The sequence below is a fragment of the Coturnix japonica genome, unplaced genomic scaffold (assembly GCF_054131305.1).
Source record: "Coturnix japonica strain WE unplaced genomic scaffold, WE-NBRP24 Scf044, whole genome shotgun sequence".
Classification (NCBI taxonomy): Eukaryota; Metazoa; Chordata; class Aves; order Galliformes; family Phasianidae; genus Coturnix; species Coturnix japonica.
This window is the reverse complement of record NW_028188947.1, coordinates 2,342,205-2,484,775: the sequence shown is the minus strand read 5'-3', so window position 1 is coordinate 2,484,775 and position 142,571 is coordinate 2,342,205. Positions and strand designations below refer to the sequence as shown.

Here is a 142,571-nt window from a genome sequence, read left to right as displayed (position 1 = left end):
GTAGCAAACGTGAATGTCTGTCAATAAATAAATGAGTAATTGAATTGATGTCCCTTTCCCACCATCTCCCCGCCCCCCCCGCCTCCCCTCCCCCCAACATCTGAGATGAAAAAAAAACACCTGGTATCAATTGGACAGATGCACACAGTGAAGCCAGGGATGGTCTGAAACGCAAAGCAGCTGAGCAGCTTTTAGAAGAAAACAGAGTAGTAACAACTTCTGTACCTACATTCACCACTCTGAGATCCTGTCTGGGTCACCCAAGGCTTGTAAATAACCACTGGGTCGGTTCTGATGTCGAGTGATTTGTTGTCAGTTCTCTCATGGTTCTCCGGTCAGTTCTCCGGTGCCAGGATCTGCCACAGGGCATTCTGACCACGGGCATCATGTTTCTACGCTGCCGCCTGCATTTAACAGGCAATGGGACTGCCCAGCATGTGCAAGGCAGCACCTCTTTCACACCACCAGAATGTTTAAGGCTGTTGGGATTGTTGTTAGCGTCCCATTAACACTGAGGCTAGAGATACCCTTAGGATTGACATTACTATTAGCATTACTTTGATGGTGCCCTATCTGGGTCATTTCCAGGGGATGTCAGGAGTAAGGCACAGTGTCAGGAGAAAAAGAACAGACTCTGTTACTTTATAGACGTGATAATAGAGAGAGTTCATTGGAAAAAATACAACTCTTAAATAATACAAAGCATGCTTCTGATTGGATGCAGGCATCATCTGGGCTCTGATTAATATTACTTTTAAGGTAAAGATTATTGTTACCTTAATGATTGTTTTTTGGATTATGATCAGGGTTAAGGTTCCTTTTGCTACAAACTTCTAGCATCATTTTTGTTGTTACATTTGGAGTAGGGACGATTTTAGAATCAGGGTAAGGGTTAGGATTAGAGTTACATTGCGGGTTAATGCTGTTATCTCTACAGCTCCTGTGAGGGTTGGGGTCTGGGTCAGGTGTTTAAAAAATGAAATGAGAAAAGAATAAAAAAAATATATTGAAAGCTTCAGATTTCCTTAATCTTTGTGGGAATCATATAATGTGCAACTCAGATCTACCTCTTTGTGCAGTGACTGCCTGTAAATTTGCTAGAGCCTAATATAATATGGCCTTGTGCTTTCCGCTAACTCACCTTCATTTCATTTTCATTAAATTTGCTTGGTAGTCAGATTTTGGTGTGTGGATTTTTTAAAACAATCTAACCGACATTGGGTAAAAATTAAAAATAATTTAAAAAAATCACGACAGCATCAATTGTATCAATTTTTATAGATAAGATAAAGAAGAGCAGTTTCCCTTAGTTTTCTGTGCCTCTTTACTTTCTTACCCTCTCCCCTTGTGTGAGAAACTCTCAAAGTCAAAGATTTCTAGTTAGGCAAAGATGGCAGCGATAGCAGCAGTGCTTATTCATTACTGCAATACTGCGCGCACATCCCCTGTTGGCAAGGGAGAAATTGCACACCAGTCAGTGAAATCAATTCTGTTCTATGCCCTAAACCCAATGCAGGTGATGCTCTCATGGCTCTCATTGGTTGAGCATCTCAGGCTCACAGACTCCTCGAGACTGTTGCTAGGATTCATTTCCATATAAGGTCAATTACCAACCTCTTGTTTTTAGGTCTGCCTTGTACTTTTCTGCGGAGAGAGAAGGGCAATGTTTCCAAAAGTCAGTACATTCATTCTGTCCTGTGCTGGGCTCTACCCACCCTGCGTATTTATCTTGTGCTTGTCTCAATTCTCCCCATGTCAGAATGCCCCCAGTCTGAACTTAACTCTGTTCAGCAACTTTCTTGGTGGAAAAACTACTTATACAGCTGTTTTACAAGAGGGTTATACATTCAGTTAGGGCCTACACTATGTACTGAAAATACTGGAAACTTCCACTGCAAAAACACAATCTACCTCTCCCATCTGTGCAGCCTTGCAGACCCAGAGCATGCCAGGTTATTTCTGCTTTCATAGCATTTGCACGCTGTAGGGTGAGCAAAAGGTTCTGCTGCTTGATCCTTCTGCAAGAGCTGCCTACCAGCAAATGGTTGCAGGGATGGAGGATGTGACAGAAAGCATTTGTCTCCACAAGAGCATAGTTACATTCAGTGCAGAGTGTGAGAGTCAGGTTGGTGTGGAAAAGCACTGACACGCTGGGGATGATGCAGTGCTCACATGTCTAACACTCACAGACATTACTGTCAGAAGGATGGTGCTGTGTTGTGCTTCTACCTTTGGCTGCCCCTGGAGAAATGCTGTGGCACACAGAACACCTTTGTATTGCACTGACTGCTGCCATGCAGCATGGATTTAACACACCAAATCCAGAGGAGCGTGACTGCATCTAACTTCCCTGAGAAAAACTACTGTTGCTGAAGAGATGAGGAGGCAGCTGCTCATCTGCAGAACAATCAGTACTGCCAGACATTGGGCCAGGTGAGCACCTCCTGCTGCAGCGTGATGATGACAGGGCTGGAGATGATCTGCAAAGCCAGCTTAAAAGTGGGAGACATGAGTCAACATGGCAGGAGGACAGAGGTGTTAGGGAGCAGCCAAGGCATCAAAGAGTATCAAAAGGCTTTGAAAGGTATCACAAAGCAACAGCCAGGAAGACTGGGATTATCATGAGCAGCAACCTGGATGCTAGAGATTATTTGCTCCCATACAAAATGGTAGAGATCTTGCTGCAGACATCCCAAAGCCAGGCAAAATGGGAACCCAGAGCTCTGCCTGCACGAACCCCACAGCCAGAGTGTTGCAAGCTGAGCTGCCTTGCTGTTTGTTGCATTCATCCCAATCCCTGTGAATGAAGACTCGGAATGCAGTCAAGGCGATGACTGAGCATGAGTGACTTTATTCAATAAAAGACAGGAGGGCTTGAGAGGTCAAGGGTGAAGATGGGACTCCTCTTGTCAAGATGAGAGTGGCTCAGAGCTGGTGCTGCTGCCTGGTGCCTGGGACTGGCAGCCTGACTCTAAGTCCCCATCTAAGATGCTCAGCTTCACCTCACTGATGCTGCCCTGCTCCTGCATGGTGGTGCTGCTGCTGGGACACTCGGGCTGTGCTTGGGATGGGCAGCACTGCAAAGGCGCTGGGTCACAATCCAGGCAGGTGACTGCTGTGTCTGGCAGGCTCAGGTCAGGAGCTTCAGCAGAGCCAGGAGATATGAGAGCATGAACGTGGATGAGCCCCTTGTGTCCATCACTGTTACCATGTGGAAGGCTGTCATCCGAATTGCAGCGATTCGTGCTTAATAAGAACTCTCCATTGATGGAAACACACTGCACATCACTACTTGGTTTGGATCTTTGGGGTTGACAAGGGCTCGAATCACCTAGGAAGGCATAGAAACACAAGGGTTAGTGTCAAACGTTTGCAAGTTGAATCATGAAAGTGGTTGTTGATACTTGGTAATAGAGTGGCGGCAGGAAGAAGCAAATAGGCTTCAAGCAACAGAGCCACTGTCTTGAAAGTGATCCTCGTGCAGGTCCAGCTCTTGTGTTGACAAGAGACTCATTTGGGAAAGACAGGGGTCAACTGAAGATGTCAGGCACAGGCTTGAACGCCAGAAGGAGGTACAAGCCCACTGAAAGCATGAATTCTACCTGTGTTGCTGACAAGCAGTGTTTTGAAAGCTGGATTTGCACCCTTACCTGCCAGGACCAAGACTTCTGCTTCAGAGGGCTCCCTGGCACTGCTCTGCAGTTGGCGTTTGGCCACAGGGGATGGTTTGCCCAGGCAGAAGCAGGAACGCCAACTGCAAGCTGCTGACTCTGCCCTCTTACTGGGAGAACTCAGTCTGCAGAGAAAACAGAGCATGCTGTCAGACGTGGTGCAGGGTGAGGGAAGAGCTGCACCGAGCCCTGGCCAAAAGTTGCCTGTTCCGGGCACTGCCTGCTTTCTGCTGAAACACAGCTTAGAAACGCCCTCTGTTTCAAACAGCAGAGGATGCTTCCATTCCTACAGCTCAGCCCTCAAGTCCTGAAGGCTAAATACCTCTCAACGATGTCAAGCAAGGACATGGATCCAGAGAATGTTGGAGGCTCAGGCTGCTTCGCTCTCCCGGGGCTGGCCTTCACCAGAGAACGAAGGCGGTTGATGAGCTTGCCCCATTTCTTTGGCTCTGCGCAACAAAACAAAGAAACCAGTTCATTTCAGGCCCGGCTCGGTTGGACGAAGCTGAGCGCAATGCATTCGACAGAGCATGTAACAACGGGAAGAACATTCCCAACAAGGACACGCAAGAATGGATTTTCCCCATCCCTGGAGGTGCCCAAGGAGATTACTGTAGTTCTCTTTCTAAGCTTGCTGAACTTGGGCATAAACAAACCCCCTGAAAGTAACGTTCTGACCCTATTTGACTAACTCGCGTTGTCAAATGTAAATTACGCACCTGGCTTTGGCAATGAATTGAGGAGGGAATCGGGAACTTTTCCGCTGATGAGTTCCATGCACTCACCAGGGAAAAGCCCAACCTGTAATTAGAACAAAAAGACAGGTGAGCATTAGCCTGAGCCCAGAGCCAAAGGGAAGGTCCACTGACAGTGACACAGGGCAACTGTTTGCATCCAGCAGCCATCCTGTGCAGGCAGAGCAGCTCCAAGCTGAGATTCCCAACTCTACTGAAGTTGTGCTCTCTAGTCAAAAACGTGTGCCTACCTCAAAGCCACGCTTGCCGCTCCACCAGGGGCTCAGCCTGTTGATATGTCCTCATATCAACAATGCTCACCAGATCTCCGACCTGCAAGAGATTGAAACATCAATCCCAGATTCAGCAAATCTGGTAGGAAAACAAAGCAGAAAGGACTGCCCTCTTCTATGCATGACAACAAGGAATGCCTGAAACTGCTTACCTCCAGAGAGAGCTCATCTGGCCCCTGGGCGACGTGGCTCTTAATAACATGGGCTGCCGCAATCGCTGGTACGTTTAAAGATGACATAGCACGCACCAGCTGCGGCTTCTGCATGTTATCAGCCTGCAAAACAGAGAACAGGCCGTGGTCAGGAGCTGAGGACAAACAGGAGGATTTCAAGGTGAGGAGCACATCTGCAGAGAAAGCTGCAGCAAATGCGCTCCGTCCTTCTCAGGAGCACTTCAGAAGGAGCTGCACGTCTCATAGCTCTGGAGCAGCACTTCTTCCCCACCCTTCACTACTCCAAGCAGCTCCAACAAACTTCTCAGAAGAAATCCAGGCCAGCACAGACCTGGCAGACCAGAACCAAGTGCAGCTTGTGGGACGGCAGTGCCCACTCCTTGCTTCCACCCTGCTCCAGCAGGTTAAGGAGTCTGAGCCTCACTGGCCTTTGACAGCTCAAGACTTTCAGCACCTCATGCCAACATTTCTCACTAAGATACACGTCAGGCATTGAATTCTCTTCTCATACCTCCTCCCAGTCCTCCCCTAGGAACAGAAACCATTCAGATTCTACAGCAAACTACAGCATCTACCCTGCCAAGAGCACACTGAACCACCTGCAACAATGCAACATGGTTTTGGAGAGTGGGTCTGAAAACACACCTCTAGACAGCTGTCTCCCTGTAGCCAAAAGGAAACCAAGAAGGAAAAGAAAAGTCCAGCCTGAAACATGCCCATGCTACTAGCCCAGGTTTTTCACAGTCAATGCAGAATCCATCCTGTCTTGAGGTAACAAATGACCAGTGGGTCTCCTCTTGCTCCACCCCTTCTCCTTCAAAGCCAGAAAAAGAAAAAACAAGCAGAAGAAACCCAGACGTACCTTTCCACACACAGAGCAGAAAGTGGAACAGCAGTTGTCTCCTTCCTGAGACATGGTGGGGAGCATCCCAGAGGAAGCCCAAGTTCTTTGCTTCTCTCCACAGGGACTTCAAGCACTCTTGGCAAGAGCTGCTTTGGTTCTTTCTTCAATTGCTTCCATCACCAGAATCTCCTTTGGAAAAGGAACCCGAATGAAAGAATCAGCAAATGAAAAAGAATGAGCAATAGCCACTTTACCAGCTTTCTTCTGACACTCAATTTAGACTCTTGACTCAGGCAAGGTCTTAAAATCAGCTGGTTACAAGAACTGTCCCAAAATATATCCAGCTTCTGTACAGCTGCTGTTATTTCTGACAGCGAATGTAATCACAGAATCATAGAATGGCCCGGGTTGGAAGGGACCTCAAGGATCATTAAGATCAATCACCTCCCTGTCCCTGCTGGCCATCCCCTCTTCTGATGGAGCCCAGGGGACCATTTGCTCTCTGAGCTGCAAGAGCACGCTGATGGCTCACGTTCTGTTTTTCATCCACCAGGACCCCCAGGTCCTTCTCTGCGGGGCTTCTCTTAAGGACTGCTCCTCCCAGTCTGTAGAAATGCCTGGGATTCCTCCAGCCCAAGTGCAAAACCTTGCACTTTGCTGTGTTGAACCTCATTAGATTCACGTAGGCCAACCTCTCGGTTGAGCTCCCTCTGAATGGCATCCCTTCCTTCCACTGCGTCAGCCGCACCACTCAGCAAACAGCAGAGGGTGCACTCCATTGCATCATTGGTGTCTCTGATAACCATGTAAAAAAGCACTGGTCCCAAGACAGACTCCTGGATGACACCACTTGTTATCGGCCTCCACCTGGACATCAAACCATGAATCACCACCCTCTGTCCTCTACAAAACCTCTTTGTCTTCTACTCCTGCTGCAGCTGCAATGGCTGCACCAGCATGACTCACGTGTTTGACAATCCTCCAGCTCTGGCCTAGCCATGCACAGCAGCAGTCCGTCTCCCTCCCAGTTCACTCACCAGTGTGCTGCTGTGCCCCAAATTCAGTGCAGCAGCACTGAGAGCAGGCAGCACCCATCACCCTCCTCTAACTCTCTCTGCCAGCTGCGATGAGGACTGACATAGCACGCCCACCCCAGCCCAGCTTTTCTGCTGAGACACCTCCCAGCAACCACCCAGCACCAATCCCAGTTGCTGCAAGCTGTCTGAGAGCCTGCTGGAGTGCACTGACAATAACTTTGTGGGCCAAGCATTAAGCACACCAAGCAGAAGGGAAGCATTACTGGACATGCTGCACAGCAGGGGTTAAGACTGGAGGTGGTCAGGGCTGTAGTGACCATGCCCTCCTAGAGTTCCTCATCTCAAGGAATGCGGGCCTGGCAAAAAGCAAAGTCAGGACCCTGAGCTTCAGGAGAGTCAGCTGCAGGCTGTTCAAAGAATTCTTGCATGAGAGACACTGGAAAACTGTTTTTAGGGGTAAAGGAATGGAAAAGAGATGGTAACTTTCTCAGAAAACCTTTCTCAGAGCTGGAGCTCTGAGCTCCATCCTGACCACACGAAACACAGCAGAGGAGGCAGGAAAGCAGCATGGCTGAACCTGCTGGTTACAGGGAGCAACAAGAAGGAAATGGAGAAACAGCAGAAACGGAGACATGCAGCCTGGTCGCTTTGGTGGCCTTCTACAGTGGAGTGACAGCATCAGTAGGGAAAGGAAAAGCAACTGACATCACTCAGCCAGACTTTTGCAAGGCCTTCAATGTTGAGCAAGTTTCCTGTTAGAGCTCAGTGTGAACAAATCTACCACTGAGCAACACCCTGAGCCCCCACTCACCTCAGCAGAGGTCAGCCTGCACCCCAGCCTTCCGCCTATTCTGCTCCATTGATGGAAGCACACCGGGCATCATTGCTACTCACCCGACCAATGATGATAGGGGCAGAAAAGGGAATTCCTCTTTACCTTTCAGATGAAAAATTGATGACTGTGTGGAATCTTCCCAGTACAGCTGTGGGGCCTTACTTTACTTGTATCCTGCTGCTCCGTGTCACAGTGGGAGAGCTGCTCTGGCCTCTCCTCTCAGCCTGTGCCTCCTGCAGTGTGAGCAGCTTTGTGGATAGAGGAGACACCCACACAGACTTGGGCCTGGATAGAGAACTGTGCCCTACAACATAGGTACATTTACATCACACTCTTTTCCTTGTGTGTGAGCAATCCTTGCTCTTTTCAGATGGTACTATGAGCGTGTGACACCCCAAACACATATTTAGCATCTGTCCATATCATTAAGGCTCTCGTCAAGGCAGTTATTTCAGCCTTCTGAAGGGGTAGTCCCCATGGCTGATGGTTGTGCTTCCATTCCCTGCTCAGTAGCAGTTACTGCATGTCCTGCATTAAAGCCTCCTTGTCTCACAAAACTGCAGCTGCTGGTAAACCAGGCGTCTTCTGCATCTTCTAAGGGTTCGTCCTTCAGCTCCAACCGACTGGATGTAATGTGCAGCATCAGTTGTTTCAAAGCAGTGATGTCATCCTGGTTCTCCACCAGGGGAGTTCCGCTAAGGAAAGATACTGGGTTGGCAATAGTAGTTACAATTATTTCTATATCACCCTGCTCTACCAGGATGGCCTGGTATTTCGGGAATCTTTGGGGTGAACAGATGCCATTCAGAGGGACCTTGACAGGCTGGAAAGCTGGGCTCGGGTGAACCTAATGAGGTTCAACACAGCAAAGTGCAAGGTTTTGCACTTGGGCCGGAAGAACCCCAGGCACCTGTACAGGCTGGGAGGAGTTGTCCTTGAGAGCAGCTCGGCTGAAAAAGACCTAGGGGTCCTGATAGATGAGAAACTTAACATGAGCCAGCAGTGCGCTCTGGCAGCCTGGAAAGCAAATGGGATCCTGGGCTCCATCAGGAGAGGGGTGGTCAGCAGGGATAGGGAGGTGATTGTCCCTCTCTACTCTGCTCTTGTGAGGCCCCATCTGGAGTACTGTGTCCAGGTGCGGAGCCCTCAGTACAAAAAAGATATGGAGATTTTGGAAAGGGTCCAGAGGAGGGACAGGAAGATGATCAGGGGGCTGGAGCACCTCCCCTATGAGGACAGGCTGAGGGAGTTGGGTTTGTTCAGCCTGGAGAAGAGAAGGTTGCGGGGTGACCTCATTGCAGCCTTTCAGTACCTGAAGGGAACTTACTCCCAGGAGGGGAGTAAACTCTTGGAAAGGGCTGATAATAGCAGGACTAGGGGAAATGGTTTTAAGTTGAAGGAGGGAAGATTTAGGTTGGATGTTAGGGGAAAGTTCTTTACTAGAAGGGTGGTTAGGTCCTGGAACAGGCTGCCCAGTGAGGTTGTGGATGCCCCGTCCTTGGAGGTGTTCAAGACCAGGTTGGACGGGGCCCTGGGCAACCTGATCTAGTAAAGGCGTATGTTTGGTGGCCCTGCTAGGCAGGGGAGTTGGAACTACATGATCCTTGAGGTCCCTTCCAACCCGGGTAATTCTGTGATTCTGTGATTCTGTGGGGTGAAAGCCAATGTCCCCTTTTGCCTCCAATACAGTAAACACTGCATGAGATATTAAAACTGGTATCCTTTGGCCCAGTGTAGATTGATGGGCTTCTTGAATATTGAGCACCAGTGCACCCTGGATATCCCTTACTCACTTCAAGCTGTTTCAAGTTTACCATCAGTCCATAGCTGTGTATCCATGGTTGGCACCCTCCTGTCATTCCTGGCAACGTATGGAGTTCCTTGGCAGTTTGCAGCTCAGGGGTTGAGCAGATGGCTTCTTTCTTGGCAGTCCTTAAGGTTCAAAGTCCAGCTGTCATCTCCTATCCCAAATACGTCACTTGCTGCTGAGTTATTTGTGCTTTCTGTAAACCAAGAAACTCAGCAAACTCTCAGTCTATTGTACACAGTCCTTTTGTTGCTGTGGCACCCACGTGCTCCAGTAAAGTTCCACCCTAGGATGGAGGATCCCAGGTCTCAGGCTCACGAGTTGACCAGTTCTCAACAATCATTTAGCTGTTCTCACAACCCTGGGTAACACTTTCCAGGTTCACTGAGTCTCTTCTCCCTCTATTAGGGAGAACAGATACACGCAAGTACTCGTATGCTATCATGAGGAATTCAGTAGGTTACATTTAATTTAGAAGCATGATGCAATCAAAAGCTCGCTTAAATAAAAGCATACCCTTTTCTTTCACTCAAAATAATAGCCCAGAAAAAAATAAAAACAAAACAAAACTCTCATCATAATTGTTAAAGAAATTATCTACTAAATCTCGATGGAGAGTGGAGACACATGCTAGTTTTAGGAACACAGCACTTATCTCATTATCTGAATGCATCTCAAGGCATGCTCCTTGTGAAACTGTGAGAACTTCTATCATTAACAGACGTGTACCATGCCCTGATATATGGTTAAACCGCTTGCAGTGCACTGTCAGATGTACAGGATGGCAGCTGTATGTGCTGTGACCAAATAAGCCCCACACTGAAACCTTTCAGAATTTTAGGACCTACAAGTATTGCATTCATATTAAAAGTAAAAAATTCCTAAGCTACACATGTTCTAGGTTTCCATTTGTTAGATACAACATACCTTTGGAAGTAGGAGCCTGAAAAGATATGCCTTCTACTTGCTTCTCTGTCTGGCTCTTCGAAAAGAAGGCCTTTGGAGCAGGAAATGCAAAGGGCAGCTCATTTCTTAACGCTGACTCTGCATCAACATTCTCTGTGTTTGCACGCTTCTTAGATGCCACTTTTCTTGTCACTGGAGTTGACAGTGTGAATTCCATATCACCCAGTTGAGTATCATGCCTTGAATGCTGCCAGAGACGGAACAAAAGGTTTTCTGATCACAGCCGGATAAGTTACTGTCAAAGAAATTCTAACAGCTGAGAAGGTCAGACACAATGCTTATAAAAATATCATACATTATTTGGCTATAGAACAAAACAGTTGAAAACTCTGATTCTCTCCTAGAATAAGTTCGTTTCTTATAGACTGTCAAACACCATTTTTTTATTTGTTCATCTCAATTCTCCATTGAGGATTAACCCTCACCAGCTTATCTAAACATAAATATGAATTATCACTTGGTTTAGTTAAAAATTTGAATAATATCACAGTGGATTTTGTTGTCCAACACAGTAAGATTGAATTTCTTTCGGTACCTTTCAACCTCTGCCTACCTCCAGCCTAACTCCAGAATCTTATTAACTGTGCCTTATCGCTTCCCATTGTGTTTTAAAATCCTCACTGACTCCTTTACTTGTTCCCTTGCTTGCTGTTTCTGTGCAAACCAAACACTGGAGTTAGGGATCACGTCAAACGAACCATGGCCTACAGGTAGAAGGCAACAAAATTTATGCTTAACATACTTCTTTGCTCTATCTTTATCTTCCTTTGGTCAAGGTCCACTAGATACTTAAATATGGAGTAAGCACTAGATACAATGAGAAGCAGATTTCTAGATTAAGAGCTGTATTTTTTCTGTAAGAAACTAGCTGTACATCTTCACACACCTGCTTTGTTTTCTGAGTATTTAGATCTAGTGGAGATTCTTCAAACACTGAAGCTACATCAGAAAATTCCATGGATCCAAACGCATCTGGCACATGGCTGCAGTCTGGCACATCTTCATATGCCAGAGCCTTTTCAGACAGAAATGTTCCATCGAGATTCTTTTGCAGAATTAGAAGGAGGATTTCATCAGAAGATTTCACCACTAAAGTCTAAATAAGATTGGTTTGCAAGTTCCAAACTATGGCTAACAGCTAATGGAAGTCCACAGGCCAGCAGCAACAACTTTTATATTATGTTCTTAATATTCTAATTGTTGATATGACGTTCATATAAAGAGCAGAAGGGAAATTACTCTTAGAGCTCAAGTCATCTTTCACAGCCTGCGTCAACAAGAGCAGCACCTCATAGCCTTTGGTTTCAAGACCTGGACCACAAGCTAGCTAATGATTTTACACAGAATTCCAGAGTTCAAGTCACTGTTTACATTAGGGCTGAAATTGTACTGAAAGCCTTCAAGTTCATCACACTTAATTATCACTGGCACCACACATAACTCCACGTTACATATGTGATCACACGCAACCTGGCAACTTCAGACAATTCCCAAAGCACTCCACTTGCACTTGGCTACTAAAGTACAGAAAAAGGAATTAACATCAGAAATAGCTGCAGTCAAAACCATCTAAGAATCCAAGTCTCCAGGAAACAAGGAAAGCAAATCCTCTCCAGGACTGTGTTCTAAAAGGAAACAGATTAGAAAGGTGAGTTCTTCCCCCCTTTGACCACCCACTCATGTAACGTCCATGTCATTTCTAAGTATGCTGCCCAGACCAAGACTGAGGATGCTTCAGAAGAAGACCTTCCCTGCTAAGCCAAACAGAACAAGTAAGGTACCAAAATATGTAGAGCCAAATGAGGAAAGGTGCTCTAAGAAGGTAAGCATCACAAGAGACCAACAGGAATACTTACACAATCCAAACAATGCACAATTTCTGTTCCACAAGCTGCCAAGAGGAATGTGTGCAGTACTCACAGCGCACCATGTACACTGCTTACTGCAGTCATACTGCTTCGTAGGACCATCCCAACTTACTAAAACACTTTAATGAGCAATCCGAACTGTCTGGATCAGCACGGTTCACTTGGAAGGGACCTTCACAGATAAACCTGAAGAGGTGAGGCGACTGCACTATCTAAACCTTAAAGCATATAGGACCTTAAAGCATAAGCTTAAAGCACAGAAGCATGACCATCAGGTCGAGGGAGGTGGTGCTGCCCCTCCACACTCCTCTCACTGAAACCCCATCTGGAGCACTGCACGCAGTTCTGGAGCCCTCAACACAAGAAGGACTTGGAGATGTTCAGGCAGGTCCAGAGGAGGGCCATGAAGGTGATCAGAGAGGGCTGAAAGCACCTCTACTATGTGCACAGGCTGAGAGAGATGGGGCTCTTCAGCCTGGAGAAGACTCCAAGGAGACCTTAGAGTGGCCTTCCAGTATCTGAAGAGGGCCTACAGGGAAGGCTGGGGAGGGACTTTTCATAAGGGCAGGTAGCAACAGAATGAGGGGAAATGGCTTTACATGGGAAGAAGGTAGATTAGGATTGGATATTAGGAAGAAATGCTTTACTGTGGGTGTGGTGAGACACTGGAGCAGGTTGCCCAGCAAGGCTCCAATATGATTGCTTTGCAAGTTCCAAACTATGGCTAACAGCTAATGGAAGTCCTCAGTCCAGCAGCACAAAATTTTATATTATCTTCTTAATATTCTAATTGTGGATTTGACGTTCATATAAAGAGCAGAAGGGAAATTACTCTTAGAGCTCAAGTCATCTTTCACAGCCTGCGTCAACAAGAGCAGCACCTCACAGCCTTTGGTTTGAAGACCCGGACCACAAGCTAGCTAATGATTTTACACAGAATTCCAGAGTTCAAGTCATTGTTTATGTTAGGGCTGCAATTCTACTGAAAGCCTTCCAGTTCATCACACTTCATTATCAATGGCACCACAGATACCTCACAAAGAAGCATTATGACATCACAAAGGGGCATTATGACGTCAGAAAGGGCATTATGACATCACAAAGGGCATTATGAATCACAAAGGAGCATTATGACATCACAAAGGAGCATTATGACGTCTCAAAGGGCATTATGACGTCACAAAGGGCGTTATAACGTCACAAAGTAGCATTATGACATCACAAAGAAGCATTATGACACCACAAAGAAGCATTATGACATCACAAAGGGGAATTATGACGTCAAAAAGGGTCATTATGACGTCTGAAAGGGGCATTATGATGTCACAAAGGGGTGTTATGACATCACAAAGGGGTATTGTGACATCACAAAAGAGCATTAAGACATCACAAAGGGGAATTAAGACGTCACAAAGAGGCATTATCACGTCACAAAGAGGCATTATGAAAACAAAGGAGCCTTATGACGTCTCAAATGGCATTATGACATCACAAAGGGCATTATGACGTCACAAAGGGGCATTAAGACATCACAATGGGTCATTATGACGTCAGAAAGGGACATTATGACATCAGAAAGGTGCATTATGATGTCACAAAGGGTGTTATGATGTCACAAAGGGGCATTATGATGTCACAAAGGGGCGCTGGGAAAAGATCTCTGTGTGGAGATTGCTTCTACTAGAGGTAGTTCTATAAGACTGTTATATAGAGCTGTGCAGGGGCTGTAAATCTGTCTGCAGAGGGTGATGATCAGTTCCAAGTGTCTGCAGTCAATGCTCATGGACAGAGCCCATCCAACCTGGCCTTGAATGCCTGCAGGCCTTGAATGGGGCATCCACAGCCTCCTTGGGCAACCTGTTCCAGTGTGTCACCACCCTCTGAGCAAAAAACATCTACCTAAGATCCAACCTATACCTCCCCAGTCTCAGTTTTAAACCATTCCCCCTTGTCCTATCATTATCCACCCTCATAAACAGCCATTCCCCCTCCTGTTTATACGCTCCCTTCAAGTACTCAAAGGCCACAATGAGGTCTCCCCACAGCCTTCCATTCTCCAGGCTAAACAAGCCCAGATCCCTCCACCTTTCCTCATAGGAGAGCTGCTCCAGCCCTCTGATCATCACAGTGGCCCTCCTCTGGACCCCCCCCAACAACTCCACATCATTCCCAGGCCTGGACACAGTGCTGCAAATAGGGCCTCAGAAGAGCTGAGCAGGAGGGGACAATCACCTCCCTCTCCTGCTGGCCACCCCTTTTTCAGTGCAGCCCAGAACACACATGGATCTATCTTTTCCATACGGATATTCCCATCTGTGTACATATATATACCACACCTACACCCCCACAATCTGCTACAACTCCATAGAATTTTCAAGGTTGGAAAAGACCTGGATGATCTTATGATCTTATGATCTCAGATCATATGATCTGGATGATCTTATGATCATCCAGTCCAACCATCACCAATACTTCCCAGTTAAATCACATCTCTCAACACAACACCCAAACTTTTTGTGAACTTCCCAGGGTTGGTGACTCTACATGAGAGAAAAGGGCACTCAGATAAGGGATTCTGCATTTGCTATTAGCAGAGGTGGGATGAGACCGAGCACTGCCCCAGCTCCTGGGATAATGCAGAAGGGCTGAGACCTTCCAGCTGCTTCCACCCAGGGTCACACAGCAAAGCCGACCCTGCAGGAGTCTGCATCATTCTTTGCATGGCATTGCTAAGAGGAAGATCCCCCCCCTACCCTTGGCTCTACACTCCAGCTGCTGTCTGCCATCTGTAAAGCCACCACAGCTCTCCTACTGGAGTTCCCATCTGCACAGTGACAGCTTGGTTTCTTCTTACTGTCAAAGCAGCCACAGCCTCAGTGCTTCTAAAATCTCCCCTTTTCAGCTGATTTCCTCTTTCTTGTGGCTGGGCAATTCCTCCCTCTCACAGTCATCCCTCTGCCCCACTCTGTGCCCACAGACCCAGAGAGGGCACACAGAGCCAGCCCTGTCCCAGCTGCTGCTGCTTCACATCTGACAGTCTCAGGAGCTGAGATCCAGGCCGAGACAGCAATGCCCAGACATGGTTTGTAGGACGTTTGTGATAGGAAATAGGGAGGCTTGTGATTAAACCTGCCCCCTAAGGAGGAAGGCAATGCTGCCTGCAGCCCCAGCAGGCATTACAAAACATCCCCATTTACAGGAGGGTTTTAAATAGCACAATTCAGGAACTACAACTGCACAAATTCCCGCATGCCCTGGAATAAGTTTGGGAATGGACAAGGTTCTACCACCTGTGCAATGCCATAGAAAGAACAACCATCCACCTGTAAACCTCCATCCTCTCCCCTGCTGCACAAAGGGAAGCTCAACAGCAGTGCACAAATGTCCCAGCAATGTCTGAGCACTGCTCTGTGCATCCCAACCTGCTCATCCCATCCACTCCTGGCTGGGCAGCAGGATTGGGGTGGCACACTGCAATGGGCACAGAGGAACATGGAAGCCCCACACATGTGAGGAAGGGGCTGGCTGTGCTCCACACTCACGTTATCAGACGTGACTTGCCCTTCTGTGGGGAGCCTCTGCTCTTTCCCAGCTCATCCTCCAGCATCTGGGACTCCAGGATCTCATTCAGGCTGTTGTTGGCTGCGGGGCAGCTCCATGAAGAGCCGCCCCTCCACCGACCGGCACACAACAGCCGCTCCCGCGCACTGTGGCTCAGCCAATCGGAGCCGGCGGAGCTGCCGCTGCCCGATGGGAACCCCCCCCCCACATATTGACCCCCCAGACGAGGAAGAGGAGGAGGAGAGCGACGAGGAGCTGCCGCAGGAGCTGACGTTGGGGCGGGGGGGCAACGCGGGGGGGGGGGGTCGGCAGTGGGGGGTGGGGGAGGGGGTGGGGCAGCATTACCCCCGGACCCCGTGGACCCCCCCCAGCCAAAGTGCTGCTCTCCGACCCCCGCGGGCTCTTTGTGCAGCCGCTGCCCTCCAGTTATAGGACCCCCCCCCCCCATATTGCGCTTTGCTCACCCCCACCTCCAGAACCCCCCCCCCACTCACCACATCGCCCCCTCCCCCCCCGGGTGGGGTTATGGGGGGTGGGGTGGGGTCGACGATGTGCTGTAAGCCGCGCCGGGGTCGTGTGACTAACCCCCCCCCCCATCAAGATGAATGGGGCGCTGTCGGGGGGGGGCTCAGCCGTAAGGATAAAGCGGGGGGGTTAATGACGGGGGGGGGCAGTGCTATAGGGAACGCAACTAATCTAAGCCCCCCCCCCCCACATTAACACCCCATTGTGTGTGGGGGTGGTGGGGGTGGGGCACACAATAACCCCCCCAAAGGCCAAACAGCCCCAACACCCCCCCTCAAAGCCGCTGACTAACGCTGTGCCCCCCCTGCCTGAAGGGGCCCCCCCCATCGATTGAGCCCCCCCAATCCCATCTATAGTTGAGAGCTATGCTTTTTGTAGCCCCCCCCTTTTAAAGCCCCCCCCCCCCACAATGTTGTGCACGATGTGCTGCCCCCCATGAGCCCCTGACCCCCCCCCTTAAAAGATGGGGTGGGGGGGGTGGTCTCGGACCCCCCCTCCTTTAAACGATGGGGTGGGGGGGCGGATTGTCACTGCCCCCCAACACCAAAATGGACACCCCCCTTTTAAAGGATGGGGTGGGGATGGGGGGGTGGGGGGTGAAGGTGATCTCGGCCCCCCCCCCATTAAAACGGACCCCCCACCCCTTTAAAGGATGGGTGGGGGTCGGTTACGGGCCCCCCCGGCGCTGTGTGTGTATGTGGTCCCCTCCCTGTTTTGCCCCCCCCGTGTCGGAGTGTGCTGGGAATGGATCTCTGTGTGGAGATTGCTTCTACTAGAGGTAGTTCTATAAGACTGTTATATAGAGCTGTGCAGGGCCTGTAAAGAGAGTTGAGGGGGACTCTAGTGGGCATATGGGGCTGTGGTGGGCAATAGGAGGACTAGGGGCTCTAGGGGGCTCTGAGGGTGTGTAGGGGTTGTGGATCAGGTTGGATCTTAGGAAGATGTTTTTCGCTCAGAGGGTGGTGACGCACTGGAACAGGTTGCCCAAGGAGGCTGTGGATGCCCCATCCCTGCAGGCATTCAAGGCCAGGCTGGATGTGGCTCTGGGCAGCCTGGTCTGGTGGATGGCGTCCCTGCACATAGCAGGGGGTTGGAACTGGATGATCTTTGGGATCCTTTTAAACCCAGGCCATTCTATGACTGTACAGTTCCATAGTGGAACAAATATAATATGCTAACTATGTAAAACATGGAGTCAGACCTGTGTGATTTGTCCACACCAGGAGGTGACTAGAAAACAATTTGTAAGCTACAAAGCTGCTTGCTGGAAAGGAAAAGAAAATAAAACTACAAGAAAAAGGGAAATCATTTCTTCCTGAAAATAGGAAGAATTATAGATCTGACATGAAATTTGAGTGAAGCTCCTGATTTTATGAAGCTATTCCCATTCTTTTCTTGGTGCTGTGTTTCCCAAATGAGTGGTTTCTGGCTCTGCTGCAGCACCAGTCTGCATGTGAACATCAACTCTGTTCACCATCTGGGAAGATTAGGACTTCCCTTCTCCTACCAGCACCACTGAATTACAGTTACTCAGTGGTTAAACAAAGGAATCCTTAAAGAAGGGTTTACAGCTGTCCTGTTGTCTGAAGTGCTTGGGGCATTCTGATGCTATTAAGCTCTATGTATTAACAAGTTAAAAAAGAAAAGGTAGGCATCTGATTGTTGTGACAGTTTCTAAGCGATTTGGAAAGCTGTACCACCCAACCACTCCTTCTATTTGATGGAGGTGACAAAGCTCCAAAGTTTAATTTCTGACTGCTGTTTAAATTCTGAAGCTGGAGCTGGTTCCTGGAGCAGAAAAAGCTCGGAAGCTGTCCCTCCTACAAGCAGGCACCTCTGAGCAAAATATGACATCTCAGTTTCTGATGGTAAGGTCAGGAGATCTGATTCCAGCATCTAGCTTTTGGCTTAATACTGTGTTAGTGGGACCTTTGGCATCTAGCACTTAATGATCTTGAAGGTTTCTTCCAACCCAAGCCCTCCCATGATCCTATGATTCTGTGATTTCATTCAGGTTTATTGAGATGAGTTCTCCTGAATGTGCTGTTCTCCATATGATTATAATTGGAGTCCAGATGGGTGACTGAAACCAGACACCAAACTTTCTGATGGCCAAAATGAAATGAAATCAATCCTTTACTGTGTCAGTAGTCTGTAACTAGAGCCCATCAGGTAATTCCCAGCCTCCTGCCTGTATCAGTGGCTGCACACAGTGAAAAAGTCTGATGGGATTTAAACCTCTAAAATGTTCCAAAGCAACCAGAGGGTGAATATATTCACTATGCAAATACCTGCAGGGATAAGCTTGTCATGTATGTCCTCAGGAAGCACAGTAGTTAATGGTGGGACTCAGTAGGTCATGCTGAAAGTTGAGTCTGCTGATCTTGAAGGTCTTTTCCAGCCTAAATGACCTTATGCTAATATTTCTGTATTTATTTCTGTTCATCTCCCAGAAAACCTCCCACCCAGCCCCCAGTTGACCCCGTGGTGAAAAATAAAACAGAAACCTCAGTGACGCTGGCATGGTCCACTCTGAAGATGCACCGCCCCATTCCAATCAATGGCTACATTGTGGAACCCAATAAACTAATTGGCTTCACCTGGGTGAGGTGCCACGAGTCTCATGTCCCCGTCCCAGAGTTCACGGTGAGCAATCTGTCTGAAGAGGCTGATGATCAGTTCCGAGTGTCTGCAGTCAATGCGCATGGACAGAGCCCGTCTCTGGAATTCCCAGGGAGCGTGCACCTTGGTAAGCACAAAACCCCAATGCAAATGGGTCAGTGTGAGCTGAGGAGCTGTGTTGGTTCCCTAAAGATGTTTCCTTTGACTTTAAGGATAGCAGTGCATTAACACACCAAAGGCTTTCCTTTATTCCTAATTCTCCTATCTCATATCAACCTCCAGCTACCACTAAAGTGATACAAGATATATTTCTGTGACAGAGACATGAATATCCTTATCTTTTGATATCTCACATGTGCAAGAGGCAGAACTTTCTGTAACAGATCTTAAGCACAGAAGTGCTTCTTCTAGCACTCATGCAAAGGGAGAAGTAGAAATGTCCCTATGATTTAATCTTCCATCTCTAAATGAGATACCAGACTTGCATCTAAAGAGCATTAAGACATACATGTTGTTCTTCCTCAGGACCAGTCCTGGTTGTGAAATCCCCCCTAACAACTGGTGAAGCTGTACCTGGAGGGGATGCCATGTTTACTATTGACCTTACAACAACGTGTTGCGGCACTTGATGCCTCAATGGTAAAGTCTTACAGGAAAGCGAGACCTGCATCATCAAGAGAACCCAAACTACTCACAGCCTAATGATAAAGAACGTCACCAAGAACGATGATGGAGCAGAAGTGAAATTTGTTGCCAAAAATGTTGATGTCAGCAGCAAGATGAGAGTGAGAGGTATTTGCTTTGATCCTTCTCCTTTCCTCTTACAGTCAAGGCAGAGTTGCTGTGATCTGATGATTAGAACTGGGGCTGCAGGCATTCGCTGACTGTACCAAATACCTGAAACTGCATCACATGGACTGACGTGAGTCCTGGTAATGACCTAAACATGATAGCACTGAGTGTAGGGTAAGCCAGTCTACCCAGCTGCTTGGTATCTGAACCAGATTGCTTCATGCCAGCTGATGAATGTCTGCAGTTCACAGCTCTTGGCCAGTGCATTCAGTCACCAGGTTTACCACTGCATCACCATAGAGCAGTACTTTCAGCTCCAGGTTCAGACAGCCTTTCTGATTGCACTGGAATAGTTTAGAAGTAGGGGAGCAATCATTCCAATAATATCTCTATCAATCAGCTTTGCATGACAAAATAGAACAAATAAACATTCATGATGGGAGGAGCTGTTTGTCATTGGGTGGAAACCTCTGCAGAAGCATGTTTAGAGCATTCTTAATCAGTAGAAGGAGATGTTTGGTTGATTTTTACTTAGTAAATCCGGCAAGAAGACCAAATGAAATATCTTGAATTGCTCAGCACTGACACAATGATGAGTGCAGGAACAGAAGGTGATACTTTTTCAGAGATGTTGCAGCAAACATTGACCACCTTACCCTGATATCAATTGAAATAACGAGGCCTTTGCTCCTGACAGGTGCTGCAGTGAGATTTACCAATAAGAGCAAAGATGTAGAAAAGATCTGTGCTCAGCTGTGTGAGGAAGCCAAACTGCAGGCTGAGCTTTCAGACACAGGTGCTACTGTGGAGTGGATGAAGGATGGGAAGGAGCTCAAGGCCAGTGAAAAATATGAACTGCACATTGTGGGGAAGAAACACACCCTGAAAATTCACAGCGTCTCAATGGATGATGCTGGAAGTTGTCAGTGCATCTGTGAGGGGGATAAAATGCTCTATCAGCTTTCAGTGAAAGGTATGTGACAGTCTGGGCTGTCCTCTTCCTGCCCAGGGCCAGCAGACTGCATTCACCTGACTCCCCAACAGTCCAGCTGTTGTCAGACAGCATCTGGGGTGTTTTCAGTGGCTGTTTTGACTTGAACTGGCCAATCTGCTTTGTAGAGCCATTTGATTTCTGTGTTCTGTCCTGTGATTCGTCCCTAAGATATAGAGGAAATCAAGGGAAAGATAGGAAAAAGAGCATCCCAGCCTTCCTGCTCTTCTCTCAGGGTGGCCACGAGAGATGATGTCAACAGCTCTTTTTGTAGCAGTGATCCCAAACGTAGAAGAGACCTGTGAAGAGTCACAGGGATGTTTACTTAGCTGTCATTCCATGGTGGGCTTTTTCTGACACAGATGGAGAGAGAAACTGAACTTTCCCACGCAGGTCTCTGTTTTGCTGCAGGGTGTAGGTCTGATCTCTGAGATCCACACGCTGGGCCTTGATTGCAATAAATGAGAGCCCTTTGTTTGCTCCAGTGGAAGACTTTCCATTTCTGCAGTACCCTCTGCAGATGACACAAATGCAAATGAACCTTCTTCCCAGCAACAATTGCCTTTTTTTTTTTTACACTGAGTTTGCATGAGGCTCTTCATCATATTCTGTTGGCTTGTTACCCTTGTTGGTCCGTGGAGAAACAACAAAGCCCTAGAGTAGTGTATGCACATGAATCTTTTAAGTCAATTATTCCACTGTGTGTTAATAGGGGCCAGTTTTATCATCTAACTTTTGCGCTCCAATTAATTTCCATAAAGGAATTCTGTTTATCTTTTCAGTCCTAAGTGATATCTCCATCTTTTAGGCTCGATTTGTTTGCCAGGGGGTTACAGTGCAGTAATAGATACCCCCTCCATTGATTTCCTTCTAGTTTGCTTGTTCCAATTCTTTCCTCAGTTTTCCTATTTTAGACATTTTCTTGAAGCCTTGGGCTTCTTCCTTTGGCTCTGTCCCCTGTCCAGTGTATGTCCTTCAACTTGTGGAAATAAGGTAATCTGGTACGTGGTTTATAAAAGCTGCCAATTTGCCAGCATCTGAATTAGAATCCAGCAATTAGAACTAGGACTAAACGTGCACGTTTGATCTTATGATAAATGAATGCCTCATGGTCACCAATGTCCCTGCAGTTCTTTACCATCATACATATTTTATGTGTCCATATTTTGTTTCAGCACTGGCAAACTTCGTAATCAAAGAGACAACTGGAGGAGTAATCAGGGCCGTTGCTGGAAAGCAAGCTGAATTTGTTTCTGAGACCTCTGAAGCCAATGTCATGGTGAAGTGGTACAAAAATGGCAAAGAAATCACGACCAGTAAGAAATTCACAATGGAAGATAAAGGGAAACTGCATAAGCTTGTGGCTTCAGTTGTAACTAAAGTAGACGAGGGAACATACATCTACACAATTGGAGATGACACTCTGATTTTTGATTGGAAAGTCTCAGGTAAGTTTGTGAGGCAAACATAGGATCACAATCCATGTAAAGCACTTCAGACTTAATTCATTTGATTTGTCCAACCCTGTGGGTTTCCAGTATTTAGGACAAAGATTGCATATCTCTATTGAAGCAATTCTGACCTTACTGTTGTCCCTGTGCAAATCCACAGTATGAGCAAATCATGTAACTGTGTTGTGATGAATTCAGGACAGCCTTAGCTCCAGCTCGGGCTGGAGTCACGACTTGAGCCCTGACATCTGGGCTTCATTCTTCTAGTTCATGAATTGCCTCAGCACTTACATCATCTTTAAACCTATGACTGAAATGTTCCTAAGTTCATAGCATGGGAATCCTGTCTCCTCTTTTGACAAATTAAACTCCACATTTGGAGAGTTGAGTGTCTCCTGCTGTACCCGAAGGACGTTGTGATCTCTGAGGTGTCTCCCTGAGGTGCTGTAAGCACAGCCACTAGCTCATAGTGCAAGTAAAACACTGTCAGGTCAAGCCTGGAGGAGTAATGCTTGTCACTGACATGTTCCTGTTCAGGGTGGAGCTGGAAGGTAAAATAACACAAGAAATTGTCATTGAAATTCAATATCTGTGAAATTCAGCTGGCTGCATTCACAGAACCTGGTGTTAAGATCTGTTTTCTGGTTTCTATCTTGAGCCTATTTTCCATAACCCAGTTTTCATTTATGAACTGAAGCTCTACTGAAAGCCTTTCGCTGTAATCTATCTATGTGATATAGATTGATGCTATTAGTTCTTAACAGCTTGACTCTAGAGGGACTGTTCTTCTTTGGTCACCTAGTTTTAAAAGAATAGATGGCTCCTGTCTATTACAATTTTTAACGAATTATTTGTTCACTGATGCCATAAATGTGCCTGGCATAGCAATTGGCCTTGGTATATTCAGTGACTGAAAGCAACAGTTGTTGCTCTAAGAAATGCAATACTAAGCTAGGTCTGCCTGTAGCTGACAGCCATCAGCTTGCTCCTCAGGCAGGTTCTGTGTGGATGGAATGAAGGGCATGAAATACTGATGTGCTCATCAAACGCTGCTTGGTAGCTTAGAGACAAGGTGTTGAATAGGTTTGTTCATGTATTGAAAACACGTTACTTAGCTACCTTCATTTTAGCTTCAGAAGAACATGTGCAGAATACAGAATTGATTAGAAGAAATAAGAACTGTCTGCATAGAACTTACTCTTTCCTTACACAGGAGAATCAAGCACACGTTTGTATGTGAGTACCTCCAGAGGTGAAACTCGATCCCCCAGATGTAATGAGCAGAGACATTACAATCTGTTCTAACTGTATGTTAATGCTGTGCTGAATAAGCCTGAGTCAGGATGTAAACCACTTTCTCTTTTTTTCTTCAGATGAAGCCATTAATGTTGTCAACAAGCCCAAAACGACTCCAGAAATATCAGTCAGTCCTTCTGAAGACCTGGAGCTGGTGTGTGAGGTGTCAGCTGCAAGCGGAGCTGTCGTATGGAAGAAAGATCAAACAGAGGTGAAGCAGGACCAGAGGACAACCATCATCTCCCAGGGGACGCACCGCAAGCTCATGGTCAAAAATGTGACCCTGAAAGACCAAGGGAGCTACAGCTGTGAAACAAAAGATGACAAAGCAACATTCCAAGTGAAAGTCAGAGGTGAGAAAATGCTTGAAATCCCAGAGAGAAAGGAACACTTCATTTTGTGTGTCTTTCATTTGGAGGATCAACTTACAGCCCCTCTGGTGCAAAACACTTTGGCTATAGGACTTTCTTTGTCATCTAGTGTCATAGCAACACTTTTCTACATGTGCTTTTCCATCCAGGAATGAATTACTGCAACAAACCATAGGCAAGGAGGGTAACTTGTGCAGCTCTTGTAGTCAGCTGGTGTCTGCAGGGTTACAGTGCAAGAGCACACCAGGCATGCAAGGAGTGAGAAAAGGGGAGGTGTATGAAGAGATCTGGTTACAAAATTTGAATGACACAATTAGGTGGAAAATGCCACTAATCAGACTCATAAATGGCCTGGGTTGCAAAGCCCCACAGTGCTCATCCAGTTCCAACCCCCTTCTTCCTATGTGCAGGGTTGCCAAGCAGCAGCCCAGGCTCCCAGAACCACATCCAGCCTGGCCTTGAATGCCTGCAGGGATGGAGCATCCACAGTCTCCTTGGGAAACCTGTTCTAGAGGGCCGTTCCCTTCCGATTTACTGGAAATGTAGAGAGACATCAGAAGAAAAAAAGATAAGGGAGGAGGTTCAGCAGTGCATGCAGGTGTTCTAAATCTCATGTCCAAATCTGCTATCAGACTGTGAAATGTTTAGCTTTGTGATATGATATGAAATGAAATGATATGATATGATATGATATGATATGATATGATATGATATGATATGAACTGATATGCCTATAATTTCCCAAGGCAAAATAGAGGGGAAAGTATTTTCCTGTCTTAATGAGGCATCACGATGCTCCCTGTGAAGGGCAAGTATAGTGAAAATGGGGAACTGGACTTAGTTCTGCAGCAGACTACAGCAAAATGATCTGACTGTTGTGATGTCCCTGCAGAGAAAGAAGACGTGTTTACAAACAAGGACAAGGTACAAAAGGAGGTGAAGGCTGTACTGACTCAAAATGCCACGCTGAGCTGCGAGGTGGCCCAGGAGAAGACGGAGGTGAAGTGGTACAAGGAGGGGAAACTGATCACCTCGAGCAAGAAGTTCAAGGTGGAGTCAGAGGGCAAACAGCGTCGGCTGGTGGTGAGCCAGGTGGAGAAGAACGATGCAGGGGAGTACAGCTGCGAGGCTGCTGGCCAGAAACTCATCTTCAAGATTCATGTAACTGGTAGGAAACACATTTTGGTTGATATTCTTTGATTATTCCATAGTCTGGCTGTGGAAACGTCTGTGTGAATGTGTTCTCTTTATTCTGCCATGAAACTGTTTTGGGGAGGATGAAAAGAAATGCTTACAAACGTGCAGCTAAAATGATTATTTGTTTTTAACAGTGTTTTATCTAGCTCTTCCCCTACAACTACTTTTATAATGAGCTGTCCATAGATGTCCAACTGTGATTTGTACAATGTGCAACACTGCTCTACCAGTTGATATTTCAACAGTAGTAGTTACAGATCTCTACTGTGGCTGCACTGAGATTTGGTTGTTGGTGTCGTAAGAACTTTTAGTCAGAGGCATTGCACTTGCCTTTGGTTTGTTGAATCCCATGTTGACGACCATTCGTTCCATGTTCTGTAAATGTAATGATCAGTCGTGAATCCATTGATACCTTTCTAATTGTACGTTTCTCATTAGTCTGAGAGTTTAGCATGGAGGCAGATCTCTCACTCCAGCTGCAGTAGAGATTGCTCTGGTGTCAGTATATTTTGCACAAGATCCGGTAAATTTTAACTTAGACTCCAGATAACCATGGGCACATCAGCTGCATTCTGAGTGACCATTAGTGAGCTGGCTGATGACGAGGGTTTGTCTTCTGTTTTATTTGTAGCTGCACTCTGCTGGTTTTTGCTCGTAAGTCAGCTTGTTCTCTGTTAACTTTACAGTTCTCGTCTTGTATTCTGAGCTGATCAGGACAGGGAATCTGTTTTCTCCTCTTCTTTCCTATGGCAGTGAACACATTGGAGCTTAATCCTGGTCAAGGTTTGGCATTTGGTCAGCTATGTGGAGGAGCAACTGTACTGGGAGTCTACTGCCTTTCTGCTCACACAGACCTGGTGTCCTTGCAGGATAGCTTGCATAGCTTGCGTTCTGTTCCCTTGTAAAGGTTGCAGTCTTTGCTCTCTCCATCTTGGGGCATTCTGCTCCTTCAGTCCCTGGTGTGCAATATATCTCTGCTTCTGTAGTAGACAGTTTTGCTGCTGCCTGTGGTGTAGACTCTAAACCATCAGCTCTTACTATTCCCACACCACGTGGATGTGATTCTGGGGCCTTTGGATCTGTTCCGTGAGTTGTGTAGCTCATGCTTTTGGCTCAGGAAATTGGCAGTTTCAGCAAAGACTGGATTACAGACAGGGTAGATTTGGGAGGTATCTGTCAGAGAAAATGAAATATGAATGATGACAGAAAGACTATGGCAACAGCTGGAATCTACCAAGTTAATCCTCAGCAGCCAAAGCCAGCCCACGTCTTATTGCAGAGGTGTAGGGAGAAAACCCAGAAATGTAGTGCTTTTACACTTGAATTTTGCTAGCTGAGGGCTATTATTAGCTGTTTGCCTCAGAAACCAAAGGTTTTCTGTTCTCTTTCAGACCGGATGAGCTCATGGCTGCACAGGGTAATGTAATACCTCCTCCTCTGCCATACGTGGAGAGTGCTTGCCTAGCTACTGTTGCTGTATTTCTTATGTATTTCTCACTGTAACATGATGTGCAAGTCCAGCCCTCACTGCAAAATGATCTGGTGTGAAAGTCAGGAGGGATTATGAGTACTCTTGGAGTGGTTGGCTCTTTCACTACAGAAATCCTCATCTTACTAGCTTCTCCCAAAGTGCAATGGCTTTCTGAGTCTTAATTTCTCCTCTTACCATTGCACTCAGAAAGATTTTCAGGGTTCCTCTACCCTAGGGTTCCACTGGTAGCACAGAACAATCCCATTTTAAGGACATGTTGAATGTTAGGTGCTCAGTGTTGAGCATTACGGGATGCAGATTAGACCTTCTTGCTTAAAAGAAACAAGTGCTGCACACCTTGGAAACCTATAGAAAACTAGAGTAAAAAGGGCTGATTCTGCCATCTCATTATCTCAGTATTTGTGGTGCACGCTGAAATCCTTATTTGAAGTGGGCCAAAGCTCCATTGCATTTGTGAGAAGTTTTGCATCACCTGGTTGGTCTAGGCCATGTTTGTTGTCTTGCTATTAAGCAAGCCTTCTGATCTTCATCAAATCATTGCGGTTGGAAAAGACTACAAAGATCCCCACATCCAGCCTCACCCCATCCCACCATGCACACTGCCCACGTCCCTCAGTGCCACATCTCCATGGTTATTGAACACTTCCAGGGATGGTGACAACATCACCTCCCTGCAAAGCTGTGCCACCACATCACCATTCCTCTTCAGAAGAAGTTTTTCTTAACATCCAACTTGAACCTTCTCTGAAAATCATCAGTCAAAACAGGGGCTGTTGAAGATGGGCGGAGAGAATGATGCTTCTGCAGTCAATACAAGCAGGGAGGTCAAATGTAGAGTGTATCAACTGCATTCTTGCATTGGCTTGCTGCCCTGCTCCCTCGCCTTCAGTGGACTGCAGTGCTGGTGGTAGAGCTGTGGTGTGAATCCTGGGATTGCACGTACTGCAACGGTCAGCAGCACAGGAACTTGAGCTGAACTTACCCTCCTGGGCAGCTGCTGCCACTCAGAATTCAGACAGCATGCAGAGGAGAAAGTCATGAAGGAAGGGAAAGGGATGGCAGCAGAAGGCTTCACAGAGTGACAGTAGGGAGGAAGGAGATAGGGGACAGGTCATGGAAGGGTTTGCCATGACTGCTGGGGAGCAGGAGCCTTCCCGGTCACCTGAGCTGGGTATGCCTGAATACGCTTGCATGAATGATCTGAATGAGTGGTCTTCCATGTCTCCACTGCAAATAAAAGGCAATGTCAATCCCCCTCACACCTGCTAGTCCTGCATTCATGCTTGGAGCCTCTGTCTTGGTATCAGCATCAGGACCCTGGGATCTTTCCTGGGACCCAAACAAGCATAGGAAGCTTATTCAAAATTGCTCTGCTGTTAGAAGCTGGCTAGCACTAGAGAAGTCCATGATGTAAGTGCGTCAGAAATATTCTGCACTTCTACAGCCTTTTGTAGGGCAAACCATGGAATAGAAATGGAAGCCCATTTATTTAGGGTTTATCTGTTCTCCCACGACTCAAATAGGAACTAGCATGAGCGCTCTCAGCAACCAGTTGTTGGTAAAAGGAGAATCAGATAAAACAGTCATTAAAGTAATCAATAAAAGATTCAATGTATCAATCGATCCCACTTAGCAAAGTGATTAACTGAATCCCCTTAACTGAAGTGTGTATGCCTAACTAATTACACTTGCTATCTTTCTGATGCTAACTCCATTTGTTGACACAAAGGGTAAGGTGGGCTTTAAACACTTTCTTCTATATGTGTTAGGTATTAAGAGGAGATGACCTCAGCCAGTTCTCTGAAGAATCAGGGGTTGCTGTGAGTACAAAACCATGATTTATGCATAAAACTGAGCTACAAAATCTAATGTAGGCCAAATATTCACCATATTAAGGGCTATATCATTACCAAAGGGTAGAGTCAAAAGATGGTTTTCTGCTCTTAAATTTCTATGGTTTCCTGATTTTGAGGTCTTCATAATTGAGCTGTACTTGGCTGATATCCAGTGCAGAGTGGAGCAATATCAAAAAGACAGACAGATGAAGAGCTGTCATTGTCTTCATTAGAAGAAATCTGAAAATTAGGAGTCCAAGCTGATAGTAAAGACTACCCAGAGGGATGGGATGACCATAGGGACTGTGCTGAGGATGCATTATAATGTGTGATAAACACTGTGAAGCAGAGTTGCTCCAGGAAATGGTCCAATACAACATAGAAGCAACTTTTAATGTCTTCCAGTCACAAGTTGCTCATATCTAATGTATATTTTACCCAATGTTTTCCAGTTCAATTCCAGAAGCAGAGGATGCCTTTATCAACAAGCAGAAGGTGCAGAAGGAGGTGAAGGCTGCACCAACAGAAAATGCCACGCTGAGCTGCGAGGTGACCCAGGAGAAGACGGAGGTGAAGTGGTACAATAAGGGGAAACTGATCACCTCGAGCAAGAAGTTCAAGGTGGAGTCAGAGGGCAAACAGCGTCGGCTGGTGGTGAGCCAGGTGGAGAAGAAAGATGCAGGGGAGTACAGCTGCGAGGCTGCTGGCCAGAAACTCACCTTCAAGATTCATGTCACAGGTGAGAGAAATTGTTTCGACTGTATTGAACCCCCCAACAAAGAAGGAGGGGAAAGTTAAGTGGTTTGACACATTTAACCCCAGCATTCAGTGATGTAGACGGTGCTTAAATTCTGTTTAATTCATATAGTTTTCTGTTTGCCTTCTGAAGCTATGAACGCAGAGGACTTGGGTAGCCTCAGCTTAAGACAGGCTGGAAATAATTGGGGAATTTCCCTGGGGATCTCAAGTAGATGCAATGATAGCAAAATGAGAAGTCAATAATTTCAGGGGAAATTAAAGAATATTAAAGATATCTTCAGGGCACAAGCACACCCCTGCAAATGCTTCTTCCTAAATAGTCTCAGAGACAGCATTTGGTCACAATGCTAGAAGGCGGCACTGGTGGTTTCTATTAAATTAAAGAAACCTGCAACTAAAAAGGTTTTCCCGTATTTTCTTTTGTTTTCTTCTCTATAGCAGGTACAAAAGAAATGCTTAAAAATAGAAAGGCTTCAAGCTGGTGCTTTTCTTTCCAGAAATGGAGGAAGACAGGCGTTCATTTATTAGGAGAGTCTGATAAGAAAGTGGAAAAAGGCTTTTTACCAGGGTCTATAGCAACATAAGAAGGGGCAATGGTTTCAAAAGTGAAGAGGGTAGACTCAGTTTGGACATGAGAAAAGTTCTTTATGATGAGGGTGGTGATACACTGGAACAGATTGTCCAGTGAAGGTTGTGGGTGAGTCATCATTGGAGTGTCCAAGGCCAGGCTGGATGGGGACCCTGGGCAGCCTCATTTAGTGAATGATGTCCCTGACCACGGCAAGAGGTTGGACTGGATGATCTTTAAAGCTTCCTTCTATACCCAAACCGTTCTATGATTCCATAGGGGAAACCATTTTATTACTGCCTCTGAAAACTCAGGAGATATTAGAACTGTTTTCAGAAATAAGTAGGTGAGAAAAATACATTTCCTCACTATGACTTAATCACAAACAGAATTTAACCTTGACCCTCACCTGGCTTTTGCTGGCAAAGCAACTTACAGCTGTCAGCTTGTTTGGACAATTTAATGCCTGTCCCCTTGTATGAAACAGACTTTTCAATGACTGCGTATGCTGGTGTGCTGCTGGACAGTAGGGAAAGGGGTGTTTTTTAATTTTTGAAGATTTTGGAACATGATACTGGTGGAAATGAAAACAAGTTTAGGGCTATCTAAACTGTTTTGGTCTGGCAGGGAGGAAGTTCTTCACTGGCAATTGATATAGTTCAGATGTTGGCATTCAGTTCTGTATGGGAGATCACAATGTGAACCACTGATTGATCAGCTGAGGCAAGTGTGGGGTCAGCTGTGGGAGCACAGGTGAAAGTTATGTAGCTGTGCTCCCTGGAGGGGTGGAGTTCAACTCCACCTCCTCTGAGACCTCATTTAAGGGCTGACCCTCACTGAGGCAGCATCTCTTGGAGATTGCTTGCCAGGGAGGATTGCCTCAGCTCTGGTGAGTTCCCTTTTCCTTATATCTTCTGTATTTCTATCATTTTGCTTGTAATTGTTATCCTTGTTAGTACCAGCATAGTTACTGCCAATACATTTGGCGAGCCAGCCAGGAGCCACTGACTTGGCATCTAGAAATATAAGGGAAAAAAAAAATGTCCTTTGTATGGAAAATCTTTAATTGGTACAAGGGGGAGAAGACCACCCCCTTAGGGACATGCCTTCCTGGACAAATTCCAGGTTTTGAGGCATCCCCATATTACCAATTAGCAACAATTATTGAACAATGGGGCCCTTTAAGAGTACCAAATAACATGGATGCCTATTGTCTAACTGATTACTTTCTAGGACTACAAAAAGATATCTTAATTACGAAAGAAAAGTGAATGGCTGCATCTATGGCAGCCTGGCCATTATTAAATGCCTTAAATCTGGCAGAGATAAAATCAAACAACATTGCACGTGAAAATGAATTGTTAAAGGCCCGTATTGAAAAATTGGAGGGTGAGATCAATCTATTGACAGGAAAAAAACCGTCATTTTCTTCCTCCAACCCTCAAATTAGATACATTTCATTTAATGACGATCAGGATCCTGAAGAAATGAATCAAAATAAGATCACTAAATCTGATCTAGAAAAACCATCTGAGACAGACTCACTAGAAGTCCGTCCAGTAATAACTCAAAAAACAAAGAAAATTCAAGATCGACCAGCAGGAGTGCCTCCTGATCAATGGCCCCCTGCCGAATCTGTTTTACATGTAACAGCCCGTCCATATACGCCTACTGAACTCATGGACCTAGTGCAACGATTTAGGCAAAGGCCAAGGGAAAGTGTTCCGGCTTGGTTATTACGGTTATGGGATTCAGGGGCAGATAGTGTACTGGTTAGTGGCCCCGAAGTATCTAAGTTGGCCACAATAACAATACATCCTGCCCTTCCGCAGAGACTGTATGCTGGGACTCAGTTCCCTGAAGAAAACTATTCAATTGTAGAATGGATAATGGCTGCTTGCCGCATGGTGTGGACAAATAAAACTGACATGCCAGTAAACACAGGGATGTGGTCTTCTATGGAAGACCTTCAAAATTATATACGCAAATTAGGTATGAGAGAGGCTATCTACGAAGACACATTCGATAGCCCTGATATGGTTAAATTTTCTGCGGGAATGAGGGACCTAATTTTACAGCAAGCACCCTCTCATATGTATGGAACCTTGGTTTCCATAATTAATCCAGTAGTATCCGCAGACGCAGTAGTCCAACAAGCCGCCCAATTGGTAGCAGACCTCGGAGAAACAGCGTTTACGAGCTAAGTGCAATATCAGGGTGATTGAGGATGCCGAGGCTTTTCCAATAGTGCGAGCCAGAAGATCGGCCCCGCGAACTTCTCGGGCAGGACCTGTTAGGGTATCCCGGAAACAAATGTTTAATGATCTGCTCCGGGCAGGCGTTCAGTTTTCAAAAATTGATGGGCAGCCCAATCAGGTTCTCCTTCAGTTGTGGAAGCAACTGAAGGATGAACAAAAATTTCAGAATAAACCCAAAAGGCCAGGGATAAGATTTATAGAGTGGCGACCAACAACAACATGGAATTTAGAAGATTTTATAGTTCCAAATAGGAAAAAGAAGCCACCTCAGGTGCCTCGGGTTATGACACCGGAGGTATCAGAGGTAAAAGACTTGAATCTGGCTCAGTTCATGGCATGACGAGGGATGTCAGTCCCCCTAGGGCCTCTAGACGGGACCGGAGGCCCTATGTGGAACTGACGATATACTGGTCCTGAAAGAATATACAGAAGGTTATGGCCCTAGTTGATACCGGGGCAGAGACATCTATAATATATGGAGACCCAACTAAATTTAAAGGTAATAGAGTGATGATTGGAGGTTTTGGGGGACAAACCATTCCGGTCACCCAAACCTGGGTAAAATTGGGGGTCGGGCGTCTTCCACCACGGGAGTACAAGGTATCCATTGCCCCAATTCCAGAGTATATATTAGGAATTGATATCCTGTGGGGTCTGGCTCTCCATACAACAGTGGGAGAGTTCCGGTTGCGGCAGAGATGTATTTGTATCCGGGCAATCCAGACAATATTGAGAGGCCATGCAAAACATGAGCCTATTTGTTTGCCGAAGCCACGCCGGATTACTAATGTGAAACAGTACAGACTCCCGGGTGGGCAGGATGAAATAACAAAGACGGTGCAGGAATTAGAAAGAGTGGGTATTATAAGGCCTGCACATAGCCCATATAACTCCCCAATATGGCCAGTGCGAAAACCGGATGGAACATGGAGGATGACAGTAGACTATAGGGAATTAAATAAGGTCACGCCACCTGTTCATGCGGCTGTACCCAATATTGCCTCCCTAATGGACACACTAAGCAGGGAAATCAAAACATATCACTGTGTCTTGGATTTGGCGAATGCATTCTTCAGTATTCCAATCAGTGAAGAATCGCAAGATCAGTTTGCATTTACATGGGAAGGGAGGCAATGGACTTTCCAGGTCCTACCCCAAGGGTACGTACATTCGCCCACTTTTTGTCATAATTTAGTGGCACGTGATCTGGCTAAGTGGGAAAAGCCAAATAATGTCAATTTATATCATTATATTGATGACCTCCTGTTAACATCCGATTCGTCAGAGGCGGTGAGACAAGCAGCAGATTTGTTGATAGCTTACCTGCAGAAAAGAGGGTGGGCTATAAACCCACAGAAGGTGCAAGGTCCGGGGCTATCTGTAAAATTCCTGGGAGTAATTTGGTCCGGGAAAACCAAAGTACTACCCAGTGCGGTAGTAGATAAAGTCCAAGCGTTTCCAGTCCCTACAACATCAAAACAATTGCAAGAATGTTTGGGTATATTGGGGTATTGGCGCTCCTTTATACCTCATTTAGCTCAGCTATTAAGGCCATTATATAAGCTTACAAAGAAGGGTCAATCATGGAATTGGGGAAAGATAGAACAGGATGCTTTCCAACAGGCAAAACTGGCAGTTAAACAAGCTCAGGCGTTGGGTATATTTGATCCGACCCTCCCAGCTGAACTAGATGTTCATGTTACTCAAGATGGTTTTGGCTGGGGCCTGTGGCAACGCCAGAGTTCTGTTCGAACCCCCATTGGATTCTGGTCTCAGGTTTGGCACGAAGCAGAAGAACGATATAGCATGATTGAGAAACAGTTATTGGCTGCCTATTCGGCATTACAAGCAGTAGAGCCGATAACGCAAACAGCAGAGGTCATAGTTAAGACTTCATTACCAATCCAGGGGTGGGTGAGAGATTTGACTCACCTTCCTAAGACGGGGGTGGCCCAAGCACAAACGGTGGCACGATGGGTCGCCTATCTAAGCCAGAGAAGCAGTCTGTCTTCATCTCCACTTAAAGAAGAACTACAGAAGATCCTAGGCCCAGTGACGTATCACAGTGATACATCAAAAGAACCGATGGTTGCTCCACCAGAGAAGAGTCCCGTTCAGGAAGGAAGATATCCTATTCCTGAAGATGCCTGGTATACGGATGGGTCCAGCAGAGGCAACCCGAGCAAGTGACGAGCAATAGCATACCATCCCTCTACTGAGACCATCTGGTTTGATGAGGGGGATGGTCAAAGCAGCCAATGGGCAGAATTGCGAGCCGTGTGGATGGTTATAACTAAAGAACCTGGTGACGGCGTCCTGAACATCTGTACAGATAGTTGGGCTGTGTACCGGGGGCTCACTCTGTGGATTACGCAATGGGCTACCCAGGAATGGACTATCCACGCCCGACCGATTTGGGGTAAAGACATGTGGGAAGACATTTGGAATACGGTCAAACACAGGACAGTATGTGTCTACCATGTCTCTGGTCATCAACCCTTGCAGTCACCAGGAAATGATGAAGCTGACACACTGGCCCAAATCCGATGGATTGAGAATTCACAATCTGAAAATATTGCCCGTTGGTTACATCAGAAGCTACGGCATGCTGGACAGAAGATAATGTGGGCAGCTGCTAAAGCATGGGGGCTGCCTGTACAACTATCTGATATTGTTCAAGCATGTCAGGATTGCGATGCTTGCTCAAAGATGAGACCGAGACCGTTGCCTGAAACAACATCCCACATTGCTAGAGGATATAGTCCTCTTCAGAGATGGCAGGTCGACTACATTGGGCCCCTCCCTCGGTCTGAGGGGGCAAGATATGCCCTGACCTGCGTTGACACTGTAGGTGGACTGCTGCAAGCCTATCCTGTACCAAAGGCAAATCAAGCATACACAATTAAGGCACTTACTAAACTGATGTCTGCATACGGGACACCTCAAGTTATCGAGAGTGACCAAGGGACTCACTTCACTGGAGCGATGATACAGCGCTGGGCAGAAGAAAACAACATTGAATGGCAATTCCACCTGCCATATAACCCAACAGGGGCAGGCCTTATTGAACGTTATAATGGTATCCTTAAGGCTGCCCTGAAGACAGACTCTCAGTCCCTGCAGGGGTGGACAAAAAGATTATATGAAACCGTGCGGGACCTGAATGAAAGACCTCGGGATGGCAGACCCAGTGCCCTGAAAATGTTACAAACTATATGGGCCTCCCCTCTTAGGATCCAAATTACAGGCACTGATAATAAGGTAAAACCGCAGGTTGGTACTGAAAATAATCTTCTGCTCCCTGCCCCTGATAATTTAGAACCGGGAATCCATAAGATAAATTGGCCTTGGAAGGTGCAGGTAGGACCCAAATGGTGTGGCCTACTTGCACCTTCGGGGAGATTATTGGAGGTGGGAGGTTCAGTCACCCCCTCGGTGATAGGTACATGGCCTACTGACATCGTGGTCAATACTCCGGCCTTTATTGCTAAAGGAACACCTATTATGTCCCTATGGCAGATCAAGACTCCTCCTCTGGTGCCAGATACAGTTATACAGCCACAGATATCTGGCCAGAGGGTATGGTATCGGAGGCCGGGACATAATCCAGTACAAGCAGAAGTATTGACCCAAGATAAGAATACGGCCTGTATCTTGCCCTGGAGGGCGGATCTTCCCCTCCTAGTACCCTTGAAACATCTATATTACTCCCCTTAAGATTGATTCTAAGCCTCTAGGACCATTACTCTGGACTGATGAAACGCAGACGGACCTGCACTTCAAGATGATTTGTCTCCGGTAACATCTATCAAGCACTGGCCCATGGAAGATCATAAACACCCATCCAATCATCATCATTTGAATAATATCAACATCTAATGCGACGGGAGATTGTATCAGCGTCGTGATTGGGTCTCTGTAATAAGGGGAACTCACCTAATCATTGGTTCACGTTGTGAAGGGGTGGAGTGTATGGGAGATCACAATGTGAACCACTGATTGATCAGCTGAGGCAAGTGTGGGGTCAGCTGTGGGAGCACAGGTGAAAGTTATGTAGCTGTGCTCCCTGGAGGGGTGGAGTTCGACTCCACCTCCTCTGAGACCTCATTTAAGGGCTGACCCTCACTGAGGCAGCATCTCTTGGAGATCGCTCGCCAGGGAGGATTGCCTCAGCTCTGGTGAGTTCCCTTTTCCTTATATCTTCTGTATTTCTATCATTTTGCTTGTAATTGCTATCCTTGTTAGTACCAGCATAGTTACTGCCAATACAAGTTCATAGCACTGTCAGGAAATGTGAGTGGGAAAGCTGTCCTCAACGGTACAGTCCAAAGACTAATTTGGGCATTTGGGGAAGGCTGTGTAGAAAAGATTCATGTCTTAAATGTGCCCATTTGCCTTCAATTCCAGAAGCAGAAGATGCTTTTATCAACAAGGAGAAGGTGCAGAAGGAGGTAAAGGCTGAACCAACAGAAAATGCCACGCTGAGCTGCGAGGTGGCCCAGGAGAAGACGGAGGTGAAGTGGTACAAGGAGGGGAAACTGATCACCTCGAGCAAGAAGTTCAGGGTGGAGTCAGAGGGCAAACAGCGTCGGCTGGTGGTGAGCCAGGTGGAGAAGAAAGATGCAGGGGAGTACAGCTGCGAGGCTGCTGGCCAGAAACTCACCTTCAAGATTCATGTCACAGGTAAGACAGGTGTTGTCTGAAATACAGCAGAGAACAGTAAAGTAAAATCCAGTTTCCATTATACAGTGATCCAGGTGCAGTAGTCTGTGCTGAGGTTTTTTCCCTATACTTGATTGCCTGGGTTTGTAGAAAGTATTTGGTTTTAGTATGGCACAAAGACCTGTTTCAGTCTGTCTGTAGAACAATAATTACTGATATATGTACAGTGGAAGCAATATTCAAGATATTATTCAAATCTCTCCTGTGCCTGAGATCCCAAACTGTAATTCTTGTTCACCGAAACATTTGACTAAGATAAGTATGTGCAGTGAGGCTGGAGTGCATGTTCTACGTGCAGCCTTTCATGGCAGGAGAAGCAGGAACTTCTCCTAGTAGTACACTGCCTTTTTACTATGCCTTTATGTTGGAGGCTGCATCTGGATAGGTGAGTCTGCTACTCACAGTAAGAGATCTGGTAGAGCTGACTATTGCCAGAGCTCAAAGTAAGGTAGATATCTGGAAATCACACACAAAGAAGAAAGGACTGCGTTGGTGAGCATATTTCCTTTGTGCCTTTGACAGTCACAGTTGTGGCAATGGTAGAGGCCATGAGGAGTCTGTTCAGGAAGCCAGGAGTACTGTTCTGGGTCATGAAAAGGCAGCCAGTGGTTTGACTATCGCATGTATATGTGTTTTGATGTTTCACAGTGGGTCTTAAGCAAAAGGAACTCAGGTTTTGGTTGCCTGCAGGACAGATGTTCTTTTGGGTTCAATATGTTTGCGTAGTGACTTGCAACCATGGGACTGGTGTTCAAGGACACTCTTGGTTCCTTCAGTTCCTAGGTTCTTTCTTGCCTAGATTTGACACTTTGTTTCAACAGAAGAGCTGATATTCTCTAGTGAAGGCTATTAGTTTGGGCACAAGTGGTAACCTAAACCTGTTCCAACCTGTACATAAAAACCTGCAAGATGGTCTCATTTCAGTCCTTCTGTTTTTCTTTTCTTCCCTCAGAGCCAAAACCTGTGTTTATAAACCAGGAGAAGGTGCAGAAAGAGGTGAGTGCTGCCCTGGCAGCAAGTGCCTCCCTCAGCTGTGAAGTAGCACAGGATACAACCGAAGTAAAATGGTACAAGGATGGAAGACTGCTTGCCTCCTCCAGAAAGTTCAAACTGGAATCTGTGGGCAAAACACTGCGTCTGGTTGTGGAGCAGCTGGAGAAGAAAGATGCTGGAGAATACATCTGCGAGGCTGCTGGCCAGAAGATGACCTTCAAGTTGGAAACAACTGGTGAGCATTCGCTTTGGGAGCACTAAGCAGCTGTTTATGTGGCTTAGAGGAAGACTGGCTGTCTTCTACCCTGTGGGCATGGGACAGCCACAATTCCCCCTGGAACAATATCAATGACCCACACCACTAATTTGATTTTCCTTTTTAATGTAGTGTTAGCGAGGTGAAAATGTGGCTGTGGAATATTTTTGACTAAGGAACTTCTACTTGAATTTCTAGATGCACTGAATTACCCTCTGGAGTGTCTTTCTGAATATATAAGCAACCATGGGTGACTATGATCCTGATTTATATCTAGGTTCAGGCTTACTTTTTCAGTTAGGTTAGATGAATAGCTCCAGAGAAGATAGGGAAATACGGCAGTTCACTGATACCACGTGTCAGAAGAATGCAGCTCAGTGCTGGGCAGTTTGCTGCTTCATTCCCTCTTACAAGTTGCACCCAAGGCTGGAAAAGACCACTGAGATAGCTGAGTCCAACCCCAGCCCACCCTCACTGGACTTACTAACCACGTCCCCAGTGCCACATACCCGTGGCTCTTGAGAACCTCCAGTGACTGTGGTATATCAGCGTGGTTGCTTCAGTTGTGTGAGTTTTCAGACACTGGCTGTTGTTCTAGCGAGACAAAAAAACAAAACTGATGGAACAGTGTCTATACAGGAAGCAACTGGCTGTCCTGATGGCTGCCAACAGTTTTGCACAAGGTGTGTCATGCAAGCTTGCATGAGTCTGGTTTAAAAACTTGCTGTTCTGATGGAAGGAGAGGATGTTGGTACAGGATAACTGCGGGATTTGTGCTCTCCTGACATCCAGTTGCAATCACAGCTTATTGTTGCTATAGAAAACAGCTTCTCTGTAGACAAACTAAGTTAGTTCCAATAAGTGGCTGAAGCCCTAAGTGATCCAAGGTGAAGCATGATCCAAACTGGAATTTAGCTAATTGTAGTAGGGAATCCAAGCCTTAATGAGATGAGTTATTTAAAATATGAGTCCTCCATCTAAAACAGCATTGAACTCTTACCCTGGTTTATGATAGAAGTGAGAGTTTAACAGCAGAAGTCTGAAGTTATGCTCCATATTTCTCATCACTCAAGAGAATATTTGAATATATAAATTCCTTTGGCTATGTTAGAGCTCATAATGAGGTCAGCTGATGTTCTTTAAATGCTCGGAGTCTAGCAATGTGGGGAAGTGGACTGCTATTTGCAGTTGAGCTTTAGGCTAAGAGGCCTGATTTTAGAGGACCATGGACTTCCCCTTTCCCTTCCCCTCTCCTCCCCTTCTTCCTGGACTGATCCCGCATGGTTTGAGAATGATTTCAGAGCAAGGTAAATGAGGAATAGCCATGTGAAAACCTGTTGTTTTAGTGCACTATAAAAGACACTTAGTCAAAAGACAAGTGTGTGTTCCAAGCTTAAGATTGCAGGAGATCCTAGAAACAACTCAGCTGCTCAAACCTGTAGTCTGGCTGAATATTTTATTGTCAGTTATGGTCAGGAGGAGATGCTTGAGTAAGACAAATAAAAGGTCATGGGTAAGTTGGTCCTTCTTGTGATATACTTCTAGGCTTTCATCAGGGAAAAGCTTAATTAGTCCAAATAATTATAGCAGAAACACCACACCAAGAACATGTGAGTGATATTTCAAATTTCTTGACGTGAAGGTAAACTTTACCTGGTTCTGCCATTCCCCAAATGTTTGTTTCATTATGACAAGAAGAACTTTGAAAAAGTAAATTTTTATTTTTTTTTTCTGTCTTGTGTGCAACACAAAAAGGGGTAAAATCTAGGAGGCCACCTGAAATGTTTTTTCCATCTGGAAGGATCCATTTAAGAGCACCCATGGACCTGGTTATGAACAAGTTTTCTTCTTTGCAAAGGCTGTTGCTTAATTAGCAGATACTGTACCTGGGAGAGGAAGAGGGAAGTAACTTGTTTTGGAAGTCCTGATGCTATTCAAGCATTCAAGGCCAGGCTGGATGGGGGCTTTGTGCAATCTGGTGTAGAGGGAAGCATCCCTGCCTACAGCAGGGGGTTTGGAACTGGGTGATCTCAAAGGTCCCTTCCAACCTAATCCTTTCTCTGATTCCTTTGATGATTCTATTTCTCAGCTGCTGGTGTGAGATCTCCAACCTGTCCCCGTTGTCTTTCAGTGCGGCAGATGAAGCTGGTGAAAGGTCTGCAGCCCCTGGAATTCCCTGAGAAGGGAACTGTCACCTTTTCGGTGGAGGTGTCCCATGAGGATGTGGAAGGGACTTGGCAGAAGGACGGCGTGCGGCTGAAGCCTGCACCAAATATCACGATGGGTGTCCAGGGGAAGAAACATTCCTTGACACTTTCTTCTGTGACCCTTGAAGATGCAGGACTCATTTCCTTTAAAGCAGAAGGCATGAATTCATCGGGGAGGCTCACTGTGACAGGTATTGGTTGGTGCAAGGTGTCATATCCTGCTCCGACATTCTCATTGTCCTTGCTTGACATCGTTGAGAGGTATTTAGCCTTCAGGACTTGAGGGCTGAGCTGTAGGAATGGAAGCATCCTCTGCTGTTTGAAACAGAGGGCGTTTCTAAGCTGTGTTTCAGCAGAAAGCAGGCAGTGCCCAGAACAGGCAACTTTTGGCCAGGGCTCGGTGCAGCTCTTCCCTCACCCTGCACCACGTCTGACAGCATGCTCTGTTTTCTCTGCAGACTGAGTTCTCCCAGTAAGAGGGCAGAGTCAGCAGCTGGCAGTTGGTGTTCCTGCTTCTGCCTGGGCAAACCATCCCCTGTGGCCAAACGCCAACTACAGAGCAGTGCCAGGGAGCCCTCTGAAGCTGAAGTCTTGGTCCTGGCAGGTAAGCATGCAAATCCAGCTTACAAAACACTGCTTGTCAGCAACACAGGTAGAATTCATGCTTTCAGTGGGCTTGTACCTCCTTCTGGCGTTCAAGTCCGTGCCTGACATCTTCAGTTGACACCTGTCTTTCCCAAATGAGTCTCTTGTCAACACAAGAGCTGGACCTGCACGTGGATCACTTTCAAGACAGTGACACTATTGCTAGAAGCCTATTTGCTTCTGCCCACCACCACTACATAGCCAAATGTCAAGAATCTCCATGGTTCATCTTGTGAACGTTCGACACTAACCGCTGTACATCTACTCCTTCCTAGGTGACCCGAGCCCTTGTATATCCCCAAGACACAGGGCATGTTACGATGACGCATCTTCCATCAATGAAGAGTTGTTACTAAGCACAGGATGCTGCAGTTCAGATGAAAGCCTTCCATATAACATCAGCTATCAAGAGAAGAATGTCATCATCGTTGAAGCCCTCATTCATCCCATCCCTACTGAAGCTGCTGACCTGAGCCTGCCAGACTCCTCAGGCACCAGCCTGGACCCAATGTCTCTGCAGTGCAGCCCAGCCCATCACAGCCCGAGTGCCCCGACAGCAGCACCACCATGCAGGCTCAGGTCAGCATCACCGAGGAGAAGCTGAGCATCTCGCTGGGGGGCACAGAATCAGGACACGAGTCCCAGGCTCCGGGCAACAGCACGGTCTCTGAGCAGCTCTCATGATTACAAGAGAGGATGAGTCCCATCTTTCCTCCAAACCTCACACCCCCTCCTTTCTCCTATTGAATAAAGGCACACTCGTGCTCAATCAACGCCTTGACTGAATTCCGAGTTTTCATTGGCAGAGATTGGGATGAGTGCAAGAAACATCAAGGCAGCTCAGCTTACAACGCTCTGGCTGTGGGGTTTGTGCGGTCGAGCTCTGGGTGTGTTCCCATTTTGCCTGACTTTGGGATGCCTGCAGCAAGAGCTCTGCTGCCATTGTGTATGGCAGCAAGTAGTCTCTAGCATCCTGGATGCTGCTCATGAAAACCCCAAGCTTCCTGGCTGTGGCTGTGATGCTTTTCAGGGCCTTTTGATGCTCTTTGATGCCGTGGCTGCTCCCTAACACCTCTGTCCTCCCGCCGTGTCCATTCCTGGCTCCCACCTGTGAGCTGTCCCTGCAGATCATCTCCAGCCCTGCCATCATTGTGCTGCGGCAGGAGGAACTCGCCCTGACCAACATCAGGCAGTGCTGCCTGCCTCTCTCACTCTCTAGACCAAGTGTAACTACGCTGTCATGGAGACAAATGCTTTCTGTCACATCCTCCATCCCTGCAGACATTTACCTGTAGGCAGCTCTTGTAGAAGAAGATTCAAGCAGCAGAACCTTTTGCTCAGCTACAGCACACAAATGCTACAAAAGCAGGAACAACCCGCAAGCTCTGGGTCTGTTTGTCTTGCACAGGCATGCACTAACTGCGTTTGATAGTACCCCCCATCCTTGATTTCCTTCCCTGCTTCTTGTCTGATGGCGCTGCTGAGCCAGGAACAAGCTGCCCAGTGTGGCAGAGCATGGTGCAGAGCTGTGCTGGGACCTCCTCCCCTTCCTCTGCTGCACATCAGTGCCCCACACGTGCCATCGGGATGCTCTGGCACGGGATGTGCCTCCAACCCAAAGCTCCTTCCCACCTCCCAAGGAAAAGCAAAGCAACCCAAGCATCTCCAGCAAAGCTGCCCAGCAGACAGCAGGGAATGCAAACAGCTTCTGGCTGCTCCCCTGCACTCCTGTCCTAAGTAATAGACCCCATGAGGACTGGCTGGGAAATCAGTGCATGACACATGTGAGTGTGCACAGGATTGTGCAAAGCAGTGGGGTTCCATGAGTTTGTGTGTGTGTGTATCTCGGCTGTTATGAAAGCATGGGAAGACTTACTGAGTCCCAGATAATTACTTATCCTTAAATGATTTTTCCTGGCCAAAGTTAGAGCCTCTCACAGGTAATCGAGACCAACAGGCTGTTGTTGCACAATCAACAGACACAATCTAGATGAATAGCTGAGGAAAATAAAGCATCATGCCAAGGGTACTAGATAAGTGAGCAGCTTGAGATCTGCACATTTATGTGATACTCATGGTCTTAGACAATATTTGCTTAGTGAGGTCACATAGAATGAAAGTAAAATAGAAGAAGTGCAATTGGTCTCAGTTCACACAGCTGGCTGGTTTGTCTCAGGCTAATCCTGAACTGCCTCAAGCGACTGCTTTGGTGCTCTACAGAACAGCAACTTCAGAGATCTCTTTCTATTACTAAGTTTTTGAAAGAGCAATTTGCTCTGTTAATTATCCATCATTTTTGTGCAGTCTGTTTTGTCAGACTTGTCTTTAGCTTCCAAGTTGTATGTGAAGAATTGTTTCCGTTGTAATGCACAATGTACTAAAAATTGAGAGATGAAAATGTGAAGAGTTTTTCCAGCTTTGATTTCATGTCTGGAATTTTGGAACCCACTACTTGCAGTTGTTAATCTGTCCAAGCTGGTCTGGTTTGGAATGCCCTCATACTTCTTGAAAAGCTCTGCTGTTAAAGGCAGAACAATTCCTACAAGTGCCATGGCCCCACTGTTGTTCTAATTCTTGTTTCTTTGTTTTCCACACGCTGCTTTTCAAGCCTCCTTTTTCTTTACAGTCAAAGTGAGAACTGCACTGTGAGGTGTCTGAACCTTGTTGTGCCTCTACATAAAGAGAACAGCAGCAAAGCCAGACAGGTGACTGTGCTGACAGCTCTCGTAGCCAGTAACACGTAACTGTGCTAAATCCCTTGTGACGGCTTTGATTTCATTTTTGCCAGTGAAATCCTTGTAAAAGGAACTGCAGCAGTGTGATGAGCTAAGGTGAAGATGCTGGTTTTAGTAGTGCTCTAAGCTGAGTGGAAGGGCAATTGAATGAGGGTTATATGCTTTCTCTGGGACTATAAGGCTTTTTTTCCTGAGGGAAAGAGCCAGCTTTTCATGGGCTATATGTGGGCTTTGGCAAGGGCAGACAATCCAGTCTGTCAGGAAGCCATTTGAGGTGCTTCAGGTTTGTAAGCTTGTCTTTTTTTTTTTTCAGGTGGATATTTGGAGCATGGGTGTAGTGCTGTATGCTCTGCTGTGTGGGTTTTTCCTTTGGATGATGACAATATGATGGCACTCTACAGGAGGATACCAGTGGGTATCAGTGGTGCTAGAATACACTGAGAAGGGAAATAGCTGAGCTTGACAAGAGGCCTTGCTTTTCGGATGGCAGAACATGCTGAGCTGTGGGTAGAAAGGCCTGTCTGCTGAATATTGTCCCTGTTTTTGCTGCTTTGTCTACCAGTATTTTGTGGATTTGGTTCTACACTTGGTTGGCCTATGTGGCACTGTAGCCTAATTCTGTACCATGATAGCATACAGAATTTAAGGAGAAGTATTTTCTTGCCAATGGGCTGGATTTTTTGTATCTGGTTCTTCAACTGGCTGCTCCCTATACTATCTGTAGTAAAAATAGAGACACATCATTTGATTTCCCTGAAATGAATGTTCCTAAATGCCAGCTCTTCTCATGTCTACAAAGATCAAAGTTCTGCATTTGCTATTAGAATTTCCTCTTCCAGAATCAGGAGGTAATGTAGGACCCCACAGATTGCCTTCAGAATCCAACAGTTAGTTCTGTTTCCTTTGGGAGTGCATAACAACCTGAGCACATGAACTGAATGACGTGGCTTTTTAGTCTGGTACAAACTCTGCTGTACACTGAAATTTGGTCCATTTGTAAGCAGGACTTTGTCCATCTCTGCAGGACAGCAGAAAACCCTTTGTGCTAATCATGATGCCAAGAAGCAGAATGCGGCAAATGGCAGATGATCCAACTGCTTCAGGTGTTCATTTCCTTAAAACTGAGAATAGTTTTGGACTGAGAGTTTGTAAGCAGAACGGAGCTCTTAAAGCTGTCAGAGATTATTTCTGCACTGTTCAATTCTATCTGCCTGACATACACAGGATCTCAGAACTGCATTGCTTGAACTGGTGGAACTTGTTGAAGTGATCTAGGATGAGAAAGTTTTAGAACTCAATCAGAATGCACTATAACATGGATAATCCTATAGGTATTAAGGTACAAGCTTGCTATTTCTGCACTGAATTTGTTTTTATTTTACATGGCTGTGATCTGAAAGTTGCTTGAAACGCAGGCACCTAGGCACTGTTGTGTAACTGAATTTCACACGTGATAGGTCCTGAAATATCCTGGAATCTAAAACTCTGACTTGTTTTAAGTCTGCTGCTTGAGTCTAATCAGGGTCATAGTGTCTGTGTGCAGTGGAGTGTGTGGGGAGATTGTTGCTGCAGATCCTGGGAAGTTGCTGTGTATTTGCAGACAATGGCTGCTGTTGGTCACTGGGTGCCACTGTTGCTCTGAAGAACAGCTGTGCTGTGCATGCAGCACAGCATGCTGTGCACGCCATGGAACTAGGAATCAAGAAGAGATAGAAGCGTCACTTCTGCTCTAGTAAAAGGTCTCATCTGCTGACAGGCTTTTGTACTTGAATTCAGAACTCAGGACCTGTTGCCACAGAGGGACTAGTTGCTGAAGTTGGACGACTCTTTCTGTTTACTCCTTGTAATATGTAGCCATAACACTAACTGTTTAAAAAATAATCTGAAATCATGGCTAATTATTGACTGCTGCACAGCAGAACACTACCACGGTGAGATTGGGCTGTGAGATGACTTGAAAGCTGTTTCCTCAGTATAGGTCTTATTCTTGCAGCTGGGACACCTTGATGAAGACTGTGTAACAGCTTTCTGTGTTTCACAACAAGAGAAGAGAGAGTAGATCAGCATTAATGTCAGAGGTAATAAACGTATGTCAGTAATTCTCTGTATTTAAGCCCACTCCTACAGTAAATAACCTTACTGTATTAACAGACTCTAACACTCACTTATTCTCAAACATGAAATATTTCACACCTTTCAGAGGTAAGTTACCACTGCAGAACTTCATAGTCTACCTAATAACTGCATTTCTGAAGTTCACATTTATTCCTTTTATCTCCTTTAATTGTGTTTTCTCAGCCTTTTTGTTATTTTTTTACCATGCTGAAATCCTTATGAATCTCTGGAAGTCCAGGCAGACTCAAAACAGAAACCGATGGATGAACAGCAGACGTCACATGCTGGCTTAACTCACTGCTTTGAAATGTTTCACTAATAGGTGGAAAATATCAACACATCAGGTAGGACAACCAAGCAAATTTGGGGAATTACAGTTCACAAATACTTCAGGAAATAAATTAATTCCGGTAACTTTAGAAAATAAATGAGAAAAGCTGAACTGAGTGCTGCTAGAGATGCTGTATAAATGTCAATAATGACATTCCAAGCTGTAGAAGAGATTTAAAACATGATGGGTACTCTGGCTTTAACCTGAATCTGAAAGTTGTCTCTTGAAATTGAGTTGTCTTTCTGTTAAATAGAAAGCGGTAGAATTTGAAGGATTGTTAAGATTTCCATATAACCTTAGTAAGACTAGATGTAAAATGTAAGTTTTATCTAGGCAAGATCAGTTGTGGAGTCACTGTTACTTCTTTTTTCGGTACAGGGAATAAAGAGAACGATCGACCTACAAGGGGAAAAAGTTCTTCAGTTCAAGTCTGTGATATTATCACAGTCTTAACTCAAAGGACTTCTAATGCCTGATAAGTAATTCAAGCTTATTATACTACACTGAGTCTGTCAAGCATTGTACCCACGGTTCTCATACTAGTCAAAAAGCTGCTGAAAATCCAGCTGAATGTCGATGCTCCTTGGAGCTGGGCTGAAACTTGCCCCCAGAAATGGGAGTCCAGCTGAAATGCTGTGCAAACTGAATTAGTAGGAGCTTTGCCATTCACTTCAGTAGAGAGATTCTGGCACCAGCTTTAGATTTCACATCCAGCAATTGTACAATACACTAACTTTCAAGCAAAAACAAGAATAGTCTGCTTCTTTATCTCAGACATATTGTGTGAATCAGTGGAGGCCTGAAACTACCCTAATGTGATCAGACGTGAAGGTTGCACATCAAGGGGAAAATATGGCAGACATGCAGAAATTTTCTTTGTACTGACAATGTTTCTGAAGAGATCTACATCCTCTTGTTTTCTAGCAGAATTACGACCAGTTGTGGCAACCTATCTCTTGCTTCAGTCTAAGAAGGCTCGTGGCAAGCACATTCCCTTGAGAATTCCATCCCAAACAGGACGTGCCAGTACCACACAGTCAGGAAGCCTGGGGGTAAGTTTTAAAGTTCAGCACAAGGTTCTGGTCAAAATGCCTCTGTGTGCTGAAGCTCTGCCCGGGTAAACAGTCTGGTGGCCTAAACATCGGTGAGGGAGCGTGTGTGCAACCAGTCTTGGTCATCAAATCTTGTTCTATGATAAGGCCACCGACTCAGTGTATGAAGGAAAAGGATGTAATCTTTCTAGATTTCAGGGAGGCCTTTGATCCTGTCCCTTTGGCTGCATGTTCCCAACCTTCCATCAGGAAGCCAGGAGTACTGTTCTGTGTCATGAAAAGGCAGCCAGTGGTTTGACTATCACATGTTTATGTGTTTTGATGTTTCACAGTGGGTCTTAAGTAAAAGGAACTCAGGTTTTGGTTGCCTGCAGGACAGATGTTCTTTTGGGTTCAATATGTTTGCATAGTGACTTGCAACCATGGGACTGGTGTTCAAGGACCCTTTTGGTTCCTTCAGTTCCTAGGTTCTTTCTTGCCTAGATTTGACACTTTGTTTCAACAGAAGAGCTGATATTCGCTTTGGGAGCACTAAGCAGCTGTTTATGTGGCTTAGAGGAAGACTGTCTGTCTTCTACCCTGTGGGCATGGAACAGCCACAATTCCCCCTGGAACAACATCAATGACCCACACCACTAATTGGATTCTCCTTTTTAATGTAGTGGTAGCAAGGTGAAAATGTGGCTGTGGAATATTTTTGACTAAGGAACTGCTATATAGATTTTGTTCATCTTTGCATGCCTCATCACCTGATCTGTGTCAGTGAGCAGAAGCTGAAAGCAGGCATGGGATGTTCTGAAGAGCAGAGAAAGAGATAGGGAGGAAGGTGATTAAGACAATCCCCTCTGCTGCTGTGTGTCCCAGAACTGCCCAGTTCTGTGGCAAAGTGTTGTACAAGATGAAGAGGCCAAGAGATTGGGAGTAGAATGAATAGAAAATATGCCTTACTTAGGCCATACTCAGCGTATTAATACTTCTCAGTTAGTTTTAGAATTCTAGAAGTGAAAGGTAAGGAGGTAGAAGCCTGCAAGTTGTGTCCTTTTTTACAGCTGCTCTTTTCTTATGGGAGGATGAAGTGAAGAAGATTGGTGTATTCTACAAGCTGTTCCAACCTTTACTCTTGATTTGCTGTTGCAGCTGCTGTAGCATCCCCAGCATAGACCAGAAAAGACCTTCTTGCCTCCAGAGATCCAAGTTTGTCCTCTGCTGGCCACTTGAGAGCTCAGGGACTATGATGGGTTCTTTTCTGGTGTTTGCTCTTCACTGTCATCACCCAGTTTCTATCTCTTCCTAAAGCAGTTGGTAGGTTGTGTTCAGAGCCTCAGCTCTTCCTGACTCTGCTAAGCATGTCAGAGCTGATGAGGAGGATGTAGAATGGGGTTTGTGTCCCTTCAGACACCCACAGTGGAGAAATCTGCAGCTGGCATGCACCCCACCAGCTCCCTTTGGCTGTTACTGCATGGGAGTGGTTGCTAGCAGGTCATGTCAACAGGTTGAATGTGTCACATTCCCAGATCTCTGATTCCATTGGCTGGGTCTCCAGTGACATGAAATACAGTGGTGGCTGCTGGGGTTCTTCCATCTGTACAGATTTTTAATGGTAGTCAGGCAAATTAGACTCTGATGCTAAAAAACAGAACAATAAAAGCAGCAACAAGAGACAATCCCAACCAACCGACAATAGCAGCAAAAAACCACCACACATCTCATTAGGTAGAAGATTAGAGACACTGGAAGGTAGTCTTTAAGTCTCTTTAAGGCGCTGTTCTTACATTGCAAAAATAGAATGATAATATAATTCCATGCTGATAATATCTCCAGATTTCTATCTTTTGGATTTCTTTCAGCCTGCCATGATCCCCGAGTGTGTTTGTTCATGGGGTTTTTCATTTGGTTTTGTAGAACACGTTTGTTAACATGTGCATTCTGATAGTTCTTTTCTTTCCTCTGCATCTTAGAAATCCCAGTGAAGTTCACCAAGAAGCTCGAAGCTGTTAATGCTGAGATTGGAGGCAGTGTCACTTTAAGCTGTGAAGTGAGCCATGCCAAAGGGAAGGTGGTGTGGCGCAGGAATGCAGTTGAGATCAAACCCAGCAAACGTTTCCAGATTGATGAGGAAGGGGTCAGAAGAACCCTGACAATAAGAGGGATCCGGGCTGAGGATGAGGGAGAGTACTTGTGTGAGTCCAGAGATGACAAGAGCAGCATTACCATCACCCCCAAAGGTATGTCTCCTGAAATGAAGGCTGACAGTGTGGAAGGATCCTTAGCTTCCCTCATCAGCCATTACAACACTGCAAAGCTGAGTTCATTTGTGTGTTTATGCTGTTCTTTGTGTTAACAACCAAGTACAAAACTTGTCTTTCTCTCTAAATAACTGTGGAACAACGGCTTCTGAAGAGCACAGCTGTTAAGTGGGCAAATCAGCCTTCAAGGCTGGAATTAAGCATCCCAAATGTAAGATGGGATTTATTTTACCCCTTCTTTGCCTCTTTTCTTCTTGCATCTTTGTAGATGCAAGGAGGATCTCCTCTACAGGCAGGAGATGTGAGTGTGAGTTATGGTGATCACTTCCTGCGAGTCATAAAATCTGATGCTTCCAATGAAATCATTGACTCTGTTGGCTCTTTGAAGGTGCTCATATATAATATGATAGCAGGCTTTGAGTATATAAAAGGCTCTTAGAAAGTGGAAGCAAACAATCTGTTCTCTGTGCAGAAATAAGGGACTTCAATTGCAATGACAAAGATGCAAGTTCTACAACAGAAAAGCTTTTTAATGGTTGGATGACTGAATAAGTCATTTGGAGGGGCTTTGAAGCCTTCACGGTGGGTTTCAGAAAAGGTTAGTGAAATATCTGGGGCACAAAGAGCTGAGCATGTCCTGGAGCAATGGAGAAGGGCTGGATGATTTTTGCGCGTATTTTCAGCCATAGAATTTTGTGTTCTGGTGGTGTCAGTACATTCCTTCGTACAACATGGACGGGTTGGTTTGTTGCATTGGTTCAGACTTTTGTACTAGGAGCTCAGCAGTGGTTAAAGCTCACACTTCTGCAAAGTAAACAAGCTCCTGCAATTCGTCTCTACTCTGTTTTAGCTGTGGATTAGCTTGACAGTTCCCTTCCATAAGCTTTATGGTTCCCTTCTGTAAGTCTACTTACACAGAATGAGTTGCTTAACTTTAAGTCTTGCTCCAGGATTTTAAGCATATTATTAGCAAAAAATATCACAAATAATTTCACCAACAATTCTCCCCACCCATCTGTAGCTTTCTTTTTTTTCACTGGAAGGTTTTACACTGGCAGATAGGGTGGGCATGTAGAAACAACCCCATTAATTCTGACGAAGCTCTGATTTCTCTGACTGGCCTTTGTTTTGTGATTCTGCATGCATGCCCTGTAGCTAAAGCCTGGATGTCTTCCCCAACACCTTCAGTCTCCCATCCTTACTTAAGTTACTCCATTGTAAATCTCTCTGCTAGTCCAAGAGAGTTTTTATTTTACCCCTTCTGTGAGGCAGCAGCTGGATGGGAAGGATGAGATGAGGACAAGGTTGTTTGGGTGGCTTTTTTTTTTTTGCCTAAGAGCCAACTGGCAATCAAAGATACCAAAAATTAAAGACAAGCTGTGTCATACTGAGCAGGGTTTGTCAAATCACTGGCATGCACTGTTAGGACAACTTCATCATCAACATATTCTGGGCTGACAGTTGTCACAAAATTCTGCTTCTGTGTCCCAAAATGTGCACTTATCACTTCTATTGGCAGTTGCTCATCTTTTCTCCAAACTGAATGGTTGTAGGAAATAAAACAGACAAGCAAACAAACCAAACAACCCGCAGATATTAACTTGCAGCTGATTGTCAGTGCTGATCGTTGGGCCATGTGCAGCACTTCACATCCTTCTGTGGCCAACAGAGATTGGAAAATACATAGACCTTCAGAGACTACTTGAATTTCTAGATGCACTGAATTACCCTCTAGAGTGTCTTTCTGAATATAGAAGGAACCACGGGTGACTATGATCCTGATTTATATCTAGGTTCAGGCTTACTGTTTCAGTTAGGTTAGATGAATAATAGTTCCAGAGAAGATAGGGAAATACAGCAGTTCATTGATACCACGTGTCGGAAGAATGCAGCTCAGTGCTGGGCAGTTTGCTGCTTCATTCCCTCTTACAAGTTGGACCCAAGGCTGGAAAAGACTACTGAGATAGCTGAGTCCAACCCCAGCCCACCCTCACTGGACTTACTAACCACGTCCCCAGTGCCACATACCCGTGGCTCTTGAGCACCTCCAGTGACTGCGGTATATCAGTGTGGTTGCTTCAGTTGTGTGAGTTTTCAGACACTGGCTGTTGTTCTAGCAAGGCAAAAAACCCAAACTGATGGAACAGTGTCTATACAGGAAGCAACTGGCTGTCCTGATGGCTGCCAACAGTTTTGCACAAGGTGTGTCATGCAAGCTTGCATGAGTCTGGTTTAAAAACTTGCTGTTCTGATGGAAGGAGAGGATGTTGGTGCAGGATAACTGCGGGATTTGTGCTCTCCTGACATCCAGTTGCACTCACAGCTAATTGTTGCTATAGAAAACAGCTTCTCTGTAGACAAATTGAGTTAGTTCCATTACGTGGCTGAAGCCCTAAGTGATCCAAGGTGAAGCATGATCCAAACTGGAATTTAGCTAATTGTAGTAGGGAATCCAAGCCTTAATGAGATGAGTTATTTAAAATATGAGTCCTCCATCTAAAACAGCATTGAACTCTTACCCTGGTTTATGATAGAAGTGAGAGTTTAAAAGCAGAAATCTGAAGTTATGGTCCATATTTCTCATCACTCAAGAGAATATTTGAATATATTAATTCCTCTGGCTATGTTAGAGCTCATAATGAGGTCAGCTGATGTTCTTTAAATGCTCGGAGTCTAGCAATGTGGGGAAGTGGACTGCTATTTGCTGTTGAGCTTTAGGCTAAGAAGCCTGATTTTAGAGGACTGTGGACTTCCCCTTTCCCTTCCCCTCTCCTCCCCTTCTCCCTGGACTGATCCCGCATGGTTTGAGAATGATTTCAGAGTAAGGTAAATGAGGAATAGCCATGTGAAAACCTGTTGTTTTACTGCACTGTAAAAGACACTTAGTCAAAAGACAAGTGTGTGATCCAAGCTTAAGATTGCAGGAGATCCTAGAAACAACTCAGCTGCTCAAACCTGTAGTCTGGCTGAATATTTTATTGTCAGTTATGGCCAGGAGGAGATGCTTGAGTAAGACAAATAAAAGGTCATGGGTAAGTTGGTCCTTCTTGTGATATACTTCTAGGCTTTCATCAGGGAAAATTTTACCTGGTTCTGCCATTCCCCAAATGTTTGTCTCCTTATGACAAGAAGAACTTTGCAAAAGTAATTTTTTTTTCAGTCTTGTGTGCAACACAAAAAGGAGTAAAATCTAGGAGGCCACCTGAAATGTTTTTTCCATCTGGAAGGATTCATTTACGAGCACACACGGACCTGGTTATGAACAAGTTTTCTTCTTTGCAAAGGCTGTTGCTTAATTGGCAGATACTGTACCTGGGAGAGGAAGAGGGAAGTAACTTGTTTTGGAAGTCCTGATGCTATTCAAGCATTCAAGGCCAGGCTGGATGGGGCTTTGTGCAATCTGGTGTAGAGGGAAGCATCCCTGCCTACAGCAGAGGGGGGTTGGATCTGGATGATCTCAAAGGTCCCTTCCAACCTAAACCTTTCTCTGATTCCTTTGATGATTCTATTTCTCAGCTGCTGGTGTGAGATCTCCAACCTGTCCCCGTTGTCTTTCAGTGCGGCAGATGAAGCTGGTGAAAGGTCTGCAGCCCCTGGAATTCCCTGAGAAGGGAACTGTCACCTTTTCGGTGGAGGTGTCCCATGAGGATGTGGAAGGGACTTGGCAGAAGGACGGCGTGCGGCTGAAGCCTGCACCAAATATCACGATGGGTGTCCAGGGGAAGAAACATTCCTTGACACTTTCTTCTGTGACCCTTGAAGATGCAGGACTCATTTCCTTTAAAGCAGAAGGCATCAATTCATCCGGGAGGCTCACTGTGACAGGTATTGGTTGGTGCAAGGTGTCATTATCTGCTCCTGTCCCAGATTACTTGAACAGCAGAACCAGCTTTCCTTCCAGCTGCAAAGAATGTTTTGCACTGGGCCATTGCCACCAGAGTATCCCTCAGATATCAAGAGGATTGTTGGAACGTTATTGTCCCTAGCACAAGTAATGATAATGTGCTCAAAACAATAGGTTTTTTTGTTGTTAATTACAAGTTCTAGTACGCATGGAGAGTAGGCACTGCCTTTCATTATTCCTTCTGCCAGATGCTCCTAGAGACCTCATTCCCAACTAAATCCACATCCTTCTTTCTCCTTCTCAGAATTGCCTGTGAAAATCAGCAAACCATTGGCAGACATTAGCATCACTCAGAAGGACAAGGTCACATTTGAGTGTGAGCTGTCCAGGCCCAAGGTGGACGTCAAGTGGTTCAAGGTATGGCATGTAATGGTATTTTCCTTTCTGACTTCTCTGGAAATGAATGAGAGCATTTAATTTCACTTCCAAGGGATGCGGGTCTAAGATTTTGCTTGATAGCTTTTGCACTGCTCTCTTTTCTTTGTGCTCTTTTACTTGCCCAGATCAGCACTCTTTGTTATTATGTCCTGAGTTCATTTATCAAGTTGAAATGGAAGTTTGTTTTGGGTTTCTTGTGAACTCCTGAGGTCTTGCTTCACAAAATATTGTTGGTTGGAGCACAGTCTTGAGCTTCAACTCTAACACAGAAATTCTCAGACAGGATTTTGTAGCCTTGTTGTGAACTGGGTTTTAGGGTGAAATCTGAGTTTTCTTTGCACCTGACAGTGTGAGAATTTGCTCTGGCTCTTTGTGTACCTCCCCGGTGCTCAGCTGTTCCTTCCCTTACTTGGGGATAACGTCATTTATTCAAGGTGATGTCCAAACGGGCTTGTTAACAGTCCTCTGCAGTGCTTTAAGCTGTCATAGGTCAGCCAGAATTTATGCAAGTTCTATAGCCATTCCTACATGTTGAAAACACTGCACTGTGCTTAAGCTTCAGCATATGTTCCAGTAAGCACAGTTCCATTAATTCTAGGGGAGTGGGTGAATTAAGCATAGATCTGAAGGCTGCCTTTGCTGAGTGCAGAGATGGAAGGACTAATGGAGATCTGACTTGATATTTTCCCTTCTAGGATGGGAAGGAGCTCCATCAAAGTAAAAAAGTGGGCATTACTTCCCAGGGAAATAAGAGAAGTCTCATTATTCACAAGTAGTGAACTCTCATTTTCTCTCTCAGTCTGCAACCAGGTTGGGTTGCTGTTTCAGTACTGGCTGTTTTATGCAGGAACTCTGCTCCTGAGGTTAATCCAAGTTGTATCCAGGCCCTTCAGATGGAAAGGGAAATAGCAGCACAGAATAAAGGTCTGATTCTGACATAAATAAGTGCAGACCTGGAGAGTTAAAAGGGATTGTGTGATGTTCAAAGGATTTTGAAGCAAAGATGTCCCCTAGGTAAGATTTGTGGCTGACATTCCCCATACACTGTGGGCACACAAGCTAAGGAGAGACTAGTGATGAGCATGCAGAGAAGCCAATGGTTCAGACAGGTTTGTAGTGACACGACATTGTAGAGTTCTGTCTAGTTCTCCTTGGCATAGTTTGGAAAATGAAGATGAGGAGATTGGTGGTAACCAATATGGCTTCCTCAAGGTCAAGCCATGCCTGACAAACTTGGTGGCCTTTCATGATGGAGTAACAGCATCAGTGGATAATGGGAGAGCAACTGACATCATCTACTTGGACTTGTGCAGAGCATTTGATCCCATCCTGCATGACATCCTGGTCACCAAACTGGAGAATAATGGTTTTGATGGATGGACCAGTTGCAGGATAGGGAACTGGCTGGATGGTCACACTCAGAGAGCTGCAGTCAATAGCTCAGTGTCCAGGTGGAGGGTGGTGTTGGGACCAGTGTTATTTAACATTTTTGTAGGCAACATGGACAGTGGAATCAAATGCAGCCTCAGCAAGTTTGCAGATGACACCAAGCTGAGCGGTGCTGTTGATGTGCTAGAGGGAAGGGATGCTACCCAGAGGGACCTGGACAGGCTGGAGAGGTGGGCCCTTGGCAGCCTCATGAACTTGAGTGTGGCCAAGTACAAGGCCCTGCACCTGAGTCAGGGCAATCCCAAGCACAGGCACAGGCTTAGAGGAGAATGATTTGAGAGAAGCCTTGACCCTGAGGAGAAGAGTTGGTCTGGAGGGAGGTGTCCCTGCCTATAGCAGGGGGATTGGAACTAAATGACCTTAAAGATTCAGTCAGTTCTATTGTTTTTCTATACTTAATTTTGCTTGAAAGGTTTTAGAATAAATGAGGTTCTGGTTTCCATGAAAACTGTTTGCAGGGAGCTCCATTGTAGCTAGTAAGTCTCTCTTTAAGTTCAAGGGCAATAATGCATTGACTGTGTTGAAAAGGGAAATGACTCAGGAATGGATGATGGTTTAGAATAAAACATAATCCTACTTATTTTCTATGCAAATATGTGTAAGGAAAAGATGCTGCACTCAGTTCTGGAAATACCCTGACAAATATATCTCTACTGTTTCACAGCTGGAGATATCAAGATTTTTAAAGCACTGGAAGATGTGGAAGTGAATGAATATGGGAGTGCATCTTTTGTCTGAGATTTCACACGATGAGGTTCAGACCCAGTGGTACAAAGATGACGACAAGCTGAAGGCTGATGACAACATCAGAATGCAGCAAGATGGTAGGGTGTAAGAGGGGGATCTTTCTCCTGAGTGGGGGGTGGGTTGGAGATGAAGCAGAAAGGACATCTGAAATGAAGTGAAGAAGGTTCAGAAGGGAGTTCCTCTTTTGTTTTGGGACTGGGGTTAGGGTGGAACAAGTGACATGGACCAGCTAACATCATTTGCAAGAATGTCAAAAAAGTTGAATGCCACAAGGAACTTTCAGAGAAATAAAAACTCCTACCTACCTACCTTTCTGCCCACAAAATATCCAGCTTGTCTTTTGGGTTTTACTTTTGCTAAGTAGAACAGATTATTTTCTTACGAGGTTGATTTTCTACCTTTAAACTTCAGATTTGTGTTTGAACATTGAGGGATAAAAAACATAGCTTGACTTTTTCTTCATTTTCTCTGTCTCATTGAAAAGAGCACAGGGTTGGTTTTGTTTTTTTTTTTAATATATACAATGTTAGGGTATATATATGATGTTAAGTGTGATAAAGAAAAGGGAGACATTTGAGTTAGCACACTACTCAAGAGTTCAGTCCCCAGCTTTGCCACTATTACCATTATAAGGGCAAGAACATCCTGGAAAATGAATTTCTCCTAAGTAGAGTCATTACATTTGAGCTACAGAGACCTTTACTAGGAGAAAACTTGTTGTTCAGAGCTAAGTTGCTGTATTTAACCAAAGTAATTATCAATGTCTGTGTTTCATTGAACCTGTATTCCATTTCGTAATGCGAGGAGTTTGATATTGGGATGGGAAGGTCACGGTTTGATTTGGATGTTGGACTGGGAATCAGAAGATCTGGGCTCTCTTCAGGTTGTCAGTCTTATTGTCTGACTTCTTAACAACATTCCTTTCTTTATATTATTTTTAAGGATGTTTTAAGGCATTTTGAGCTGATAGATGTAGTGTTCATGTGCAGTAATGCTGATGTGAGTAAGTAGGGTGATAATGTAAGGGTTTTTTACATTCCTTCTAAATCTCTGCTTTCTCTTGTTCCATCCTTCTTAAAGAGCAATCCATTAATCTAGTAAAGGAGCTGTGTAATGAGGATGTGACTGAGCCTGAAAAAGCCAAGTTTGAATGCGAGATATCCATTCCTTCTGTGAAACCTCCCAAGTGGTATCTACGTGGGGAAGTCTTACAGGCTGGCAGAAACTTGATTATGCAGCAAGAAGGCACCATCCACCAGCTGACCATACCGAAAACCACCACTGATATGACAGGCACCATTCAGTTCTCAATTAGCAAATCCAAATCCACAGCCAATCTGCTCGTCAGAGGTAACATATCCTGGCTTGGTTTACATCATGAAGATGAAGAATTAATTAACGTACAGCCTTCCTTCACTGGGGTCTTTGAAATATTGTGTGTGTGTCTGGAGGGTCTGCTCCATTTCCAGTTCAAAGTCGTTGGACACTAAATGAGACAGCTGCATCTCAGTAAAAGATGTGTTTGAATAGTTGTGATGTGCTTACTATTCAGATCTACAGAGCTGAGGTTTTGTCCTTGGCTATACCAAAGAAGTCAAATCAGGTGAAATTAATTGTATTTCTGAAGTAGACGAGGTTAAGTTTGGTAGCACCTAAATTTGATGCAGTTTGTCATTGATTTCATCTGAAAGAAACTTGCAGGCTTTTTATCTGCTGTTGTCCCCAGCATAAGAGTCTCCATTCACATCCTGAAGTATTTGTTATATTTTCAACTCACTCTTATTTGAATAAAAGCCTCAACAATTTGGAGCAATTTAATAAGCACAGAACAAGAGCTGGACCTTGCATTTGGTAGATAATATACAGTATTACTTTATAGAAATGTAGTCAATGGCATTCCCTATAGACAATCGTTTGTTTTATCTTTAGAGTCGTTCAAAGAACCATTGTGAACTTGACATTAATTGGAATGGAATACACGCAAGAGACTTTCCTCTTCTTCCAATTGTCCTCATCCTTTCTTCTCTTCCACCCCTGCTTTGCAGATTACCATATAGAAATCACCAGGAAGTTGGGAGGACAAGACAGCTTTGGAACGTCATTCTGTCATCCTGTCCTGTGACTTCAGGCCTTCTCCAAAGGTTGTGAAATGGTTCAAAGGCCACACACTCATCAAGCCCTCTGAGAAGTACAAGATCAAGAGGGATAAGCATTCAGCAGAGCTCAAGATTCTGAAGCTGAAGCCCGATGATGCTGGTGTGTACAAGTGCAAGGCAGGAATTGCAGTGACTGAGGCCACGCTGACAGCTGAAGGTATGAGCAGGGAGGGTGGCCTCTTCCATGTCCTATTTCACCTCAGATTTCTCTTCTTGGGGTTGATTTCTGCCGTTCTCTCCTGCTAACTTTAAATGTATAATCTTCACTGAGAAGATTACACAAAGATCATCTAGTCCAACCATTCTACCACATCCCAGTATGATTTATAGTAACAGTGGTAACAGTTCACCTTGTTTCCCCACAGCCCGCAATGTAGAAGTAACGAAGCACCTGCAGGATGTAGAAATTGAAGAAGAGAGCTCTGCTGTCTTCTCCTGCGAGCTGTCCCATAATGACGAGGACGTGGAATGGTTCCTGAATGGCAACCTCCTTTACACCAACAATTACAATAACATCAAGAACGTTGGCAATTGCTGCACACTGACAATGAAGCAGGTTAAGCCTGAGGATGCTGGCACAGTGACAGTGAAGTCAGACAAGGTGTCAGAAAGCACACCTGAAGGTGGTAGGTGGGTCTGATCACACCCCTCCTGGATGTAAGAGATGCTAAGGAGCTCCAGTTCATTCTATTGTGCAGCAGTCCTGCTTCTAAAGCTGACCTCTCTGGGGTGACAAGTCATCAGAGGCTTTCTTCCAGTGGAAGGTTCCATTGCAGCAGATATCAACGAAGGAGGATGGTTTTGGTGTCCTGCCAAAGCATTCCATTGCTTTTTATCATCATTTTATTTAGCACAAGGAGAGTTACAAGAGCAGTTTCTTTTACTGCTTCAGTAACATGCAGTGTCAATGCTGTTGTCTCCAAGGATTTATGACTGCAGGGAGAGATCATTCAGTGTGTGTTTTGCCTCTGGGATGACTAATGACCAGGCTGTGAGCAACCTGATCTAGCTGTGAATGTCCCTTTTTATTGCAGGGGAGCTGGGCTAGATGGCCTTTAAGGGTCTCTTCCAATTCTAAGGGTACTGTGATTCTAATCTGCTCTCCCCAGCAATTAAGCTCTTTTACTCTATGCGCTCAGAGTTTGAAGGATTTCCTCTTTCTCCTTTCTTTTGCATTTGGTGGAAGTTTTTTCCCCAGTATAAACATCTGATGTGTGAAATAGAAGATAGATAAAAGGAGTCAATAAAACAGGAAAATCAAAAGTGTTCAGCAGCTTATCCTCTTAATACTGTGGCCTGCTGTATGAGCTCTGCTCCGTGTGAGGGCAATGCCAGCTCTCCAGCTTTAGAAGAGCTGCATCCCAATTATTTCATATGATATCAGTCCCACCCAAGGCAATGCAGGCTGTCCCTCCTGTTCCCTGTATTCTCCTACTGATTAGTTCAGAATTCCATAAAGTGCATTCAGTCAACAGACATGAAACCGCTTTAGGTTCTATATTGGTGTCGTCAGTGCTGGTAAAGATTTATTTATCCCTCTTTAAAAATCTGAAAGCAACTGGAAATGTCTCAACTTCTGTATCACATTGTTCTGTTTTGCCTGTTTAATTGCAGAGAAGCCTGCTGTCTTCATGAAGTCCTTGGATGATGTTTTTGGTGAGGAGCGGGGTGTGATTAAATTGGAATGCGAAGTCTCTAAAGAGAAGGTCAAACCAGTGTGGAAGAAGGACGGTGTTGTGCTCACTTCTGGCAACAAGTATGAGCTGGTACAGTCTGGGAAGACCCTATGTCCCCTTATCCATGACTTCGAGAAGTCAGATGCAGGTTTCTATACCTGTGATATTGTCCGTGATGTTGCCAAATCAAAGGTCGGCATTCATGGTAAGTACTGTGGAAAGTAAAGGAGTGATGAAAGCACATTCAGTGTCTTACACCTATTCCCCCACGAGCCTTAATAGTTTCTACAATAGAAGTGTATTACTGCAATTTAGCACAGTGATGTCTGGAAAATTCCCATTGCTTTTGATGTAAATGTATCTCATTTTGCCATGAAAATCACCAAACACATCAAGAATGTCCTGGAAATATTTCCTTTCTAAACATCCCTAAAATGGAGAAATGGTTTGAACACCAGTAGGGGTAGGATGGTATCAAATTAGCTAATAGAAACATTTAATTTCTTGTCATAGGCAAAACCCTTTTTCTCACGCAGCATCCTAGAGTTGTCCTCTCTGTTAGGTTGTTCCCTCTGTAGCTCATTGAATCTTCATTCTGCTCCATGGACTGAGCTGCTCTAATTGTAGTTCTTCCAGAGCAAAGACAAGAGATTTACGTCTCTTTTTTTTTATAGCTTTCTGGTAATTCTGAGTGGAGAATGTCTTAGAGAATACATCAGTAAGGAATGCAGCCATGTTCTGCAAATCCTGAGTTAAAGCACCAGTACTGCTACTCATGTCAGTCACAAATGCCTTTTCTCCATATAAACCTCATACTAACGTATCTCTTACCTTCCAGAGCTGAATAGTGGCATTACCAAACGGCTGAAAAACACTGAAATCCAGGAGGGAGAAGATTGTACTTTTGAATGCATTCCGTCCCATGAAAGCATTGATGAGTTCAACTGGACACTGAATGGAAGCAGAGTGGAAAGTGGTGGGCGATTTAAAGCTTCTAACGTGAGTCGGAAATATACTCTCATTATCAAAAGTGTGACTCCTACTGACGCTGGAGAAGTCGTTTTTAGTGCCCGTGGTCTAACCTCCAAAGCCTCTCTGTCTGTGAAAGGTAATGAGATGGGAGAGATTCTGGGGCCTGATTCCTTCAACTGTCTTCTGATAAGATTGTCGTGAGAGCTAACTCATAATATGGTTAAAGTGAATAGCAACCTTCTACTTGAACCTCGAAGCACTGAGAATTTCTCTTAAAAATAAGTAAAAGGAGGAACCATTTGACACAAATGTGAGAACTACCCAAAGCACTGGGGTAGTGTTGGAAATGGGCATCTCACTACAGCTTGTTCCATTAACAGTAAATCAGGAATGATCTGTTGAGGGAACTGTGGGAGCAAATATCCTCTAAGTATAAGCTGAAGGGATGGCCTTCACATCATCTAGCTGTACAACAAATTCCTATCTAGAACATGTGCATCTGAGAGCATCATCCGAGGCTCCCAGTGTGATGAGTGGAGAGAAGAAAGAGGCAGTTTTCAGACATGGTTCATCATCCTCAATTGGGTAGATTTAAGAGAGAATAAATGCTGCCTGGAATTCTATTGTCTGTACTTTGCAGAATACTGCTGGCTGTAGGATGGCGTCTGTTGCAAGTGCCTCTCTAACTTATCTCCAGCATGTAGATGCATGTATTTTGAGAGAGGCATCCTACCATAAGTGTATGTTACTCAAAAAGCAATGTTTTCTTCCAGGAAAACCTACTGAGGTTTCAAAACAGCTGGAGGATAAGACAGCAGCAGCAGGGCAGGACATCAGCCTGAGCTGTGAGCTGTCGAAGCCTGATGTGAACATCAGGTGGTACAAGGATGGCAAAGCAATCAGAAAAAGCCAGAAGTACGACTTGCAGCAGGAGGGAAGTGGGGCCATTCTGATCATCCATGACTCTACTGCCAAGGACAGCAGGGAGTACACCTGTGAGACAGAGGACTCTGAAACAAAAGCCAGGGTTACTGCAAGGTGAGTTGAAAAGCACACTGGGGATGGCATGTAGAGAAGTCGAGGTAAATATCTGCAGCCTGTGGGTGCTGTTTTTCTCTTCTGTTTCCTTGAGCAGGATCAATTCTTAGTTTTCAGAAAATATGATGGATTAAAATCTTTTCCTTAAAATAATCTGGAAACTGAATGATTCTCCAGTGTGATGTGGATCTGGGCAGCCTGGTCTGGTGGTTGGTGGCCCCTTGACAGGGGGTTTAAAACTAGATGCTCTTTGAGGTCCTTTTCTACTCAGGCCACTCTATGATTCTGTGATCATTCTATGATTCTATGATCTTGGGTGTTAGTGAGCCACGAAAAGATGGCAATCTGAATTAGTCTATATTGAATATGTGTAATCAAAACTATATGCAGTTTATCAGATGAGATCCTACCAGCGCATGTATAATGGTATTGAACTTTCCAGATATCTACTGGAATTATCAAACCTATGTAAATGGGTGGACTCTGTGGTCTTCTTAGACTCTTTGCATCTCTATGTGATATTCTGAAATGAGGGCAAAGGAGATTCAGGACACCTCTGTATGCTTGGGACTTGTTGGGGTAACAAATCCCTTTGTCCTACACCCTCATCCTTTTTTTTTTCCTTCCAGAAAAACCTAATTACTTTATCAAGGAACTTTCAGATGTGAAAATTGAAGAAAGTGGAAGTGCACTTTTTACATGTCAGAGCGAGAAAGCCGCATCCTTTGTCATAAGGAGGAAAGGCATTGCTGAGCCCAGGCCTGGCAGGAAATACAAGAGGGCACAGAAAGGACGAGACCTGCAGCTGTGCATAAAAAATCTGGAGAAAAGTGACAGTGACATGTACACCTGTGACATTGGTGATGCCCAGTCCAGAGCCAAGCTGGTTGTACAAGGTATGTGTGAGAGCCATATGACTGCGCATCCTGTTTCTCCACTACCAAGACATTATCCTGGTAGAATCTGTACATTTATGGCAGGTCTTTGGGGCTGCAGCTGTCTGGCCTGAATAGCGGTTCACAAGCCATGCACAGAGCAAGCTGCACGGAAAGGGAAAGAGCTACCGACTAGAGCAGTGCCATTGAGAACTTTATGTATCATTTAAAAACCAAAAATGCTGATGTACGGTGAGGCTGGTGACCCAGAAATCAGTGTGAACTTTCTATCTCTGACCTTTCTGAGTTAAAAATAGTTCTCTAAAGTTCTAGGCAAAAATTCCCTTATGCTGCATTCTGGGTAGTTGTCACGGTTTAAACAAAAATCTACCTGTGTCCGTGACAGGGGGGCCACAGGCAAGTGAGGTGCTAGAAGGAGCTGCACCTCTGTCCCAACTACTTCAGAAGCAGCCCAAACCCCCTCGTACATGGCTAAGATCTCCTTCTCAGTTGGAGTGTAGCACTCCTCAGACCCTTTATATGCTCAACTCCAATGTCCTGGGGGTTGGCCTTGGGTTTCTCCTAAAGCTCTTTGCCACAAACTCCAAGTGGGACCTTTCTCTCCAGCAGCAGTGTAGAGGATGTTCTTTACATCCTGTCCCGTCCGTACTGGCCCCAAGGCCACGGCACGGGCTATCTCTTGTTTTCTCTGCTCAAAAGCCTGCTGCTGCTCAGGACCCCATGAGAAATTATTCTTCTTCCGTGTTACCTGATAGAGGGGGCTCACTATGTGGCTGTAGTTTGGGACATGCATTCTCCAAAAGCCCACTACTCCCAGAAAAGATTGGGTCTCTGTCTTGTTGGTGGGAGGAGCCATAGCAGTGATTTTTTCAATCACATCTGCTGGGATGTGTCGATGCCCATCTTGCCATTTTACACCTAAGAACTGGATTTCCTGGGCAGACCCCTTCACCTTGCTGCGCTTAATGGCAAAACCAGCTTGCAAAAGAATTTGGATTATCTGTTTTCTTTTCTTGAAAATCTCTGCTGCTGTATGGCCCCACACGACAATATCATCAATATACTGCAAGTGTTCGGGAGCATTACCCTGTTCCAAGACAGCTTGGATCAACCCATGGCAAATTGTTGGGCTGTGCTTCTACCCTTGAGTTAAACGGTTCCAGGTATACTGAACAGCTCTACAGGAAAAAGCAAACTGTGGCCTTCATTTTGCAGCCAATGGGATGGAAAAGAAGGCATTAGCAATGTCAATGGTGGCATACCACCTAGCTTCTTTTGACTCCAGTTCATACTGGAGTTCTAGCATGTCTGGTACAGCAGAACTCAATGGAGGTGTGATTTCATTTAGGCCACGGTAATCCACCGTCGACCTCCACTCTTCACCGGCTTTATGCACTGGCAATATGGGGCTGTTAAAAGGCGAGTGAGTTTTGCTAATCGCTCCCTGATTCTCTAATTGGCGAATTAGCTTGTGAATGGGGAGCAATGAGTCCCTACTGATGCGGTACTGCCATCTGTGAACCACTCTGGTGGCAATTGGTACCTCTTGGTCTTTTACCTGGAGCAACCCCACAGCAGAAGGATCATCTGACAGATCAGGTAAAGCTGACAGCAGATAAACACCATTTGTGTTAACAGCAGCTATCCCAAAGGCCCATTGATACCCCTTGGGATCCTTAAAATATCCCATCCTAAGGTAATCGATACCCAAGACACTTGGAGCTTCTGGACTAGTCACAATAGGGTGTTTTTGCCAGTTTTTACCAGTGAGGCTTATTTCGGCCTCCAACATAGTCAATTCTTGGGAACCCCCAGTCACTCCATGGATATATATTGGTTGTGTCCCTTGGTGACTTGAGGGCATTAGGGTGCATTGTGCACCAGTGTCCACCAAGGCTTGATATTTCTGTGGTTGAGATGTGCCAGGCCACTTAATCCACACAGTCCAGTATACTCTATTGTCCCTTTCCCCACCCTGGCTGGGGGCAGGGCCCCTCTATTGTTTACCTCGGTGGCTTGCAGCAACTGGAACTCTCCCCTTCTTGGAAGAGTTCACCTTGGTAGTTGTTTCACCTTGTAATTCTTCCACTCATGCCTGAAGTGCAGAAGTGGATGAATTACACCACTTCTTCATGTCTTCCCCATGACTACAGAGGAAAAGCAACAAGGCAAGACGTGTAGTCTCAGCGTTGATTCGAGGTGACTTATCATTGTCATTTGCTTGAATACGAGGACGTCTCTTTTTAATGGTTGAGATTTCCGATGATACAGGTCGAGAGGAACTCATGTTGTTTAGCTTTCTCAATAGGCGATCGTGGAAATCCTGGTTTCCATCATCTTGTACCACCGTGGATTCATCTACATCAGGCACATTAGCCAATTTGTCAATAATATCATTTTGTGTTCCCTCCATTTTGTTTAATCTTTCCACAATTTTGACAATGGCTGAAGTATACAGATTAACTTCTGTAGCGCTTATAAATAATTCAAGTTCCTGAAGTCTGCCAATTAGTTCATTCACAAAGGGTTTCCTGTCCCCTTTGCCATATACTAATGCAAGTGCACTGGCATGCTTTTCTGGAGCTGCCTTTGTAAAGTCACGCCACATTTGTCGTGGAACGCGAACTGCTTCAGGATCATGTAATTGGTTTGGAGGGCATTGTGCTCGGTCCGGAGGGCATCGCACTCAGTCTGGAGAGTGTTGTACTCGGACCGGAGGGCGCTGTGCTCGGACTGAAGAGTGTCGTACTCGGACCAGAGAGTGTTGTGCTCAGACTGGAGGGTGTCACACTTGGGTTGGAAGGCATCGTGCTTGGGCTGGAGAGTGTTGTACCCAGACCGGAGGGAGTTCTTCTCTGACCAGAGGATGTTACACTCAGACCGAAGGGCACTGTGCTCTGATCGAAGGGCGTTGTGCTCGGATTGGAGAGTGTTATGCTCAGACCGGAGGGTGTCGAGTTTGGATTGCAAACTCTCATTCTCGGCCCTGAGACTCTCTCTCTCAACCTCAAAATCTTCCCTCTCAGGAATGGTATTGAATAAGGCCCGATAAGCATTAGCTAGGCCCCAAGTCATTTGTGCCTCCTTAGATCTGCCTGAGCCACAACATTCCTGTCTCAAATATGCAGTCAAACTCTCAGGATTCTTTAAGTGTTCAGGAGTAAAGCTCCATGACACTAAAGATGTCTGTCCTCTAAAAGTCTCTCCAAAGTTTCTCCACACTCCCTGACACTCAGTATTCTCTGACTCTAAGGAAGACTTCCTCATGAGGTTATAAATCCAGATACCGAGTGAGATCACTACAATAACCAACAGCAAATTCAGGGAGATTAGTACGATTGACAGTGTGGTCCACTGGGACAACTGGTCAGTCGAAGACTGCTTAAAAGATGCAGAGAAAAAAGGAAAAGCACGCTCAAAAACCACCATATCCGTACTATTGGTTGCATTAGTTGCATCAGTTGCTCCCTCTGGAGCTGCATGCAAATACCAAATAAGCGTTGCTAACCATGCTTTCAATCTATTATACATTCCTATAACTTCATAGGAAAAATAGGCTAGCTTAAACATGGTCCAATATGTTTGGAGCATCGTAAAAGAGGAACTAATGAAATGCAGTACCTTATAAAGCACACTTAGTAGAGGGAACTTTTTTTTTTTTTTTTTTTTTCAATAGAGAGGGAAAAAAAGTAAAAAAAACAAAGCTCAGCAGTGTTTATAAAATAAACCGGAGTATTGGCAGTCCGCCTGGACTTTCAAGGTCAAGCTCACAGGTGCAGAATCGCAAGCCTAAGATAGCTCCTTAACAGGAAAAAAAACTTGTAGCTCTGTTAAAAGCTAAAAGAGCAACAGAAGAAAACACAGAAAAACAGCAACTCAATTTGCCCGCATTCTGCACCAAAATCTGTCACAGTTTGAACGAAAAGTCCACCTGCGTCCATGACAGGGGCCGTGGGCCCTGCAGGGGCCCTAGGCCGAAAGGAAAAAGTTAATTAGGAAAAGAAAACAGCGGCAACGATCTAAGGAGGCACACTTATTTACTAAATACTATGTCGAAATACCGGATAACACAATATAATACAATATAATTGAAAACTGAAAATTGAGCTAACGAATCAAGCAAAATAGGAGAGAGAATGAGTCCCGTAACCGAGAGGCCTACTGTGAATCTGGGCGAACGGCTGAAGGCTCCCACACACTCCCCTGAACGCCAGAACTCGAAAGACGTCAGTCTGTTCTGCGACCGAGTTAATATAGAGTCCAGGTCCCGTGACCCATCGTGTTGTTCTCTGGGAGATGTAGTCTTCTTCTGTAAGTTGCAGATTCAGTAAAATTATTCATGCTTTATATGATGTTATGATGTGGAATACTGATAGCAAAATTACAAAATTATTAAACCATGACACCCTGGTATTTTTCTTTTTTTTTCTTAAATATTTTCCTTTTTTTTTCCTTAAATATTTTCCTTTTTACTATTTAAATGTTATGGGCACATCTTATAGAAACACAAGGCTGTTTACAAAGAAGTGCATGCTGTGTTGCTGTATGATGAGCAAGATACATCTATTCTTCATCTAGCAGGAATAGTTGCTGAGCCTTAAGAACAGTTTCAGAAAGCTTTGGGAATTTGGGCATTTTCCTTGTTTCTGCAACACAAAATGAAAATTTACGCTGTATACAAAGAAAAGGGAAGTCCGAACTTGTACGTTAAATTTGAAGGAGATCAATCTGGGGTAATATTTAAAAAAACAAAAAAAAAAAAAAGAAAAAAAAGGAGTGTGGTCATCAAATACTATAAAATATATTAGCTGTTACTAGAATGCCACTTATCTTCCCCCCATACGAATCACTGTCATGTTGTATGTGAATTTGTGAGGTGGGTTTTGAAGCTGAAATTAAAAACTTCTTGTATGGCTGTCTTCATAGTGGCTATCCAGACTATCTGTAGAAATAACAGCTATTATGTAGTCAGCTATTCACCAGTTTTAACTGATTATAAATTACGTTTCAGGGTGGAGAACATAGCATAGTGCCTGACACCTGTGTTGATCCTGAGGGCATTCTTGATTCTGTGCATTATGATGTCATGGATATTAAAGAGCAAGCTGAGGCAGCACATAGTTCCATTGTATCCCTGGGGGACCCGAAGGAAGATATTGGCTGGTTTGAAAAGCAGCTGGAGAAAACTAACTTTGAACTGATGGAGACCAAAGAAGAGCTAACAGAGAAAAACACCAAACTACTTAAAACTGAAGAAGAGCTGATGCAGAAGAACAAAGGTGAGTTATGCGATGTGAAAGGTAGAAGACAGAAATAGTTCATTAATCTAAAAGAGAAATAACCAGTTTGAGTAGGAATTAGAGGAGATGTTCTACCTTTGGAACCATAGCCTGTAGATAAGTGATAGTTTGTTCCTTGTGTATATTCAGGTTCAGCAATTCCACGGTTTTTGGTTATTTCTATTCTTTTTCCCCCCCTCTCCTTTAAACTGCAACTAGCAGCTTTACGCTTTCGTAAGTATGGGGTTAAATGTCTATATCTTGATTTTTACTTTTATATTGTAATCTCTACTCTTCCTTATGTCTTGTTGATGCAATGTTTTCGTTCCAAGAAATATAGAAAACTTTTGAATCACTCTCAATAAGTGAAGACCACATGCAAATTAATTAATCTGTTCAAAAGCTACCTAAACATTAGAATATCTGGAAAAATTGATTACTTAATAAACTATCTATTGGCTACTTATGTAATACAACCTTTTCTGTGTGTTACAGACTTTGAAATGCAGATGATTAAATTGGATGAGTCTGTTGAGCAACTTAAAGAAGCAACTGAGGTAACTTTATCAAGAAGATGTTGTGTAAAATTGTTTTAATACCAACTTGTGGTAGCTTAAAATGCTATTCCAGTAGGCTCCATTAATAGATTTCTTACCGAGCTTAGCTTAACTGAATTTGCCTTTAATGCATTGTGTAATTCAGCTACTTAACACTACATTAGAAACTGATGACAGAATTTTTTTTATTTTTTATTTCCAAGAAAATGAATGCACAAAATGAAAGGATTCGAGAGCTAATGGACATCGTGGTGCAGAAAGATGACATTATTACAGAGCTACAAGACTTAAAATCTCATTTAGAAGAAAAAGTAAAAGATTATGTGAGTTTTACACATCTCTGTATCCTTATACAAAAAAAGGAAAACACTAATTCTATGGTTGTAATCAACACATTTTTGGAAAACTGATTTTCTGTATGTAGCTGGTACTCGCTTGAAATTGTAAACAATTCAAATTTATCTGAAGGTAGTTGTTGTTAACACAAACAACAAAAATATCAGTGTGTTCCACTAACTCCTGCCTCACACTCCTACATCAGAGGAAGAGCAACAGTAAAAGTATGTTGAGTAGAGTTGGAAGTACGAGTATGAATGGTCAGGATATCTCCACGTTCTATGCAGTCCATAAAACTTTATCCTGACTAATGTACTGCGAGCTACTGAATATGTGAAGACTAGCTTGATTAAGTATGTGTGCATACCACTTCTGGTGGTTTTTGTTCATTTTTTTGATGTTTGGTAGCCTTAAGTAGCTCTGAAAACATTTATAGTTAATTCTGTCACTCAGATCTCTAACCTTGTAAGCTTAGCAACTTGACCCTTCTTAGTCTTTGACTGTCTGCATCACTGCAACTTAGTATTTCCATGGTATTAAAGCTGACTGTGATGAGTAGTCATGTCCTCACCTATTACTTCTTCCAAGAACAAGGCTCCAACTCTATCTGTGAGATTGTGTGGCCTGAACACTTCTGAGGCTTTTCTTTTCATAAGTTACTAAAGATGAATAATCAGTCCTTGGCAGTGCCAGCATGGCTTAACAATCGTCATCTTGTAAGTAAGGAAGCTTCACTTGTGGTCAAGGACACAATCTAAAATATGCGTGACAGAGCTGACTAAGCTTTAAGGTTGGATTATATCTGTCACGATGAAAGTGATTTTAGCAGCTTAGCAGAAGTGTGATGTGATGAACTTGTATGAGAGCTGACCATTTGCTCTTTGACCGTGTTTGTAATTTTGTTGACTTCTTGGAAACAGGAAATTCTTTGATAAACTGGTAAACTCTTGATTGTGTGCAAGTCTTTTACTTTGTAACCTGCTAGGCTCTTGCTTTCCCTTGTATACTCTACCGAGTATTGCACTTGTCATTATCTGAAGGTGTACTTGTTCTGTCTGCTATTGAAATTTGTAACTGATGTCTATAGAGTCACCGGGTAAATATTTTAGCTGTATGGTTTTGTGTAAATATTTGCCTACAGAAGATTACTGAGACTTAAGTGCTCCTTTTGTTAAGCTTCAATGTAACTGATCTTATATCAATACAGGAAAAGACTACCTACCATTTAACTACCATTAAAGCAGAACCGGCAGAAGAGAACACTAATAAAGGAACTGAAAGCAGCCAATTTTCAGTGCTTTCAGTTAAAGCACTGAAACAAGAGAAAACTGAGTTGGAATTGGGAAGAAAGCACAGTACTGACGAGGATAAGCCTACTGTGGAAGAGCCACCTCCAAAGAAAGGTACAGTTTCTTCCATCGTTGAACAGGGTGTCTTCCAAAACAATAAATTGCTTCCTATTCCGGATAAGAAGCAAAAGGCTGTGAAGCGCGTACCTTATGGTATAAGGAGAAAAGCCACTGTGTTAAACTGTAAATAGAAGTAACTGTTATGTAAATATCCCTTTTTCAGAAGGTCCTATGCTGTTCATTTTTGAATGCTTAAGAATAAAAGTTTTTTGCACTATTTTTTTCCTTTTTGCTGCTTTTTCCTCATCTGTTGATGAACTTGCAGATTTGGTAATAGTTTTAAAGCAGTTTCTTTAGGATTGTTTCAACTGCTGTTGCTGATCTTCTGAGTAGCATCAGCTGTTCAAGTGCTTTTTTTAGTTTGTTTGTTTTGTTTTTCCTGAAGCAACTATCAAAATTGTTGACGACCTGCTAATTGCTCGCTCATGGGCAATATTTGAGCAAAATGGTTTGGATAAGCTCTGATGCATTTAACTTCACTTCTGGGCACAGCTGAGCATCAGTGTTCCTAGAATTACGGAAGGCATATACAATGTAGAAGGGAAAATCTAAAACTTAGCTGTATTCCCTTCCTTTCTTGTATTCCTCTTGCAAAATATGTGCAAGGGAGAAAGTCAAGGCCTTCTTTGGATGAGATGCTGTTCTTGGATGATTTGTCCCTGCTGCCTTTATTTGGCATAAATATTGAATCCTAATGTGACCACTGAATGGCATCACATATAAGCATCTTACCAGAGACTGAGGGAGGGATGTGGACTCCTCCATACTCCAAATAGTAGTGGGTTTGTTCTAATCATATGACCAAAGCTCTCATTTAACAATTAATGACAGCAATGCTCCACATAGGAATTAAAATGGGTAGCTGATAGTCACAATGTCAGCATGAAGTTTTCTGTTAAGAAGTACTGAGTATTCAATCATGTTAAAATTTTCTTCTATTTGTGAGTATTAATAGCGTCCAATTTCAAAAACCGCTTAATATATATTCTTTAGCTATGTTAAATATACACAGTAGAACAATGAGCACAGGTATGTTGTGCTGGTTCTTTTGTAGAATTAGTTATATAAGTAGCACGAGCAAAAGTGTTTTAGGAGATGCTAGGTTATCTCAGCTTCAAGTTCAGGGTATTTACACCATTCTCTGAGCTTTTAGGTCTTGTTTCCTATGCTCTGTTATAATGCTTTTTCCCTACTTCCTGTGTAAGGAGCTTCTAGACTGAATATTACACATCTTCTCCCTAGTCTTATTTATCTTGCTTTAGTGCTTGCTTGTTGTTTTCAGCATAAAGTGTTTAGATTACTTATAAATCATATTCCCCTCACTAGTGTTGCTGGGTGAGCAATCAAACCCAAAACCTGGTTTGGGGTGGAATATGCCACTGCTGTTTCTTCAGTATGACTTTTAAATCAGTTGAGGGCTGTATATAAAACTCCTTAGATGAGTTAAGAGGCTGTTTCCATGCAGTACATGTGAATCTGTATGTAATGCAGGCTGACGTGGGCGCTATAAAATTCTGCATTTCTGTAGTTGTAGCAATAAAAGGACTGTACAAGAATCACCATGGAATATATTGTTGTGGTGACCCAATCCCTAGTAAGTCTTGACTTATATTTATTTTTCTAATACTTAAAGTATGCATATTATGGAATCGACATAACTGGATTCTAAAGCAGTGATGAAATACAGCAGAAGTCACTTTTGATAGAAAGAAAATGCATGTGATTTTAGCTAATTGCTCACCAGTTAAAGAAAAAAACAGCCCCAAGCTAATGGAATATTTATGGAAACTTGAATCTGCAAATATGTACAACTTTATGAGTGAACTTTATAGGCAAAAGAGTAAGTGTGGACAGAAGTAGGAATCCTCATATTTTGTTTAGAGATCAACTGAATAAGAGAGACAGATATCAACACTTAAGTGATCAACTTGTCCAGGGCTTTATCTTTCTTTTGAAAGTAAGAGGACTGTGAGTTTGAATGAAATTTCTTAGAGAACTGTTTATCTACCATTTAGATGTCGATGGAGTGATTCCTGGCTGCCTTATAGGGATTGCTGAAGCAGGGAAGATAGAAAGAATATAGCTGTGAATTATCTATCTCGTTCCCATGTTTCTTAAATCTAATTAGATTTTCTACTGGTGTGGAGTGGAAGGTTTGAGTAGTGCCATGGTAAAAGTGTTCTTCCAGACTGAAAACCTTTTGCTGTTAATTCTGTATAGAAATCTGAGGCACCTGATTACGTGTTCAGAGGACTTTAATTCCTTCACTAGTATCAAATACTATGTGATGTGGGGGTATGGCTTGCATATTACGACAGTTTTTCACTTAGAAGTTGCTACTTGGTGTTGTGAACTGCTATGTAATAATGATTTTAATCAATCTGAGCTACATTCCTTTTCCCTTTTTTTTTTTTTTGTTTGTTTGTTTGTTTTACAGTAGTTGTAAATGAGAGAAAGAAAAAGAACACTGTAGAGCAAAAGAAAATTGAACACATGAAACAAAAGTGCTCCGCGTACCGAAAGGAAGTACTAGCACTGAGGGAAAGAACTGAAATCTTGGAACATCATTTAACTGTGCTTGAAGAACAATGCAGAAGAGACAAAAATAAAAAAGAAGATTTCAGTAAGCAGGTAACAAGCCTGCGTATTGAGCTTTCTTTTTCTGAAGAAACAGCTGATGTCCTCCGTGAACAAATTCTGCAGGGTCAAGCTGACTATCGGGAAATTGCTTCTGAACTGGATGAACAGAAATCTATAAATATGACACTAGAAGACAAAAATGCCCAACTAACTAACAACATAGAAGTTGCCAAAGAATATATAATTGATAAAGTGTCACAAGTAAAAGAAATGCGGACCAAATTAGATGAATTATACAAATGTCACTTAGAGTTTCACGCCATCGGTACTGACTTTGTCAGTGTAAAGGATTCCTCAGACTGTGAAAAAGATGAGCCAGGGACATCTCAAATTAGTTCTGCATGCATTCAGTCACAGACTTCTTCCATCTCAGATCTTGTGCAGGACCTCTCCTTTAACTATAGTCTTGAAAGGATTTGGGAAGTATGCAGAAGTATTGTTGATGTTTCCTCACAAAAAAGTCAGCACATCAAAGCACTGCTTCAAGACAATGAAAACCTAAAGGCGGGAGTGAATAATGCTGAAAATCATAATCGTCAACTTGTAATGAAGCTATGTGAGATTACAACTCACACTAGTCAGGAAGATGATCTTGTGAATCAGTTACATGAGCAAATAGAAAAGAAAACTCAGGACTTTGAAGAAAAGACTGCAGAAGATCAGAGAGTGATTGCACAATTTCAGGAGGAAGTTGCCAACTGTGAGGTAAAAATAAGAGAGCTTGAATATCGCCTGGAGGCTTCCAAGACAATGGAAGACAATGTGTCAAAACTCAATGAATTACTTAAAGAAAAAGAATCTATTATTGTTAATCTGGAGACAGTTACAGCAACTCTGCAGGAGAAGTCTGCAAATGCAGACAAAAAGTTTGAAGAGTTAAGTAGCAATGAAGCAAATCTGATTCAAGAAGTTATGCAGCTGAAAAACAGCTTGGAGCAGATGAAACATTCTCTTCGGGAAAAGGAAAAGAGTGAAATGGAGAAAGTGCAATGTATAGAATCGTAAGTAACCACTGAGTTAACTTAGAGCCCTTTGAGAATGAACTAGAGTTAAAAATAGTTAATGGGAACATCCCTTCGACTTAATGCATTTGCATGCTTATCAATGGCCAAACTACTACTTTAGGATGCTTTGGTATGCTACTTGAGTTCCAAGGGAAAACAGGAGTGTGCAAGGAAATGAAGAATAATATGGGGATTTCTGGTGGTTTTGTTGTATATCCCTCAGAATAGCATCTGAATAATTTATTGCTTCAGCATCTGATTATGAGAAGCAAGCTGAAATTCAAAAGTAATTGTTTAAATCTTGTCACTGGTCTAGATAGATTTAAGAGTCTATTTACAAATAGAAACCAACAGGCAGGGCATGGATTAAGCTGTAATTGCTGTTTCCATGAGATGTGTAACAGTAATGTTCTTTGTCTCTTTATTTTTAACATAAGGCTAGAAAATATTCTTTCTGAGAGTTCTGCCCTTGTACTGAATTTGAAAAAAGATTTGCAGAGGAAAGAAGAAGAGTATGCGGATCTAAAAGACAAACATTCTGATGCCGAGAAACGAATTCAGCAAGTACAAAGCGAGGTTTGTAGTCAACTGAGATATTTTTTTCTGTAAGATTATGCTTGGCTTTCTGCTGTTAAAACTTCTCAAACTTTAACTATGAAGCTGGAAATTTCACACTAGTGTGGCTAGCAGCAAATCTTAGGTAAAGTTGCCATTGAAGCTCTAGAGGGGACCAGAAGTTAAAACATGGTTTCGCATAGATAACGAACAGAGGAAAGTAAAGTTGGTTGGTAGTCTGGAATAAGGTTTGTGAAGAGAATAGCTAATCTGCCTCTGGAGGGGACTTGTTATTATCTCTAAGTTACTGGTGACTTGCCATTGGTATCCGTGGTAACTCCAAAGCCTAAAACCTAAGTCTTGTGAAAAAACGCTGATAACTGGGAAGAAGAATGCTATTTACTTGAAGAGAAATAGACTAATTTCCAGAGGCTCTTTAATATAAGCATGTATATTTTTTTTCTTCAATTTCAGCTTCAGTGATGTTAATAGTTAAAATTTAATTATTAAACAAGTAGATATTTTAAAACCCATTTTGCAGGATCTTAGTCTGAAAGTTTATTGGGTGTGCTTGGGGTGGAAAATTGAAGCTTAAAAATGAATTCATGTCTTCCTTGGTAACCTTGCACTTGCTGTCGTTTTCCTACTCAGCACTTGTTTGTGAATTCCTCTTTATTTAACAAAGAAGTATTTGGCCAGGTTGGATTACAGAAGTCTTTTAATTAACCGTGAGCTGTGCTTACATTACAGGTGTCCACGATGCGTTCTGTGGAGGAATCCCTCAGGAACAAGATGGAAGAACTTGAAAGGATTAATAACCAGTTTAAGGATGAGCTGGATTATAAAGACTTCTATATCCAACAAATTAAGCAGGTATTTTACTTGCTCATAATTTTTATTAAATGAATGATGCAGGTTTTCCAAGCAACAGGAAAAAGGTCAAAAAAAAAAAAAAAATTGGAGCAAAATGAAAGTGGCCAACTGAAACTAGCGGTAGACCATGAAAGATATTCAAATAATTAGTCACTACAGAGCACTGGCAGATTGTTTTCAATACAATAATCTGCATAGTAAATACATATGTAATACATGCATATAACCTGATTTTGTTGAGTGACATCACGATATGTTAATTGAAATTTCTTACCATAAACTCTTTTTATCAGCTTGAGTCCTTATTTATGCTATATGAAAAACTTATTAGTTCTAGGCTGTCTTAAAGATTCTGCTTGTTTCTACTGTCTATGCTTTTCTTTCAACATGAAATATAGGAGCTGGTGGAAAAGGACCATAATCTTCAAAATTGGCGTGAGGAGAGAGATCAGTTAGTAGAAGCTTTGGAAGAAAAGCTCAAAACTTTGGCTTCTAATGCCATACAAAAAGAGACAGAAATAGCAGAACTGAGACAATCTGCCTTAAAGGATTCAAGCAAGGTCAGCTCTCCTTTCCTCCTACCTGATTAGCTACCCATAAATTCTGTAAGACTCCTGTACCTGCTCTTTGTATTCTGGGTGTGGTTCTGTTCTTGAACACTGTCGTATTGACATCATGTGCAACTAACCAAAAAAAGCACCAGCTTTTATTTTTGTTCTTCAGAAACAGAATTTCTGTTAATTACTAAAATTTCAATTTTTTCAGTAGTTCAGATAAGCAGATGTCAGTTTGATGCTTATGATCCTACAATCAGACTGGACATCTGTAGCTTTTTCTGATAATTCACAGCATTTCCGGATCCCAAGCTAGGCTCAATACTCAGACAGTAGTTCTGTCTCAGGTTTCTTACTTTCTTTGCTTTCTCTGAGGTAGTATCTACAATGGCATGAAAAGACAGAAGGGGACGTGGAGAGAGATTAAGGGAAGCATCAAAAAGCAGAGGGGGGATGATCTCTGGAAGTTGCATTTCTTATTTCAACATCCAGCTTTTAATCAGGATAGCCAATCTAAGCCGTAGCATAGAATTTCAGAAGCTAAACAGAAGACTAAATGAGTTGTGCTCTTTTGAGAATGTTTGGATTCACTTTCTCTGAGAAGAAAGATGTTCTCATAGCAAAACTTCCCCTACAACTGCTGACTTTCTCACAGTACCGAGGATTTGGGAACAAATAAAAGCTCGGGTTATTATATCTTAAGGGAGATGAAGGCTGAAGCACATAAGTAAAATAGAAGAATCAAAATATATTGTATTACAACTTCCCAGGCAATTCTGTGACTACTGCACTTGTAACAGTGACCGTACAAATCCGTGAAATGTTACTGTTCTTGAATAGTTAAGTGTTCTAGCCTGCAATTCTAAAACTGATGCTACTAAGTAATTGCAATACTGCTTGTGTGTGTTAATTCCTTTTGCCAATCCCACAACTCAGCAGTTTTTACTGTTTATTAGGATAATGCAACTGTGATAGAAGAGTTAAGAAAAGAACTGGCTGACAAAGATGACTTTATAAAGGAATTAAAACAACGCATTAACCACAGTAGCCCTCAGTGTTTGCCAGAAATACCTTTACTTGAAGAAAGACAAAGTAGAAGGAATGACTCTGTAAATGAAAAGGTATGATTATATTTATAGAAAGTCAGTACTTAACATCTTGTTAACACCTTTTTGTTCTTCTGTTTTCCTAGGAGATACTGGAGCTGGAATCATTTTTCTTAGCATATAGTCCTTTAACTACATATTCAGTGATGAGTACATGTTGGTTCTTTTTGTCTTCCACTCAAACATGAGCTCTCATCTTCTCAAAAATATTTTATTTACTAGAACACCATCTCTCTGTGTACATTATGGAACTTTTCCATGCAGTTTTCCATGTATTCGTATGTGGATGCTGAAGATTAGGCAGAGGTTTAGCCTTTGGTGTTCTAACATAGCAGCTGTGAGCGTGCAGAGAAGGTACTACCTTCCCACACTTGTGCTGTGTTTCAGCTTACGTGTTCATGTGGTGTCTGAGCTTGAGGTTTTACACTGTAACTTTAGAAAACTCGAGATATTTTGGAGGTCTAATGCATAGCCTAATCTTTACTCCTTTTAAATATTTACAGCCTAGGAAACAGCAAAGCAAAACTAAAACTGGAAAAAGTATTCCATTAAGATGCAAAGCTGAAGACAATTATTTGTCACGTCGATGTACTAGGAGCCTCACTTCATTAAATGAATCTGAGGTTAGTATGAAACTTCAGATCTGAAAATGTTGTGATTGTATTGCTTTTGATAAGGAATGAGTAGGAAAAGATCTCATGTTCTCTAAACAATTCCCAAGTTTTAATTTATTTCTCCCTTTCAAGGTGATCAGATCACCTGTTTTTATAGCCTTTGATAGGAATAAAAGCTGTTGAAACAATTGTGTGATGAATTTTTGTCAGGTGCTGTTGAAAACTCTCCTCATGTTAATGCTTATGAAGTGGCTCATGATTAGATAAGTTACTTGGAAAAAATTCATGGAGCCACTGAAACGGGCACAGCAAATTGAACTTATTTTCTTCCTCTGCAGAATTTCTGGATATTGTTTTGTTAGCAGATGATGTCAATCATTCCTATATAAGTTTTTAATTGCTAACTTTCATAAAATAGCAGTTACATATATTTTAAAAACAAAGTATTTATTAACCAACTTAATTCTTGGAAATACAGTGGGTGGTGATACTCCATTCAGATTCTTAGCAGAGCCTGATAAAGTGGCTCTGACTACTTTTTGTCTTTCTACAATTAAAAAAAGCATTAAAAACGAGCATTAAAAATGCTATTTCTACCTCAGTAAAGTAGTTGAAGAATTTAATTAATGAACTGCTTTAATGAACAAAACTAATAGCCAAGCTCAGTGATAATGGTTTAAGAGAAGGGAATTTCTCTTAACTTCATTGTGTATTTTCTTTGAAACCTGTAGACATAAATCAGCTTTTTAGACATCATGAGATGTCTAATACTGATATCTTAATGTCCTGTTTTTATAATTGAATGCTTATTTATTATTTGATTTACAGTGGAATAGTTACCACTAGCAAATACTTCCCTACTATTAGCAAAGGTGTTTAAAGTGTTCACTTTTGTGACATCAATTGTTCTTTCCAAAAGAATCATGGCTGAAACTTGTCTTATTTTCCCAGGATTTTGTGAAAAGTGAGAACACGAAAAATACAAAATCTGTCATGGCTTTTAATTCACCCTCTGCAAGTGACGAGAAAATGGTTGGTTTTTGTTCTAGTTGTGAAGCTAGCTTGGGACTTCCTGTAATTGTGTGGTCACACGAAAGAAGCAGTGTCTTATCCTTATGTGTATACCTAAATGGGAATCTTACATGCTTATGAGCTCTTCCTATTAAATTCCATAAGCTAACCAAAGGGCAAGTCAGTCTGTCCCCAGAGCGTGTAATGGCTGTACTGTGTAATGATTTGGAGGGAAGGATATTGCACACTGAATAGTTGGGAAGAGAAGCTTTAGTGTATTATCGTGCGCTTTTGTAAGTGAAGCCCTTGTATTAAACTAAGGTTCATATCATTAATATGCATGGCAGTTATTAAAAACAGATGTTCACATGTGATAGCAGTATCCTTGGTATGGTCAGAGTTATGAGTAGTAGATTTTTCCCATCTGTTGTCTTCTGTTTTGTATGTTTGTTTATTTTATGTAATTAGAACAGCTTATGTAAGAAACAACTCCACAGCTTGGGAGCTACTATAAAAGAAACTACTGCCTTATTAAGAAACTTTAAGAAACGTATGCCTTGAAATAGCTGAGATTTTGACAACTCCCTAAAGGGTATAAAATTGTCTACATTACTTGCCGTTGTGGTATCATCAGCATAATGAACAGAGGTGTCAGTAGTAAAGCTCAAAATGTCAACTTCAAATAACGTTGAACTAAAATGAAGTTTAAACAATGCTCTTGTTTCACATGTTCACATCTCTGTTGAACAGAAATCCGGAAAAGACTACTTCCTGAGAAAGCGAGTACATGCTTCAAGACTGACTAAAAAGAAGGATGAAACACTGCAAAAAGTTGGAGATTTTATTCAAAGCTCTCCTTCTATTATACACTCTAAAGGTTGGTGTAGAATAAGTTTTATTCCATGTTTTCTAGACATTGTAGAATGGCTTGTTTCTGCTGTAGGCTATTAATGTATGTGTTCTTAGAGAACTTGTCTGCCATGTTAAGTTGTCCTTTGATTTATGAAGTAAATGCATTTATTCGTCTCTTCAGAGATTCATTATTACATTTGTGAAAACCTACAAGTATACAGAGAAAGTTGGTTCTGTCTTGTGCTTCTGTCAGCACGAAAGTTAGGCCTGTTGTTTAACTCCTGCTGAAGTTTCTGACTTCCAGCGACTTCTGAGCCATGATTGTCTTTCATACTCCATTTTAATGCATGCTTTAGCTGCCGTACCTGAAGCTATAAACTGTTTCAGCTATAGAAGCAATAAAGAACCTCGATGAACAAATACAATTTCTGAGTATTTTCACTTAAATTTTACGTGTCATTTATAAACCAAGTTTGTTACGAAGCTTTTTTTGCATTCAGTGATTTAAAGACTCACAAAACCAGTAAGTTGATTGGTTTATGTATCAAAACAAATTTCTTCTAGCCAAGAAGCTGATGTCAGCAGTAAGTTCTCCTAAATCAAATGAACGTGAAAGTCTCGAAGAAGGAGAGACCAAGCCAAAACAATGCAAAAGGAAGCTGTATTCCACTGTCGTTTCTGGCCCTCTAGATATACCTGCTTCTTTGGTAAGCGATTATACTGTAGTCTTGGCTTAAAATAAACTACTAAGGAGTCCAAACAGACTGGAGGTTTCATCTATTTGCAGGAGGAGGTTGAAAGTACTGAGGTATTTCTTTCTTCTACCAAGTCATTCTTGTTGGTCTTCCTGCTGTTCTGTTTTGGTTTGTCCTCAAAGATCTCTGTGTTTGGCTGGCTTACAGATTACTAAGTAGGTGATGTAGCAATCACGGAGATGTCTTCTAATTTGGAATCATAGATAATTTCAGTGTGTCGGAGTGGGATTATTCTACTACACGCTTTTCTAGAGCACAACTTAGACAGCTTTTTAGGTATGCTTAAACTATGATCTCCTGTCTAAGCCAACTTGCAAAGGATCTGATGTGCCAGTTTCATGACTCTGTCGGCAGCTATTGTGCTAAGAACATTCTTGCTCTGTTGGAACTGCATCTTTTAATTATATTAGAGTCCTTTTTCTGTTCAGCATAGTGATCATTTGCCCATACTGTAATATCCCTCTGAATTTTTTGATGATTTGACGAATGATAGGAGCAGAAACCAAAATGTTATTTTTTTTTTTGTTAGAGGATGAAGAAGATGAGAATTTCTTTTCTCACTGTAGTTCTGAGAACGTGGAACTGAACCGAGAACTGAAATTCTGGTCAAGTCATAGCTACAGGGATTGAGGCTAAAAATGTTTTCTGAACGCTTCATGTTTCACAAAACAAGTATTATAATACTCTTTTGAAAACAAGTATTTCAAAATGAAAGCTGCCTTCAGGCTTTCCTCAGATGTGTGTGCTTTTTTAAGATAAACAGGATTTTGTACATTCTCCATATTTGTTCCTTGTGATTAAGCTGCATTAAAATGATCTCGGTATCCCATAGTTTTCTGAATAAAATATAATAAGCAAATGCCATTCTGAAATCCATTTAGGGGAAGAAATATGTTTGCGTGGGTCAAGAAGAGCTTGTCAGTCTTGTGTGAAAAGATGAGTAACTTTTGAAATGTTTTCTTCAGGAATCTGAGGAACAAAAGAAGGAAAGTGATCATCTGATCATCAAGCGACGGCTGAGATCCAGAACAGCTAAAAAACCTTGAAGAAGCGTGTTTGTTCCCCTTTCTCAGGACATACTTTTATCGTATTATTAAAACTGGTTGTTAATAAACAGTAACAGTTACTCCGTTGTGTTCTTAAATTTGTATATAGGTGTTTGTTGCAGAACGGCGGGAGAAAAGCAGACGACCACACCTGTCATTGACATATGATCAGCGAATCTCATTTATTCCTTGGCTGCGTGTACCTTTATAATACGGATAATTAGCTCATACATATTGCAAAAGTGGAGCTCATCATTGGTTCCCAATTACATACTATCCCCGAGTATCTTAACAGCTTGTTGTTATCAACTGAAAGCTACTCCCTTGCTGAGTTCCCAGAACCATGGCTAGTTTCTCACCATCCCAGGGCATCCTGTTGTTCTTGCTGTCCAATCGTGAGGGGTCATAGCGTAAGTGTCACTGTTTGTAACCAAAAGATTGTATGTAAAGGCTGACTGAAATCTGTATGCTCTTATTGACTCCCTTAGCTCCTTCACTGCCTCATAAGGCAGGGATTCCCAACAGGGGACCTGATTAGGAAAGGTCTGCATCGTGTTAGCATCACCCCTTAATATTGTTTCTTCTCTGCATTGCTCTAAGACATCACAGTACACTGTAGGGAAATTTGTCACTCCTGCTTCCTTCAAAGTATCATCAGGAAGAAATGCATCCGATTCTCTTTCTGGATCTACTGGACCTGGGTCACAATGATCCCCTGGTTTCAGTCCATCCGTGTCTTTAACCACGTTACACACGGGCTGCAGAGACACAGCCGCGCAGGACGAGGGAGAGGCGGCATGGCGAGGTGCAGAGAACGACGTGGGCGAAGCAGAGGGCGGGGGTGCTGTAGAGACTGACAACGCGGCGAGCGACGTGTGCGGGGGGGCAGGCGGCCGCTGGCTGGGAACGGCTGCTTGTGTCGGAGCGCGGCCGCTGTTCTTTCGTGCGCTGCTTCTCACGTTTCCCGACTTCCTATAGCATACAGCAGCGTTGTGGGTGTTGGATTGACACTTGCTGCGCCAAATCCCAGTGGCTTGGCAATCGCGACGAACATGTCCAGTTTTTCCACAACGGAAACATCTCATACGGAGGCTGTTCTGCGAGCGTGGGCTTGTAGCGACTGCAGCTTGGAGGGGTGCAAGGGCTGCTAACACTTGATTCTGAGAAGCCTCAGCCTGTGCCTTTAATCCTACCCCTAGCTCTTTAATAGCCTCAACTATGAAAGCCTGAGCCCCTGTGGGCACGCTCGATAGTCTGTCTAATGCCTCCTCTATTGTCCAGTTACTCCTCAAAGTACTTAGAATGCCATGAGCTGTAGCATTACAATTCTGAAGTGCACAATGTTTTAGCATTATTTCCCTCATGTACTCTGGTACTCCAGCCTTCTCTATGGCTCCAGCTACCTTATCTAGAAACGCTCCAAATTCCTCATTTCTTCCCTGCTGGATTCCCATATAAGACGGCAGCCCACCTGGTGCCTTGATCTTATCCATAGCCTGCCTGGCCAGATACATTGACTCTCTACATTTAGCTGGTCCTAATAAAGCCTGGGCCTCCGTCCGGATGAAAGGACCCACCCCTAAAAGTTCTTCAACGGTTACATTATACAAGGGATCTCCAGGCTGCCTAACTATCGCAACTCTCTGTTGGCACATCTCTTCCCAATAAGCATTAAATAGCAGTTGTTGGTGCTGCGAAAAAATCAACCTAGCTATAGCCCGACAATCAGATGGCAACAAAACCTGAGTACTCCAGATATAATCCAGTATCTGTCTCGCTGGCTCACTTTTTACTCCAAACTGACTGACCGTAGACCGCAATTGTGACAACAACCTCCAATCTAAAGCACTGATAGCAGCCTGTGTCCCGCCTGCAGCATTAGGCGAATACCCCACCGGCAGCACCATCTGTTGCACCGCTTCCAACCCCTCACCGTCTCCCGCCTCTAAACAAGCCTGCGCCAGCGCAGCCCAAGCCCCCCCCCGCTCCCGCACGACGGCCTCCGCCAGGTCACTCTGTGCCCCAGGGAGCGGCTCATTGCAAAGGGGGGTTGAGGGGGCCGGCTGTAGCGCCATGGTCGATGCAGGCGGCTCGTCTGATACAGACGTGCAGGGAGACGGAGACGGGGCACTCGGCTCCACAGCCGCTGGCAACGCAGGCTCGGCGGCTGGCGGCAACTTTACGGTGGACACTGCAGGGGGCCCCGGGCAATCTGACCATTCATTATAATTCTTATTCCTCTCCTGCACAGCACTAGCTTGCTCTACCGCTTCCTTTTCTGCCTGATATTGCAACAAATCATTATAAACCACACGCCACCACTTCCCGCATTTTTTAGCCATTTTCTCCCCATCTATCATTCCCTGAAAAATTGCATCTCCAAATTTACACCATTCAGCAAGATTATGCACTAAATGCGGATTCTGAAATAACCCTTTAGCATACCCATACGCTAATAACTTAGGGAGTTCCTTTTCCAAGTCTACCCCCTTAAACTGTCTCCGCCTAAGAAAAGCGGTAAATAAATTATATGCTGCTTGCCTGTCCATCACGTCGGTACCGTTGCAGCCCTCCAGGCTTCGGCAGCACGTATCGGTCGAGCCCACCTGTGTGGTCACTCGAGACGCGGAGCTCCAAGTTCAGCTCTTTCGTCGTCCGTCTAGCTGCGGGACCCGAACCCAACGCAGTTCTTCTCTCGTGGCAGCCCTTTTTTCCTTATCACGTCGGGGTTACCATTTGTTGGAAGTAACCGCGGGAGACAAGTCTCATGCTATCATGGTCAACAAGCCTCGTTTATTAGGTGTTACAGCATCTCATTTATACAATCAGTAATAAGTTCATGCATATTGCAAAAGTTAAGCTCAGGATTGGTGAATTAGACATTACTTCATCTGACCTTTGTGGTTAGTCTTATGGATACTTTTTCTTTGCAGCTTTGTCTACACCTTGCTACACATCTTGCTTTTCCCTTAGGCCGTCCTTACTCATAGATACATATTTCATCTTTAGCTACATACCCTGTCTTTTCACATACTGATTTCTCCACAGCTGCTTAGCCCGTGACCGTCCCTAGGATAAACCGTCTTTGTCTTTAATCACATTCATTCTTTTACAGTTTAACTAGTGGAATCTCTTCATGTCCTTTCTCATGAAGCCATTCTGCATAAACACTCTCCACACCAGAAACGGGCTCTGTCCATGCACATTGACTGCAGACACTCGGAACTGATCATCAGCCTCTTCAGACAGATTGCTCACCATGAACTCTGGGACGGGGACATGAGACTCGTGGCACCTCACCCACGTGAAGCCAGTTAGTTTATTGCATTCCACGACGTAGCCATTGATTGGAATGGGGTGGTGCATCTTCGGAGGGGACCATGCCAGCATCACTGAGGTTTCTGTTTTATTTTTCATCACAGGGTCAGCTGGGGGCTGGGTGGGAGGTTTTCTGGGAGCTGAACAGAAATAAATACAGAAATATTAGCAGAAGGTCATGTAGGCTGGAAAAGACCTTCAAGATCAGCAGACTCAACTTTCAGCATGACCTACTGAGTCCCACCATTAACTACTGTGCTACCTGAGGACATACATGACAAGCTTATTCCTGCAGGTATTTGCATAGTGAATATATTGACCCTCTGGTTGCTTTGGAACATTTTAGAGGTTAAAATCCCATCAGACTTTTTCACTATGTGCAGCCACTAATACAGGCAGGAGGCTGGGAATTACCTGATAAGCTCTAGTTACAGACTACTGACACAGTCAAGGATTGATTTCATTTAATTTTGGCCATCAGAAAGTTTGGTGTCTGGTTTAAGTCATCCATCTAGACTCCAATTATAATCATATGGAGAACAGCGCATTTAGGAGAACTCATCTCAATAAACCTGAATGAAATCACAGAATCATAAGATCACGGGAGGGCTTGGGTTGTAAGAAACCTTCAAGATCATTAAGTTCTAAACACCCTGCCATGGGCTGGCTGCCCACTAACCAGCTCAGGCTGCCCATCACCCATCCAACCTCGCCTTCAACACCAAGGACAGGCACCCACAGCATCTCTGGGCAGCCTGAAATGGAAGCAATGAGCCACATGTTGAAGATACTCAAATATTCATGACTGTAGAGAGAGCCAAATACTCCATACATATTGCCTGCCTGGTCAATGGTATTAAAATGCCAACAACAGACTCATCCAGCTGATTGAAAATGGTGTGAACATGGCGTACAGGATTCTTCCAGCAGCTAGTTAGGTCTGCAAAGAGTAAAAATAGGAAATCTCAATGCGATACAATTTTCCCTCATAACATAAATAGACACATAACTGTTTTGGGGTGCACTGTTACCAGCCTGTCAGTTGCTGTTGGTCAGTGCTAGATGCCAAAGGTCCCACTAACATAGCATGAAGCCGAAAGCTAGATGCTGGAATCAGATCTCCTGACCTTACCATCAGAAATCGAGATGTCATATTTTGCTCAGAGGTGCCTGCTTGTAGGAGGGACAGCTTCCGAGCTTTTTCTGCTCCAGGAACCAGCTCCAGCTTCAGAATTTAAACAGCAGTCAGAAATTAAACTGAGCTTTGTCACCTCCATCAAATAGAAGGAGTGATTGGGTGGTACAGCTTTCCAAATAACTTAGAAACTGTCACACCAATCAGATGCCTACCTTTTCTTTTTTAACTTGTTAATACATAGAGCTTAATAGCATCAGAACGCCCCAAGCACTTCAGATAACAGGACAGCTGTAAACCCTTCTTTAAGGATTCCTTTGTTTAACCACTGAGTAACTGTAATTCAGTGGTGCTGGTGGGAGAAGGGAAGTCCTAATCTTCCTAGATGGTGAATGGAGTTGATGTTCACATGCAGACTGGTGCTGCAGCACAGCCAGAAACCAATCATTTGGGAAACACAGCACCAAGAAAACAATGGGAATAGCTTCATAAAATCAGGCAGCTTCACCCAAATTTCATGTCAGGTCCATTATTCTTCCTATTTTCAGGAAGAAATGATTTCCATTTTTCTTGTAGTTTTATTTTCTTTTCCTTTCCAGCAAGCAGCTTTGTAGCTTACAAATTGTTTTCTAATCACCTCCTGGTGTGGACAAATCACACAGGTCTGACTCCATGTTTTACATAGTCAGCATATTATATTTGTTCCACTATGGAACTGCACAGTCATAGAATGGCCTGGGTTTAAAAGGATCCCAAAGATCATCCAGTTCCAACCCCCTGCTATGTGCAGGGACGCCAAGCACCAGACCAGGCTGCCCAGAGCCACATCCAGCCTGGCCTTGAATGCCTGCAGGGATGGGGCATCCACAGCCTCCTTGGGCAACCTGTTCCAGTGCGTCACCACCCTCTGAGCGAAAAACATCTTCCTAAGATCCAACCTAAACCTCCCCTGTCTCAGTTTAAAACCATTCCCCCTTGTTCTATCACTATCCACCCTCATAAACAGCCATTCCCCCTCTGGTTTATATGCTCCAATCAAGTACTCAAAGGCCACAATGAGGTCTCCCCACAGCCTTCCATTCTCCAGGCTAAACAAGCTCAGATCCCTCCACCTTTCCTCATAGGAGAGCTGCTCCAGCCCTCTGATCATCACAGTGGCCCTCCTCTGGACCCCCCCCAACAGCTCCACATCCTTCCCAGGCCTGGACACAGTGCTGCAAATATGGCCTCACAAGAGCTGAGCAGGAGGGGACAATCACCTCCCTCTCCTGCTGGCCACCCGTTTTTCAGTGCAGCCCAGAACACACATGGATCTATCTTTTCCATACAGATATTCCCATCTGTGTACATATATATACCACACCTACACCCCCACAATCTGCTACAACTCCATAGAATTTTCAAGGTTGGAAAAGACCTGGATGATCTTATGATCTTATGATCTCAGATCTTATGATCTGGATGATCTTATGATCATCCAGTCCAACCATCACCAATACTTCCCAGTTAAATCACATCCCTCAACACAACACCCAAACTTTTTGTGAACTTCCCAGGGTCGGTGACTCTACATGAGAGAAAAGGGCACGCAGATAAGGGATTCTGCATTTGCTATTAGCAGAGGTGGGATGAGACCGAGCACTGCCCCAGCTCCTGGGATAACGCAGAAGGGCTGAGACCTTCCAGCTGCTTCCACCCAGGGTCACACAGCAAAGCCGACCCTGCAGGAGTCTGCATCATTCTTTGCATGGCATTGCTAAGAGGAAGATCCCCCCCCTACCCTTGGCTCTACACTCCAGCTGCTTTCTGCCATCTGTAAAGCCACCACAGCTCTCCTACTGGAGTTCCCATCTGCACAGTGACAGCTTGGTTTCTTCTTACTGTCAAAGCAGCCACAGCCTCAGTGCTTCTAAAATCTCCCCTTTTCAGCTGATTTCCTCTTTCTTGTGGCTGGGCAATTCCTCCCTCTCACAGTCATCCCTCTGCCCCACTCTGTGCCCACAGACCCAGAGAGGGCACACAGAGCCAGCCCTGTCCCAGCTGCTGCTGCTTCACATCTGACAGTCTCAGGAGCTGAGATCCAGGCCGAGACAGCAATGCCCAGACATGGTTTGTAGGACGTTTGTGATAGGAAATAGGGAGGTTTGTGATTAAACCTGCCCCCTAAGGAGGAAGGCAATGCTGCCTGCAGCCCCAGCAGGCATTACAAAACATCCCCATTTATAGGAGGGTTTTAAATAGCACAATTCAGGAACTACAACTGCACAAATTCCCGCATGCCCTGGAATAAGTTTGGGAATGGACAAGGTTCTACCACCTGTGCAATGCCATAGAAAGAACAACCATCCACCTGTAAACCTCCATCCTCTCCCCTGCTGCACAAAGGGAAGCTCAACAGCAGTGCACAAATGTCCCAGCAATGTCTGAGCACTGCTCTGTGCATCCCAACCTGCTCATCCCATCCACTCCTGGCTGGGCAGCAGGATTGGGGTGGCACATTGCAATGGGCACAGAGGAACGTGGAAGCCCCACACATGTGAGGAAGGGGCTGGCTGTGCTCCACACTCACGTTATCAGACGTGATTTGCCCTTCTGTGGGGAGCCTCTGCTCTTTCCCGGTTCATCCTCCAGCGTCTGGGACTCCAGGATCTCATTCAGGCTGTTGTTGGCTGCGGGGCAGCTCCATGAAGAGCCGCCCCTCCACCGACCGGCACACAACAGCCGCTCCCGCGCACTGCGGCTCAGCCAATCGGAGCCAGCGGAGCTGCCGCTGCCCGATGGGACCCCCCCCCCCCCACATATTGACCCCCCAGACGAGGAAGAGGAGGAGGAGAGCGACGAGGAGCTGCCGCAGGAGCTGCCGTTGGGGCGGGGGGGCAACGCGGGGGGGTGTCGGCAGTGGGGGGTGGGGGAGGGGGTGGGGCAGCATTACCCCCGGACCCCGTGGACCCCCCCCCCCCAGCCAAAGTGCTGCTCTCCGACCCCCGCGGGCTTTTTGTGCAGCCGCTGCCCTCCAGCGTAACTGGGGCTGCAGGCATTCACTGACTGTACCAAATACCTGAAATTGCATCCCATGGACTGACGTGAGTCCTGGTAATGACCTAAACATGATAGCACTGACTGTAGGGTAAGCCAGTCTACCCAGCTGCTTGGTATCTGAACCAGATTGCTTCATGCCAGCTGATGAATGTCTGCAGTTCACAGCTATTGGCCAGTGCATTCAGTCACCAGGTTTACCACTGCATCACCATAGGGCAGTACTTTCAGCTCCAGGTTCAGACAGCTTTTCTGATTGCACTGGAATAGTTTAGAAGTAGGGGAGCAATCATTCCAATAATATCTTTATCAATCAGCTTTGCATGACAAAGTAGAACAAATAAACATTCATTATGGGAGGACTTGTTTGTCATTGGGTGGAAACCTCTGCAGAAGCATGTTTAGAGCATTCTTAATCAGTAGAAGGAGATGTTTGGTTGATCTTTACTTAGTAAATCCGGAAAGAAGACCAAATGAAATATCTTGAATTGATCTTTACTTAGTTGTAAATCTGTCTGCAGAGGCTGATGATCAGTTCCGAGTGTCTGCAGTCAATGCGCATGGACAGAGCCCGTCTCTGGAATTCCCAGGGAGCGTGCACCTTGGTAAGCACAAAAACCCCATGAGCAGCTGTGTTAGTTCCCTAAAGTTGTTTCCTTTGACATTAAGGATAGTAGTGCATTAACACACCAAAGGCTTTCCTTTATTCCTAGTTCTCCTATCTCCTATCAACCTCCAGCTACCACTAAAGTGATACAAGTTCTGTTTCTGTGACAGAGACATGAATATCCTTATCTTTTGATATCTCACATGTGCAAGAGGCAGAACTTTCTGTAACAGACCTTAAGCACAGAACTGCTTCTTCCAGCACTCATGCAGAGGGAGAAGTAGAAATGTACCTATGATTTAATCTTCCATTTCTAATTGAGATACCAGACTTTCATCTAAAGAGCATTAAGACATACATGTTCTTCCTCAGACCCAGTCCTGGCTGTGAAATCCCCCCTAACAACTGGTGAAGCTGTACCTGGAGGGGATGCCATGTTTACTATTGACCTTACAACAACGTGTTGCGGCACTTGGTACCTCAGTGGTAAAGTCTTACAGGAAAGAGAGACCTGCATCATCAAGAGAACCCAAACTACTCACAGCCTAATCATAAAGAACGTCACCAAGAACGATGATGGAGCAGAAGTGAAATTTGTTGCCAAAAATGTTGATGTCAGCAGCAAGATGAGAGTGAGAGGTATTTGCTTTGATCCTTCTCCTTTCCTCTTACAGTCAAGGCATAGTTGCTGTGATCTGATGATTAGAACTGGGGCTGCAGGCATTCACTGACTGTACCAAATACCTGAAATTGCATCCCATGGACTGACGTGAGTCCTGGTAATGACCTAAACATGATAGCACTGACTGTAGGGTAAGCCAGTCTACCCAGCTGCTTGGTATCTGAACCAGATTGCTTCATGCCAGCTGATGAATGTCTGCAGTTCACAGCTATTGGCCAGTGCATTCAGTCACCAGGTTTACCACTGCATCACCATAGGGCAGTACTTTCAGCTCCAGGTTCAGACAGCTTTTCTGATTGCACTGGAATAGTTTAGAAGTAGGGGAGCAATCATTCCAATAATATCTTTATCAATCAGCTTTGCATGACAAAGTAGAACAAATAAACATTCATTATGGGAGGACTTGTTTGTCATTGGGTGGAAACCTCTGCAGAAGCATGTTTAGAGCATTCTTAATCAGTAGAAGGAGATGTTTGGTTGATCTTTACTTAGTAAATCCGGAAAGAAGACCAAATGAAATATCTTGAATTGCTCAGCACTGACACAATGATGAGTGCAGGAACAGAAGGTGATACTTTTTCAGAGATGTTGCAGCAAACACTGACCACGTTAGCCTGATATAAATTGAAATAATGAGGCCTTTGCTCCTGACAGGTGCTGCAGTGAGATTTACCAATAAGAGCAAAGATGTAGAAAAGATCTGCGCTCGGCTGCGTGAGGAAGCCAAACTGCAGGCTGAGCTTTCAGACACAGGTGCTACCGTGGAGTGGATGAAGGATGGGAAGGAGCTCAAGGCCAGTGAAAAATATGAACTGCACATTGTAGGGAAGAAACACACCCTGAAAATTCACAACGTCTCCATGGATGATGCTGGAAGTTGTCAGTGAATCTGTGAGGGGGATAAAATGCTCCATCAGCTTTCACTGAAAAGTATGTGACAGTCTGGGCTGTCCTCTTCCTGCCCAGGGCCAGCAGACTGCATTCACCTGACTCCCCGACAGTCCAGCTGTTGTCAGACAGCATGTGGGGTGTTTTCAGTGGCTGTTTTGACTTGAACTGGCCAGTCTGCTTTGTAGAGCCATTTGATTTCTGTGTTCTGTCCTGTGATTCGTCCTTAAAATGAATATAGAGGAAATCTAGGGAAAGATAGGAAAAAGAGCATCCCAGCCTTCCTGCTCTTCTCTCAGGGTGGCCACGAGAGATGATATCAACAGCTCTTTTTGTAGCAGTGATCCCAAATGTAGAAGAGACCTGTGAAGAGTCACAGGGATGTTTCCTTAGCTGTCATTCCATGGTGGGCTTTTTCTTACACAGATGTAGAGAGAAACTTAACTTTCCCACGCAGGTCTCTGTTTTGCTGCAGGGTGTAGGTCTGATCTCTGAGATCCACACGCTGGGCCTTGATTGCAATAAATGAGAGCCCTTTGTTTGCTCCAGTGGAAGACTTTCCATTTCTGCAGTACCCTCTGCAGATGACACAAATGCAAATGCACCTTCTTCCCAGCAACAATTGCCTTTTTCTTTTTTACACTGAGTATGCATGAGGTTCTTCATCATATTCTGCTGGCTTGTCACCCTTGTTGGTCCATGGAGAAACAACAAAGCCCTAGAGTAGTGTATGCACTTTGGCATTGGAGAGCTTACTTAATTGCTTCTTCTCAAAGAACAAACTCCAGAGAGACATGGAGACAGCTCCAAACAGAATTGAATAATGGGACTAAATTGATGGAGAGCAGAACTTCCTGCCAAGGCTTGTCAGCTAGTCTTCATTTTGCTTTTCTTCTCTCAGTCATGTTAGCATAATATTTCATACTGGCAGGTCTGCCCCCAGAATTAATTTAATTAGCTGATGGACTTTTCCATGTGCTTTGCACTGTAATGTGACTATCAAATGAGTAATCAATGCTGTTATTTTAAAACCTGTGTTGGCAAGCTGTAAGACAAATAACTGCTGTTGGTAGCATGGTTACTGCAGAATCAGCTTTCGTGTATCTCATAGATAGGGAAGAGACCCTTAAGGGTCAGCTAGTTGAACTCCCCCGCAATGAACAGGGGCACCGCAGCTCCATCAGGTGCTCTGAGCCCTGTCCAGCCTGACTTTGAACATCCTCAGGCTCACCAATCTTATACCCATGCCACACACTCGCAGTATTTCACCATTCAGCATCGCCACTTGTATCTTCTCTTGCTGTAAACCAGAGCTAGCTGGTAAATCATCTGCTGTGCGGGTCAGCTGTGTCTCTCCCATGGGCATCACGTGGCTGCTGGGAGGCTCTGAAGAGCTGCAGCCAGAGGTGTGTCACCCGCTGGGCCTCGTGCCCAAAGGAGCCCACAGGAAAGTGTTGTTGCAGTTTGTCATGCACTGCACTGCCATGAGACTTGACGTGCCAGACATCCTCTGACACGTGACCTCCTGCATCCAGGCAGGACATCTGAGACGTCTCCTTCAGCCTGACGTGGCTGCAGTTTCACACTGGTTTTACTAAGGAAGGAGAAGGCACGTGGATGAAACTCTTTTCCTGCTCTTCCTGGCATTAGCTCATAGTACAAGTCAAGCACTGTCAGGTCAAGCGTGGAGGAGTAATGCTTGTCACTGACATGTTCCTGTTCAGGGTGGAGCTGGAGGGTAAAATAACACAAGAAATTGTCATTGAAATTCAATATCTGTGAAATTCAGCTGGCTGCATTCACAGAACCTGGCGTTAAGATCTGTTTTCTGGTTTCTATCTTGAGCCTCTTTTCCATAACCCAGTCCTCATTTATGAACTGAAGCTCTACTGAAAGCCTTTCGCTGTGTATGCTCATGCTGCAGTGCAGCGCTTGTGACCTCTAACAGCACATTCACGTTCCTCTGATCACAGGATCCTTAAGGTTGATTAAGACCCTCTAGACCGACTGCTCACCCATCACCACCATGATGCTCACCATCAGCTAGCTAAAAACTCAGCAGAGATGATAGATCAAGCACAACACTGGATTTGGGATGGCTAGAGAATCCTAAGATATTGAAGGATTGCTTGCAGGTGGTGTTTGCTCAGGTATTCACCCTGTATCCCACCTCCTGTTCTGTTTGGTTGAGAATCATGCATTCTGCAATTTCACTTTGTAATTCAAAGACCCTGGCTTTATCTGTTGAAAAACTGATCTAAAACAAGCCAAGGAGACTCCGTTGGAACTGGTTGATGCAGAACAAAGGCATCCCCAAAGGACAAGTTGCACTGTTTGATGAACATTATTGGATGAGAGCTAAGCTAAGAGTTAAAAAGTTCTGGGGCTGTCTCTGAGCATCAAATACAGAGGAAGCCTGCATGATTCCCTGAGAATGGATACCTCCTACTTTGGTGTAGGGTTAAGGGAACACTAGCAGTAACTCCTATCACAAAATGTCGCATGGCTCAGACAAAAAAGCCATCAAGAGGGCTTAATTAGGAGCACCAAATGGTCACAAGATGGTCTTAGGGCAGGGAAGTAATCTATCTATGTGATATTGCTTGATGCTATTAGTTCTTAACAGCTTGACTCTAGAGGGACTGTTCTTCTTTGGTCACCTAGTTTTAAAAGAATAGATGGCTCCTGTCTATTACAATTTTTAATGCATTATTTGTGCGCTGATGTCATAAATGTGCCTGGCATAGCAATTGGCCTTGTTATATTCAGTGACTGAAAGCAACAGTTGTTGCTGTAAGAAATGCAGTACTAAGCTAGGTCTGCCTGTAGCTGACAGCCATCAGCTTGCTCCTCAGGCAGGTTCTGTCTGGATGGAATGAAGGGCTTGAAATACTGATGTGCTCATCAAATGCTGCTTGTTAGCTTAGAGACAAGGTGTTGAATTGGTTTGTTCATGTATTGCAAACACGTTACTTAGCTGCCTTCATTTTAGCTTCAGAAGAACGTGTGCAGAATACAGAATTGATTAAAAGAAATAAGAACTGTCTGCATAGAACTTCCTCTTTCCTTACACAGGAGAATCAAGCACACGTTTGTATGTGAGTACCTCCAGAGGTGATACTCGATCACCCAAATGTAATGAGCAGAGACATTACAATCAGTTCTAACTGTATCTTAATGCTGTGCTGAATAAGCCTGAGTCAGGATGTAAACCACTTTCTCTTTTTTTCTTCAGATGAAGCCATTAATTTTGTCAACAAGCCCAAAACGACTCCAGAAATATCAGTCAGTCCTTCTGAAGACCTGGAGCTGGTGTGTGAGGTGTCAGCTGCAAGCGGAGCTGTCGTATGGAAGAAAGATCAAACAGAGGTGAAGCAGGACCAGAGGACAACCATCATCTCCCAGGGGATGCACCGCAAGCTCATGGTCAAAAATGTGACCCTGAAAGACCAAGGGAGCTACAGCTGTGAAACAAAAGATGACAAAGCAACATTCCAAGTGAAAGTCAGAGGTGAGAAAATGCTTGGAATCCCAGAGATAAAGGAACGCTTCATTTGGTGTGTCTTGCATTGGGAGGATCAACTGACAGCCTCTCTGGTGCAAAACATTTTGGCTATAGGGCTTTCTTTGTCATCTAGTGTCATAGCAACACTATTCTACATGTGCTTTTCCATCCAGGAATGAATTACTGCAACAAACAATAGGCAAGGAGGGTAACTTGTGCAGCTCTTGTAGTCAGCTGGTGTCTGCAGGGTTACAGTGCAAGAGCACACCAGGCATGCAAGGAGTGAGAAAAGGGGAGGTGTTTGAAGAGATCTGGTTACAGAATTTGAATGACACAATGAGGTGGAAAATGCCAATAATCAGACTCATAAATGGCCTGGGTTGCAAAGGCCCACAGCGCTCATCCAGTTCCAACCCCCTTCTTCCTATGTGCAGGGCTGCCAAGCAGCAGCCCAGGCTGCCCAGAACCACATCCAGCCTGGCCTTGAATGCCTGCAGGAATGGAGCATCCAGAGTCTCCTTGGGCAGCCTGTTCTAGAGGGCCGTTCCCTTCTGATTTACTGGAAATGTAGAGAGACATGAGAAGAAAAAAAGATAAGGGAGGAGGTTCAGCAGTGCATGCAGGTGTTCTAAATCTCATGTCCAAATCTGCTATCAGACTGCGAAATGTTTAGCTTTGTGATATGATGTGATATGATATGATATGATATGATATGATATGATATGATATGATATGATATGATATGATATGATATGATATGATATGAAATGATACGCGTATCATTTCCCAAGGCAAAATAGAAGGGAAAGTATTTTCCTGTCTTAATGAGGCATCATGATGCTCCCTGTGAAGGGCAAGTTTAGTGAAAACGGGGAACTGGAGTAAGCTCTGCAGCAGACTACAGCAAAACGGTGTGACTGTTGTGATGTCCCTGCAGAGAAAGAAGACGTGTTTACAAACAAGGACAAGGTACAAAAAGAGGTGAAGGCTGTACTGACTCAAAATGCCACGCTGAGCTGTGAGGTGGCCCAGGAGAAGACAGAGGTGAAGTGGTACAAGGAGGGGAAACTGATCACCTGGAGCAAGAAGTTCAAGGTGGAGTCAGAGGGCAAACAGCGTCGGCTGGTGGTGAGCCAGGTGGAGAAGAAAGATGCAGGGGAGTACAGCTGCGAGGCTGCTGGCCAGAAACTCACCTTCAAGATTCATGTCACAGGTGAGAGAGATGTTTCTCATCACAGAATGGCCCATGAGTCCCACTTGGTTTCCAGTTATACCTGAAGTTCTCTGCAGATCCCTGCTGGCGTCCAGCTGCTGTGTTAGAAAGGGAAGTCTCTCTTGAGAGTGCCGTATAGATTTCCCAGCCTCATGAAGACATCTTGGATGCACAGAGCATGTGGAATTGCCCAAGATGCCTGACTGTGGGCAACTGGATTATGGTCAGTTGTAGTCAGTATAGTCTGAGGAGTGAGCTGCCACCATCTGCTGTAGGGTGAGGTGAGTCACCCACTGCCTTCCACTGAAGGTCATTACTCAGTACAGCACAGCTTCAAATCCCTCAGTCTCATTGGGAAACTGAAGCTTGAATGTTTCCCTATGGGAACCAAGATCAACCCTAACTCTCAGGTGGCTGAAGTTAATTACGGTTAACCTGTTTCATGATGTCATATTCTTTACGACTGGGAATTAGCTGTGGCCTCTGAGTTTCAGTATCTAAAGCTTATTTACAATATTGAGGATTTGGTAAAGAAGAGAGATTGGTTTGAAGGTATTCATTGAAAGAAGTACTCCTGTTGACAAGGACAGAAATGAACACCTAATCAGGAGTCATATCAGTACTGCATGAGTACATTGTTCTGAGTAAATGGCATTTCATTTTTGAATAAGAAATATGTAAATCAGCACTGCTTTTCTAGAGTGTAATTCCTGACACCTGTATATCACTGAGCACAACATGCTTATATTTGGTGTTTGCTTTGGCTTCCAATTTTTGATGAATGAAATCATATTGACCCCTCTAAAAATAGTTTTTTAGGGACAATTTAAGCAAAGCTCCAGGAACTGCAGAGAAATGAAGTTAAAATTGATCTCAAGAGATGCATGTAATGCATCCTTCTCTGCTGCATTAGTAGATTCCAATCTACTTATGGGGGGAGATTGCAAGGAGCTGTTTTAGAAACAGCTATGGGTTTAAATAAGGAAAATATTTGCTAAGAAACATTAATTTTTTTCAAACTATTGAACATATGAAGAATATTTAATGATAGGAATGTGAAGGATATTTAAAGATATGAAGAATATATATAGCATAGTAATGGACGATGAAGTGTTGGGTCATTGGTAATTAATAGGCAGAACGTATTTAATCTGGATCATGTTTGGTATGAATGAGACCATTCCAAAATTACAAACATACATGAAGTTGTTACAAGCAGCATTTTGCGTTTGGTTTTGAACACACAGGACAGTGTGAATGTAGCTGTGCATCCTAAATGCTCTCCCAATCTGCAGAAGCAGAAGATGCTTTCATCAACAAGGAGAAGGTGCAGAAGGAGGTGACTTGCGGAATCAAACTCTATAATCCAGAGATGGGTTATAAAGCAGGTATGTTTATTCCAGCGTTGCGCAGCGCTGGGTGCAAGGGGGATAGCTCCTCCAAACTTGCACACCGTAAGGAGAAAAGTGTGTTACAGTTATAGGTCAAGCTAATACATAATCAATAGTCTCCTCCTCAGTTTGATTACATATTCATTACATTCCCTATGGCCCCGTTCCCCGCAACCCCATTCCCTCATTCCCCCTGACCCCATTCCCCGCGACCCTTGCCGATGTTTTGGGGTGAAATTCTTCTTCTGTTTTCTTCTTGGAGTTATCTGCTGTTATTGTTCTCCCATGTCGGCATCATCTTGCCCGGGGGGGGATCTAATCCTTCTTGTCAGAGGTCTCCGGACAGTTTCTTCTTATCTTTATTGCCCTCTTCTCTGGCTTTATTTTGACTAAGTGTCTGCAATTCCCCCTTTCCCTGCACTTTTAAATGTACAGTTACCCTTTGTCTTGGTTTCTGTGAAGTTCCCCTTTCCCTTTCTATAGCAAAATGTTACCTTACCACCATTTTGAGGCTTTGCTCACTCTTCAATTCCCCCCTTTTCTTTAATCTAGCAGGCTTTTACCTGCTAGATTCTTAATGGGTCTCAAAATAGGCTCCGCTCTCTACCTTTTGTCTCAGCTCATGTCTCTTCCAAACCTCGTATTCCCTTCCAGTACCTTGGTGCAGACACAAAAGGCATCTTATAACAACACAAGTAAAACACACCAAGAGTAGCAAGGTGACGCAGGCTAAGAAAAACTGTTTCAGTCATCCTAAATTTGGCAACTAGTAAGTTTATCCCATGGTCCAGAGAAAACTATTCCCCAATCGGTGTTATCCCTGCCTACTCCTTGTTGCAATGCATCTTTGGATAAACAGGATACCTCCTTTTGGATTGTCCATCAGGCATCTGCAGCAGCATCCTCAATTGTTTCTAAGGTTACAGAAATTTTCATACAGCAATACCCCCCTTTTCTTGGGAGTTCTGTGAAATCAATTTGCCATTGTTGCCCTGGAAGGCCCTCTCCCGTGAGGCCCACTTGTGCCCTGTTCCTGGTACTGGGACTGTACTTTGTAGTGTTGGTTTGCTCAATATATTCTCTTATCTTCCTTTATAACCAATTTCCATAAAATACTAAAGGGCATAACAATGTGTCCATTTGGGCATGCACCCATCTGTCAACTTGCTCTATTCCTTTCTAAATCATTAATTGGACTCCTGTTCTCTTTAGAATATTTTACAGGTTTTGACTTGGCTTCAGAGATTTTAAGTTTACCGTCTGGAATTGAAGCCCTCTTCAACTGCCTGTTCTGCCACCTGATCTATCATCTTATTTTCTGTTTCCTGTACAGTGTTACATTTCTGATGTCTTTTACAACATATAATAACCATTGGTAGATTTAAATCAGGCTGTTTTCCTTGTGTGTGAGCAATCCTTGCTCTTTTCAGATGGTACTATGAGCGTGTGGCACATATTTAGCATCTGTCCATATGATTAAAGCTCTTGTCAAGGCAGTTATTTCAGCCTTCTGAGGGGAAGTCCCCACAGCTGATGGTTGTGCTTCAATTACCTGGTCAGTAGCAATTACTGCATGTCCTGCCTTACAGTCTCCTTGTCTCATAAAACTGCAGCTGCTGGTAACCCAGGTGTCTTCTGCATCTTCTAAGGGTTCGTCCTTCAGGTTCGACTGACCAGCTGGAATGTGCAGCTTCAGTTGATTCAAAGCAGTCATGTAATACTGGTTCTCCGGGAGTTCCGCTAAGGAAAGATACTGGGTTGACAATATTGACAATATTAGTCACAATTATTTCTACATCATCTTGCTCTACCAGGATGGCCTGGTATTTCAGGAATCTTTGGGGTGAGAACAATGAACTTTTGCCTCCAATACAGTAAATACTGTATGAGATATTAAACCTGGTGTCCTTTGGCCCAGTGTAGATTTATAGGCTTCTTGAATATTGAACACCAGTGCAGCCACTGCCCTCAGGCACCATCCCTTACTCACTTCAAGCTGTTTGAGGTTTACCATCAGTCCGTAGCTGTGTATCCATGGTCAGCACCCTCCTGTCATTCCTGGGAATGTATGGAGTTCCTTGGCAGTTTGCAGCTCAGGGGCTTAGCAGATGGCTTCTTTCTAGGCAGTCCTTAAGGTTCAAAGTCCAGCTGTAATTTCTGAGTTATTTGTGCTTTCTGTAAACCAAGAAACTCAGCAAACTCTCAGTCTATTGTACACAGTCCTTTTGTTGCTGTGGCATCCACACGCTCCAGTAAAGTTCTACCCTAGGATGGAGGATCCCAGGTCTCAGGCTCATGAGTTGACCAGTTCTCAAAAATCATTAAGCTGTTCTCACAACCCTGGGTAACACTGTCCAGGTTAACTGAGTCTCTTCTCCCTCTATTAGGGTTTTCCTATTCAAAGGCAAATAACCTTAGGCTTCCTTTAGCCAAACCAGGCAAAAGAGACATCCCTCAAATCCAGAAGGTAAACTCCACCTATTCATTCCTTAACTTGGTTGATAAAGTGCATGGATTTTCCATCACTGAGTGTATCCATTCAACAATTCCATTACTTGTCCTTATGTCTTCTACCAAACAAAAGCACTTGCTATCCGAAAATTTAGCAAATTGGCAAAACTGGAGTTTTGTACTTGGATTCCCATTCAATTAGTAATTCAAACTCAAAAAAATTATCTATTATTTCTTTTATCCTTCTACAGTCACATATCCTCAAAGGGCATCACTTTACCCTGAGTGGGTGAGCTCTTGCTTTTAACTTAATTTTTGGCCCTGATGCCCACACCCCTAAGTGTGTCTTATTTGAGATTGCTGTGGCTCCTGGGGGTATAACATTGTTTTTCCCAGTTTGTGTTAATAGTCAGACTTACAATTCTTAATCAGCCAATATTGTTTGACCCTTAGCTCCAGTTTTATTAAATTTCTTGTCAGGGTAACCTGACAGGTACAAGAATTCCTGTATTCCTACTTGTTTTCTTAGCTTATATTTAATTAATTCCAAAAGTAAGCCTTTTCTTGTTGGGCAGTAGCACCTACTAATGTTTCAAAACCATCTATGGGTAGTAAGAAGCTCCCATATCCATCAGAAAATGAACTACTTTATCCTGCTTCTTTAGCTGCAGTTTCATCGGTGTATCTGCTAGGGTAAACTTCCCAAGTTCTCATTGCTCAGTTCTGCAATCAGAGACAATTCCTTCTCACTCAGCTTGGTCGGATTTCTCTACCAGTGTCCCACTGCAGTTTGTACACTGCTTTCATTCCAGCGGAGCAGAACCCTCCCTGGGCTCTTCAAGCCTCCCTCCCCTTTCCTCGTGGGGGATCTCTGGGTCCTATGGCCCTACTCTAGCACCGCACCGCAACAGTAACAGCTGTTATTATTCTCAATTTCCTGAACATCTCTGATTCTCAATCAGGTGTTTGTTTTGTTTTCTTCTTATTGTACACCTCTCTTCAGACCTGACATCCCTGTTTTTATCTTTGCCTTCCTCAACCTTTGTCCTTCCCAAACTTTCTCATTTTCCAAACTCTAATCATTACATTTCACCTCCTCTCCAGAACCATCCAGTGCTGCCCAGATTTCAGATTTCCCAGATCTCTGCACATGAAGGCTATTCTCACTTCCAGTGCCCTGTCCTCTCCACCTTCCCCTTTGCTGTTTACAGCAGCAGTCTCTGACCCTGGCTCCCTCTCCCACTCTGAGAGTTCTGATTGCAGGGGAACGGTGCGGGGGGGTTGTTCTCATGCCAGCACAGATAAACTCACTTTCTCTTTAACCCTTTTTCCTCTGTACACTATTCCACTATTTGTACCCTCATTTACACTTCCACGTACCCTCAACAATACTTCCGTATGCCATTAACAACTACACTTTCTTATACCAGCCAAACAGTTTGTCCCATTCCCTTCAAAACCCACAAATCAAACAACACAGTTCTTCAGTTTCCATAAACACTCTTACTACCTTATAACTTTCCCTTAGCAATCCATATCGTTCAGTTATACACCTCTCGCCACAGAGCCAGCACTGACTGACCCACCTCCCTTACACCTCTTCGCAGGCAGAACACAGTATCACATAAATGGCTTGATACTCATTCCACACAGACATCCCTCTATATGTTCATTGTCCCTGTCCTCTAGCTTATACATCAACCACCACTGATTACAATATTTAATCAGGATTTTTTCTTTTCGGCTCAGGGTTCCTCCTGGTTCCCCAGCGATATCTCGCCAATGTGCCAGTATACACCCCAGGGGTGAGCGCGCAGGGACCTCTTTGCTCTGTGATTTTCCCATCGTAACTTAATATAAACCACCGTATTCTTTTATAAGTAAAACCACTTCTGACACAACAGCATTGTTATAACTTATGACCACATACTTTACAACAATTGGTAATTAATAATACAAAATAAACACGTATTAAAACATAGATAAACAAGTATTGGAGACAACTTTCGCTTCGTCCGTCCCCGGCCGTTTCCCTCGCGGGAGGACGGAACCGCGGGTCGGGACTCCTCACTCGCCCCGCAGCTGTGCTGCATCTCACTCACACCACACTCACACGACAATTCAAACAGAATTACAATATATCATTTGTTAAGCTTAACCAAAGATGTTAAGAACACCGGTGCTAGTTGTTGACTTAGGTCACCTATATAATCAGCGCTGTACAATACCAATTATCCCAGGATTACCCAAATCACCCTGTACCAGAGAGCAGACAAGCTCTGCCCAATTAGCAATCACCTGAATGTGAGCAATAGCTCTTTTACCATGCGTACGACTTACTGGCCCCTTTGTAGGCACTCCCTAGGGAGTCCTAACCCAGCCGGCAACCTAACCTAACCCGTGAGCTCACATCCCTGGGGGGGAGCACGCCGACTCCACTGTGCCCTGCATAGGACGTCTCCTCACGACTTACGGGACCCCCATTTCACATACCTGGTCCGCCGATAGATGGTTCTTGTCTGCTCCTGCAGTGATCAGATGAGGGAGGGGAGTCCTTCCGAGAAATCTCGGGGCGCGCCAAAGGCGTCCCCCTTCTCAGCTGGTCCTGCAGCCGAACAGAGAGGGTCCCATCTGGGTCGCCAAATTGACTTGCGGAATCAAACTCTATAATCCAGAGATGGGTTATAAAGCAGGTATGTTTATTCCAGCGTTGCGCAGCGCTGGGTGCAAGGGGGATAGCTCCTCCAAACTTGCACACCGTAAGGAGAAAAGTGTGTTACAGTTATAGGTCAAGCTAATACATAATCAATAGTCTCCTCCTCAGTTTGATTACATATTCATTACATTCCCTATGGCCCCGTTCCCCGCAACCCCATTCCCTCATTCCCCCTGACCCCATTCCCCGCGACCCTTGCCGATGTTTTGGGGTGAAATTCTTCTTCTGTTTTCTTCTTGGAGTTATCTGCTGTTATTGTTCTCCCATGTCGGCATCATCTTGCCCGGGGGGGGATCTAATCCTTCTTGTCAGAGGTCTCCGGACAGTTTCTTCTTATCTTTATTGCCCTCTTCTCTGGCTTTATTTTGACTAAGTGTCTGCAATTCCCCCTTTCCCTGCACTTTTAAATGTACAGTTACCCTTTGTCTTGGTTTCTGTGAAGTTCCCCTTTCCCTTTCTATAGCAAAATGTTACCTTACCACCATTTTGAGGCTTTGCTCACTCTTCAGAGGTGAAGGCTGCACCAATAGAAAATGCCACGCTGAGCTGCGAGGTGGCCCAGGAGATGACGGAGGTGAAGTGGTACAAGGAGGGGAAACTGATCACCTGGAGCAAGAAGTTCAAGGCTGAGTCAGAGGGCAAACAGCGTCGGCTGGTGGTGAGCCAGGTGGAGAAGAAAGATGCAGGGGAGTACAGCTGCGAGGCTGCTGGCCAGAAACTCACCTTCAAGATTCATGTCACAGGTAAGACAGGTGTTGTCTGAAATACAGCAGAGAACAGTAAAGTAAAATCTAGTTTCTATTATACAGTGATCCAGTTGCAGTAGTCTGTGCTGAGATTTTTTCCCTAGACTTGATTGCCTCGGTTTGTAGGAAGTATTTGGTTTTAGTATGGCACAAAGACCTGTTTCAGTCTGTCTGTAGAATAATAATTACTGATATATGTACAATGGAAGCAATATTCAAGATATTATTCAAATCTCTCCTGTGCCTGAGATCCCAAACTGTAATTCTTGTTCACCGAAACATTTGACTAAGATAAGTATGTGCAGTGAGGCTGGAGTGCATGTTGTACATGCAGCCTTTCATGGCAGGAGAAGCAGGAACTTCTCCTAGTAGTACACTGCCTTTTTACTATGCCTTTATGTTGGAGGCTGCATCTGGATAGGTGAGTCTGCTACTCACAGTAAGAGACCTGGTAGAGCTGACTATTCCCAGAGCTCAAAGTAAGATAGATATCTGCAAATCACACACAAAGAACAAAGGACTGCGTTGGTGAGCATATTTCCTTTGTGCCTTTGACAGTCACAGTTGTGGCAATGGTAGAGGCCATGAGGAGTCTGTTCAGGAAGCCAGGAGTACTGTTCTGGGTCATGAAAAGGCAGCCAGTGGTTTGACTATCACATGTTTATGTGTTTTGATGTTTCACAGTGGGTCTTAAGTAAAAGGAACTCAGGTTTTGGTTGCCTGCAGGACAGATGTTCTTTTGGGTTCAATATGTTTGCGTAGTGACTTGCAACCATGGGACTGGTGTTCAAGGACCCTCTTGGTTCCTTCAGTTCCTAGGTTCTTTCTTGCCTAGATTTGACACTTTGTTTCAACAGAAGAGCTGATATTCTCTAGTGAAGGCTATTAGTTTGGGCACAAGTGGTAACCTAAACCTGTTCCAACCTGTACATACAAACCTGCAAGTTGGTCTCATTTCAGTCCCTCAGTCAATACTTTTTCTTTTCTTCCCTCAGAGCCAAAACCTGTGTTTATAAACCAGGAGCAGGTGCAGAAAGAGGTGAGTGCTGCCCTGGCAGCAAGTGCCTCCCTCAGCTGTGAAGTAGCACAGGATCCAACCGAAGTAAAATGGTACAAGGATGGAAGACTGCTTGCCTCCTCCAGAAAGTTCAGAATGGAATCTGTGGGCAAAACACAGCGTCTGGTTGTGAAGCAGCTGGAGAAGAAAGATGCTGGAGAATACATCTGCGAGGCTGCTGGCCAGAAGATGACCTTTGAGCTGGAAACAACTGGTGAGCATTCGCTTTGGGAACACTAAGCAGCTTTGGTGGGATGTGGGGGAATGGGTGGTTTCATTGACATGAGAGAACAGGCAGTGATGCTGTGAAACCAGATGGATGATGCTCAGCCTGGCCATGTGCCTCAGAGCTCTTTGCTCAAGGAAGCCAAGTGTAGTTGTGGGTTTGCTCTCAAGAGCACAGTTTGGTAGGGATGAGCTGGCGGTTGGACTAGATGACCTTAGTGGTCTTTTCCAGCCTTAGTGACTCTGTGGTTCTCTGCTTCAGGAAAGACCTGCTCGCTGACTTACACACGTGTCCAAGTCAAGGATGCCGCAGAAATAAAATCTGTTGCAGAAAAGGCAGAATCTCATGCCCATCTTACAGTTAAAGGTAATTATGATTCAGATGATGATTTTGCTTAAATTATCTTATCTTATAAACCAGCTAACACCCTTTGCTTGAATGTCAAGGAAGTTAAACACCACCAGGACCTTTCACAGAAATAAAAACTCCTACCTACCTACCTTTCTGCCCACAAAATATCCAGCTTGTCTTTTCGGATTTACTTTTGCTAAGTAAACAGATTATTTTCTTAGGAGGTTTATTTTCTACCTTTCGACTTCAGATTTGTGTTTGAACATTTTGGGATAAAAAACATAGCTTGACTTTTTCTTCATTTTCTCTGTTTGTTTGAAAAGAGCTCAGGGTTGTTTTTTTTTTTAATATATACAATGTTAGGGTATATATATGATGTTAAGTGTGGTAAAGAAAAGGGAGACATTTGAGTTAGCACAGTACTCAAGAGTTCAGTCCCCAGCTTTGCCACTGTTACAATTATAAGGGCAAGAAAATCCTGGAAAATGAATTTCTCCTAAGTAGAGTCATTACATTTGAGCTACAGAGACCTTTACTAGGAGAAAACTTGTTGTTCAGAGCTAAGTTGATGTATTTAACCAAAGTATTTATCAGTGTTCGTGTTTCATTGAACCTCTTTTCCATTTTGTAATGCGAGGAGTTTGATATCGGGATGGGAAGGTCACGGTTTGATTTAGATGTTGGACTGGGAATCAGAAGATCTGGGCTCTCTTCAGGTTGTCAGTCTTATTGTCTGACTTCTTAACAACATTCCTTTCTTTCTATTATTTTTTAATGATGTTTTAAGGCATTTTGAGCTGATAGGTGTAGTGTTCATGTGCAGTAATGCTGACGTGAGTAAGTAGGGTGATAATGTAAGGGTATTTTACATTCCTTCTAAATCTCTGCTTTCTCTTGTTCCATCCTTCTTAAAGAGCAATCCATTAATCTAGTAAAGGAGCTGTGTGATGAGGATGTGACTGAGCCTGAAGAAGCCAAATTTGAATGCGAGATATCCATTCCTTCTGTGAAACCTCCCGAGTGGTATCTACGTGGGGAAGTCTTACAGGCTGGCAGAAACTTGATTATGCAGCAAGAAGGCACCATCCACCGGCTGACCATACCGAAAACCACCACTGATATGACAGGCACCAGTCAGTTCTCAGTTGGCAAATCCAAATCCACAGCCAATCTGCTTGTCAGAGGTAACATATCCTGGCTTGGTTTACATCATGAAGATGAAGAATTAATTAACATACAGCCTTCCTTCACTGGGGTCTTTGAAATATTGTGTGTGTTTCTGGAGGGTCTCCTCCATTTCCAGTTCAAAGTCGTTGGACACTAAATGAGACAGCTGCATCTCAGTAAAAGATCTGTTTGAATATTTGTAATGTGCTTACTATTCAGATCTACAGAGCTGAGGTTTTGTCCTTGGCTATACCAAAGAAGTCAAATCAGGTGAAATTAATTGTATTTCTGAAGTAGACAAGTTTGAGTTTGGTAGCACCTAAATTTGATGCAGTTTGTCATTGATTTCATATGAAAGAAACTTGCAGGCTTTTTATCTGCTGTTGTCCCCAGCGTAAGAGTCTCCATTCACATCCTAAAGTACTTGTTATATTTTCAACTCACTCTTATTTGAATAATTGCCTCAACTGGGAGCAGTTTAATAAGGAAGAGCTGGACCTTGCATTTGGTATATAGTATACAGTGTTACTTTATGGAAATGTAGTCAAAGGCATTCCCTATAGGCAATCATTTGTTTTATCTTTAGAGTGGTTCAAAGAACCGATGTGAATATGAAATGAAATGGAATGGAATAGACGCAAGAGACTTTCCTCTTCTTCCAATTGTCCTCATCCTTTCTTCTCTTCCACCCCTGCTTTGCAGATTACCATATACAAATCACCAGGAAGCTGGAGGACAAGACAGGTTTGGAACGTCATTCTGTCATCCTGTCCTGTGACTTCAGGCCTTCTCCAAAGGTGTTGAAATGGTTCAAGGGCCACACACCCATTGAACCCTCTGAGAAGTACAAGATCAAGAGGGATAAGCATTCAGCAGAGCTCCAGATTCTGAAGCTGAAGCCCGATGATGCTGGTGTGTACAAGTGCAAGGCAGGAATTGCAGAGACTGAGGCCACGCTGACAGCTGAAGGTATGAGCAGGGAGGGTGGCCTCTTCCATGTCCTATTTCACCTCAGATTTCTCTTCTTGAGGTTGATTTCTGCCGTTCTATCCTGCTAACTTTATAAATGTATAATCTTCACTGAGAAGATTACACAAAGATCATCTAGTCCAACCATTCTACCACATCCCAGTATGATTTATAGTAACAGTGGTAACAGTTCACCTTGTTTCCCCACAGCTCGCAATGTAGAAGTAACGAAGCACCTGCAGGATGTGGAAATTGAAGAAGAGAGCTCTGCTGTCTTCTCCTGCGAGCTGTCCCATGATGACGAGGACGTGGAATGGTTCCTGAATGGCAACCTCCTTTACACCAACAATTACAATGACATCAAGAACGTTGGCAATTGCTGCACACTGACAATGAAGCAGGTTACGCCTGAGGATGCTGGCACAGTGACAGTGAAGTCAGACAGGGTATCAGAAAGCGCGCGCCTGAAGGTGATAGGTGGGTCTGATCACACCCCTCCTGGATGTAAGAGATGCTAAGGAGCTCCAGTTCATTCTATTGAGCAGCAATCCTGCTTCTCAAGCTCACCACTATGGGGTGACAAGTCATCAGGGGCTTCTTCCAGTGGAAGGTTCCATTGCAGCAGATATCAACGAAGGAGGATGGTTTTGGTGTCCTGCCAAAGCATTCCATTGCTTTTTATCATCATTTTACTTAACACAAGGAGAGTTAGAAGAGCAATTTCTTTTACTGCTTCAGTGCCATGCAGTGTCAATGCTGTTGTCTCCAAGGATTTATGACTGCAGGGAGAAATCGTTCAGTGTGTGTTTTGCCTCCGGGATGACTAATGACCAGGCTGTGAGCAACCTGATCTAGCTGTGAATGTCCCTGTTTATTGCAGGGGAGCTGGGCAAGATGGCCTTTAAGGTTCTCTTCCAATTCTAAGGAACTTGTGCCTGAAGTGCAGAAGTGGATTCTGCACTTCTTCATCAGTGGATCCACTTCTTCATATCCTCCCCATGATTACACAGGAAATACAACAAAAGAACATGCATGGTCTTACTGTTGTCATTTGCTTGAATACGAAGACGTCTCTTTTTTATGGTTGAGATTTTTGATTATATGAGTCGGGAGGAACTCACGTTGTTTAGCTTTCTCAATAGGCAATCGTGATGGTCTCTATCATCTGGTACCCCTGTGGATTCATCTACATCAGGCACGAGTGAAAGAATTAAAACACAAAACAACCACCAAGGTGAACCCTTCCAAAAGGGGGAAAGTTCCAGTTGCTGCAAGCCACCGAGGTAACCAATAGAGAAGCCCTGATCCCCCTCATGCCATCGAGATGCTCTGGCGCGGTATGTGCCTCAAATTCAAAGCTCCTTCCCACCTCCCAAGGAAAAGCAAAACAACCCATGCATCTCCAGCAAAGCTGCCCAGCAGACAGCAGGGAATGCAGACAGCTTCTGGCTGCTCCTCTGCACTCCCGTCCTAAGTAAGTGACCCTTCGAGGACTGGCTGGAAAATCAGTGCATGACACACGTGAGTGTGCACAGGATTGTGCTAAGCAGTGGGGATCCATGATTCTGTGTGTGTGTGTGTGTGTTTGTGTGTGTATTTGTGCATGGATGGTGTTGTACACACATTTGTGTCCATGAGTGCACAAACCAGTGGGGTTGCTCAGGTGTGTGTAGGTCTGTGGGTATGTGTGCAAGGACGAGCATGCACATATATGTACGTGCACAGGGGTGTGCAGAGTGTTGGAGCTGCACAAGGACATTGTGGTACCGGTGTGTGTGTGCACTGTGGGAGTGAAAGGAAGGGGTTACACATGTGTGAGTGTGTGTGCGCACAGGGCTGCACTAAGGGATGTGGTTGTGTGAGTGTGTGTGAGCACATGGATAGTGCGTGGGCGCGGTGGCACAAATGTGTGCTTGCACAGGGCTGTGCTGAGGAGTTGGGTGGCACAGGGGTGCAGACAAAGGAATGTTTCAACCCTTTGCCCCTAAAAGCAGTTCTCCAGTGTCCCTCGTCCAAGAATTCTTTGAACAGCCTGCAGCTGACTCTCCTGATGCTCCGGGTCCTGACTTTGCTTTTTGCCAGGCCCGCATTCCTTGAGATGAGGAACTCTAGGAGGGCATGGTCACTACAGCCCTGACCACCTCCAGTCTTAACCCCTGCTGTGCAGCATGTCCAGTAATGCTTCCCTTCTGCTTGGTGTGCTTAATGCTTGGCCCACAAAGTTATTCCCAGTGCAGTCCAGCAGTCTCTCAGACAGCTTGCAGCCAGCCATGCTGATTTCCCAGCCTGACTGGAATCCCCCATCAAGTTGAGAGTCAGTGAGCGCAGTGCTTCTGGTAGCTGCAGTAAGCAGGGCCCATCAACAGGCTCCCTTGACCAGGCGGCCTGGAGCAGACCCTCACCTCCAGAAGCCCATTATTGGTTCAGTCCCGAATTTTACCCACAAGTTCTCAATGTGATCATGGCTGTTCTTAGTCCTTTGCAGTCAGCTTCTTCATAGAGAGGGCAAATACCTTGTCCTCCAGAATTTCATAGTAACAATCACGTCTGATTTGTGTCAGACTTTTGTTTTCTTTTTTTAATTATTATTATTTTCACATTTACTAGGTAGGAAAACTAATTTCTGAGCCAGGAGAAGAAGAAGTGCAACATGTAACAATCTTCCTTGCACTGTGCAGTTTGCATGAGTAGCCAAGTGCTCCTCAGGTAACGTGTGCTGCAGAGCTGACCTTGGTGGCAGGGGCTGTGTCTTCATTTTCTAGTTGTCACGTGGGAACATAAGAAGACTATTCAGAGCAGGAGCTGCAGAGCAAGATGAACGGCATGAGAAGGTAAGGCTAGGAACCAAGGACACCTCCAGAAAGAACAGAAAAACTAAGTCATTTAAGATGCATTATGGCCGTGTGATACTGTCCGTGACTGGAGGAGAAGCACATGGCTAGGAATGACTGATGGCTCTGGTGGGATGAGTGCCTACATGTGCCGTGAAGGAGAGTTTGTGGGATGTTCTGTGGACATGTGAAGGCTGTGGGAAAGTTAAGAGAGAAAATGTGTGAATTCACAGAAGTGGTATTAGAACCTGGAATAAAGCATTTGGATCACTCACATCTGAGTCCGTACCAGATTGCCGCACTGTCAGAACTTGAGGCCTGGGATTTTCCTTCAGAGTGCCAACTGCCTGTTGTAAATGAGAAAAGATATTACTAAACATAGCTTCCCTCCTTGTAGGTTTGATATTTCTGTCTTTGCATTCCTTTAGCACCCGGGGTGTTGATGCAGCTGCACAAATCCGCTGTATTGTCCTCCTGTTTTGCATGGAAGAATGGTAAAATAGCAATCTCTGGGTGAGATTTTGTTAAAGTGTTTTACTTTCTGTGCCCCTAGGAAGCAATGGCTTGGAAATGGCAGTGCCGCCTCGGAGCCCACACAGCAACCCAGTATCTCATTGTCTGGGTCTGTGAAAAACCACAATGATGACAAAAGATGTTTCAATTGTGTCTGTGCTGTCAGTGCAGCCCTGAGGAGTGGTGTGGGCATGGCATGGCAGGGAGAAGGGATTTCCCTTGTGATGGGAAAGTACCTGTTCATGTGTTGGTATGTAACCGCTCCATGGCCTGCCCCACGTGCTTCTGAATGGGCAGCTCAACTTTTGTGTCACTCACCCACCTGTGGCAGAGGTCAGGATTTCTGCAGGGATGGGAAATCATCCCATCACTTAGTGCCTTACAAGGAGCTGAGAAGCTTTTCTTGCTCAAGTCTTGCTTCCAAGCTTAACCACCTACAATGAAGTAGGTATCAATTTTCTGGTGTCCTTCAATTCCATGTCCATCATTTCCCAAAAGCAAAAGAATTTGGAGATAACCAGCTGCAGTGAAGTGAGCGATTTCAGTGCCTGTTTCTGATGGTGGCAGTGAGTTCAGAGGTCACACTTAATTGACGGTGCCTGTTTCCATTCTGACAAAGGCTGTAGTTGCAGCTGACTTCCCGAGGCTGCCATACGTGGTGGTGACGCAGCCTTGGGCTTGTGCGTTTGCATGACTCCCACCTTTCCTTTCTGTGAATTGCAGGTCAGCTGGTGCTGGAAGCGGCCGGTATCTGAGTAGGAATGAAGGTGAGTGCAGGAGCAGCTGCTGAGGGGAGGAAGGAAGTCCATGCTAATGAGCTCTGAAGCATCTGCGGGTACAGTACCAGAATAGGCAGCAGTGATGCAGGGGGCTCCCCAGCAGGAAGCTGGCTGATCCAAATGCTTGCTAGGAGTTTGGAAGCCCAAACCCTTATGGTCTCTGTAAGGGTGGCCAGTAAAAAGATGATAACCAAGATAGTGGTAAATAGTCAAAGGTTATTAGCAAAGGGAAACTCACCCATATTGATACCTTGATCAGAAAGCTGAGGCAGTCTCAACTGGGGAGCAACCTCCAAGAGATGCTACGTCAGTGGTGGTCAGCCCTTACATGAGGTCTCAGAGGAGGTGGAGTCAAGGTCCACCCCTTACTGGAGCACAGCTAGATTACTCTCACCTGTGCTCCCGCAGCTGACCCAACACTTGCCTCAGCTGATTAATGAGAGGTTCAAGCTGTGATTTCCCACACAGTCTGTAAGCTGAATGCAGCCTAGAGGCAGCATCTCCTTGATCACACATGGTGGTGTGCCTGAGTGAAGAAGTGATCAAAGCTGGATGCAGAAGAGTCATCTTAATTTCTCTGCTATTTTATTTCAGATGGCACCTACTGGGCGTTGGTTTCTTAAAATTTGGATCTAGGAGGTGGCCTCTCCCTTTGCTTCTGGTGAAAGCTGCAGCAGGAGTAGAAGACAAAGGTTTTCTTGGTGACACCAACACCAATTATTTGATTCATATGTAGAACTGTGATGAAGATGGTGAAGAACAGATCCGCCTCAAAGACATGCTTCATCACATAAGGAATGAGCATTTGATCCAAGACAGCCAGCGTGGCTTTAGCAGGGGAAGGCCATGCCTAACCAATCTGGTGGCCTTCTATGATGGAGTGACGGCATTTGTGGACAAAAGGAAGGTAACAGATGTCATTGACCTGGACTTGAGCAAGATCTTTGACATGGCCCTCCACCACATCCTTATCTCTAAACTGGAGGGATGTGGATTTGACAGGTGGACCACCTGGTGGATATGGGATTGGTTGAAAGGCCACAGACAGAGGGTGGTGATTCATGGTTCTGTGTCCAGGTGGAGGCCGATAACAAGTGGTGTCATCCAGGAATCTGTCTTGGGACCAGTGCTTTTTTACATGGTTATCAGTGACACCAATGATGCAATGGAGTGCACCCTCTGCTGTTTGCTAGAGTGGTGGGGCTGATGCAGTGGAAGGAAGGGATGCCATTCAGAGGGAGCTCAACCGAGAGGTTGGCCTACGTGAATCTAATGAGGTTGAACACAGCAAAGTGCAAGGTTTTGCACTTGGGCTGGAGGAATCCCAGGCATTTCTACAGACTGGGAGGAGCAGTCCTTAAGAGAAGCCCCGCAGAGAAGGACCTGGGGGTCCTGGTGGATGAAAAACAGAACGTGAGCCATCAGCGTGCTCTTGCAGCTCAGAGAGCAAATGGTCCCCTGGGCTCCATCAGAAGAGGGGATGGCCAGCAGGGACAGGGAGGCGATTGATCTTCATGATCCTTGAGGTCCCTTCCAACCCGGGCCATTCTATGATTCTGTGATTACACTCACTGACAGAAATAACGGCAGCTGTACAGAAGCTGGATATATTTTGGGACAGTTCTTGTAACCAGCTGATTTTAAGACCTTGCCCAAGTCGTGAGTCTTAATTGCATGTCAGAAGAAAGCTGGGAAAGTGGTTATTGCTCATTCTTTCTCATTTGCTGATTCTTTCTTTAGTGTTCCTTTTCCAAAGGAGATTCTGGTGATGGAAGCAGTTGAAGAAAGAACCAAAGCAGCTCTTGCCAAGAGTGCTTGAAGTCCCTGTGGAGAGAAGCAAAGAACTTGGGCTTCCTCTGGGATGCTCCCCACCATGTCTCAGGAAGGAGACCAACTGCTGTTCCACTTTCTGCTCTGTGTGTGGAAAGGTACGTCTGGGTTTCTTCTGCTTGTTTTTTCTTTCTTTTTCTGGCTTTGATGGAGAAGAGGTGGAGCAAGGGGAGACCCACTGGTCATTTGTTACCTCAAGAGCAGGATGGATTTTACATTCACTGTGAAAAACCTGGGCTAGTAGCATGGGCATGTTTCAGGCTGGACTCTTCTTTTGCTGCTTGGTTTCCTTTTGGCTACAGGGAGACAGCTGTCTAAAGGTGTGTTTTCAAACCCACTCTCCAAAACCATGTTTCATTGTTGCAGGTGGTTCAGTGTGCTCTTGCAGTGCAGATGCTGTAGTTTGCTGTAGAATCTGAATGGTTTCTGTTCCTAGGGAAGGACTGGGAGGAGGTAGTGAGAAGAGAATTCAATGCCTGAGGTGTATCTTAGTGAGAAATGTTGGCATGAGGTGCTGAAAGTCTTGAGCTGTCAAAGGCCAGTGATGCTCAGACTCCTTAACCTGCTGGAGCAGGGTGGAAGCAAGGAGTGGGCACTGCCATCCCACAGGCTGCACATGGTTCTGGTCTTCCAGGTCTGTGCTGGCCTGGATTTCTTCTGAGAAGTTTGTTGGAGCTGCTTGGAGTAGTGAAGGGTGGGGAAGAAGTGCTGCTCAAGAGCTAAGGCTCTGCTTGATCATTTTGGATGGATTTAACCATGGTATCTGAAGACATAGTTTCCATCAGAATGATCCCAGCATTGTGCAAGTGTCTCAGCTGAAGCCCCTGAGCAGATGTGTGAGAGCACCCTCCTACTCCAGCTGAGCCATAGGAAAGCTGACTGTGCCCAGTAATTACAGCTTCTGCAGATTGAATGTGCTTCCAAGTGTTTTCCTTAGTGATCAATCATGTCCCAGCACTCTGAGATTCCATCTCTGGCACAATCTGGAGCATCTCTGCAATCCTTGGGTGCCCATTCCCACCAGCATTTCTTCCTTTCTCTCTTTAGAATCAGTGTGGTGCAGTTCCCTGTGTTTGTGAGCAGCAGCCAGCAGGCTGCAAGAGATCCAATGGCAGCTTTCAGCACACAGAGGGATGTGATGGGGACAGACTGTCCTTAGTGCCATGCAGAAGGGAGTTTTTACTGTCCTCTATCAAGAAGTATGAAAGAATAGAGTTTGAATGATACTTTTGAGCAGGTGCTGTGCTGTAGGGGATGTCAGGTAACCATTAATTTGGGGGTGCAGGAAGGAGCAGTGAAAGTGATGTATTAGTTTGTGTTTTGACTGTTGGAGTGCAGTTCCATTTTTGGGAGCAAAACTATGGGCTAAGATGGAAAACAGAAGGGAGAAGGCTGATACCTGGATAGTGGGCTGAGCTTTGGTGACTGCAGCCATCTGCAGTAGAAGTTAGAAGTTTTGCACAGTGGGGTTCAGAATGGGAGCTGATGATGAATGGGAGCTGCTCAAGGGACAGACTTCCACATACAAGTTCCAGTGCCTCAATGACTTTCTTGTAGCGAGGAGCCCAAAACTGAACATAAGACTTGAGGCACAGCCTCTCCAGTGTTGAGTCCAAGGGGATGATTACCTCTCTGCTCCTGCTGGCCACACTATTTCTTAGACAGGCCAGGATGCCGTGGGCCTTCTTGGCCACCTGGGCACACTGTTGGCTCATGTTCAGCTGAGCATCGACCAACAGCCCCAGGTCCATTTCCTCTGCACAGTCCTGCAGCCACTCAGCCCCAGGCCTATAGCGCTGCATGGGGTTATTGTGGCCAAAGTGCAGGACCTGGCACTTGGCCTGGGTGTACCACATCCCATTCACCTCAGCCCAGTGAGGTTGATCCAGCTTATCTAGATCCCTCTGAAGGGGCCTCCCTTCCCTCAGGCAGATTGACACCAGCTCCCAGACAAAAGACAAAAAGAGAAGAAAGCAGAAATGAAGAAGGCTTCTCTGAGAGCTGCCCCTGCACCTGCAGAGGTGAGTCCTTGTTATGGACAGACACAGCTCTTGTTGTCAGGGCCTCCATCTGTCAGACATGAATGAGACTGTAAAATCCTGAGGGAAGTGGTGTCCTGTTTCTGCACTTGCTTTGTTTCTTTGCAGTGTTTGAAGTGTTACACAAAATGAAGGATAAATCTCTAAAGCAGGTGGTCGGGATGCTGGCATGATGATGTTATTTATGTAATTAGTGCTATTATTGTGTAGTATGTTAGCAGTTTGCTAATAAACAAAAAACAAGGGGGGGTTGGAGGGGTCGGTAACAGAGGAAGGGGTCCTGGTAACAGAGGATGCTGAGAAGGCGGAAATACTGTATGCTTTCTTTGCTTCTGTCTTTAGTGAAAAGGCATTCCCTGAGGAATCCCAGAACCTGGAGGTTAATGAGAGAGTCTGGGGAATGGGAGATTTCCCTTTAGTCAGGGAAGAGGTGGTCCGTGAGTGCCTAGGAAACATTAAGATCCATAAATCCATGGGACCTGATGGGGTGCATCCACGGGTGCTGAGAGAGCTGGTGGAGGTCATTGCTGAGCCGCTCTCTGTAGTCATTCAGAGGCCTTGGAAACTGGGGAGGTGTCTGAAGACTGGAGGATGACCAGTGTCACTCCGGTCTTTAAAAAATGGCAAGAAGGAGGACCCAGGTAACTATAGGCCAGTCAGCCTCACCTCTGTCCCAGGGAAGGTGATGGAACAGCTTGTGCTGGATGCCATCTCCAGAGAACTGGGAGTAAAGCAGGTTATCAGGAGTACTCAGCATGGGTTCACCAAGGGGAGGTCATGCTTGACCAACCTGGTGGCCTTTTATGAAGATGTCACTGGCTGGGTGGATAGGGGGAGAGTGGCAGATGTAGTCTACCTTGATTTCAGAAAGGCTTTTGATATTGTCCCCCATGACATCCTTATAACAAAGCTGAGGAAGCATGGAATAGATGAGTGTACAGTGAATTGGGTCAAGAACTGTCTGACTGGCAGAGTGCAGAGGGTTGTCGTTGGCGGTGCTGAGAGGGGATTTGATCCAGGTTTATAAATACCTGAGGTGTGGGGGCCATAGTGGCACGGCTGGTCTCTTTTCAGTAGTGCGTGGGGACAGGACTAGGGGTAATGGGGTGAAACTTCTGCATAGGAAGTTCCGCACGAATGTGTGCAAGAACCTCTTTACAGTGAGGGTGACAGAGCACTGGAACAGGCTTCCCAGGGAGGTGGTGGAGTCTCCTTCTCTGGAGATATTCAAGACACGCCTGGACACCTACCTGTGCAACGTGGTGTAGGGAACCTGCTTTGGCAGGGGGGTTGGACTCAATGATCTCTAGAGGTCCCTTCCAACCCCTACAATTCTGTGATTCTGTTGGAATGTGGGAATGCAAGAAAGAATATTCTGAGCAGTAGCTGTGGAGCGAGATAAATGGCATGAGAAAGCAAAGCTGAGAAGTAAGGAAGGCTCCAGAAGAGAAAACAAAGTCCAATAGGGCATAATTAGAGACAGGTGAAGAACCCTTGAGCGCACTGAGGAGTACTAGCATACTCTGGAATGTCTCTTGGGCTCCCTACAGCACACATACTTGCTCTGGGGCATGTCTGGATGTCTGTAGAGCTAATTGCAGGGCCCTGAGAAACCTCTGGGGCACATTAGGGGGCACTGGCTTCCATGTGAGTGTTCCCAGGTTCCCAGAAGTCAACAGGGAAGCCTTTGGAGACCCCTTGGGAAGACTCAGTGGGGCCCTAGAGTGATGTAGCAGCTTGTGTTGGTTACATCTGCTTGGCAGGGAAGCGATTTCCGTGCTGGGAGCTGACTGACTGGGAGGTGATTCCCTTGGTTTAATTAATTTAATTACCTGGAATATAATTAAATAACACTGTTCAGCATTCAATCAAGATTATATTTTTCCAAAGTACTTCAGTCATGCATCTGTAGCAGCTTTGCTAAAATATATCGAGTTTATTCGAAATTCCAGTGATGCTCCTAAAGCACTTGAAGTGCATTTGAGGTGGGGAGTGACAAAACAGCTCTGAGAGAATCATCATCAAATCAGAACATTGGAACGGTAACTAATAGCAGAGATTCTGATAAGAATATTTAAATTTTCAAATTACCTTTTTCTAAAGTTGTATTTCACCAAGTTTCATCAATATGCACACTGAAGAGCTGACTTGCTATGTTTCTTTTTATAAAAAATCATGTGTTACAATTGAGAAAAGAAGGTATAGCATGTAACATCCTCCAAGTAAAGTGCAAAAAACATTTCTTCACAGTTCCAATTAATGTCTTAGGTTTTGTTCAGACTCACTAAATGATGTATTTCAGGGTACATCACATGGGAATATAAGAAGATTATTCAGAACAGGAGCTGCAGAGCAAGATGAACAGCATGTGAAGGTAAGGCCGGGAACCAAGGACACAGCTTTTGTGTCACTCAGCCACCTGTGGCAGAGGTCAGGATTTCAGCAGGGATTTCTGCAGACGTTCCTTGAACACCCCCAGGGTGGGTGACTCCACCACCTCCCTGGGCAGTCCATTCCAGTGCCTGGCCACCCTTTCTGAGAAGTAATATTTCCTAATGTCCAGCCTGAACCTCTCCTGCCGCAGCTTGAAAACATTCCCTCTAGTTCTATCAGTAATGACATGAGAGAAGAGGCCGACCCCCAGCTCACTGCAACCTCCCTTCAGGAAGTTATAGAGAGCAATGAGGTTTCCCCTGAGCCACCTCTTCTCCAGGCTGGACATTCCCATCTCCTGCAGCCTCTCCTCATATGGCCCCATTGTGCTCCAGACCCCTCACCAGCTTTGTTGCCCTTCTTTGAACACGTTCCAATGCCTCAGTGTCTTTTTCTCAGTGAGGGGCCACAAACTGGACACAGAATTAGAGTTGTGGCCTCACCAGTGCTAAGTACAGAGGGACAGTCACCTCTCTGCTCCTGCTGGCGTCACTGTTTCTGATGCAAAATGTATGTAAGTGTCACATGTGTGACATCCTTTTTGATGGAGTTCTGAGACTGGAGTTCAATGGATTTGAGAGCTGACTTGAAGCCTGTGGGCATCACCCAGGAGTTGGGGTGAGAGGATGAGGTGTAGGAACAGGAACCTCTTTGGTCGTTATTAACTCCCAACTTTTGTAACCTTGTAACCCTGGAGAAGATCATTGGGGACTATGGTTTTGATGAGAAGAAGTGGGCTGAGACTATGCTGGATGTGCTTCGGAGAAACCCTGGCACCTGGCTGATGGATGTAAGCAGAGTGAGGCAACCCTGCCCGCCACAGCTCTTGGGAACTGAAGCCATTTGAAGGCAGCAATGAGCTGTGGGAAGGGCAGTAATAACACAGCCTGGGAGGCAAATGGCTGCAGTCCAGTGGCAGCAGCAGTCTCCCTGTGTTCTCACAACAGGTGCCAGAGATTCTGGGATTCATCCACGCCAACCTGAAGATCCAGAGCACATCAGTTCAGCAGATCCTGCTCTCAGTGCTGGATATGCTGACCGTCCAGTTTCCCAGGGATGTGCTGAGGAGTGTGTTGACCGACCTCCCACAGAATGACAGGTATCAGCCCAGACAGCCCCACACATTTGTTCCATGTGAAGAGCAGGGCTCAGAAATGGTCTGGCTGCCAGAGCCAAGGAAAGCTGCAGGACATCCCAAGGAGCAGGCCCTCCATCCCACTGTGCTTTCCAGTGCTGGTGGGCAGCTCAGGGCTGCAGCAGCCAATACCAACCATGGCAGCCCAGAGCCCCCCATCAGGCTCCTGCCTGAGCCATGGTGCTGTGGCTAAGGCAGCCCTGCTGACGCAGCATTGCTCTCTGTTTATAGCACTACCCTGGACATACTGAAGAGTGTGCTGACCCTGCTGGAAGCATCCAAGCGGATCTGGGATGAGCTCAGCAGTGTTCTACAGGACCAACAGCTGTGTGAGATATTGAGCATCAGCACAGAGGAGTTGGGCCTCCTTCGCTTGACTGTGAGTTACTGGACAATGCACCGTGCTCTCCTACAGAGCACTGGTAGCTCAGGCTGGGCTGTGTCTCCCTAGTGCCCTGCCTTGAGCTGCCAGAGCAGCCAGGAGCTGCAGGGTGCAGGATGTCCTGCTGCCTCTGCCTGCCTCTCACTGCTGTGTTGGTTTCAGGCGATGCCTCCCACTGAAGAGCTGGTGAAGGAGCTGTGTAAGCCAGCACTGCTCCAGAAGCTTCTGAATGTGGAAAGCCTGCCAGTGCTCTGGCTGGTGCTCAGACGTCTCGTGCTGCTGTCTGATAGACCTGAGACGGTGAGCAGGACCTTGTCAAACGAAGGCCTCATGTTGACAGCCTGGCGCTGGGGCAATGGGCAACACTGTGCCTTGGCATCTGTCCTCCTGATGGAAAGGAAATTGTGTGTTTTGTACAGGCAATTGAAATCCGGGCCCTGCTTCCAGGCGTCATGGAGAACCTGCTGTTTGCCAACACAGCCATTACTGTGAAGGTGCTGAATATCTTCAGGAATGCAATGCACCATCTGGGGAAGAGGCATGCCAGTCCGTTTGCTCTGGAGCTGGCTGAGAAGATCCTGCCTCTTTTTAATCACGTAAGTCTGTTGTGGGAGGCTGAGCTCTGCGGGTGGGTGCTTGACAGGAGCGTCTTCTCCTTTCTTTCCTTCTCTGGGCTCTCAGGAATGACATGTCCTGTGGGCTCTGTAGCACTGCTGGCCGTGTCCCTGCTAGTGCAGCTTGGTTGTTCTTGGTGATGTCAGGCCCCTGTGCTGGGGCTCAGCCTACACTCATGCTCACCATGGGCAGTGAGAGTGTGCTGCTGAGGTCTGAGGTCCTCCTGTTCTCCCTCAGGCATCATCTGAAGTGCGAGAAGGTTCCATCCGCCTCTTCATGGATGTGATGGATGCTGTGCTGTGGTCTCAGAAGGGAAGCATGAAGAAGATCGTGCGCAGGGCCCTGCTCCCTCTGCTCTTTCACATGAGTGACGAGACCCTGAGCGTAGCACAGGTACGAATTTCAGAGCTGAGCAGTGTGCAGGCAGTGGTGTGCTGACAGTTCAGCTGTGATGTGCAATTGAGAGCAAGTTCAGCAAGCATTCAGACACTGGGATGTGTGTCTGTGTGTGTGGTGCCATGTCCCTGCATCTGTTGTTCTGCAGGCATCTGGGGAAGCCCTTGTGTCCTGTGCAAAGTTCCTGAAGTGGAAGGAGCTCAAGCAGCAGACCCAGCAGAAGAACACAGTGGGGATCATGAAGTGTTTGGTGAGGACAATCTCACAGCCCCCACCTTTTTGCTGGGGGAAAGGGGATGCTGGAGGAGGGGTTGCAGCAGCAGCTGTGGCTGCTCTGCAAGCCCCATGCTCTTGTTCTCTTCTTCAGCTGCAGCAGGACAGAAAGGGAGTGGAAGGGTACCTGCAGCAGAGCCTGCCATACCTGGAGGATTCTCAGGCCTCCTTGCGATGCGAGGCTGTCAGATTCATTGGTGAGCCCAACCCCTGCGTCCCTCTTTGGGCCCTGCCCTGGCAGGAAGGCACAGCCCTGAAGCCCCCAGGTACAGCCTGCCCATGCCGGTAGCCACAGTGGGTGCCTTGCTCAGGTCCCCCCTCAGGTGCCGTCCCTGCCTGCAGCATGGAAGGGGAAGCAGCTGGGCTGGCGGGGTTGGGGTCTGAGCTTCTGGCAGCATGTTGGGGAGTGGGTGTCTGACAGAGCTCTTTCCCTAGGGCTGATTGGGAAGCACGCCAGGGAGCAGAGTGAGGAGATGCTGAATGAACTCTGCAGTGGTGAGTGAGGGCAGTGCTGTGTGTGTTGGGGCTGGGGGCAGAGCTGGGCAGCATGCAGCTGTGCTTTGCCCTGCTGCAAGGAAATGCTGCAGGGGCAGAGGAGCATTCATGGCAGTCCTGAGCAGTGTCTTCCACTGACCCGTCAGTCTCCCGTGCTCCTCCTGGCCAGGAAAAGCAAGGAGTGGGGCTGGCAAGGCCCAGAGTGGAAGCTGGTGGCTCTCTGTAGACTGGGGGTCCCATCTCTGCTCTGTTTCCTTCTGTTGCAGCCCTTCAGCCTTTGGAAGATGACCCCCATCTGACAGTCTGTTCTATGGCATCTGAGACCATCCAGAAGCTGAGACACCAAAGGCAGAAGGCGGCACCAGCACGGAGAAGGCTCCCAGCACTTTTCCGCTGGTCCTGCATAGCCTTCTGAGGGATAATTCTTGTTCATTAACGTTGCTAGGACACCTGTACAGCAACGTTGCTGGGACATGTGTTCCTGTCACGCAAGACAGACCCCCTGAACAACAGCGGGAGCCTTGGAGCACAGACATCTTGGAAGAAAGAACAGGAACCAAGCTGGTTAGAACTGGGTCTGTAGTTAGCGATTAATTAAATTGAAAAGCACAATTGAAAGCCTTTGGAAGGAAGATCTGGAGAATATGACCACTAGAGAGCAGCACGTATGCACACAGATGCAGAACTGATCATAATTACACTGACTAAATTGTAACTCCTCATATGAGTTCTTGGAACTTAAACAAGCAAGCAGAAAAGTTGTGGTTTATTCTAGCTTTTGCAAAGCCGGAATGCTGGGCAGCAAAGCTCCTGCTTGCTTATAGTGCTGTGTGCCTGGACATAAGTGTCATGTGGAAAAAGACAAAGAAACACATTTTCTTTGCCTATGTCTTGGAGAGCCAGGAATCCAGAATTCAAGATCTTTGCTTTTGAGTTTGCAATTCAAAACCGGATTAGAAAGGATTCTGCAAACTTTCTTTGATGACATTAGACTCTTCATTAACAACAATACTGTTTCTAATACTACTAATAACAGCAACACAACAACAAAATAATGGAAGATGAAGGAAGACATGGGGACAAGAGTCACTGGAGGAAATTTCTCCTTTGAACTGAATTGGTGTTAGTGTCCCCGTGCACAAGAACCAAGGAGAGAGCAAGCATGTTTTGTACTCTTCAGAATGCAGTGTGGTTCATCTTATTGTCATCCAAATGAGACCGGGATTTCACTGCATTGTTGGAAATGGGAAAACAGTGCCAAAGTTGCATGTTTTGAAGCGGAAAAATAGTAATTTTAAAAACCCACAGCAATAGAGTAGAGAAGATCACCAGCAAAGCCTGTATCACTTGACCTCAGAGTAAAAGCAACAGTCAACCAAAGAAGCGGATGCTGATCCATTTCATGCACTTTTGTAAGGATGTGAAAGCGAGCAGACTTACCTGAAGGTGGTGTAACGTTAGTGGTAAACATCACCAAGCTCCCTCCAAAAGTGGACTTGACCTTTTGTCTCTGCGACCATCTACGTACAGAGGGAGCTACTGGAGAGCTGTGCTCGGATCCTTCAGTTTTCATGTCTCTTACCATCTCTCTTCCAGGAGATCTTGCGAAGAAAGGCTTTTCCTGTGAGGATGAAACACAGATAGGAAATGTTACATCTAGTTTTGCTGTGGGAGTTTACCTCTGTGTGTGACACATTCATTCTTCTGACAGCTGCTAACACTCAGTTTATTAATAAAAATCATACCTTTATTACTTTGTGCCTTGCAGATTAATCTGAATGTAAGAAAATCGGGTTGACTTTGTTTGCTTCGCTCAACACTGGCCACATCAAGATAACAAAGGACATTGTTTTCAAGAATAATTGCAGCTATCTTCCAGTTGGCTTGTGCTTCTGTGTTTCTGAGAAACACCATCTAGCAATTTCTTTTTCTTCTTTTTTTGCACGAGTCCTGGATGCTGGTGTGTGTTGTGCTCTGTTGTTTGCTGACCAGCAGGTGAGAGGACTGTGTTTTGTGTTGGGTGTTGAGTTTTGTCTATCTCAGGGGCCATCCAATTGGATCCATCCTCTTTTTGCAGTGTTTAGGGACAGTTAATTTGCTGTTGCCTGGAGCTATGTGTGAAGTGCAGGACTAGAAGCTGTGATCGCTGAATCTCCTTGGATGAGCCCCAGCTCAGGTTCTCTCACACCAACCAAGAACATTTTTGCCAGCCCTGTTGTATTGCTGCAGCTCAGTGACCCCGACAATCTTCCCATGGAGTGCCGAAGACGGAGGTGGGAGCCTCCTTGCTGAGATCTGCTAGCAAAGCCCTGAGCGGCTCTAAGGTCGGAGCCTGTTGGGTCGGTAACACTGTGTCATGGTTTTGTGCTGTTGCTGTCCATATTCCACATCATAACATCACATGCAGTATGAATCATTAATTGAGGGTATAAATAGCGGAATCATGTACAAAGGAAAAAGGGTTAAAGAGAAAGTAACTTTTTGTTTATAACTGAACAATACGGATTGCTAAGGGAACGTTATATGGTATTAAAGGTGTTTGAATGGGACAAACTGTTCTGATGGTATAAGAAAGTGTAACTGAGGGTATGTGGAAGTGTAATAGAGGGTATGTGGAATTGTGATCGAGGGTATGTGGAAGTGTGGAAGGAGGAAGGCTGAGGGACCTGGTCTAGGTCCTGCTATCCTGGAAAGGCAGCCTGGGGATCTGGCAGTGTGTGTGCCAAGTGGCTCTGTGTGCCTATGGGTGTGTACTGAAGGGCACCCAGAACTGCCACTTCCCCCTGGGACATAGGCTTGGAGCATCAGTTGCTATGTTACTCTCTGAGAAGAGGATTCAGGCCCCAAGTCTTGCGTCCAGCTTGGTGATTTGGATTGACTCTGGGGCAGCAGTGGATGATCTGCAGCCCTGCAGCTGAGTGCATGAGGCTGATTGTGATCTCTGCTCTGCCATGTACCTACAGCAAATCCCAAGAGCACACAAAGATTGGGTCTGTACCCTGGCCTTCATCCCTGGCTGCCCCATGTTGTTGAGTGCGTACCAAGGAGGCGTGATCAAAGTCTGGAACATGGATAACTTCGGCCCAGTTGGGGAGATCAAAGGGCAGCCCCATCAACGCCATCTGCACCAACTCCAAGCACATCTTCACTGCCTCCAGGTGAGCCTCGGGCTTGGTGCTCCCCAGATCCTGCAGGAGGTGAGAGTGCCCTGTGTTGACTTGTCATCCCTGGGCCTGGGTGGGTTTGCACTGAGTGGGGCCAGGAGCCTGGAGGGCGAAGAGGGCAGAGGGGATCTTGCAGCTTTCTGGTCCCTCAGTGCCTTCCTCTCACCTTGCTGTCTTAGTCTGTCCCCTGCCCGCTCTCTGGGATATCCCCATGCAGGGTCCCCTCTTCCCTGGCGCTGGGCATCCCCTGCTGTTCTTGGGGAGCATTTTGGCAGCAAGACTCTGAAATCCACTCTCTTTTGTTTGTGCAGCAGCCGGAGCTGCGCATCTGACCTGGCTCACCCTGAGCTTCCCTGCAGAGATCTCTGAATCCCAACTGCAACGTCTGCTGACCCTCTGCTCTTCCCTGGGTACCCACTTTGCTCTGCAGTGGGGTGGGGAAGGGCTGCAGATGGGTGAGGATGGAGATGGTTGTGCCAGGAGCGGAGTGTGGACGGGTTGGACCCTGATCCTGCACGACTCCCCCACGGCTGCACACCTGAAGGACAATCCTACAGAGAACGATGGTGCATGGCTGGAGCCCTTCAGAAGGCTGAAGGCTCAACCCAGGAGTGTCAATGAGGACGCAGCCTCTCCAGCTGCCCTGCTCATGTTTCTCTGCTCAGGGGGCCGACGAGGCCCTGGTCTCACACTGGAGCTTTCTTCTACCTCTCCTGTGGTCCCTTGGAGCATCCCCTGCTCCATCCTGCCCTGCCCCACGCTGGGCTCGTGGGGGAATGTGGGAATACAAGAAAAGCTGTTCAGAACAGCAGCTGTGGAGCCAGATCAACAGCCTGAGAACCAAGGACACCTCTGGAAGGAGAAGAAGGGACTCACGGCTCTGATTGGATATGTTAGAAAAAAAAAAACTTGTGAAGGTTTATAATGGATGTGAGAACTTGTAATAAAGGATTTGGATCATTCACATCTGAGTCCGTGCTTCAAATGCTGCAGGGGAATGGCTGCCCTGGGAGTGGTGTTCTCTCCTTATGCGCTCTCACTTCCCTTTGGTCACTGAAGAAACGACTTTTGAACTCGGACTTAAGGATTTCTCTGCATGATCCCATTGGTGCTGAACTCGGATCTCAGAGGAGCTCCAGGATGTGCCCCATAAAGCACAGACCAATTTCTTTCTGCTTTCTGCAGCCCCGTTTGTTTCGTGTCACCAGTCCTTGTTCAAACCACTGCAGGGTGGGAATTTCTGCACACCTTGAAACAGGAGCATCTCTATTGACTTGATGGAGTCTGTCTTTTATCATTCTGGGGATGGGGGGGGGAAGAAGAAAATGCAGTTTCCATGGCCTGGTGGAGGGCACGATGGCATGCGCAGGGTCACCCTGCCATGGACAGGATGGTGGCTGCTCCTGGGTCACAGCTGAGCCCCGTGCTGTGGGGCTGGGCAGGATGGATCACAGGACCCATGGTTGCCCTGTGACGCACAGCACTTTTACAAAGTAAAAGAATCAATTTCCTTAAATATTGAGCATCCATACGTAAATTGCAGCCTAGTGGAATCTTTTCCTATCCAAACAGAATTCTTTATCTATTTCTGTTACATAAGAAAAGCAAATAATTTTTTATCGGTCGACTTTGAAATTCAGGCAAGTGTTCACTTGAAGTGTTATGAAGTGTCAGCTTTTCTAGAGCATTTACTTTTCATGCTCTTAATTTCTCATTATCTCGCCTTATTCTCTTGCCACGTCAGTGTTTTCATTCGATGGCTTCCATGTGACAAGAGCTCTTGCTGTGTGAGCGATACAAATGTAGCTTTAAAAGTGGTACAACTTGCTATTAAGGCAGCTCCCCTCGGGAATTCCTTAAAGCTGCAGTGAGACAAGGGACACAAGAGAAACTTTGCTATGCACAGCAGGCTGAGCCCTCCTGCAGTCCCAGCTATGGAGTGCTCTGCAAAATCTGTCTCTTTTTGCTCCTGATGTGCAGAGGTTTGATCTGCTTTTGCACCAGCAAGAGAGAAGTGGCACCTCACACTTATATTTCTGAATATTCTTGCTGCATTCAGTGGGATGTAAGCAATAAATAAAGAAATAAAATAAAAATATTATTGCTTTGGTTCTCAAAAAAAAAAAAAAAGAACTGCCCAGCTTAATTTTGCTCCAGATCCTTCACTGCTTTGTTGCCTTTCACTGGACAAGATTTAGGGCCTCAATATCTTTCTTATAGTGAGGGGTACAAAACAGAACACTGATAAACAGACCGGTACTGTGATCAATAGAACTTGAGGAAGAAATTCATCTTTCATGAGGAGCTCCTCTTTGAACAGCACCAGGAACTAAGACAGGTGTTTGATTATTTCCTGCTATGAGGCAAAGATGTATCAGCAGATACAGCTGGAATCTATCTCTCTCCTCCCCACTTTATTCCCCACCTTCAATTCTTTTTGGAAAGGAAATGCTGCAAATCTGGACTTATTTGGGAAATCACCGTGCACACAATGAAGTGAGAAAGCACCGTGCACATGAACAAGGCCAGATCCTGGATCAAGCTTTCAGTGGAAGGGAAATGCCTGAAAGGATTGAGCAAAGTCCTGGCGAAAAATACCTGGGGTTCCTGTTGGTGGGAAGCTGAACATGAGCCAGCAGTGTGTTCTCACAGCACAGAAAGTTAACCATATCCTGGGCTGCATCAAAAGAAGCACGGCCAGCAGGGCAAAGGAGGCGATCCTGCCCCTCTACTCTGTGCTTATGAGGCCTCATCTGGAGTACTGCATCCAGATGCAGAGTCCTCAGTACAGGAGAGACATGGACCTGTTGGAGCATGTACAGGTCACTGATACATGCCATAGAACTGATTCAAGGGCTGGAACACCTCTCCTATGAGGACAGGCTGAAAGAGCTGGGGCTGTTCAGCCTGGAGTACAAAAGGCTCCACGGTGACCTGAGAGCAGCCATGAAATCCTTAACAGGGGAAAGTAGAAAGAAATACAAATAAAAGAGATTTCCATTAGGATATTTAGCAACACAGTCAGTAAGGGAAGTCAGTAAGGCACAGATGATTTGCTACATACTACCAGAAGAAGAAATAAATATTACAATTCAATGGTAAATTCAGTTGTATTCACTTTTACTTCTTCATAGACTAAGATCTGAATACATAGAAAACCAAGAGAAAATTTATTACAGGGATTATAGCTCTTTCATTAAAAATGTCTGAAACTTAATAAAGAAAGTCAGCCAGGGATGGATTTATTGACCATATCAAATATGACCCCTGACTTCAATTCTTTGTGTTGCTTTTTACAAGGAAATGTTCTCTTGGCAGTGGGGTCAGCATATTTGGTGTTGAAAGATGCTGTAGAGCAAGGACTGACTCCACTCAGACATCAGGATGCCCAGGACAAGTAGGGTTCCCAAAAGGGGAAACTACAAGCTGCCATCAACATCTCAAAGTAAAATCTCTTGGAGAAGGCAGGTTTGTGCAGAGCCAGAAAGATCATGAGGCTGCAAACACTTTCAAGGCATATTATGGTAAAAGCGAAGTTCTCCAGCACATGTAGATACCAGGAGGAGAGAGAAGGGGGTCCATGCACTGTCACTGTCTTTCCTCTGATATTCTATATAGTTCCATAGCAAATTAAATTCTTTGGCAGGTGAATTGCTGTAATAACAGAAGTAAAATAATAAAAAAAGCCATCGCCTGGGCACAATGAGGCACACTGAGAAACAGTGAAGGGACAAGAAGGAGAGACCTCAGCTTCCTCTGTTGTGGGTCTTCAAAGTGCACCTGCAGCAGTCAGCTATTTTCCCTTATTATTTGGCTCTTTTCAAGATTTTCTTTGTGATACTGTTTTTATTTTTTTATTATTTTTATTTTTCTGTTTCCTAAGAGTCTCTACATGTTGTAGGTACTTCCCTCATCCAAAATTTCCTTTCTTCTTATGATAAAAGAATACAGATTATTCCCTCAATAATGGGAAAGGACAAATAGAAGCTGCTTCACCCCATCTGAGGTCAGGCTGTTTCCACACATAGGAAAATTGCAGGTAAGTGGAGGGGATTTTATCTAAGTGTAGGAACCAGGGGTGAAAATGTTGATTTTCTCCTCTATGAGAAGGGCAGAGCCAGCCATGCACACCCACAGAGCACAGAGCTTTTCATTGCTTCTTCATTTTTAAGTAAAATCATAGGGAAACTGTCAGACAATCAATGTGCAGAAGTGGTACAATCTCTTGAAAAGCCACTTATAGATCTGCAAAACTTGCAAAAAACAATTTTCTGTTTATCCAATTGTTTTCCCATCTCCAGATAAGACCCCGTGCTCTGATCCATTTTTTGTGCGTGCATCAACAGATTTACAAAAAGAAACAAGTCAGCAACTGGCAATTTATTCAAGGTGCTGAAAGTATCAGACATTTGGTAGATTAGAAAGCAAACTGATTCCTCCAGAATTTCTTGGGGGACTCTCAGGAAATGGGATCCAGTAGGAGCTGGTCTGAAGTGGGGACTACTCCATTTCTAAGGAACTGTACATCAATGAGGAACTAGTTCAATGCTTTCTCAATCAAAGAAAAACCTGACTTCAGTACACGTCTGACCAAATGCCCAAGCTGTACAGACCTAAGTCAAGGTGTGAATGCAACTCTCTGAAAGGAAATTTTGTCATTTATTTCATTTATTTCATTAGTAAACATGGAAGTTTGGTGGCCCTTCCAGGCAGGGGGGCTGGAGCTTCATGATCCTTGGGGTCCCTTCCAACCCGGGTCATTCTGTGATTCTGTGATTCATTTCTCTGCATTGACAAGACTATCTTCCTTGTGTAAGCAGAAACAAGAGCTGCTGGAGAGGAGCTCTGCTGAGAGGGACCTGGGCGTCCTGGTGGACGACAGATTGACCATGAGCCAGCAGTGTGCCCTTGTAGCCAAAAAAGCCAGGGGTGGGTAAAAGATCTAACACACATCTCTATGATGGGGGTGGCCCAATCACAAGCAGTGCTGCGCTCAGTTGTTCTGCTTGCCTGCTCCTCGAGGAGTTAGGAGAAATCTATGCCTGCTGCGTGTTCGAGTGCGTGTGCAATGCCATGTGGAGGGCTTATCGCAATAAAGATTGGCGGATTTGCTGCGTAGACCGGTCAGAACTCAGATCTGCGTTGTGCTTCCTGCGGCACCAAACGCCCAACAGTGGCAGTTCCGAGTATTGGCCAGCAGGTGGCAGCAGAGACCACGGAAAGGACGTCTGCGGGACAGACCCTGGGGATCCGTTCTCTTTTGATTATAGGGGAAATATATTGAAAGCTTCAGATTTCATTAATCTTTGTGGGAATCATATAATGTGCAACTCAGATCTACCTCTTCGTGCAGTGACTGCCTGTAAATTTGCTAGAGCCTGATATAATATGGCCTTGTGCTTTCCGCTAACTCACCTTCATTTCATTTTCATTAAATTTGCTTGGTAGTCAGATTTTGGTGTGTGGATATTTTAAAACAATCTAACTGACATTGGCAAAAAATTAAAAATAATAAAAAAATGCACGACAGCATCAATTGTATCAATTTTTATAGATAAGATAAAGAAGAGCAGTTTCCCTTAGTTTTCTGTGCCTCTTTACTTTCTTACCCTCTCCCCTTGTGTGAGAAACTCTCAAAGTCAAAGATTTCTAGTTAGGCAAAGATGGCAGCGATAGCAGCAGTGCTTATTCATTACTGCAATACTGCGCGCACATCCCCTGTTGGCAAGGGAGAAATTGCACACCAGTCAGTGACATTAATTCTGTTCTATGCCCTAAACCCAATGCAGGTGATGCTCTCATGGCTCTCATTGGTTGAGCATCTCAGGCTCACAGACTCCTCCAGACTGTTGCTAGGATTCATTTCCATATAAGGTCAATTACCAACCTCTTGTTTTTAGGTCTGCCTTGTACTTTTCTGCGGACAGAGAAGGGCAATGTTTCCAAAAGTCAGTACATTCATTCTGTGCTGTGCTGGGCTCTACCCACCCTGCGTATTTATCTTGTGCTTGTCTCAATTCTACCCATGTCAGAATGCCCCCAGTCTGAACTTAACTCTGTTCAGCAACTTTCTTGGTGGAAAAACTACTTATACAGCTGTTTTACAAGAGGGTTATACATTCAGTTAGGGCCTACACTATGTACTGAAAATACTGGAAACTTCCACTGCAAAAACACAATCTACCTCTCCCATCTGTGCAGCCTTGCAGACCCAGAGCACGCCAGGTTATTTCTGCTTTCATAGCATTTGCATGCTGTAGGGTGAGCAAAAGGTTCTGCTGCTTGATTCTTCTGCAAGAGCTGCCTACCGGCAAATGGTTGCAGGGATGGAGGATGTGACAGAAAGCATTTGTCTCCACAAGAGCAGAGTTACATTCAGTGCAGAGTGTGAGAGTCAGGTTGGTGTGGAAAAGCACTGACACGCTGGGGATGATGCAGTGCTCACATGTCTAACACTCACAGACATTACTGTCAGAAGGATGGTGCTGTGTTGTGCTTCTACCTTTGGCAGCCCCTGGAGAAATGCTGTGGCACACAGAACACCTTTGTATTGCACTGACTGCTGCCATGCAGCATGGATTTAACACACCAAATCCAGAGGAGCATGACTGCATCTAACTGCCCTGAGAAAAACTCCTGTAGCTGAAGAGATGAGGAGGCAGCTGCTCATCTGCAGAACAAGCAGCACTGCCAGACACTGGGCCAGGTGAGCACCTCCTGCTGCAGCGTGATGATGACAGGGCTGGAGATGATTTGCAAAGCCAGCTTAAAAGTGGGAGACGTGAGTCAACATGGCAGGAGGACAGAGGTGTTAGGGAGCAGCCAAGGCATCAAAGAGTATCAGAAGGCTTTGAAAGGTATCACAAAGCGACAGCCAGGAAGACTGGGATTATCATGAGCAGCAACCTGGATGCTAGAGATTATTTGCTCCCATACAAAATGGTAGAGATCTTGCTGCAGACATCCCAAAGCCATGCAAAATGGGAACCCAGAGCTCTGCCTGCACGAACCCCACAGCCATAGCATTGCAAGCTGAGCTGCCTTGCTGTTTGTTGCATTCATCCCAATCCCTGTGAATGAAGACTCGGAATGCAGCCAAGGCGATGATTGAGCATGAGAGTGACTTTATTCAATAAAAGACAGGAGGGCTTGAGAGGTCAAGGGTGAAGATAGGACTCCTCTTGTCAAGATGAGAGTGGCTCAGAGCTGGTGCTGCTGCCTGGTGCCTGGGACTGGCAGCCTGACTCTAAGTCCCCATCTAAGATGCTCAGCTTCACCTCACTGATGCTGCCCTGCTCCTGCATGGTGGTGCTGCTGTTGGGGCACTCGGGCTGTGCTTGGGATGGGCAGCACTGCAAAGGCGCTGGGTCACAATCCAGGCAGGTGACTGTGGTGTCTGGCAGGCTCAGGTCAGGAGCTTCAGCAGAGCCAGGAGATATGAGAGCATGAACGTGGATGAGCCCCTTGTGTCCATCACTGTTACCATGTGGAAGGCTGTCATCCGAATTGCAGCGATTTGTGCTTAATAAGAACTCTCCATTGATGGAAACACACTGCACATCACTACTTGGTTTGGATCTTTGGGGTTGACAAGGGCTCGAATTATCTAGGAAGGCACAGAAACACAAGGGTTAGTGTCAAACGTTTGCAAGTTGAATCATGCAAGAGGTTGTTGATACTTGGTAATAGAGTGGCGGCAGGACGAAGCAAATAAGCTTGAAGCAACAGAGCCACTGTCTTGAAAGTGATCCTCGTGCAGGTCCATAAGTTTTGACTCTGCCTGGACTTCATATGGGGTAGTATGACATCACAAAGGGGTGATATGATGTCACAAAGGGGCATTATGATGTAACAAAGGGGCATTATGATGTCAAAAAGGGGCATTATGATGTAACAAAGGGGCATTATGATGTCAAAAAGGGGCATTATGACATCACAAATAAGCATTATGACGTCACAAAGGGCATTATGACATCACAAAGGGGCGTTGTGACGTCACAAAGGATCATTATGACGTCACAAAGATGCATTATGACATCACAAAGGGGCAACGTGACGTCAGAAAGGGGCATCGTGATGTCAGAAAGGAGCATTATGACATCACAAAGGGCATTATGACATCACAAAGAAGCATTATGACGTCACAAAGGGGCATTATGACATCACAAAGGGGTGTTACCATCACCCTGCGCCCAACTCCTCTCTCCCTCCTATTGGCTCCCTCTCCCACCAATCCCCGATCTCCCTTCCCCTTAGGCATTGAATTCTCTTCTCACTACCTCCTCCCAGTCCTCCCCTAGGAACAGAAACCATTCAGATTCTACAGCAAACTACAGCATCTGCACTGCAAGAGCTCACTGAACCACCTGCAACAATGAAACATGGTTTTGGAGAGTGGGTTTGAAAACACACCTTTAGACAGCTGTCTCCCTGTAGCCAAAAGGAAACCAAGCAGCAAAAGAAGAGTCCAGCCTGAAACATGCCCATGCTACTAGCCCAGGTTTTTCACAGTCAATGCAGAATCCATCCTGTTCATGAGGTGACAAATGACCAGTGGGTCTCCCCTTGCTCCACCCCTTCTCCTTCAAAGCCAGAAAAAGAAAGAAAAAACAAGCTTCTGTACAGCTGCCGTTATTTCTGACAGCATGTGTAATCACAGAATCATAGAATGGCCCGGGCTGGAAGGGACCTCAAGGATCATGAAGATCAATCACCTCCCTGTCCCTGCTGGCCATCCCCTCTTCTGATGGAGCCCAGGGGACCATTTGCTCTCTGAGCTGCAAGAGCACGCTGATGGCTCACGTTCTGTTTTTCATCCACCAGGACCCCCAGGTCCTTCTCTGCAGGGCTTCTCTTAAGGACTGCTCCTCCCAGGCTGTACAGATGCCTGGGATTCCTCCAGCCCAAGTGCAAAACCTTGCACTTTGCTGTGTTCAACCTCATTAGATTCACCTAGGCCAACCTCTCGGTTGAGCTCCCTCTGAATGGCATCCCTTCCTTCCACTGCATCAGCCCCACCACTCAGCAAACAGCAGAGGGTGCACTCCATTGCATCATTGGTGTCACTGATAACCATGTAAAAAAGCACTGGTCCCAAGACAGACTCCTGGATGACACCACTTGTTATTGGCCTCCACCTGGACACAGAACCATGAATCACCACCCTCTGTCTGTGGCCTTTCAACCAATCCCTTATCCACCAGGTGGTCCACCTGTCAAATCCACATCCCTCCAGTTTAGAGATAAGGATGTGGTGGAGGGCCATGTAAAAGATCTTGCTCAAGTCCAGGTCAATGACATCAGTTTCCTTCCTTTTGTCCACAAATGCCGTCACTCCATCATAGAAGAGCACCAGATTGGTTAGGCATGGCCTTCCCCTGCTAAAGCCACGCTGACTGTCTTGGATCACATGCTCATTCCTTATGTGATGAAGCATGTCTTTGAGGCGGATCTGTTCTTCACCATCTTCATCACAGTTCTACATTTGAGTCAAATAATTGGTGTTGCTGTCACCAAGAAAACCTCTTTGTCTTCTACTCCTGCTGCACATCTGTGCTTTCACCAGAAGCAAAGGGAGAGGCCACCTCCTAGATCCAAATTTTAAGAAACCAACACCCAATAGGTGTCATCTGAAGTAAAATAGGAGAGAAATTAAGATGACTCTTTTGCATCCAGCTTGGATCACTCCCTCACTCAGGCACACCACCATCAGATCAAGGAGATGCTGCCTTCAGCTTAGAGACTGTATGGGAAATCACAGCTTGAACCTCTGATTAATCAGCTGAGGCAAGTGTTGGGCCAGCTGCGGGAGCACAGGTGAGAGTAATCTAGCTGTGCTCCCAGAAGGGGTGGACCTCGACTGCACCTCTTCTGAGACCTCACCTCATTTAAAGGCTGACCACCACTAAGGCAGAATCTCTTGGAGACTGCTCCCCAGTTGAGACTGCCTCAGCTTTCTGGTCAAGGCATCAACATTGGTCAGTTTTCCTTTGCTAATAATCTTTGACTATTTACCACCATCTTGGTTAACATCTTTTTACTAGCCACCCTTACAGAGACCATAAGGGCTTGGGCTTCCAAACTCTCAGCAAGCATTTGGATCAGACAGCTTCCTGCTGGGGAGCCCCCTGCATCACTGCTGCCTCCTCGTGTTCCGTACCCGCAGATGCTACAGAGCTCATTAGCATGGACTTCCTTCCTCCCCTCAGCAGCTGCTCCTGCACTCACCTTCATTCCTACTCAGATACCGGCCGCTTCCAGCACCAGCTGACCTGCAAGACACAGAAAGGAAAGGTGGGAGTCATGCAAACGCACAAGCCCAAGGCTGCGTCACCACCACGTATGGCAGCCTCGGGAAGTCAGCTGCAACTACATCCTTTGTCAGAATGGAAACAGGCACCGTCAATTAAGTGTGACCTCTGAACTCATTGCCACCATCAGAAATAGGCACTGAAATTGCTCACTTCACTGCAGCTGGTTACCTCCTGATTTTGGGTAAATGCGGACACTGTCTTGAGGGCTACCAGAAAAACGACATCAACTTCATTGTAGGTGGTTAAGCTTGGAAGCTGGACTTGAGCAAGAAAAGTTTCTCAGCTCAGAATCACAGAATTATCAAGGTTGGAGAAGACCTACAAAATCATCTGGTCCAACCATTACCAATACTTCCCGGATAAATCATACCTCTCAACACAACATCCAAACGTTTCTTGAGCACTCCCATGGTCGGTGACTCCACCACCTCCCTGGGCAGTGCTATCCAATGCCTGAATACCCTTTAGGGGAAGTAATATTTCCTAATGTCCAGCCTGAATCTTTCCTGGCACAGCTTAAAACCATTCCCTCTAGATCTATAACTGATCACACGAGAGAAGAGGCCAAACCCCAGCTCACTACAACCTCCCTTCAGGACATTATAGAGAGTTATAAGGTCTCCCCTGAGCCTGCTCTTTTCCAAGCTGAACAATCCTAGTTCCCTCAGCAGCTCCTCGTAAGGTTTGTGCTCCAGACCCCTCACTACCTTCGTAGCTGAAGATGTTCCAGAACCGCAAGGTTTTCTTGCAGGGAGGGGCCCAAAACTGAATAGGTCAAACATCCTTCTCTCCATCATTGCTGTCACGTGGAAGGCTGTCCTTGGAACTGCAGTGACTCATGCATCCTAACTGCACTCCATTGATGGAAGCACAACGTGCATCATTGCAACTTGCTGGTGGGTTCCTGTATTGGCAAGGGATCGATTCACCTGGAAAGAGTAGATACACAGCATTTAGCATCAAACTTTCACTGTCCAAGGAGGCAAAGGCTTGGTGCTGCCTGTCAAGCAGGTTTCAAGCAGCTTGTGAGACTCATCTGGGAAAGACAGGAGTCAACCAAAGATGTCAGGCACAGGCTTGAATGCCAGAAGGAGGTACAAGCCCACTGAAAGCATGAATTCTACCTGTGTTGCTGACAAGCAGTGTTTTGAAAGCTGGATTTGCACCCTTACCTGCCAGGACCAAGACTTCTACTTCAGAGGGCTCCCTGGCACTGCTCTGCAGTTGGTGTTTGGCCACAGGGGATGGTTTGCCCAGGCAGAAGCAGGAACGCCAACTGCCAGCTGGTGACTCTGCCCTCTTACTGGGAGAACTCAGTCTGGAGAGAAAACAGAGCATGCTGTCAGTCGTGGTGCAGGATGAGGGAAGAGCTGCACCGAGCCCTTGCCAATAGTTGCCTGTTCCCGCCACTGCCTGCTTTCTGCTGAAACACAGCTTAGAAACACCCTCTGTTTCAAACAGCAGAGGATGCTTCCATTCCTACAGCTCAGCCCTCAAGTCCTGCTGGCTACATTCCTCTCAATGATTTCAAGCAAGATTCGGAGCATGTGAGCAAAGGCTCCACAGCCGGACAGGAAAGGAGCTGGCAGGCGTAACTGCTTTCTGAGGAACCGTACAGTTATAAGGGAAGCTCAAAAGCATCCCTGACTCTTACGTTAACACCTCCTCGGCCTCAGCTCACTGCCACCTTTAATTTCTAGTGCCAGCAAGTCTGACCAACAGCTCTGCTTACAGGAGAAGCACAATTGGTTTCAGGCACGTGGCCCTGAAATCTGGAAAACCCCAAGATTTCCATGTACAGCCAGCACAGAACAGGATAGACGCCAGCATGGCTTTCTGCATCTTGTGACTGCCTGCCCAACCAGGAAGGAAAGGCACCTTGTGTGGCTCCACTGAGGCCATAGGGCAACTGTGTGTTAGTTGAATCCTCAAAGATATAATGGACAAAAAATAAACCAATAAAAATCATCCGAACAATGATGGTAGGGGCTGGAAAGGGAATTCCTCTTTCTTTATCTTTCAGATGGAAAATCAATGATTGCATTGAAGTTCCTCAGTACAGCTGCAGGCCCTTCCTCCACTTGTATCTTGCTGCTCCATGTTGCAACAGGAGAGCTGCTCTGGCCTCTCCTCTCAGCCTGTGCCGCCTGCACGGTGAGCAGCTTTGTGGATGGAGACACCCACACAGACTTGGGCCCAGGCAGAGAACTGTGCCCTGCAAGGGAAAACCACAGCTAAGACAGAAAAGGAAGCAGCAGCACAGCCATCCCCATTCTGCATATCTCTCAGAATTGCTCATCCGAGCCACTGGAAGAAGAGGAGCTCAAAATAACTGTGTGCTCAGAGGTATGCTCGTGGCAAAGGACACAGCCACAATTAAGAGCAGCTCACTGTATCTTAAGAGGCAAACAAAAAGCCGAGAAAAACTAGGGGCCAGAGATCTCAGAAAGCATCACTGCCACACTTCAATCAAGTTTCACCTGCTTGCAAAACATCTTAAGAGCAGTGATGGTTTTCTCTATGTAAGGCTTGGACACTCTCAGGACCCATCAACAGGGCACCATATTCTAACCTAAGCCCAGAAGCCTGCTGTCTCCTCAACAGTAACAGAATTTTCAAAGGTCTTGGAGAAGCCCTGGATTGGATGAAGCTGTCAGATTTAGATCAAGCTAATGGAGGAAGATGCTCACCTACTCCCTCTCCCATGGCTGGTGTGGATTTGGAGCAGAAAAGGACGTCTGTGTAAATAGTACTGTTGAAATATCAACTGGTAGAGCAGTGTTGCACATTGTACAAATCACAGTTGGACATCCATGGACAGCTGATGATAAAAGTAATTGTAGGGGAAGAGCTGGATGAAATATTGTTAAAAATAAATAATCATTTTAGCTGCACGTTTGTAAGCATTTCTTTTCATCCTTCTCAAAACAGTTTCATGGCAGAATAAAGAGGACACGTTCACACAGACATTTCCACAGCCAGACTAGGGAATAATCAAAGAATATCAACCAAAACGTGTTTCCTACCAGTTACATGAATCTTGAAGGTGAGTTTCTAGCAAGCAGCCTCGCAGCTGTACTCCCCTTAGTTGCAGTAATTCATTCCTGGATGTAAATCACATGTAGAAAAGTGTTGCTATGATACTAGATGACCAAGAAAGTCCTATAGCCAAAATGTTTTGCACCAGAGAGGCTGTCAGTTGATCCTCCAAATGCAAGACACACAAAATGAACCGTTCCTTTATCTCTGGGATTCCAAGCATTTTCTCACCTCTGACTTTCACTTGGAATGTTGCTTTGTCATCTTTTGTTTCACAGCTGTAGCTCCCTTGGTCTTTCAGGGTCACATTTTTGACCATGAGCTTGCGGTGCGTCCCCTTGGAGATGATGGTTGTCCTCTGGTCCTGCTTCACCTCTGTTTGATCTTTCTTCCATACGACAGCTCCGCTTGCAGCTGACACCTCACACACCAGCTCCAGGTCTTCAGAAGGACTGACTGATATTTCTGAAGTGGTTTTGGGCTTGCTGACAACATTAATGGCTTCATCTGAAGAAAAAAAGAGAAAGTGGTTTACATCCTGACTCAGGCTTATTCAGCACAGCATGAAGATACAGTTAGAACTGATTGTAATGTCTCTGCTCATTACATTTGGGTGATTGAGTTTCACCTCTGGAGGTACTCACATACAAACGTGTGCTTGATTCTCCTGTGTAAGGAAAGAGTAAGTTCTATGCAGACAGTTCTTATTTCTTTTAATCAATTCTGTATTCTGCACACGTTCTTCTGAAGCTAAAATGAAGGCAGATAAGTAACGTGTTTGCAATGCATGAACAAACCTATTCAACACTTTGTCTCTAAGCTAACAAGCAGCGTTTGAAGAGCACATCAGTATTTCATGCCCTTCATTCCATCCAGACAGAACCTGCCTGAGGAGCAAGCTGATGGCTGTCAGCTACAGGCAGACCTAGCTTAGCATTGCAATTCTTAGAGCAACAACTGTTGCTTTCAGTCACTGAATATACCAAGGCCAATTGCTATGCCAGGCACATTTATGGCATCAGTGAACAAATAATGAGTTAAAAATTGTAATAGACAGGAGTCATCTATTCTTGTAAAACTAGGTGACCAAAGAAGAACAGTCCCTCTAGAGTCAAGCTGTTTAGAACTAATAGCATCAATCAATGTCACGTAGATAGATTACTTCCCTGCCCTAAGACCATCTTGTGACCATTTGGTGCTCCTAATTAAGCCCTCTTGATGGCTTTTTTGTCTGAGCCATGTGACATTTTGTGATAGGAGTTACTGCTAGTGTTCCCTTCACCCTACACCAAAGTAGGAGGTATCCATTCTCAGGGAATCATGCAGGCTTCCTCTGGATTTGATGCTCAGAGACAGCCCCAGAACATTTTAAATCTTAGCTTAACTCTCATCCAATAATGTTCATCAAACAGTGCAACTTGTCCTTTGGGGATGCCTTTGTTCAGCATCAACCAGTTCCAACGGAGTCTTCTCGGCTTGTTTTAGATCAGTTTTTTAACAGATAAAGAAAGGGGCTTTGAATTACAAAGTGAAATTGCAGAATGCATGATTCTCAACCAAACAGAACGGGAGGTGGGATGCAGGGTGAATACCTGAGCCAACACCACCTGCAAGCAATCCTTCAATATCTTAGGAATCTCTAGCCATCCCAAATCCAGTGTTGGGCTTGATCTATCATCTCTGCTGAGTTTTTAGCTAGCTGATGGTGAGCATCTTAGTGGAGATGGGTGAGCAGTCGGACTAGAGGGTCTTAATCAACCTTAAGGATTCTGTGATCAGAGGAACTTGAATGTGCTGTTAAAGGTCACAAGAGCTGCACTGCAGCATGAGCATACACAGCGAAAGGTTTTCAGTAGAGCTTCGGTTCATAAATGAGGACTGGGTTATGGAAAATAGGCTCAAGATATAAACCAGAAAACAGATCTTAACGCCAGGTTCTGTGAATGCAGCCAGCTGAATTTCACAGATATTGAATTTCAATGACAATTTCTTGTGTTATTTTACCCTCCAGCTCCACCCTGAACAGGAACAGGTCAGTGACAAGCATTACTCCTCCAGGCTTGACCTGACAGTGCTTTACTTGTACTATGAGCTAATGCCAGGAAGAGCAGGAAAAGAGTTTCATCCACGTGCCTTCTCCTTCCTTAGTAAAACCAGTGTGAAACTGCAGCCACGTCAGGCTGAAGGAGACGTCTCAGATGTCCTGCCTGGATGCAGGAGGTCACGTGTCAGAGGATGTCTGGCACGTCAAGTCTCATGGCAGTGCAGTGCATGACAAACTGCAACAACACTTTCCTGTGGGCTCCTTTGGGCACGAGGCCCAGCGGGTGACACACCTCTGGCTGCAGCTCTTCAGAGCCTCCCAGCAGCCACGTGATGCCCATGGGAGAGACACAGCTGACCCGCACAGCAGATGATTTACCAGCTAGCTCTGGTTTACAGCAAGAGAAGATACAAGTGGTGATGCTGAATGGTGAAATACTGCGAGTGTGTGGCATAGGTATAAGATTTGTGAGCCTGAGGATGTTCAAAGTCAGGATGGACAGGGCTCAGAGCACCTGATGGAGCTGCGGTGCCCCTGTTCATTGCAAGGGAGTCCAACTAGCTGACCCTTAAGGGTCTCTTCCCTATCTATGAGATACACAAAAGCTGATTCTGCAGTAACCAAGCTACCAACAGCAGCTGTTTGTCTTACAGCTTGCCAACACAGGTTTTAAAATAACAGCATTGATTACTCATTTGATAGTCACATTACAGTGCAAAGCACATGGAAACGTCCATCAGCTAATTCATTTAATTCTTTGGGCAGACCTGCCAGTATGAAATATTATGCTAACATGACAGAGAGAAGAAAAGCAAAATTAAGACTAGCTGACAAGCCGTGGCAGGAAGTTCTGCTCTCCATCAATTTAGTCCCATTATTCAATTCTGTTTGGAGATGTCTCCATGACTCTCTGGAGTTTGTTCTTTGAGAAGAAGCAATTAAGTAAGCTCTCCAATGCCAAAGTGCATACACTACTCTAGGCCTTTCTTGTTTCTCCATGGATCAACAAGGGTGACAAGCCAGCAGAAGATGATGAAGAGCCTCATCATGCAAACTCATGCATTTTATCCCCCTCACAGATGCACTGGATGACAGCATCATCCATTGAGACGTTGTCAATTTTCAGGGTGTGTTTCTTCCCCACAATGTGCAGTTCATATTTTTCACTGGCCTTGAGCTCCTTCCCATCCTTCATGCACTCCACAGTAGCGCCTGTGTCTGAAAGCTTAGCCTGCAGTTTGGCTTCCTCACGCAGCCGAGCGGAGATCTTTTCTACATCTTTGCTCTTATTGGTAAATCTCACTGCAGCACCTGTCAGGAGCAAAGGCCTCGTTATTTCAATTGATATCAGGCTAACGTGGTCAATGTCTGCTGCAAGATCTCTGAAAAAGTATCACCTTCTGTTCCTGCACTCATCATTGTGTCACTGCTGAGCAATTCAAGATATTTCATTTGGTCTTCTTGCCGGATTTACTAAGTAAAAATCAACCAAACATCTCCTTCTACTGATCAATAATGCTCTAAACATGCTTCTGCAGAGGTTTCCACCCAATGACAAACAGGTCCTCCCATCATGAATGTTTATTTGTTCTATTTTGTCATGCAAAGCTGATTGATAGAGATATTATTGGAATGATTGCTCCCCTACTTCTAAACTATTCCAGTGCAATCAGAAAGGCTGTCTGAACCTGGAGCTGAAAGTACTGCTCTATGGTGATGCAGTGGTAAACCTGGTGACTGAATGCACTGGCCAAGAGCTGTGAACTGCAGACATTCATCAGCTGGCATGAAGCAATCTGGTTCAGATACCAAGCAGCTGGGTAGACTGGCTTACCCTACACTCAGTGCTATCATGTTTAGGTCATTACCAGGACTCACATCAGTCCATGGGATGCAATTTCAGGTATTTGGTACAGGCAGTGAATGCCTGCAGCCCCAGTTCTAATCATCAGATCACAGCAACTATGTCTTGACTGTAAGAGGAAAGGAGAAGGATCAAAGCAAATACCTCTCACTCTCATCTTGCTGCTGACATCAACATTTTTGGTAACAAATTTCACTTCTGCTCCACCATCATTCTTGGTGATGTTCTTTATGATTAGGCTGTGAGTAGTTTGGGTTCTCTTGATGATGCAGGTCTCGCTTTCCTGTAAGACTTTACCACTGAGGTACCAAGTGCTGCAACACATTGTTGTAAGATCAGTAGTAAACATGGCATCCCCTCCAGGTACAGCTTCACCAGTTGTTAGGGGGGATTTCACAGCCAGGACTGGTTCTGAGGAAGAACAACATGTATGTCTTAATGCTCTTTAGATGCAAGTCTGGTATCTCATTTAGAGATGGAAGATTAAATCATAGGTACATTTCTACTTCTCCCTTTGCATGAGTGCTGGAAGAAGCACTTCTATGCTTAAGATCTGTTACAGAAAGTTCTGCCTCTTGCACATGTGTGATATCAAAAGATAAGGATATTCATGTCTCTGTCACAGAAACAGAACTTGTATCACTTTAGTGGTAGCTGGAGGTTGACAGGAGAACTAGTAATAAAGGAAAGCCTTTGGTGTGTTAATGCACTACTATCCTTAAAGTCAAAGGAAACATCTTTAGGGAACCAACACAGCTGCTCAGCTCACACTGACCCATTTCCATTGGGGTTTTTGTGCTTACCAAGGTGCACGCTCCCTGGGAATTCCAGAGACGGGCTCTGTCCATGCGCATTGACTGCAGACACTCGGAACTGATCATCAGCCTCTTCAGACAGATTGTTCACCGTGAACTCTGGGACGGGGACATGAGACTCGTGGCACCTCACCCACGTGAAGCCAGTTAGTTTATTGCCTTCCACACTGTAGCCATCGATTGGAATGGGGCGGTGCATCTTCGGAGGGGACCATGCCAGCGTCACTGACGTTTCTGTTTTATTTTTCACCACGGGGTCTGTTGGGGGCTGGGTGGGAGGTTTTCTGGGAGCTGAACAGAAATAAATACAGAAATATTAGCATAAGGTCATGTAGGCTGGAAAAGACCTTCAAGATCAGCAGACTCAACTTTCAGCATGACCTACTGAGTCCCACCATTAACTACTGTGCTACCTGAGGACATACATGACAAGCTTATTCCTGCAGGTATTTGCATAGTGAATATATTCACCCTCTGGTTGCTTTGGAACATTTTAGAGGTTAAAATCCCATCAGACTTTTTCACAGTGTGCAGCCACTGATACAGGCAGGAGGCTGGGAATTACCTGATGGGCTCTAGTTACAGACTACTGACACAGTAAAGGATTGATTTCATTTCATTTTGGCCATCAAAAAGTTTGGAGTCTGGTTTAAGTCATCCATCTAGACTCCAATTATAATCATATGGAGAACAGCGCATTCAGGAGAACTCATCTCATCTTAATAAACCTGAATGAAATCACAGAATCATAGGATCACGGGAGGGCTTGGGTTGGAAGAAACCTTCAAGATCATTAAGTTCTAAACACCCTGCCATGGGCTGGCTGCCCACTAACCAGCTCAGGCTGCCCATCACCCATCCAACCTCGCCTTCAACACCAAGGACAGGCATCCACAGCTTCTCTGGGCAGCCTGAAATGGAAGCAATGAGCCACATGTTGAAGATACTCAAACATTCATGACTGTAGAGAGAGCCAAATACTCCATACATATTGCCTGCCTGGTCAATGGTATTAAAATGCCAACAACAGACTCATCCAGCTCATTGAAAATGGTGTGAACAAGGCGTACAGGATTCTTCCAGCAGCGAGTTAGATCT

General features: G+C 45.0%; 6 protein-coding genes and 2 long non-coding RNA genes across 9 annotated transcripts; all 8 read left to right on the top strand.

Moving 5' to 3' along the window:
- The first annotated feature begins 20,501 nt into the window (after nt 1–20,501).
- LOC146752604 (myosin-binding protein C, fast-type-like) lies at nt 20,502–25,908 on the top strand. Its single transcript, XM_085531782.1, has 3 exons — nt 20,502–20,701; nt 21,895–22,167; nt 25,904–25,908. The coding sequence occupies exons 1-3, from the start codon at nt 20,542–20,544 to the stop codon at nt 25,906–25,908; spliced, it is 438 nt and encodes a 145-aa protein (XP_085387908.1). The 5' UTR covers nt 20,502–20,541.
- A 20,431-nt stretch (nt 25,909–46,339) lies between these two features.
- Nucleotides 46,340–49,221, top strand: LOC146752603 (uncharacterized). Of its 2 annotated transcripts, none has more exons than XR_014940572.1 (3): nt 46,340–46,429; nt 46,875–47,002; nt 48,961–49,221. It is a non-coding gene; the product is annotated as an uncharacterized LOC146752603 (long non-coding RNA). The 2 variants fall into 2 exon arrangements; XR_014940571.1 differs by having other exon boundaries at nt 46,344–46,429; nt 46,878–47,002.
- Nucleotides 49,222–49,979: 758 nt separating this feature from the next.
- On the top strand, nt 49,980–58,522 carry LOC146752602 (immunoglobulin superfamily member 22-like). Its single transcript, XM_085531781.1, has 3 exons — nt 49,980–49,987; nt 57,855–58,039; nt 58,248–58,522. The coding sequence occupies exons 1-3, from the start codon at nt 49,980–49,982 to the stop codon at nt 58,520–58,522; spliced, it is 468 nt and encodes a 155-aa protein (XP_085387907.1).
- Nucleotides 58,523–61,202: 2,680 nt separating this feature from the next.
- On the top strand, nt 61,203–67,737 carry LOC146752601 (obscurin-like). Its single transcript, XM_085531735.1, has 3 exons — nt 61,203–61,568; nt 62,198–62,464; nt 67,476–67,737. The coding sequence occupies exons 1-3, from the start codon at nt 61,490–61,492 to the stop codon at nt 67,487–67,489; spliced, it is 360 nt and encodes a 119-aa protein (XP_085387861.1). The 5' UTR covers nt 61,203–61,489; the 3' UTR covers nt 67,490–67,737.
- Nucleotides 67,738–69,849: 2,112 nt separating this feature from the next.
- LOC146752600 (kinesin-like protein KIF20B) lies at nt 69,850–74,298 on the top strand. The gene is made up of 3 exons (XM_085531780.1): nt 69,850–70,039; nt 72,483–73,686; nt 74,127–74,298. The coding sequence occupies exons 2-3, from the start codon at nt 72,539–72,541 to the stop codon at nt 74,296–74,298; spliced, it is 1,320 nt and encodes a 439-aa protein (XP_085387906.1). The 5' UTR covers nt 69,850–70,039; nt 72,483–72,538.
- A 3,680-nt stretch (nt 74,299–77,978) lies between these two features.
- LOC146752599 (kinesin-like protein KIF20B) lies at nt 77,979–81,416 on the top strand. Its single transcript, XM_085531786.1, has 4 exons — nt 77,979–78,423; nt 79,153–79,279; nt 79,819–79,961; nt 80,975–81,416. The coding sequence occupies exons 1-4, from the start codon at nt 78,385–78,387 to the stop codon at nt 81,053–81,055; spliced, it is 390 nt and encodes a 129-aa protein (XP_085387912.1). The 5' UTR covers nt 77,979–78,384; the 3' UTR covers nt 81,056–81,416.
- A 27,841-nt stretch (nt 81,417–109,257) lies between these two features.
- On the top strand, nt 109,258–111,701 carry LOC146752598 (uncharacterized). The gene is made up of 3 exons (XR_014940580.1): nt 109,258–109,344; nt 110,581–110,624; nt 111,231–111,701. It is a non-coding gene; the product is annotated as an uncharacterized LOC146752598 (long non-coding RNA).
- Nucleotides 111,702–117,625: 5,924 nt separating this feature from the next.
- Nucleotides 117,626–121,984, top strand: LOC107306617 (maestro heat-like repeat-containing protein family member 7). Its single transcript, XM_085531740.1, has 10 exons — nt 117,626–117,728; nt 117,886–118,037; nt 118,305–118,452; nt 118,618–118,755; nt 118,875–119,051; nt 119,308–119,463; nt 119,615–119,716; nt 119,834–119,936; nt 120,175–120,234; nt 120,501–121,984. Exons 1-10 carry the CDS (start codon nt 117,684–117,686, stop codon nt 120,647–120,649), a joined length of 1,230 nt encoding a protein of 409 aa, XP_085387866.1. The 5' UTR covers nt 117,626–117,683; the 3' UTR covers nt 120,650–121,984.
- The last annotated feature ends 20,587 nt before the right edge of the window (nt 121,985–142,571 follow it).

Coding starts and splice junctions, on each gene's coding strand:
- LOC146752601 (XM_085531735.1), top strand. CDS start 61,490: ATGACTCTACTGCCAAGGACAGCAGGGAGTACACCTGTGAGACAGAGG. Junction 61,569..62,197: donor AAAGCCAGGGTTACTGCAAG/GTGAGTTGAAAA, acceptor TTTTCCTTCCAG/AAAAACCTAATTACTTTATC.
- LOC146752600 (XM_085531780.1), top strand. CDS start 72,539: ATGAAACAAAAGTGCTCCGCGTACCGAAAGGAAGTACTAGCACTGAGG. Junction 73,687..74,126: donor AAAGTGCAATGTATAGAATC/GTAAGTAACCAC, acceptor TTTTAACATAAG/GCTAGAAAATATTCTTTCTG.
- LOC146752602 (XM_085531781.1), top strand. Junction 58,040..58,247: donor GGCCACGCTGACAGCTGAAG/GTATGAGCAGGG, acceptor GTTTCCCCACAG/CCCGCAATGTAGAAGTAACG.
- LOC107306617 (XM_085531740.1), top strand. CDS start 117,684: ATGCTGGATGTGCTTCGGAGAAACCCTGGCACCTGGCTGATGGAT. Junction 117,729..117,885: donor CTGGCACCTGGCTGATGGAT/GTAAGCAGAGTG, acceptor TTCTCACAACAG/GTGCCAGAGATTCTGGGATT. Junction 119,937..120,174: donor CGAGGCTGTCAGATTCATTG/GTGAGCCCAACC, acceptor CTCTTTCCCTAG/GGCTGATTGGGAAGCACGCC.
- LOC146752599 (XM_085531786.1), top strand. CDS start 78,385: ATGGCTTTTAATTCACCCTCTGCAAGTGACGAGAAAATG. Junction 78,424..79,152: donor CTGCAAGTGACGAGAAAATG/GTTGGTTTTTGT, acceptor TCTGTTGAACAG/AAATCCGGAAAAGACTACTT. Junction 79,962..80,974: donor TAGATATACCTGCTTCTTTG/GTAAGCGATTAT, acceptor TGTTTTCTTCAG/GAATCTGAGGAACAAAAGAA.
- LOC146752604 (XM_085531782.1), top strand. CDS start 20,542: ATGAAGGATGGGAAGGAGCTCAAGGCCAGTGAAAAATATGAACTGCAC. Junction 20,702..21,894: donor CTATCAGCTTTCAGTGAAAG/GTATGTGACAGT, acceptor ATTTTGTTTCAG/CACTGGCAAACTTCGTAATC.